The sequence below is a fragment of the Simochromis diagramma genome, unplaced genomic scaffold (genome assembly GCF_900408965.1).
Source record: "Simochromis diagramma unplaced genomic scaffold, fSimDia1.1 OVJJ01000640.1, whole genome shotgun sequence".
NCBI lineage: Eukaryota > Metazoa > Chordata > Actinopteri > Cichliformes > Cichlidae > Simochromis > Simochromis diagramma.
In genome coordinates this window covers 24078-167761 of record NW_024387439.1, presented here as the reverse complement: position 1 = coordinate 167761, position 143684 = coordinate 24078, and the positions used below count along the sequence as shown (strand labels likewise).

General features: G+C 40.8%; 6 protein-coding genes and 2 long non-coding RNA genes across 17 annotated transcripts; 2 read left to right on the top strand and 6 right to left on the bottom strand.

Moving 5' to 3' along the window:
- Positions 1 to 4998: 4998 nt before the first annotated feature.
- LOC120722458 lies at positions 4999 to 15327 on the bottom strand. 4 transcript variants are annotated; one of them, XM_040013471.1, is made up of 5 exons: positions 14826 to 15327; positions 13049 to 13073; positions 9473 to 9642; positions 9206 to 9341; positions 4999 to 7669 (listed from the first exon to the last, which is right to left on the bottom strand). In XM_040013471.1, the coding sequence occupies exons 1-5, from the start codon at positions 15299 to 15301 to the stop codon at positions 6920 to 6922; spliced, it is 1557 nt and encodes a 518-aa protein (XP_039869405.1). In that variant the 5' UTR covers positions 15302 to 15327; the 3' UTR covers positions 4999 to 6919. The 4 variants fall into 4 exon arrangements, with proteins under 4 accessions (XP_039869405.1, XP_039869403.1, XP_039869404.1 ...); XM_040013469.1 differs by lacking the exons at positions 13049 to 13073; positions 14826 to 15327 and adding an exon at positions 11804 to 13014 and having other exon boundaries at positions 5000 to 7669; XM_040013470.1 differs by lacking the exons at positions 13049 to 13073; positions 14826 to 15327 and adding an exon at positions 11810 to 13013 and having other exon boundaries at positions 5001 to 7669.
- Positions 15328 to 22572: 7245 nt separating this feature from the next.
- Positions 22573 to 26538, bottom strand: LOC120722475 (butyrophilin-like protein 9). The gene is made up of 3 exons (XM_040013503.1): positions 26190 to 26538; positions 24601 to 24927; positions 22573 to 24362 (listed from the first exon to the last, which is right to left on the bottom strand). The coding sequence occupies exons 1-3, from the start codon at positions 26260 to 26262 to the stop codon at positions 24208 to 24210; spliced, it is 555 nt and encodes a 184-aa protein (XP_039869437.1). The 5' UTR covers positions 26263 to 26538; the 3' UTR covers positions 22573 to 24207.
- Positions 26539 to 30251: 3713 nt separating this feature from the next.
- LOC120722474 (butyrophilin-like protein 9) lies at positions 30252 to 34240 on the bottom strand. The gene is made up of 3 exons (XM_040013502.1): positions 33884 to 34240; positions 32293 to 32619; positions 30252 to 32054 (listed from the first exon to the last, which is right to left on the bottom strand). The coding sequence occupies exons 1-3, from the start codon at positions 33954 to 33956 to the stop codon at positions 31900 to 31902; spliced, it is 555 nt and encodes a 184-aa protein (XP_039869436.1). The 5' UTR covers positions 33957 to 34240; the 3' UTR covers positions 30252 to 31899.
- Positions 34241 to 37280: 3040 nt separating this feature from the next.
- Positions 37281 to 43647, bottom strand: LOC120722468 (butyrophilin-like protein 10). 2 transcript variants are annotated; one of them, XM_040013496.1, is made up of 3 exons: positions 43374 to 43647; positions 41770 to 42108; positions 37281 to 37456 (listed from the first exon to the last, which is right to left on the bottom strand). In XM_040013496.1, exons 1-3 carry the CDS (start codon positions 43444 to 43446, stop codon positions 37395 to 37397), a joined length of 474 nt encoding a protein of 157 aa, XP_039869430.1. In that variant the 5' UTR covers positions 43447 to 43647; the 3' UTR covers positions 37281 to 37394. The 2 variants fall into 2 exon arrangements, with proteins under 2 accessions (XP_039869430.1, XP_039869429.1); XM_040013495.1 differs by lacking the exon at positions 37281 to 37456 and adding an exon at positions 40981 to 41531 and having other exon boundaries at positions 43374 to 43601.
- Positions 43648 to 46178: 2531 nt separating this feature from the next.
- LOC120722460 (interferon-induced protein with tetratricopeptide repeats 1-like) lies at positions 46179 to 126649 on the bottom strand. Of its 6 annotated transcripts, none has more exons than XM_040013476.1 (10): positions 126537 to 126599; positions 52786 to 52962; positions 51823 to 52012; positions 51558 to 51749; positions 49887 to 50114; positions 48019 to 48157; positions 47823 to 47949; positions 47597 to 47741; positions 47232 to 47279; positions 46179 to 46563 (listed from the first exon to the last, which is right to left on the bottom strand). In XM_040013476.1, the coding sequence occupies exons 1-10, from the start codon at positions 126539 to 126541 to the stop codon at positions 46351 to 46353; spliced, it is 1464 nt and encodes a 487-aa protein (XP_039869410.1). In that variant the 5' UTR covers positions 126542 to 126599; the 3' UTR covers positions 46179 to 46350. The 6 variants fall into 6 exon arrangements, with proteins under 6 accessions (XP_039869410.1, XP_039869414.1, XP_039869411.1 ...); XM_040013480.1 differs by lacking the exon at positions 126537 to 126599 and adding an exon at positions 54377 to 54768 and having other exon boundaries at positions 49887 to 50093; XM_040013477.1 differs by lacking the exon at positions 126537 to 126599 and adding an exon at positions 54377 to 54767 and having other exon boundaries at positions 47823 to 47946.
- LOC120722495 lies at positions 107168 to 116972 on the bottom strand. The gene is made up of 3 exons (XR_005693493.1): positions 116958 to 116972; positions 116719 to 116724; positions 107168 to 107397 (listed from the first exon to the last, which is right to left on the bottom strand). It is a non-coding gene; the product is annotated as an uncharacterized LOC120722495 (long non-coding RNA).
- LOC120722481 lies at positions 107511 to 108490 on the top strand. The gene is made up of 3 exons (XR_005693476.1): positions 107511 to 107711; positions 107787 to 107849; positions 108130 to 108490. It is a non-coding gene; the product is annotated as an uncharacterized LOC120722481 (long non-coding RNA).
- A 307-nt stretch (positions 126650 to 126956) lies between the features above and the next one.
- On the top strand, positions 126957 to 135141 carry LOC120722461 (interferon-induced protein with tetratricopeptide repeats 5-like). Its single transcript, XM_040013482.1, has 10 exons — positions 126957 to 127077; positions 127300 to 127476; positions 128364 to 128553; positions 128635 to 128826; positions 128983 to 129210; positions 131557 to 131698; positions 131778 to 131904; positions 131992 to 132133; positions 133794 to 133841; positions 134493 to 135141. Exons 1-10 carry the CDS (start codon positions 127073 to 127075, stop codon positions 134703 to 134705), a joined length of 1464 nt encoding a protein of 487 aa, XP_039869416.1. The 5' UTR covers positions 126957 to 127072; the 3' UTR covers positions 134706 to 135141.
- Positions 135142 to 143684: the final 8543 nt, after the last annotated feature.

Below are 143684 nucleotides of genomic sequence, written 5' to 3'. Positions count from 1 at the left end.
TGAAAACAATTTATTTATTCAGTTTAGAGGTTTACACATCCCATCAAAGAGTCTGTTTCACTTGAATCGTCCACTTGATGGCGCAGTAGAGCAAATGAATCATCACAATGCTTTGACCATGAGTCGACCAGTGTGATGGAAAGCTTCAGTTCATCACGAGGCTTCATCTTATGGAACGCCAGGACTGCCATAATGAATTAATTAAATACACGATTAAATAACTGAGTATCATCCTTAAAAGTTTTAGTGTGTTTGTACAGGTGGCTACAGAACTGGATCAACATCCTCCACAAGCACAGCGGCCGGAGCAAAATGATAGATTAACATAATTGGAACTACACCCAGCCCGTGTTTTGACTGAATATTACACAGCTTCACTCCATGTACACCTTACACTGAAGAACAAGCTTCGAGGGCAACCGATCTCTCCCTGAAGACAAAATGCAGTTCGAGATCAACAGCGTCAACTACAAGACTCAACAATGTGAACACACAGCAACACTGCCCTAAACCCTAAAGGGTTCAGCAGCATGTACAAATACCATGGATGGATGGAAGTATGCGCTCCCAATCACAAGCTGGGAGGTTTGCCAGCGACATCACTGTGAATGGACTTGAAAAGACTGTCTGAGTTTCACATTTGCCATACTGGGAGCTGAAAAGGCAAAGGAAGAGACTGAAAAGAGTGAAAGACAAAAGGCAAAGCTGGAGAAGAACGGCCCACTGGGCCCCTCACATGCCACAACTGTGAACTGCTGCAGATTCAGGAGAGAGACAGAAGCTGTGAGAAGTGGGGAGAAGAGAGCATGGAGGAAAAATGAAGTCTGTTGTTGTTAATGTGAGAACACGTGAAAATTGGGTTGGAAAACTGTGGCCGGCTGTCTTGTGGAGGTTGATAAAGAGTCCGTAGGATTGCAACAAAGGTAAAAATAAAATGCACACAAACACACATAAACAGAGAAATGTGAAGGAAAGGCAGCTTTAAGGACATGCCCTGCTGAATCTGCAGCTCCACTGCACACACAGCCATTAAACCTGCCTACTAGCACACACACATGCAATGAAGATCAGCTTGTTATCTGTCATCAGTGTTAAAATTGTGCAAATTTCACACACTTGTTATCAAACGCTGAGTGTATCCACTGCTGACAAATAACCCTCTAGGTTGCAGGACAAGAGTTTAACTTTTGTGAAGGGAAAAAAAGAGATTCTGGTTTGACCAACCAGTGATCAGACAATAAATTTAGTTGTTAATATAGTAAATTGTGAGATGCTTTCTGCATTATTGGCGTAGCACAAGTAATTTAGTGTATGAAGGAAATTCTCTTTTGTGATAATATTTTGAACATGCATTTCTGTTGTCCTGTCAACTTAGTGGGTTAATAGCTGATTTGCAAATTAGTTGATTGTTACTAGATCAGGGAAGGATGACTGGATTATAAAACAAGTGAATAAGATGTAGCAGAGGGTTGAGTTTCCTGTTTCTGATGTATGGGTGAAGCTTGCACCCAGATACACACTCTGATTACATGAGAACAAACTTCTTTTGTGAAATACATGATGACATGTTACACGTTTTATGTTTGGGGAAGACAAAAAAGGAAAGAAAAGTTAAATGAAATGATTGGGTCTGTAAAAATGAAAAATAAGTTTAAAAAAAAAAAAAGCACAGACCTGGGGAAGAAATCCACATTCCTGTGATAAAACATTGATATGAAGTGTTTAGGAAGCTTTTAATGGTGAACATTTGTGTCGTGTGAACTCTGCAGCTGCTAATGAAAAACATTTTCTCTGTGTATTTAGCAGGTGAAACTAGGTCAGTTGGCCCCAGACTTTCCAGAATTGGAAATATTCGGGAGCACTTGTGGGCAACCAGTAAATATGATGTGGGGAAAATGAACAAAGGTAGTGACACTTAAGTCTGATTTCAGACCATGTAAGCATCAGTTGTTAATTAAAGCCAGAAGCAGTGACTGCAGCAAACAACCTAAACCTAACTGGCTGATTCTGCCAGTTAGAAAAAGAAAAACAACCTAAACCTAAGAGAAAGACTGTTTTTTGTTTGGTTTTTTTTTACACTTAGACATGTCCGGGCCTAAAATCTTTTTTGTTTTTGTAACAGTGCACTTAGGGGAAAAAGTGGTATCATCCCTCTGGGTGTGATATTTTGTGTGTTGATGATTTAAAAGCAGGCCTGCAAGATTGGGAGCAAAAGCGCTATAAAATACTTTAATTGAGAGCAAATATAAGGTGAGCTTCTCTAGATGACAATTGGCTTCTGAGAAAATTCACCTACATAGGGCGCTGACCATATTAGATGGGAAATCCTGTGTTTAAAAGGATTGTAGCGATTCAATCCATTTCAATAGCAAGAAGAATTGTTTTTGTTTTTGGAATGATGAATGAATGATGAAATATTGCTGTCAGTGGATACTTAAATTTGTGTGCTGTTTTCCACTCTCAGCAATGATCATTATGAATGCATGTGACTAGATGAATGCATGTGATTGGTATAAATGCAAATGCAAAGGACTGTGGCTGGACTGATGATGTGGACTAAATGTGACTGACTTGAAATTCAGAAGACGGTAACTATTCTAGGATTAGTCACTTCTAATGCCTAATCCACCCAAACAGTGAAAAAAAGAGGGTGGATGTGTGTGTTTTTGTTTGCTTGTTTTTGCAGAAGCAGAAGGATGACAGAGACCAGAGGAGGAGAAGACTGTATGTTTACATGAGTGTGGGCAGACCTAACCTTTAAGCTGCTACTTTTCTGTTTCACTGATTTTGTGTGAAGAACACTGTTTTTACTGGCTGCTTGTTGGTTATAGTAACACACTGTATTGTTGGAAAATGTCAAATGTTAGAAGTTGTCAGAAAGCATAGCGGCCTTGAAGAGCGTGCAGAGAAGGCCAGCCCACATCAGCAGAAGTTAAGCCATGCTCTGATGAACGGCTTTCACCCAGCCACTGCTGACTTCATGAAGAAACAAAATTTTAATCAAAACACAGACGGGTCTGTTGAATGCATGAATTGGGCCCGCCGTGTGCTACTCCGGAGGAGACGCCCTGATGTTGCATTGGCAACGATCTAACTAACCCTTTTCTTTAAAAAAGGAGCCTAGTTCTGATGAGTTGACTCATGGGAGTGTCGATGCGTCAAGAGGAGGAATTCCAGGTTTAACATGAAACAATGTTTTCTGTGTTTTCCATGACGATTTTCATGACGATTTTCTCCACAGCTTTTTACTGTGACTTGTGGGATTAACATGTTATGGACAGGTATTAAACTTCTACAGGTGGTACACCCATGTTCGGATGAGTGTTTGAAAACTTATAAGTGAAGTTCACAAAACTGAAAGGAAAAATGTGGATTGATGTTGGTTGATATATTTTCCAAATGGTTAGAAGTTTTTCCTTCTAGTAGGGAGATACAGGTGCAGTGGCCAGAGTATTGCTGGAAGAAATCATCCCAAGGGTGGAATCTCCAGAGATTGAGACTGGGTGCTGATCAGAAGTCTTCAGAGACCCAGCGAGAAGTAGGAAACAGTCATGGCAGAGCTGAAAGCCCAGGCAGTAGTTAAGGTCAAAGGTCGTGCGGTTTGGGGCCCTACTAGTCATTATGAGAAGGTTCCAGAACCACAGCAATAACCATAAAGCTGCACTGGAACGAGAGGGTGAGGGGTGAAAAGAGCGCCCTCCTCCAAAAAGAGCATGCCAAGCTCCAACTCAGCGACTGCAGAGCAGACTCTGTGGCACCTAAGAGGGATCATGAATGCAGATGACACCTTATTAAACAATCAGGCAGTTGTGCCTGAAGTAGTTCCGTGTGGTTTTGTGTTAAGGGGGTCGTTGGTGTGACATTTCTAATCATCTTATAACTGATATGCATTTACATGGCTCTGTGAACATCACAAACTCTGTTAGAGTCCTGAGCCTGAGTAGAAGTGACTGGAGTAGTTTTAGCATGCACGTTTTACAGCAAACTAACTAATAATTATTTGTGTATATTTTGTAGACTGATTTTCTAGCATGTCAGTTCCTGATGTGTAAGTGCATTAGGCCCTCACTGTCCGAGTAAACATAGTAACAACAGTTGTGAGTTCTTTTGACATGTATACTCAGCTTTGACATGTTGTTTGACACTGTAAAGTAGGATTTTGGGTTCATCACATTTCAATGATTGATTTTGATAGGTCTCAAACATGCTGGAAGCACCTAAAAGATGAGGTTGTTCTTCTAGAGTTAAATGTGGTTGTTTTGGTTTCTCCAATCACTGCTGTGGGGACAGTAAAGATAATTGTAAATGCCTTTGAGAGGGTTTACACTGTGTAAATGGGTCTACAGTAGTAACGAGTACAGCACAATGCATACTGACTGATAGAGAGGAAAGATCGATCTCTCTGTTGTAAATGTAGCTCAGAAGTGTTTGATATATGCTGGCTGTGTGGAAATTCATGGCTACTTCTGGGTTTTACCCCAGACTTTGGGAAGCACTAACTTTGAAGCTAGTTTAGGTTTGTGGTATTCACTTAGGTACAGATATAGTCGCTGTCCTTTATGGCAAACATCTGGACAGGGCAAAGCAAATGGCACAAAGGAGTGTGTGTGATGTTTGGTGAGGCATGTGTGCCTCAATTCCTAATAACACTGGGGATGAGGGTCTTTTACAGAAACCATTAATAAATTGGGAAACATGGGTTAATGGATTTAACCCGCAGAGTTGAGGGATGTCTCCTAAAGTCCACTGTCATCTCTACAGTTTTAAGAGTGTTCAGCTCCAGATTGTGCTGACTGCACCACAGTACCAGCCGCTCAACTTCCTGCCGGTATGCAGACTCATCACTATCCTGAATGAGGCCAATGACGGTGGTGTCGTCTGCAAACTTTGGGAGTTTATAAGCAGAGTTCTTGGAGGTGCAGTCGTTAGTGTAGAGGGAGAACAGTAGTGGTGAGAGGACACATCCTTGAGGGGCACCAATACTGAGGGACCGAGTTTCAGAGGTGATCTCCCCCAGCCTCACTTGCTGTTTTCTGCCTGTCACGAAGCTGGTGATCCACTGACAGGTAGCTGGTGACACGCTGAGCTGGGAGCGTTTGGAGGAGAGAAGTTCAGGCACAATGGTGTTAAAAGCCGAACTAAAGTCCACAAACAGGACCCTGGCATAAGTTCCCGGGTGGTCGAGGTGTTGCAGAATGTAATGCAGCCCCATGTTCACTGCATCATTCACCGACCTGTTTGCCCGGTAGGAAAACTGCAGAGGCTCCAACTGGTGGCCTGTAATGTCCTTCAGATGGGCTAACACCAGTCGTTCGAAGGATTTCATGACCACAGACATCAAGGCGACGGGTCTGTAGTCATTCAGTCCTGTGATGGTGGGTTTCTTGGGAATAGGATGATGGTTGAGCGTTTGAAGCAGGAGGGAACTTCACACAGCTCCAGAGATCTGTTGAAGATGCGAGAAAAGATGGGAGCCAGCTGTTCAGCACAGGTTTTGAGGCAGGAGGGTGAGACACCATCTGGTCCGGGGGCTTTCCTGGGCTTCTGTTTCTGAAATAGTCGGCTCACATCCTCAGTGTGTATTCTGAGTTTCAGGGAGGAGGAAAGGGGGGTGAGAGGTGTGATGGAGGTTGTTGAGTCTGGATTGGAGAGGGTGGTGGTGGTCGTTGAGACTGGATTGGAGAGGGTGGTGGTGGTCGTTGAGACTGGATTGGAGAGGGTGGTGGTGGTCGTTGAGACTGGATTGGAGAGGGTGAGGGTGAAGGGGGGAGAGGTGGAAGATGTGTTGGGGGTCAATGTCTGAAGCAATGTCTCTGGGGAAGGGAGGGTGAGGCGGGGAGTCTGTCCGTCTCAAACCTGCAGTAAAACACGTACCATGGTCACACAGTCTATTCTTGAAAATATTTTGTGCATCTTCATTTTTATTTACGGTTCCACATGTGGCAAAAGTTTTGTGTTGCCTTAACTTACACCCTGTAAATGTAATAATCTATACTTCAAACGTGGGGATGGGGACTACTTTTTGTTTTTATTTGCTGACATAACCAACTCTGTCTAAAAAATAAACCTCTGACATGTTTAAACATATGAAGAATGGGATGTAGTATCCTCTAACTACTTGGTTAAAATAGTGTTAGAGACATAAACGTATTCTTATAGCAATGTGCATCACTGTAGTTATAAAACATGAACCATCTAAAATGGTCCCACCAATGTGTAGTCCTACTTAGAATAATCATTTAATTGTCCCACAAGGGGAAATTTGGTTGTAACAGCAGCCACTTGCACAATCACTTCTGCGTTATACTCATCCCTGCCCCACTGTTTCCGCAGTGGTTAAACAGTGGCGACGTTCTACACCCGCTGCCTACAAGAGCTCCCAAAATTGAACAACTGCCAGAAAATTAGATAAAGGATTTACGTTATATGCTGCATCACAGATACACAACTACGAGGGTAAGAAAACAGAAATTAACCGACAAAAAATAACGTTGGCTAACGTCAAATTTAAACATTGCGTTACTCCTCTCTGCTTTATCACACCTAATTTGACTGGTCAGATAGTTTAATCAACATGTGTTTGGGTGATCAGAAGCAAATATACATCAAGTTAATACTGCAAACATACAACATCTAAATGTCTGTGAATGACTGAGAACCGTTCTCAGTCACCCAGGTCATTGTAGTCAAAGGAGCTTTCAAAGAAAAGCGTCTGGACTTCTTTAAGTTTCTACATTTAATGAATTTTTAAAAAACATTTTACTGTTGTGTGAAACCAATAAACTCTTATTTTAGCAAAAATATCAAAAACATTTTACACATTGAATGTTTGCAGAACTTATTTACATAGTAAGTATTTAAAGCTCCATGCCTAGCATAAGTTACTTGCACTGGTGTCTTGGGACAACTTCATCTCGTCTCACTTAACCCGTTTTTTAACTAATGCTGTGTTCTGGTAATTTGACAGCATACATGCTACTGCAAACAGTTGGTTGATATTGTAAACAGGTGACATGGTGATGATGCCATCAAAAAGTTTGTTCTGTTTGATCCTCCTAATGACTCGCTCCACATGCAGCCTGAGTCTGACTGTGGCCTGCATCTCCTTAACCTGGTTCTTCTTCTTCTTCTGCTTAGATACAAAAGGGGGGTGGTACACTTTGCATTTACAACAATCTGTGATCAGGAAGCCCTTATCCACCATCACTGCCATGTCTTCAGTCAACTTCTCAGCAATGCCTGATTGTTTGAATAGTTCCTTGTCACTAACCGAACCTGCGTACAGATCAGAGATGAATGTGACTGGACCATGTGGAGCTATGCCAACCAGGGCTTTCATCGTGCAGTGGGATTTGTATGAAGAGTACGTTTCACTCTGGAGAAGTGGTGAGGATGGTGTCTGACACCTCAGCTCTGCACAGTCAAGGATCACCTGGGTGTCTGAGAAACCTTTGAATTCCTTAGGGAGGTAAGTTTGCACTTCTGCACGTGTAAGCCAGATGCACTGAGACCCCAGTGCAGTGGCAAGAAAACTTGTCCATGTTGCAATGATGCTGCTCACTGTGGACTGGTGTATGTTGAATCGATGAGCCAGGTCCCTCTCCTTCAGACCAACAGACAGGAAAACCAGGAAAAGAAAGAACTCGTCGATTGGCTGGAGCAGCTGCCTCTGAAGGGTTAAAACAAAAGGGAAAAGGTTACTCCTTAATCTATGAACTAGTAAGATCATGCTTTTCTTGGCTAAATGTTTTGTAAGATAAGACAAGATAGACCCTTATTAGTCCCACACGTGGGAAATTTGTTGAGTTACAGCAGAAAGTGGCAAAAATTCAGAAAAACAATGAGATAGGATAAGAATAATAATATAATAAGAATAAGACACTGTGTACAATAGAATAAAATGCTACGTTGTCAATGTAATTGGTTGTTGTAATGGTTATGCATATCATATCGTACATTTTTAATTTTTCTACAAAATAGTTGTTTTTATTATCTTTATATACATACTGCAAATGTGTTCATACGAGTTGGCACTCCATCTCTTGAAGGTCAAAAGCTAAGTTCAACGTGACTGTCTGGACTGATTATTGTAGGAATGATGTAGAGTTCAGAGGGTTGCTAGCAACACGCTCACACACACATGATTACAGGGATATTCTCTGGTTCAGAGGACCAAATAATATGTCTGCAAGTAGCAGTGGGACAGAATTAAATAATCAAGAAATAATCAAAACTAGGCGGGGAGGTGTTTTTCTTTTCTCTCTTACAGAGGAGAGAGCAGATACCAGAGGAGGTCACAAATGTACAAGGAAGATTCGCAGGGAGACAGCAGGACTGCCATCTCTGTGTGAGAGCACGATAGCCATGACAATCTTTGTTATTGTCTCACTATATAAAGTTGTGGAGGGTTATCCTTTTTGTGAACCAGATGCTTGATCTCACATAGAGGTCCACAGCGCTGTGTAAACTTGTAATTTGAATTGCTAACACAAATTAAATCTTTTTAAATGACAGAACGTTCTCCTGAAATTCCTTCTGAACACACACACAACAGTACCATGGAGTATGGAGCCCCGCAAGGAACATAGGGGGAAAAAACAATTAAGATTAACTTTTGCAAGATCTCACAAAAGTAACTCGGGATCTCTCAAAAGTAGGTAGCATTTGAAGGCCAAGTTGGCGTATCCTTCGTGACCCAACCTATCCGAGAACTCATACCAGCCAATCCGTTTCCAACAATAGCAGCAGCTACTTAGTTTTAATATGACTCTTTCTGGGTCACAAAATAAACTTTTAAGATATTTTCAGACGTGAATGTAGCTGTGTAAACTTCAAATATCTGCTCAGTTTATCAAGACATCACATATTTGCAAAAGTGGTAATTTTTTTGTTTTTGAAGATGTCTGTTACCCACCAGCTGAAAGCTAACGGCAGGTCGAGGCCCACTACAGCCGGGGGGAACACCGCACTCCAGGCACATAGTGCCTCGACCTCCCGGAGGATGCAGCCAAAACATTTGCCAGATCTCGCAAAAGTTCATCTTTATTTTTTTTCTCCCATGTCATGAACACAACAGAACGATGGGGGAAACAGGTGCTGTAGTACACAGATGTAAGTATGCAAAGGATGCTGAGCCCTTTAGGATCTACATAAACACAATGACATCGCACCTCTAGTTCCAACTACCAACAAAGCCATAGCCTACCGTTTGTGCGCGTGCAGGTGTCAACACTTCTTCGTCCGTGTTGGCAGCTGACTTGGCTCTTGAAGCCCGGATCGTTTCATAGATGCAAGGCTCAATCAAAACCCAGAATGCCATCAAATGATCATAGCTTGGAAATCTATTGACAAGAGAGACAAACATCGTGTCAATCACTAATTAACATCACTCATGAAACATACAGTCAGCAGATAAAAAGTAAATATCTATGTTGTTTTCATGAAGACTGGAAACACTTGAACTTCGATGTACCTGGTATAGAATTGGATGTCAGTGTCAGAGCCAGCAAACCGCTGTAACCCAAACTCTCGCTGGACACGTAACGCCTGTATTTCCTTCCTCAGACTCTCCACGTCTTTGGACAGGTCTTCTGCTGACGGCTCAGGGACTGAGCAGTAGTCATGATCTCTTGTAACACTGTGCTGTTGAGAGATATTTTCAGGCAAGAATGTAGCTATATGAACTTCAAATAGCTGCTTGATTTATCAAGACGTCACATATTTGCAAAAGTACTCTGATGTTTTCTGAGACATCTGTTACCCACCAGCAATAGCTGACCGGGAGGTCAAGGATCACTACAGCTGGTGAGATGAGTGAAATCCCAGCATATCATTTTTAAACCGCCCGTGGTCTTTTGCTACTCAGGTTAAACATGATATTTAAGTCTCTTAGGCAACTTCTAAATTTTAATGTTGGGTTTAATTTAGTGTTTTATTTGTTCCTGAGTCAGTTTGGCTGAGATTAAAGTTCAGCTTCATAACTGGACAGTTTTATTTAATACTGAAATCTTACTTAGAGAGCTGTGATTGTACTTTGAATTACACCCGTCATACCCCTTGATGTAAAATGTTCTGTTTTTGTTTAAACAGCTGACTCTGAATTAAATACACTAAAAACTCAAGAGGAATCATTTTCACTGGGAGCAAAAGCAGCATGCTAATGCATGGAGATCCTGACTGCTCCAGTCAGCAGATTATATATTAAATACTTGATTATATTTTGATTATATTATAAATACTTATATTTATAGGCTTACTACAGAGGAGCTGTCTGTTATATCTGGCGGATGGCGGATGGTTGAAAACATTGCGTTACTCCTCTCTGCTTTATCACACCTAATTTGACTGGTCAGATAGTTTAATCAACATGTGTTTGGGTGATCAGAAGCAAATATACATCAAGTTAATACTGCAAACAGACAACATCTAAATGTCTGTGAATGACTGACTCACTCTTACTTGTTCTCTGAACTCTACATAAAGAGGGACGTTTGACAGTTTTGAATGTGATGGGAGGTGCCAGCACTGCTGTTCTTTCACCTTTTTCTAAACAGGAAAGTAAACTAACTTTTTCTCTTTTTTCTATTCAAGTTTGATATTCTTAATACTTTGAACTCTTTATTTTTAATGCTACGCACATGTTTATCCTTTGTGTCGTTGAATGTTAAAGGTCTCAGGGATAACGTTAAAAGAAAAGCAATGTTTATGTTTATCAAAGGGCTAAAAGCTAATTGCACCTTACTACAAGAAACTCATTCAAGTGACGCTGATGCCACCTTCTGGTCAAATGAGTGGGGTGAAAAATCCTCTTCGGCCACTGATCCAACCACTCTGTTGGAGTAGCTCTCTGTTTCTACCAATGTCCAGGGAAGGTCGTGACTTTTCAGGCTGATGATTCAGGACACTGGCTGGTAGTTTTATTGAATATTGATGGTTCATTTGTGATTCTAGTAAATGTTTATGTCTAGATCTGTGGTTTGGCTCGACTTTACTATATAGATATGTTTCACATGTTTCTATCTCAGCAGCCCCGTTGACAGATCACAGTATTATTATTCTTAAACACCAATTTAAAGGAAAGGCATGCAATAATAAATTTTTAAGGACAATTTTCCCTTCACAACTAAAAAGAAAAAAATGGTTAGAGACTATTATTTGAAGTTTTTGACTAAATATCTTTCTTTTTCAAGTCCACCTAAAGCAAAAGAAAATCCCTTTAAAATTGTAAATGCCATATATCTGTCCAATGACTATCTTCACAAGAAATTAAATATAGATACGAACGCATGCACTTTCTGTAATACTGATATTGAAACTACTGCATCTTTTTTTTATTCATGTGAAAGTTCCAGATCTTTTTGGGATGATTTTCTGTACTGGTTAACCTCTAAAAACATTGACTGTCCTTCTCTAACCTTTCAAGTAATTAGATTTGGATTACAAACCGAAAACCCCCCCCAAAACTTATTTATAGTAGCAAAGTTTTTCATTCACAAATGTCGCTTCTTGAAAATTACTCTGATTTTTGTTGGCTTTAAAAATTACTTTTATATGATAGGTCACCTTACTGTACTTTTATGCTGCTTTATGGTATTTCTGTCCTATAATATTCTTTAAATGCTCTTTGTTTGACGACTGCTTTGTTCTTAACCATTTATAACTGTATATAACTTTTTGTTGACATGTAAAATAAGCGCTGTATTGTAATTTTTTGACAATAAAGGGAAAAATTGTACTGCTACATCGGACTTATCTCAGTCTGGGTTGATGCATCAATTTCACTTGAAGAATACTGAACACTCACGGATACTTTAGTAGCTTCAGCTGCTTCATTGCTTGTCTCCTCCATAACTGACACGGTGTCTGATTGGTCATCATCATCCACGAACATGTTGGCTACTGTAGAAGCGGGTTGTTGTTTACAACCATCCCGGAAACGGTTTAGCATCTCTGGTCTTATGAGTTTCTTAGCGCGGTTTTTACTCGCTTTTCCCGGACCCGTGGTCTCCTCATAGCGAAAAATTGTCGGGACTGCATTTGATTTTAGTCTTCGCTTATAACCAGAAGCACCTGTGAGCTCTTTTATCAACCGTGGTCGATTAAATGCCTCAAACGCATCAGGGCTAAAGTGGCTAGAGCACAGCCGCGGGTCTTTGGGGAGTTGTACTCGACCGCAAGCATCTTCCCATTGCTTTCTTCTTGTTTTCTCATGAGGAAAGCTGTGCAGACTTACATCTGTTCCTTTGTTCCTCTTCGACTGGAAATTACAACCGAAAGCTACACAATGCGGCATAGTAGTTCCTCTCCTGCAACAACAGGTTAGCTGAACGAAAGCGCCTGCCCACAACCAATATACATCATCGTCCCAGAATGCATTGCGTGAACAAAAACATGGCCGCTCCCAAGGCTTCAAAATAGTTTTAAACAACAAAGATTTAATGGATAACGAAAACATTTTAGTTATTTTCAACAATGTTTATTTAGTGGAGATAATTTGTAACATATTTAGAGTAACTTGACATAATAGTCGGGATTCCTTTTAAGAACAAAGAAGGAAAAACTGTGAATGTGAATATTACCAAAGAAATCCTGTTTCTGACCGGAGCTTTCCTCCTGACGCTCAGACGACCACATTTTATTCATACCTGATTTCACTTCAAGCTTCTCTTTCTTTTGATTTATGCAACACAGTACACACAGAGGCCAGCCAAGTGAAATTAACCGTGTGTTGTGACCACATGCGGTAATTGGGATTATTATTATTTTTTGTATTACGTTTAGTTGTTGTCCCTGTGGTTTTCCCTTTAGTTTTTTTAAATGGTTTTCTCAGTGTCTCTATAGGCTCGGCTGTCTCTCATTTGGGGAGTTTGTTGAGTTATGATATGATTTTGCTAAGCATTATTTTTGAAGGAGTTCTGTTCAGCTGACCTCTTTTATGGGTCCACTTATTTCTTAAAATAGCTTATTTTTCGGTGATTGTGTATATTGACATTATTTTTGTCATTTTGGGGGTATTGCAAAAGCCACATTTTATAAATTACACCCGTACCTGTGCATCCTTGGCTTCAGGGTCCCTGAAAAGTAAGAAAAAAAAGTAAGAAAAAACAAAACAAAATCCCATGTCACATTAATCTTTTGTTCTTTTTGTTGATTTTTGTAGAAAATCATCAATGACTGGACATTCAAAGGTGTCTCACATAACAAGAAAAATAACAATGATAAAACTTTCAGATACTTCACCTTGTTTTCTTAACAAGTTGAATGTTTTAAGTCATGTTAATTTACAAATTTGTTAGTTTCAACAAATCTGTAATATTAACCTCACTTTTTTAACCTTTGATGGCTCTAATAGACTGTGTGCGCGCCTTAGCATTTGCTACTTCCAGTGGGGAAACTCCCGTAGAGCACTTCGTTTCCGGTGTGATATTCACGCCTTGTTTATGCTCGGGTTTTCCAAAACAAGTTAACCCAATGGATGAATCACGCGGTGATTTACATATCTCGAGATGTCTTGGGCATTTACCATTTATATATCTGTAGATGATGTTCATCGACTTGAACTTGATTATTCTACACTAAGAGCAGAACAATTAAAACCATATATTGGATTTGTGAAATGTTTAAATAAAGGTTCATTTAATACATTTTCATGCATCTGGACCACAGTAGAACAGATCTCATACTACTGTCCAATTTTGCTTTATTAGCCGTTCTTGCAACTTTAAACTTTGTGGGGGGTTTTCAGTTGTTCTCACTTCCAGCTACTGTACATCTGACCTGCATCCTGTGTAGATACCTTCATAGAGAGGACATTAAGTTAAACTCCTCTGAGATATTAAATTACACATTGTGTGACAGTAGGGGGCACTGCATTGTTTAGGGTTTGTTTGTTTTTTTTGTTTTTTGCATTAATGCAATTAATTAAATCTATGAATGAGATCCTTGGAAATTGGTCATAAAACCTGTGCAGAAAGCAAAGAAACACAAGATTAATCCAGGTTAAAAAAGCAGTACAGAGAGGGGGGGAAAGCAGTGGCCAGGATTATAAGAGAATATGCATTTGCTGTTTTGGTCAGTATTTTAATATATAGTCAAAGTTAGCAGCCCTTTTGCTTTATATTATCTGCTCTTGATGGATTTAAGCTGTATTCCCTGGACCAGAGATCTGAGGTGACTTCAATCAACAGCTGATGGTTTGTGTTATTGTTGATAGTTAATATCGTCAACTAATAGGGTTCATTTGCTTCAATAAAGTGTATTTCATGTAATCAAATGCTTTTCGTCTGCTTTAAGGTGATCAGAATTTGAAATTTGAGATGCTGTATCATTTAAAGCAAGTTCAAAGAAAGTGCTGAAATCTGTCTTTATTGAAGTTTCACAAATCACAGAAAGGTTTCATAAAATCGTTGTTTTGTTGTGCTTTTGTTCTGCTATCAGTGTGGAATAATCAAGTACAGGTTTGAAATGTCAGGGTTGTGTAGTTTTTGCTCTGCAGCAGATCAAACATGCTTTATCCATTTCCCTAATCGGAAGTTACAAAGGCAAACCAACTTCAGCCTCGTATTAAAATGCACATTTGTGTGGTAATGTTATAAAGCTGTTGTGAAATCTGTTTATGTTGTCCTAGTAAGGCTACCATGAGGGCAGCCACTAGAGGTCGCTAGAAGACCGGTGTGTATATGTGTTTTCCAGAAATTGATGTAGCCACCTACACTGCTGCTACAATTCAATTAAAAAGCGGTTCGTGCTTGAGAACCCTGCGTCTTATTGCCTCCGAACATGACAAAAGCCATGGGTCACTAGTTGAAAACTTGAGGATTTCTTACCTTGTATAGTCCCGAATGTCATCAGCTGATGTGGCAAATCGCTGCAGTCCCTGAGTCGACTGATAAGACCCGAGCTGCAGCCTGAGCTCGTCGAGCTCCCCTGATATGGTTTCATATTTAACGCGATGCTCCAAAACTCCAGGTCGCTCTGTCTTTTTCGAAAAATTATTCCAGTGGAATAACGATGGGACAACTTTGGGCTGAAGACAGCGCTTCCCACAGGAAGACACGAAGATGTCTCCAGTCTCGAAATGCCGACTACACACTCTAGAGCTGGTGGTAACAATGAAGCCGTCCCTTCTGATTTTTATCAGCCATTGTGCGCGCAATTCAGGATCTTTGGGAAAGCAGTGGAAACTTAACATCTTGTTAAACCTCCCCCCAGCGGTGCACAGCGGGACACAGCAGTGGTGGGTGTTCCCGCCTTCTGCTCTTTGTAGCTTAACGCGATCTTTCCGTTTTCGTATTTTGGACATGATTTTGGTGTCTATCTTCTTCGCAGTAGCGACAGATCGCAATACAAAGCTGCCGGAAATGTACAACTCTACATCCGGTCTTAAAACAGGAAGTTAGCGTTTTCTCGTTCACAAGGTCATTTCCTTTCCTCACCGATCTCCCTGCACCGAGCAGCAGCAGGAAAAAACAAACCCTGCACACTCAGCTGCTCCCTGCGCAGTCCTACAAAGCTAGCTTTAGTTCTTCGTTGTATTTCAGGTTTACTGGAGGCATTTTAATCGACCAAAGCGAGCGCGTGGAACACCTGGGTCCCTCCACGGACGGCGGGAGATTAATGGAGAGGTAAGTTTACACTGTTTGTCGGTGTCCTGATTAGATCAGCGCGGAAGCTTCCAAGAAAACATGAATCCGTGACATCTGGTTAAAAAACGGAATTGTAGACTGACCGATGGTTCCCACACAGCCTACAACAGATCTACTGCTCTAAAGAAAACAATCTCCCTTTGGTTGTGGTCACTAAATGACTAAATGGCCAAAGGCAAACAGGCGACCACGTGTCGTGTTCTCCACATACACAGAATATTATTATGAGCCTCTTTTCTTTTTCTTCACACCCAGCCATAAATCTTCCTGTCGCCTGGAGATCTTTTCATAAAAGCTCTTGAGGTTTCAGAGCTGAGACATGAAGCTGTTGTTTCTGTTCTGATAAGAACAGGTGGGTGTGTTCTGCCAGTCAGTTTGAGGTGGGAGGAGGGGGATCATCCTCCCTACCCTTTTTACGTGAGTACCTCGAGAGCTGGTAGCTTAAATGACTTGGATGTTAACAGAGAGCGTCTGTCCTGATAGCCGGTGTCTTTGGACCTTGGATTTATATTTTCATTGTGCCATCTACACATAGACAGCCCGACTATGTTGCAGTTGTGTTGTAGTACAGTCCTCTACATGCTGCTGCTGCTGCTGGTGTGTGTTCTGGTCAGTGCATATGAAGGTAAGCTGTGTAGCTGCATGCTTGTTGTAATGTATGGAGTAGTTTGGATGCATTTCTCTAAGGGATGGTCATGTGTCATATGTGCTTACATTTGAGTGATATGGGAACAAATTCCAGATGTTATAGTTTCAGATTTCATATCCATTAAAAATTAAATTGACTTCTAGACCAGGCATAAAGAAAATATGAGCCCTGAGTGAGAATTTCAGGCAAGAAAAAAATAAATGAATGAAGTTCAAGTTTCCTTAAATGGGACTGTGCTGTTTATCAAAACTTCTGTCAGCTTATTATTAATAAGTAGTTAAAAACATTGGCACAATTTCTGGAGATTCTGGCTGTGAAACAAAAAGAACAGTGCTGATGTGAACTCAAGGAAACTTCCCCCCTTTTCCCCAGAGAGAGAGAGGAGAGGAGACCGCAGCAAAGAACTGCTGCTCTGCTGCAAATACAGCAGCCGCACAGAACTTAGGGGTTATGAATGTTCCACAGGAAGGCACATGAACACAAAACTGTAGCCTGACAAATTTGACCACAGAGCAAAGAAAAAAAACCCAAAACACTCTCACAACACGATCACTGTTGAGAATTTTTTCACTGTGCTGTGATAATAACTACTGTGAATCTGGAATTTTAAATATTATAAATATATATATTTACACCGTGTGTGTTCAAGTTTTGACACACTCAGAGTGAAACAGATCATCTGTTAGCTCATCCTGCAGATTCACTCTTACAACCTGTTGAAGACAAACTTTATTGATAAAGTTTATTGATCAACTCTGGTCTGTTTCTATTTTCATACTGATCCTTTTAAATAATGTGTACATTTTTGTGTTCTGGTTCAAATGCATGTAAGCTTTTGTGACCTGTAACATACTGATAAAGATAAAAGATGTTTGTTTGTTTGTTTGTTTGTTTAAGTGAGACAAAACAATTCTGCATCAACATCTTTTATTGAGCAGACACCCGTGTTTATTGTGATGAATGGAGTACAGGACTGAACAAGACGTGTGTATTGAGTTGACAAGTGGCATCTAGGGAAAGAGTCACCTTGTAATTTATTTCACAAAACCGCACTGTGTTAAATTTCAGCATCCTGTGTGAGCTGTACTGCCTGTGGCTCTGCAGGAATCAGTGGTTTCTGCTCCAGAAGTGAGCGATGCTGTCGATGTTGTTAACTTCTCATTTTGTTTCCTCTTTTTCAGACGTAAACACCACAGCTGGACAGAATATCACTCTGCCATGTCGAGCTCCAAACTACAACATCATAGTTGCAGATTGGAGCAGAGCTGACCTGGGATCAGAATATGTCCTTTTGTACCGGGATGGATCTGTTTGTTCCAGAAAACCAGCATCCATCTTTTAAGAACCGGGTGGATCTGCAGGACAGACAGATGAAGGCTGGAGACGTGTCTTTGATTCTGAAGGATGTGACGACTGCTGATAGTGGAACATATGAGTGTCGTGTCCTCCAGAGAGGAAACAACCGTGGGAAAAGAGCTGTGTTGAAGAACAACCCCATCAACATCATCAACCTGAGTGTTGTTGATCCTCCAGGTGAGTGAGCAGAGTTGAGTGTGTGTGTGATCAGAGGTGAAGCTGCTTCCTGGTTGTTGATGTTTGTTTCTAAAGATGTTGTTGATGAGACTTTGTAGAAAGCAGCTGGTCTGAGTGATGTGATCAGAGTGCAGTAGATAATGTCTGACAGCAGTTTGAAGAGGAAATGGATTCTGTTCTGTTCTTCACTCATCACCTACCTGACAGCTGACACCTCACACCTGTTTCTCTCCTGCAGGTCAGACAGGAGGACACACAGAGGATGGAGAGAAGGAGGACGTCCTGGTCTGTCAGCTTTTGGTGTGTTTTGTGTTCTTATAGCTGCTTTTGCGATCTCTGGAAAATTGAGAAACAAGAATTCCTCACTTGCTCCGCCTGAACAACAGAAAGCCTAAAAAGAAGAAGCTCTTGGCTTTTTTCTCTTTCTTTGTCTTCAGACAAACCAGTTTACTGTAGCAGTACACACATGTCATGGCATCCCTGCAGATTCAGCTTTAAATATGACCACAACAAAGCGATTAATTATTGCTACATAAGGGCTCTCATACAGGACATCAGTTTCAGTCACGTGTCTCTGAAATTTGCTCTGACTAAATGAACATGTGAATTTTGTCAGATTCTATTATTGTCTAATCTCAGAGGTTAAACTGAAGTCCACAAGTGTCTGATGTGGTTGTAGAGCACTCTGAGAGAACATACAATTATGTTACATGATTTATTTATTGGACACGGAAGCAGTGATTATTTTTCTCTGCTGTTATGAAGTGTTTAATGTTAAAGGTGAAATCAGAAGTTTCCACCTTTTAAGATTGTGTGATCCTCTGATTACTCTGAAGTGCTGAGCTAAGCCATGCTGTGGTTTTACTCTGTGAAAGGGAAAGTTTGTTAACTCATATTCGTGTTTTGAAAGTATTTGAAGGTATCCTGTAACCCGAGCTGTCAGATTCATGCAGATGAATGCTGAGAGTAAAATTGCTTCTTGCATGGATGTGACCATCTTTTATGTCATACCTTTCTTTCGTCTTTCTCAGTCAATCTGGGCCCTTATTTTTCCTCTGCTGGTCCTATCTTCTGCGGCGTGCCTCAAGGATCTGTCCTTGGTCCCCTGCTCTTCTCACTGTATATGCTTCTCTTAGGCGCAATCTTTGAGAAGTACAACATCCTTGTTATGCCAGTGACATACAGATCTATTTCGAATTAACTGATGATCGTTCCATGTCTGTGCACTGTTTTTGTGAGTGTATGTGTGAGGTCAAAGATTGGCTCTCTGGTAACTCCCTTAGCTTAAATAACAGGAAAACCAAAATGACAGTAATATCCCTCACGGCCAACTCCGTGACGCCTTTGGTTCCTTGTTAGTGACCTAGGTGTGTTTTTTGGATAGCTCATTTAAATTTGACAAAAAAGTATCTTCTGTTGTCAAATACTGCTTCCATCAATTGCGTCTTATTTGCAAGGCCAGACATTATGTCCCGCATAGGGACCTGGAGGGGCCTTTGTGACATCTAGGCTGGATTATTGCAACTCCCTTTACTTTGGTCTTAACTCTGCTCTTCTCCATAGACTGCAGATTGTTCAGAATGCGGCGGCTCGTCTCCTTACTGGTACCGGGCAGGAGTCTCTATTACCCCCATCCTTGCTGACCTGCATTGGGTTCCCGTTAAGTATCGCATCCAATTCAAAATCCTGCTGCTCACCTTTAGAACTATTAACAATATAGCGCCAAGTTACCTCAATGAACTACGTAGATCATACACCCCTGCTAGGGTACTAAGATCATCTTCCCAGTCACTTTTGTATAGCTGAGATCCCGACTGAAGACTAGAGGTGATCGCACGTTTACCTTGGCTGCACACGATTTGTGGAATAACCTCCCCATTACTATCCGATTCCAGTCAATCCTTCAAATCGCGGTTAAAAACCTATTTATTTAATCGTCCTATTCTTAACTACTAATTATTTTTAAATGTTCATTGACTCTTTTATCTGTTACACATATTGTTCTGTTATGCTTTTATTTGTATTTATTTTGTTTTGGTGTTTTTAACGGCATCAACCTGCGAGCATGTTTGGTACTTTTCCATGGCCTTCATCTGTCTCTATTATTATATCTGACCCTCTTGTATGTTCAGCACTTTGGCATACCCCTGGTTGTTAAATGTGCTATATCAATAAAGTTTGTTGTTGCTGTTGTAATAAATGTTGAGCTAACGTTCATTATTTTTTGTACTAACAGGAGCCAAATGAACTTCCCTCAGTGGATAACCAGGCGTCTTATAGTAAACTGGTCTACATTTGCATTTGTGACATTTGATCTGATAAACTGACGCCGTCAGAAGTTTTGAATGTGTTTAATTTTCAAGGTCAGTTTTAGCGCTGATACATATGTTTAGTCTAAACTGAATTCTTGTCTTCTTGCTGTAATGGAGCTGAACAAGCGTTAAAGAACAAACACACAAATGGAAACAATCATTCACAGAGAAATCAGTGAGGACGGTCTGTGTATCTCTTCATCTCTGATAAAAGCTTTTAAATCAGGCTTCTTATCAGTTGTTTGTGAGTTTTCAACAATAAATAAAGATTTTGACAGTAAACTTTATTTTTCTGTGACATAGATGAGCTCCTAAAGCTCAGTCTATGCTTGTAGGACAAGAAAGGCAACCACAGCCTGACCCAGGTTTACTTATCTGCTTATTTTATTAGTGGAGACTGAACATGTGGCTGTTTCACTGTTAAAAGTCTGCAAATCTAGAAGAGGGCGCCACCATCCATAAACATTAAACATTACCTTTATTATTATGTCTATAGCATTACCATATTATCTTATATTAGAATAAATTTTAAACCAAAGGCTGGACTGTGATCACTGAAGTGGGACTTTTATTGTTCATAAACGTTCTCAGTAGATTGTTTGTGCTCAATTTCAAGTTAGGTTTTTCTAATTTGAGTGTAGTTTTCATTATCTATAGTAAACTTCACAAGTACATCCTAAATGTAAACATGATATTGAAAGGCTGCTTTGGTGATCTTTCTCACACTGAGACTGTAAAACAGGCACTCTGAAGCAAAGCTGTTCGAATTTTGTTTCAGTGACGACAGACAAACCAGAGTTTCCTGTAGCATAATTATTTCACTGATATGAAAACAGGAGCAGCAGGACAGACACGTCTCAGTAGTATAACCTTGTTGTTATTCATGACATATAATTAACTTTGGTCCACATGACAGTTTCAGTCATGTGACCTTGAATTTCACTCTCTTCTCAGTGGAGGATTGTGAGCTCAGAGCTAACCGGAGCTTTGTCTTCTGATGCACTGAAGATAATAACAAGGACAGAGGAGGCAAGGATAGAAGAGACAAGGAAACATACTTTTTAGTTATAGTTATTGTTGCAGATTCTTGTTATTGTCTGTGTTGCTTTATTTATTCAAAACCGAAGTCATCAAAACACAGTGACTCTTATGAACATTAAAGAGCTGATCTGAAATGTATTCTGTGCACTTTTCTGCAGAGCTTTACGATGAGAACAGGCGGCAGGTGGAGAACAGCAGGTGAGCGTAGTGGAGCTTTTAGCAAGTAGAGAGGTGGAGGACACAGACGTAGAGTAAATCACTTCAGACAGTGCATTAAAATGGGGCCACAGTTAGCAGGGTCTCACAGCTAATTAAGCACTTTATTAACTCCTTTAAGCTTTTATTTTGCACTTTTAAATCTAATTTGTGATCATAGTGTAGCCATAATATTTATTTAAAACACATACAAATATTTATCATAATGGTTATATTCCATTATTATATGAGTTGTGAAAAGTTCTGAACTGGATATGTAAAGATCAGAAACCTTCTCGGCTCATCTCACATTCAAGATCATCACCTCGGCCACCTCTGGACTGTTTTCAGATCTCAGTAGACTTCCTGCCGTGTTCTCTTATACATTCAATGTGTCAGTTTTTTTATTTAGACAGCATCAAATCATAACAACAGTCACCTCAAGGTGTGTTATATTGTAAAGTAGACCCTACAATAATACATACAGAGAAAAAAAAATCGTATTCCTTATTAAAGGAAGCTTTGCAGCACCCACAGGCTCAGATTCAGCCTTCACAGCATCACGTGGCACCACTAGCTCTGAATCAAAGAAACTTGGATGCTGGTTTTCTGGATCCAAATGCTCATCTCATATACAAGGACACATCCACCCTGTTTTTTTGAGGTCAACGTGTTAAAGTGGCATCCACAATCAGCTGTGATGGTTTTCTGGTCTGAAAGACGTTAAAACAAAATTCAGAACAGACTGATGGAGGTGGAGCACTCTGAGAAACAGTAGCAGAAGAACAGTTGGAGGTCCTGTTATTTTAAACAACTGAGCAAACAGAAACAGGTCTTAAAGTGGAGTATAGGCCTTTTTGTGGCTGTTATCATGGGGTATTACTGAGGAGAGTGGTGTGCTGCCACCTGTTGGTTATGGTTTTTTAACTGATAGATTTAACTTCTAAAGGCTGCTTATGTAGAGGAGAGCAGTGTCTTCCTCACAGCAGTGAGGGAACCAAAGAAAGACAGAAAACCAAAAGACAGAATATATATAAAGCCTGATTTAAAAGACAGAAAACCAAAGGGAACCAAAGAAAGACATCCTCTGATGATGAATAACATGATGACCTGAAGCAAAGCTCAGCTCAGTGTTCTTTGGTGCTGATTCAGCAGGAATCAGTGAGAAGGTGCAAAGATAAATCACTGTTAAACAGTCAACAGTCCAGTTTTTTATTTCTTTGGTTCTCCACATCAGTGGCTCAGTGCATCAGATTCACAGGAGGATTAAAATCAAACAAATAACAGAATTAAACCAGGGAACAAATGAGGGAAAAGTTCTGCACCAGGCTGAACCCCATAACAGTCGGGCAGTGGTTGATGTATCGTTCACAGAAAATGTAAACAGGTGAACAGTACATGAGAGAAACTGCTGTAAGTGATCAAATCAACACATGTCGCACAACATTCCTCCTTCCTTGCACACTTTCCTCCAGAACACTGAGCAGAAAAAAAAGACACCTGGAGGAGAGGTGAGAAACAAACAAATGAAATCTAAACCAGCTTTTTTACTCTGATACCTTCAGGATTTCATGGCTGACTTGACACATGCACAAACAGCAACAGTGTTCTTTATACAGATCACAGCATTTAAATTATTAAATTACTTTGTCAAATTGTTGGTTTACACAGAAAAAAAAGCAAAGTTTCACAAATAAGAAATGTAAAACACAGGTTGTTGTAACACTTCTGTTTCCATTTTCCACTGAAGGAAGTTCAAGTACCTGCTGAAGGAAATAAATAAACAAATTAAAAAAAAAATACCATAAAGTCAGTGGTACTGAGATGGTCTATTTTGTAGAACAGGTCATTTTCCAGTCACTGCTGCATTTACTTCAGTTTTCATAAAACAAAAATTGTAATTTTAGCTGAGCAAAATTCACTTTTACAGTCTAAAATCCCTGTTTGTGTAAATTTAGGAAAATTACGCTGTAAAGAGGGAGTTATAAAAATGTTCATGACAGTCAACACGATGACTTTATATTATATATATTTTTCATTTATCTTGCCAAGGATGCATCACCATGACAACCAAGAAACAGAGCTTAAAGAGTGTAAACGATTTTATCCCAAAACCTCATCTAACCTAATAGATTTAATGCTTAAAGTGATGCATTTTTAATTAATAATTGTAGAAAACTGTTAAATGATTCCGCCCATCACCAACCCCACAGATGTCCAAATGTAAAATTTTCACTCTTTAAAAGCTTTAAATGTAAAGTTTGTGCCCTGGGACATGAATTTGCAGATATGAACCTGAGGTATGTTCGTGTGTACGAGTTCATATCCACAAACACATCAGTCAGTATTGCACCATTAGTACCCGTTTCCCTGCTCCAAACAGTGTGAAACCCTCCCAATGTCTTTAGACTTTAACAGGATCTCCGAGAAGCAGAAATCACATATTCAGCACCATTCCCTTTTCTTTTTTTACAGATCAAATCATTAGGTACAAGAACAAACACACCAAAACTGACAGACTCACTACCAGTCCCACAAACCCTCCATGTCCTCCTGGAGGACGTGCAGGTGAGAAGAAGGTGTGAGCTGGTGGTGAGTAAAGAACAGAAGAGAATCCAGAATTTCAGTCAGTTTTTCAGTCCCAGAAATAAATCCCCTTTAGAAAAACCCTTAGCACACCTTTAGCACACGTTTCATGATAAACACGTCCTGAGATTATCTGTTTGGTCCTGCGCTGAGTGACACGTTGGTAATTTGGAGCAACAGAAGGAGACTCAGAGCTCAGTTGGAAAAGCTGTGAGATGTTTCAAACATAATGAATTTCAGCAGGATGTTAGTATGAATCCTGATTCGGCTTCTTATGTTTTCTGTAGATCAAAACAACAACAGCAACAAGAAGCAGAGCAGAAACTGACAGACCAACTATCAGTCCAGAGTTCTGTGCTCCATCCTCCTTCTCTCCATCCTCTGTGTGTCCTCCTGTTGGACCTGCAGGTGAGAAACAGGTGTGAGGTGTCAGCTGTCAGGTAGGTGATGAGTGAAGAACAGAACAGAATCCATTTCCTCTTCAAACTGCTGTCAGACATTATCTACTGCACTCTGATCACATCACTCAGACCAGCTGCTTTCTACAAAGTCTCATCAACAACATCTTTAGAAACAAACATCAACAACCAGGAAGCAGCTTCACCTCTGATCACACACACACTCAACTCTACTCACTCACCTGGAAGAACAACAGTCAGGTAGATGCTGCAGATGGGATCCGATGAGTCCAAAGGGAAGCGACACTCGTATGTTCCAGTGTCATTAATCGTCACATTCTTCAGAATCAAAGACACGTCTCCATCCTTCATCTGTCTGTCCTGCAGATCCACCCGGTTCTTAAAAGATGGATGCTGCTGTTCTGGAACAAATTTACCGTCCCGGTACACAAGGACATATTTATATCCCAGGTCAGTTGTGCTCCACTGTACAATCATGGTGTTGTTGTTTGGAGCTCGACATGTCAGAATAACGTCCTCTTTAGGCTGAGCTGTGATGTTTTTCTGGTCTGAATGAGGAAACAACACAGAGCAAAGAGGTTAAAGGGATCCAAGTATAACTGTTCACTTCTAAAGCAGCCAATCAGAAGACACTGGAGTTATGCACACTGGTCAAACCACCACACAAGTATTAAATGTTATTTAATATCGAAGTTATACATCTAGTTCCTATTCTTAATACGTCCATTAATAAACTGAACAACATAGGCGGGTGTCGGAGGGAAACGAACTGAAATACATGGGGGGGGTCATCAATGACTTCGTCAACTGGTGTGAACAGAACCATCTTCGCATCAATGCCAGCAAGACGAAGGAGATGGTGATTGACTTCACCAAGAAGCCACCCGCTATTACACCAGTGAACATCCAGGGTTTGGACACTGAAACAGTGGAGGAGTACAAATACCTGGATGTTCACCTCAATAACAAACTGGACTGGTCCACGAACACAAATACACTTTACAAAAAGGGTCTAAGTTGTCTCCACCTGCTGCGGCAGCTGAGATCCTTCGGGGTGAACAGGACACTCCTAAGGTCATTTTATGACACTGTGGTGGCGTCAGCTATTTATTATAATGTGGTCTGCTGGAGTGGTGGAGCGGAGGGACGGGGAAAACTCAACAAACTGGTCAGGAGGGCCAGCTCTGTGCTGGACTGTCCACTGAAGTCCATCGAGCAGGTTGGGGAGAGAGGATGTTGTCTAAGCTAAGCAGTTTTTTTGTAATTGCTTGTTAACAGCTTGTTTGTACACTGTATATTTCCCCAGGAGCATTCATACACCACCCACACTTGTGTACAAATCTCTCTACATTTTTATCTGTGTATATGAATTTCGGTTGCTTATGTATATAGGACTACTTTCAACGACTATAAATTTCTAATTTATGGGATAATAAAGGTGCTTTCCATTCTATTTTATTCTACTCCGCGTAAGCAGGGGGGGCTGCGTTGCTGTGCATCCTGTGCTAAACTGCGGAAAAAAGGAATAATGAAGCTCCCTAAGATTAGGAGAAAACTGCCACGGACGTAGTTTCTGTTCTCTCCACAGGAAGCATCATAACTATTTGAATGGACCCACTGATTTATGACCATGTGTATACTCTGATCAGCAAATGAATGAATGAATAGACGTCAGTAACCACCTGGTTGGTTATGTCGGTAAAATATGTCAAGTGCTCACTAATAAAAGGCAGCAAAAACTCATTAAAAACATGTCATCAAGTCAGAACTCGCTGAGCATAATCGAAAGCATTATTAGCACATATCTCACCTGCAGAAGTAAACTTCAGGGGGTAGATAGAAAACAAAATCCACAACTGTGACGCAGTTATCCAAATATCCATTTCAGCGCATAGATTTGCTGATCACACAGTTTTGTTTCCTGTTTTCTATAAATGGTGTTCCAAATTAGTTGTGATTCGGCTAATCTACTGATAAATTCAGATTTTTAAATAAACTTGCATCTAGAGCTAACGTTTGAATGAAAGAAGGAAGGAAAGTGCGTGTTTCTTTTTCTTTCAGCCAAGATAAAGGGAGGGGTTGGAACGAACCGCGGTAAAGTGAGCCGTCATTTGTGAGCCGCGGTCAAGCCAGCCGCCTCTTATCCGCCGCATAAATTTCCTTGCGCTTTTACACTAGTCTGTACGGTAGCGACTTTTCGCTTTATATGCCGATTGAAAGCTTACCCGCGCACACGTGCGCGCGCGGACAGTCACACGCGCACGCGCGCACACAAATTACAATGGAACAGCCCAATACAGTCAATACAATTATGGAAATGTCAGAAATTAATTTTACTGTAAAATTCCTCAGAAATTACAAGAAACCTATATTCAACCTATATTCAACGCAATACAGCCAATACACTACAATTATGGAAATTTCAGTAATTCATTAAAAATCATCCTTAGTAGTTGAGGTCCAACTTTCAACCCATTCCTTCTCTGGGACACCTACTGTACCTGTGTGCCAAGTTTCATCCATATTCACTGTAATATTCCTCAGAAATTAGAGGACATTTATATTCAATTCAATACAGTCAATACACTACAATTATGTAAATTTCAAAAATTCATTAAAAATCATCCTTAATAGTTGAGGTCAAACTTTAAACACATTCTTCCTCTGGGAAACCTGCTGTACCTCTGGGCCAAGTTTCAGCCAGATTTACTGTAATATTCTTCAGAAATTGCAGGGAACTTATGTTCAGTTCAATACAGTCAATACACTACAATTTTGTCTATTTCAAAAATTCATTAAAAATCATCCATAGTAGTGGCTGTGGCTTTTTGAGTTTATTCTTTGTGTCAGTGAGTTTGTGTTTGGGTCCAATCCCTGCCTGCACACAGCTGAAACATGACACAAACATCTTTAAATTCTAGTTAAAGAAGGTTTATCAGAAGTCAGCACAGAGCTGGCAGGAATCCTTTTACCGAGTTTAAGTAAACACACATCAGATTGTTATCACTGGTTGCTCTAATAATGAATAACATGATAGCCTGAAGCAAAGCTCAGAGGGTTTGCTGTGTGTTCTTTGGTGCTGATTCAGCGGGATTGCTGTGAGAAGAGACAAAAATAAATCTCTGTTAAACAGTCAACAGTCCAGTTTTTTAATTCATTTTGTTCTTTAAAGTAGTGAGTTAGTGCATCATATTTACAGGAGGATTAAAAGCAAACAAAAAACAAAATTAAACCAGGAAACAAATGAGGAAATAGTTCTGCACCAGGCAGAACCCCATAACCCTGCAGTGGTTGATGTAGGGAGGTGGGTTACAAACAGGACAGACCAGTGTAACATGCCTTAGAATGTGGGAAGTAATCCGGAGAGACAGGAGAGGAGACTTCTCAGTCAGCCATGTTCTTCATTTGCATTTGTGACATTTGATCTGATAAACTGACGCCGTCAGAAGTTTTGAATGTGTTTAATTTTCAAGGTCAGTTTTAGCGCTGATACATATGTTTAGTCTAAACTGAATTCTTGTCTTCTTGCTGTAATGGAGCTGAACAAGCGTTAAAGAACAAACACACAAATGGAAACAATCATTCACAGAGAAATCAGTGAGGACGGTCTGTGTATCTCTTCATCTCTGATAAAAGCTTTTAAATCAGGCTTCTTATCAGGTATTTGTGAGTTTTCAACAATAAATAAAGATTTTGGCAGTAAACTTTATTTTTCTGTGACATAGATGAGCTCCTAAAGCTCAGTCTATGCTTGTAGGACAAGAAAGGCAACCACAGCCTGACCCAGGTTTACTTATCTGCTTATTTTATTAGTGGAGACTGAACATGTGGCTGTTTCACTGTTAAAAGTCTACAAATCTAGAAGAGGATGCCACCATCCATAAACATTAAACATTACCTTTATTATTATGTCTATAGCATTACCATATCATCTTATATTAGAATAAACTTTAAACCAAAGGCTGGACTGTGATCACTGAAGTGGGACTTTTATTGTTCATAAACGTTCTCAGTAGATTGTTTGTGCTCAATTTCAAGTTAGGTTTTTCACACCTAATTTGAGTGTGTAGTTTTCATTATCTATAGTAAACTTCACAAGTACATCCTAAATGTAAACATGATATTGAAAGGCTGCTTTGGTGATCTTTCTCACACTGAGACTGTAAAACAGGCACTCTGAAGCAAAGCTGCTTCGAATTTTGTTTCAGTGACGACAGACAAACCAGAGTTTCCTGTAGCATAATTATTTCACTGATATGAAAACAGGAGCAGCAGGACAGACACGTCTCAGTAGTATAACCTTGTTGTTATTCATGACATATAATTAACTTTGGTCCACATGACAGTTTCAGTCATGTGACCTTGAATTTCACTCTCTTCTCAGTGGAGGATTGTGAGCTCAGAGCTAACCGGAGCTTTGTCTTCTGATGCACTGAAGATAATAACAAGGACAGAGGAGGCAAGGATAGAAGAGACAAGGAAACATACTTTTTAGTTATAGTTATTGTTGCAGATTCTTGTTATTGTCTGTGTTGCTTTATTTATTCAAAACCGAAGTCATCAAAACACAGTGACTCTTATGAACATTAAAGAGCTGATCTGAAATGTATTCTGTGCACTTTTCTGCAGAGCCTGATTTTACTGTGAGAACAGGCGGCAGGTGGAGAACAGCAGGTGAGCGTAGTGGAGCTTTTAGCAAGTAGAGAGGTGGAGGACACAGACGTAGAGTAAATCACTTCAGACAGTGCATTATAATGGGGCCACAGTTAGCAGGGTCTCACAGCTAATTAAGCACTTTATTAACTCCTTTAAGCTTTTATTTTGCACTTTTAAATCTAATTTGTGATCATAGTGTAGCCATAATATTTATTTAAAACACATACAAATATTTATCATAATGGTTATATTCCATTATTATATGAGTTGTGAAAAGTTCTGAACTGGATATGTAAAGATCAGAAACCTTCTCGGCTCATCTCACATTCAAGATCATCACCTCGGCCACCTCTGGACTGTTTTCAGATCTCAGTAGACTTCCTGCCGTGTTCTCTTATACATTCAATGTGTCAGTTTTTTTATTTAGACAGCATCAAATCATAACAACAGTCAACTCAAGGTGTGTTATATTGGAAAGTAGACCCTACAATAATACATACAGAGAAAAAAAATCGTATTCCTTATTAAAGGAAGCTTTGTAGCACCCACAGGCTCAGATTCAGCCTTCACAGCATCACGTGGCACCACTAGCTCTGAATCAAAGAAACTTGGATGCTGGTTTTCTGGATCCAAATGCTCATCTCATATACAAGGACACATCCATCCTATTTTTTTGAGCTCAACGTGTTAAAGTGGCATCCACAATCAGCTGTGATGGTTTTCTGGTCTGAAAGAGGTTAAAACAAAATTCAGAACAGACTGATGGAGGTGGAGCACTCTGAGAAACAGTAGCAGAAGAACAGTTGGAGGTCCTGTTATTTTAAACAACTGAGCAAACAGAAACAGGTCTTAAAGTGGAGTATAGGCCTTTTTGTGGCTGTTATCATGGGGTATTACTGAGGAGAGTGGTGTGCTGCCACCTGTTGGTTATGGTTTTTTAACTGATAGATTTAACTTCTAAAGGCTGCTTATGTAGAGGAGAGCATGCAGTGTCTTCCTCACAGCAGTGAGGGAACCAAAGAAAGACAGAAAACCAAAAGACAGAATATATATAAAGCCTGATTTAAAAGACAGAAAACCAAAGGGAACCAAAGAAAGACATCCTCTGATGATGAATAACATGATGACCTGAAGCAAAGCTCAGCTCAGTGTTCTTTGGTGCTGATTCAGCAGGAATCAGTGAGAAGGTGCAAAGATAAATCACTGTTAAACAGTCAACAGTCCAGTTTTTTATTTCTTTGGTTCTCCACATCAGTGGCTCAGTGCATCAGATTCACAGGAGGATTAAAATCAAACAAATAACAGAATTAAACCAGGGAACAAATGAGGGAAAAGTTCTGCACCAGGCTGAACCCCATAACAGTCGGGCAGTGGTTGATGTATCGTTCACAGAAAATGTAAACAGGTGAACAGTACATGAGAGAAACTGCTGTAAGTGATCAAATCAACACATGTCGCACAACATTCCTCCTTCCTTGCACACTTTCCTCCAGAACACTGAGCAGAAAAAAAAGACACCTGGAGGAGAGGTGAGAAACAAACAAATGAAATCTAAACCAGCTTTTTTACTCTGATACCTTCAGGATTTCATGGCTGACTTGACACATGCACAAACAGCAACAGTGTTCTTTATACAGATCACAGCATTTAAATTATTAAATTACTTTGTCAAATTGTTGGTTTACACAGAAAAAAAAAGCAAAGTTTCACAAATAAGAAATGTAAAACACAGGTTGTTGTAACACTTCTGTTTCCATTTTCCACTGAAGGAAGTTCAAGTACCTGCTGAAGGAAATAAATAAACAAATTAAAAAAAAAATACCATAAAGTCAGTGGTACTGAGATGGTCTATTTTGTAGAACAGGTCATTTTCCAGTCACTGCTGCATTTACTTCAGTTTTCATAAAACAAAAATTGTAATTTTAGCTGAGCAAAATTCACTTTTACAGTCTAAAATCCCTGTTTGTGTAAATTTAGGAAAATTACACAGTAAAGACAGTTGTAAAGAGGGAGTTATAAAAATGTTCATGACAGTCAACACGATGACTTTGTATTATATATATTTTTCATTTATCTTGCCAAGGATGCATCACCATGACAACCAAGAAACAGAGCTTAAAGAGTGTAAACGATTTTATCCCAAAACCTCATCTAACTTAATAGATTTAATGCTTAAAGTGATGCATTTTTAATTAATAATTGTAGAAAACTGTGAAATGATTCCCTCCATCACCAACCCCACAGATGTCCAAATGTAAAATTTTCACTCTTTAAAAGCTTTAAATGTAAAGTTTGTGCCCTGGGACATGAATTTGCAGATATGAACCTGAGGTATGTTCATGTGTACGAGTTCATATCCACAAACACATCAGTCAGTATTGCACCATTAGTACCTGTTTCCCTGCTCCAAACAGTGTGAAACCCTCCCAGTGTCTTTAGACTTTAACAGGATCTCTGAGAAGCAGAAATCACATATTCAACACCATTCCCTTTTCTTTTTTTACAGATCAAATCATTAGGTACAAGAACAAACACACCAAAACTGACAGACTCACTACCAGTCCCACAAACCCTCCATGTCCTCCTGGAGGACGTGCAGGTGAGAAGAAGGTGTGAGCTGGTGGTGAGTAAAGAACAGAAGAGAATCCAGAATTTCAGTCAGTTTTTCAGTCCCATAAATAAATCCCCTTTAGAAAAACCCTTAGCACACCTTTAGCACACGTTTCATGATAAACACGTCCTGAGATTATCTGTTTAGTCCTGCGCTGAGTGACACGTTGGTAATTTGGAGCAACAGAAGGAGACTCAGAGCTCAGTTGGAAAAGCTGTGAGATGTTTCAAACATAATGAATTTCAGCAGGATGTTAGTATGAATCCTGATTCGGCTTCTTATGTTTTCTGTAGATCAAAACAACAACAGCAACAAGAAGCAGAGCAGAAACTGACAGACCAACTATCAGTCCAGAGTTCTGTGCTCCATCCTCCTTCTCTCCATCCTCTGTGTGTCCTCCTGTTGGACCTGCAGGTGAGAAACAGGTGTGAGGTGTCAGCTGTCAGGTAGGTGATGAGTGAAGAACAGAACAGAATCCATTTCCTCTTCAAACTGCTGTCAGACATTATCTACTGCACTCTGATCACATCACTCAGACCAGCTGCTTTCTACAAAGTCTCATCAACAACATCTTTAGAAACAAACATCAACAACCAGGAAGCAGCTTCACCTCTGATCACACACACACTCAACTCTACTCACTCACCTGGAGGAACAACAGTCAGATAGATGCTGCAGATGGGATCCGATGAGTCCAAAGGGAAGCGACACTCGTATGTTCCAGTGTCATTAATCGTCACATTCTTCAGAATCAAAGACACGTCTCCATCCTTCATCTGTCTGTCCTGCAGATCCACCCGGTTCTTAAAAGATGGATGCTGCTGTTCTGGAACAAATTTACCGTCCCGGTACACAAGGACATATTTATATCCCAGGTCAGTTGTGCTCCACTGTACAATCATGGTGTTGTTGTTTGGAGCTCGACATGTCAGAATAACGTCCTCTTTAGGCTGAGCTGTGATGTTTTTCTGGTCTGAATGAGGAAACAACACAGAGCAAAGAGGTTAAAGGGATCCAAGTATAACTGTTCACTTCTAAAGCAGCCAATCAGAAGACACTGGAGTTATGCACACTGGTCAAACCACCACACAAGTATTAAATGTTATTTAATATCGAAGTTATACATCTAGTTCCTATTCTTAATACGTCCATTAATAAACTGAACAACATAGGCGGGTGTCGGAGGGAAACGAACTGAAATACATGGGGGGGGGGGGTCATCAATGACTTCGTCAACTGGTGTGAACAGAACCATCTTCGCATCAATGCCAGCAAGACGAAGGAGATGGTGATTGACTTCACCAAGAAGCCACCCGCTATTACACCAGTGAACATCCAGGGTTTGGACACTGAAACAGTGGAGGAGTACAAATACCTGGATGTTCACCTCAATAACAAACTGGACTGGTCCACGAACACAAATACACTTTACAAAAAGGGTCTAAGTTGTCTCCACCTGCTGCGGCAGCTGAGATCCTTCGGGGTGAACAGGACACTCCTAAGGTCATTTTATGACACTGTGGTGGCGTCAGCTATTTATTATAATGTGGTCTGCTGGAGTGGTGGAGCGGAGGGACGGGGAAAACTCAACAAACTGGTCAGGAGGGCCAGCTCTGTGCTGGACTGTCCACTGAAGTCCATCGAGCAGGTTGGGGAGAGAGGATGTTGTCTAAGCTAAGCAGTTTTTTTGTAATTGCTTGTTAACAGCTTGTTTGTACACTGTATATTTCCCCAAGAGCATTCATACACCACCCACACTTGTGTACAAATCTCTCTACATTTTTATCTGTGTATATGAATTTCGGTTGCTTATGTATATAGGACTACTTTCAACGACTATAAATTTCTAATTTATGGGATAATAAAGGTGCTTTCCATTCTATTTTATTCTATTCCGCGTAAGCAGGGGGGGCTGCGTTGCTGTGCATCCTGTGCTAAACTGCGGAAAAAAGGAATAATGAAGCTCCCTAAGATTAGGAGAAAACTGCCACGGACGTAGTTTCTGTTCTCTCCACAGGAAGCATCATAACTATTTGAATGGACCCACTGATTTATGACCATGTGTATACTCTGATCAGCAAATGAATGAATGAATAGACGTCAGTAACCACCTGGTTGGTTATGTCGGTAAAATATGTCAAGTGCTCACTAATAAAAGGCAGCAAAAACTCATTAAAAACATGTCATCAAGTCAGAACTCGCTGAGCATAATCGAAAGCATTATTAGCACATCTCACCTGCAGAAGTAAACTTCAGGGGGTAGATAGAAAACAAAATCCACAACTGTGACGCAGTTATCCAAATATCCATTTCAGCGCATAGATTTGCTGATCACACAGTTTTGTTTCCTGTTTTCTATAAATGGTGTTCCAAATTAGTTTTTATTCGGCTAATCTACTGATAAATTCAGATTTTTAAATAAACTTGCATCTAGAGCTAACGTTTGAATGAAAGAAGGAAGGAAAGTGCGTGTTTCTTTTTCTTTCAGCCAAGATAAAGGGAGGGGTTGGAACGAACCGCGGTAAAGTGAGCCGTCATTTGTGAGCCGCGGTCAAGCCAGCCGCCTCTTATCCGCCGCATAAATTTCCTTGCGCTTTTACACTAGTCTGTACGGTAGCGACTTTTCGCTTTATATGCCGATTGAAAGCTTAGACCCGCGCACACGTGCGCGCGCGCGGACAGTCACACGCGCACGCGCGCACACAAATTACAATGGAACAGCCCAATACAGTCAATACAATTATGGAAATGTCAGAAATTAATTTTACTGTAAAATTCCTCAGAAATTACAAGAAACCTATATTCAACCTATATTCAACGCAATACAGCCAATACACTACAATTATGGAAATTTCAGTAATTCATTAAAAATCATCCTTAGTAGTTGAGGTCCAACTTTCAACCCATTCCTTCTCTGGGACACCTACTGTACCTGTGTGCCAAGTTTCATCCATATTCACTGTAATATTCCTCAGAAATTAGAGGACATTTATATTCAATTCAATACAGCCAATACACTACAATTATGTAAATTTCAAAAATTCATTAAAAATCATCCTTAATAGTTGAGGTCAAACTTTAAACACATTCTTCCTCTGGGAAACCTGCTGTACCTCTGGGCCAAGTTTCAGCCAGATTTACTGTAATATTCTTCAGAAATTGCAGGGAACTTATGTTCAGTTCAATACAGTCAATACACTACAATTTTGTCTATTTCAAAAATTCATTAAAAATCATCCATAGTAGTGGCTGTGGCTTTTTGAGTTTATTCTTTGTGTCAGTGAGTTTGTGTTTGGGTCCAATCCCTGCCTGCACACAGCTGAAACATGACACAAACATCTTTAAATTCTAGTTAAAGAAGGTTTATCAGAAGTCAGCACAGAGCTGGCAGGAATCCTTTTACCGAGTTTAAGTAAACACACATCAGATTGTTATCACTGGTTGCTCTAATAATGAATAACATGATAGCCTGAAGCAAAGCTCAGAGGGTTTGCTGTGTGTTCTTTGGTGCTGATTCAGCGGGATTGCTGTGAGAAGAGACAAAAATAAATCTCTGTTAAACAGTCAACAGTCCAGTTTTTTAATTCATTTTGTTCTTTAAAGTAGTGAGTTAGTGCATCATATTTACAGGAGGATTAAAAGCAAACAAAAAACAGAATTAAACCAGGAAACAAATGAGGAAATAGTTCTGCACCAGGCAGAACCCCATAACCCTGCAGTGGTTGATGTAGGGAGGTGGGTTACAAACAGGACAGACCAGTGTAACATGCCTTAGAATGTGGGAAGTAATCCGGAGAGACAGGAGAGGAGACTTCTCAGTCAGCCATGTTCTTCATTTGCATTTGTGACATTTGATCTGATAAACTGACGCCGTCAGAAGTTTTGAATGTGTTTAATTTTCAAGGTCAGTTTTAGCGCTGATACATATGTTTAGTCTAAACTGAATTCTTGTCTTCTTGCTGTAATGAAGCTGAACAAGCGTTAAAGAACAAACACACAAATGGAAACAATCATTCACAGAGAAATCAGTGAGGACGGTCTGTGTATCTCTTCATCTCTGATAAAAGCTTTTAAATCAGGCTTCTTATCAGTTGTTTGTGAGTTTTCAACAATAAATAAAGATTTTGACAGTAAACTTTTTATTTTTCTGTGACATAGATGAGCTCCTAAAGCTCAGTCTATGCTTGTAGGACAAGAAAGGCAACCACAGCCTGACCCAGGTTTACTTATCTGCTTATTTTATTAGTGGAGACTGAACATGTGGCTGTTTCACTGTTAAAAGTCTACAAATCTAGAAGAGGGCGCCACCATCCATAAACATTAAACATTACCTTTATTATTATGTCTATAGCATTACCATATCATCTTATATTAGAATAAACTTTAAACCAAAGGCTGGACTGTGATCACTGAAGTGGGACTTTTATTGTTCATAAACGTTCTCAGTAGATTGTTTGTGCTCAATTTCAAGTTAGGTTTTTCACACCTAATTTGAGTGTGTAGTTTTCATTATCTATAGTAAACTTCACAAGTACATCCTAAATGTAAACATGATATTGAAAGGCTGCTTTGGTGATCTTTCTCACACTGAAACTGTAAAACAGGCACTCTGAAGCAAAGCTGCTTGAATTTTGTTTCAGTGACGACAGACAAACCAGAGTTTCCTGTAGCATAATTATTTCACTGATATGAAAACAGGAGCAGCAGGACAGACACGTCTCAGTAGTATAACCTTGTTGTTATTCATGACATATAATTAACTTTGGTCCACATGACAGTTTCAGTCATGTGACCTTGAATTTCACTCTCTTCTCAGTGGAGGATTGTGAGCTCAGAGCTAACCGGAGCTTTGTCTTCTGATGCACTGAAGATAATAACAAGGACAGAGGAGGCAAGGATAGAAGAGACAAGGAAACATACTTTTTAGTTATAGTTATTGTTGCAGATTCTTGTTATTGTCTGTGTTGCTTTATTTATTCAAAACCGAAGTCATCAAAACACAGTGACTCTTATGAACATTAAAGAGCTGATCTGAAATGTATTCTGTGCACTTTTCTGCAGAGCTTTACGATGAGAACAGGCGGCAGGTGGAGAACAGCAGGTGAGCGTAGTGGAGCTTTTAGCAAGTAGAGAGGTGGAGGACACAGACGTAGAGTAAATCACTTCAGACAGTGCATTATAATGGGGCCACAGTTAGCAGGGTCTCACAGCTAATTAAGCACTTTATTAACTCCTTTAAGCTTTTATTTTGCACTTTTAAATCTAATTTGTGATCATAGTGTAGCCATAATATTTATTTAAAACACATACAAATCTTTATCATAATGGTTATATTCCATTATTATATGAGTTGTGAAAAGTTCTGAACTGGATATGTAAAGATCAGAAACCTTCTCGGCTCATCTCACATTCAAGATCATCACCTCAGCCACCTCTGGACTGTTTTCAGATCTCAGTAGACTTCCTGCCGTGTTCTCTTATACATTCAATGTGTCAGTTTTTTATTTATACAGCATCAAATCATAACAACAGTCACCTCAAGGTGTGTTATATTGTAAAGTAGACCCTACAATAATACATACAGAGAAAAAAAAATCGTATTCCTTATTAAAGGAAGCTTTGCAGCACCCACAGGCTCAGATTCAGCCTTCACAGCATCACGTGGCACCACTAGCTCTGAATCAAAGAAACTTGGATGCTGGTTTTCTGGATCCAAATGCTCATCTCATATACAAGGACACATCCATCCTATTTTTTTGAGCTCAACGTGTTAAAGTGGCATCCACAATCAGCTGTGATGGTTTTCTGGTCTGAAAGAGGTTAAAACAAAATTCAGAACAGACTGATGGAGGTGGAGCACTCTGAGAAACAGTAGCAGAAGAACAGTTGGAGGTCCTGTTATTTTAAACAACTGAGCAAACAGAAACAGGTCTTAAAGTGGAGTATTGGCCTTTTTGTGGCTGTTATCGTGGGGTATTACTGAGGAGAGTGGTGTGCTGCCACCTGTTGGTTGTGGTTTTTTAACTGATAGATTTAACTTCTAAAGGCTGCTTATGTAGAGGAGAGCAGTGTGTCAGAAGGAGGCCTGGAAGTAGGAGGACTCTTTGAAGAACTCATCCCTTTTATTTATATCCTGTTTCACTGCAGAAGTCACTTGGATGAGTGTTTTTTTTTCACTGAAACGTCCAGATGAACAGAATCAACTTTTTGGGATTTATCAATTCAATTCAATCTTTATTGGCAGACTTCATGTCCATAAAAACAAGACAGAAACACACACACAACACCCCCCCCCCAACACAAGGTATAAACCATTAAATATATATATGTATATAAATAAGTATATAAAGCATTTGTAAAAAATATAAAACCATAATATACATAAAGCACAATTACTTAAAATAAATCAATAAATACACAAACACTTCAACCACTGCTTTCTCAGACTGGATGAGTAACGGGAACCACTCACTGTCGGATCTGTAAGTGCTAAAATTATACTGTTACTCGAACCATCCAGTCGTTCTCTAAAATTGAACATTAACTTTCTTAAAAGTGCTTTAAAAGTCCAAACACCCACAGCTACAAACATCTGTTTCATCTCTATAAAATGATCTTTTTCTTTTTCTCTGCTGTTTACATTCTAACAATACTAGCTCAAATTCCACATTTTTATAACAGATTTATATTCACTATGAAAAGTGTAGTGGTCAGCCTTAAACAGGGCAAAGCACTAAAACACACACGTTTAAGTGTGAGCCTTATTTAATTATCTTTACAGAATTTACAGATAAATCTAAATTTCACTGAGACAATCTGTAAATAAATGATGTAATCTGGGTGGTTATTTTAACATCATTCAACAGGTGAATGGGGAGAGAGACATGACTTTCATTTTTTAACTTCACAGGGACAGAAAAACTACACACACAGAATCATCAGTTGAATCTGAAGATTTAGTGCAACATGATTGGTTCATATGTTTCCTGCTTCTGTTTGATTGGCTGTTGTTGCACAGGGGTGGAAAACTGAGGACTCTTTTTAATTTGTGCCTCCTGGTCTCCGCCGTCTTCCTGCCTGTTACCTGAAAATCAATCTTAGTACTTCATGCTGAAGAATTTCTCATTTATATGATGGTTCTGGAGCACTGTTTGTAGTTGTAATTTAACTACCACAGTTTAAAATGAAGCTCTGAGACGCCGATGTCTCGTTCTGTTGAGACTGTTTCCTTGACCCCTCTCTCCTTGTGTCCTTTCTGAGCTCCTCAGTGGGCCTTAGACACACTGGAGGGGTTTGTGCAGAATGATCCTCTGATAACAAACATCACAGTGTGATAAATGTCAGCATCCAGCGTGTGCTATACAACCTCTGCTTTAAAGATGTACATAAGTGAGAAGAAGCCTTTACTGAGTTTAAGTAAACACACATCAGATTTTTCTCACTGATCGCTCTGATTATGAATAACATGATGACCTGAAGCAAAGCTCAGAGGGTTTGCTGTGTGTTCTTTGGTGCTGATTCAGCAGGATTGCTGTGAGAAGAGGCAAAAATAAATCTCTGTTAAACAGGCAACAGTCCAGTTTTTTATTTCTTTGGTTCCCTCACAGCAGTGAGTTGGTGCATCATATTTACAGGAGGATTAAAATCAAACAAATAACAGAATTAAACCAGGAAACAAATGAGGGAAAAGTTCTGAACCAGGCAGAACCCCATAACAGTCGGGTAGTGGTTGATGTATCATTAACCCTCGTAATGTCCTCCCGATTTCCATACACCTGTGGTCCTCAGAGGTCAAAAATGTCCCCACTTCAGTGTTTTTTAAAGTATAAAGTATAAATTGTCAATCAATTCAGTGTTACATCTTAGGGTTACTTAAGACCAACACATTAACACAAAATGTACCCAACATTTTACATTTTAGGGCCACCAGACCTTGTTTACAAAAAATACACCCTGTTTTTTAAGTGAAAATAAAACAAGAAAATTAAATATTTAATTGTTTAGATAATTTTGACTATCTGAATAACTACAGAGTGCTGTATGTTGAACTTTAGTGAGAATGTTTTTTTGAACCATTTAAATTTTTTAAATGGCAGCACATAATCACACCTGTGGTCCTCAGGGGTAAAAAATGTCCCCACTTCATTTGACTGTTTTTTAAAATATAAAGTATAAATTGTCAATCAATTCAGTGTTACATCTTAGTTTTACTTAAGACCAACACATTAACACAAAATGTAAACAGGTGAACACAGACAGTACATGAGTGAAACTGTAAGTGATCAAATCAACACATGTCGCACAACATTCCTCCTTCCTTGCACACTTTCCTCCAGAACACTGAGCAGAAAAAAAAGACACCTGGAGGAGAGGTGAGAAACAAACAAATGAAATCTAAACCAGCTGTTTTACTCTGATGCCATCAGGATTTCATGGTTGACTTGACACATGCACAAACAGCAACAGTGTTCTTTATACAGATCACAGCATTTAAATTATTAAATTACTTTGTCAAATTGTTGGTTTACACAGAAAAAAAAGCAAAGTTTCACAAATAAGAAATGTAAAACACAGGTTGTTGTAACACTTCTGTTTCCATTTTCCACTGAAGGAAGTTCAAGTACCTGCTGAAGGAAATAAATAAACAAATAAAAAAAAAATACCATAAAGTCAGTGGTACTGAGATGGTCTATTTTGTAGAACAGGTCATTTTCCAGTCACTGCTGCATTTACTTCAGTTTTCATAAAACAAAAATTGTAATTTTAGCTGAGCAAAATTCACTTTTACAGTCTAAAATCCCTGTTTGTGTAAATTTAGGAAATTAACAGTAACGCTTGTAAAGAGGGAGTTATAAAAATGTTCATGACAGTCAACACGATGACTTTATATTATATATATTTTTCATTTATCTTGCCAAGGATGCATCACCATGACAACCAAGAAACAGAGCTTAAAGAGTGTAAACGATTTTATCCCAAAACCTCATCTAACCTAATAGATTTAATGCTTAAAGTGATGCATTTTTAATTAATAATTGTAGAAAACTGTGAAATGATTCCGCCCATCACCAACCCCACAGATGTCCAAATGTAAAATTTTCACTCTTTAAAAGCTTTAAATGTAAAGTTTGTGCCCTGGGACATGAATTTGCAGATATGAACCTGAGGTATGTTCATGTGTACGAGTTCATATCCACAAACACATCAGTCAGTATTGCACCATTAGTACCTGTTTCCCTGCTCCAAACAATGTGAAACCCTCCCAATGTCTTTAGACTTTAACAGGATCTCTGAGAAGCAGGAATCACATATTCAGCACCATTCCCTTTTCTTCTTTTACAGATCAAATCATTAGGTACAAGAACAAACACACCAAAACTGACAGACTCACTACCAGTGCCACAAACCCTCCATGTCCTCCTGGAGGACGTGCAGGTGAGAAGAAGGTGTGAGCTGGTGGTGAGTGAAGAACAGAACAGAATCCAGGATTTCAGTCAGTTTTTCATTCACAGAAATAAATCCCCTTTATAAAAACCCTGAAAACCAAATGTTGGGCTCCTTTCATGACAAACACGTCCTCAGATCTGTTTTTTTACTGTGCTGAGTGACAACGATGGGAAATTGACGCAAAACCAGGAGACTGAGAGCTCATTTGGAAAAGCTCTGAGACATTTCAAACATGGTGCATTACAACAGGAGGCTGGTATGAATCCTGATCCTGCTTCTTATGTATTCTGTAGATCAAAAATCCAGAAACAACAGCAACAAGAAGCACAGCGGGAACTACCAGATCAGCTATTAGTCCAACAGATCGACTCTTCTCTCCTCCAGCCTCCTTCCCTCCATCCTTCTTTCCTCCATCCTCTGTGTGTCCTCCTGTCTGACCTGCAGGTGAGAAACAGGTGTGAGGTGTCAGCTGTCAGGTAGGGGATGAGTGAAGAACAGAACAGAATCCATTTCCTCTTCAAACTGCTGTCAGACATTATCTACTGCACTCTGATCACATCACTCAGACCAGCTGCTTTCTACAAAGTCTCATCAACAACATCTTTAGAAACAAACATCAACAACCAGGAAGCAGCTTCACCTCTGATCACACACACACTCAACTCTACTCACTCACCTGGAGGATCAACAACTCTCAGGGTGATGATGGTGATGGACTTCCATGAGCGTGTTTCTTCCATGAAGACATGACACTCGTACGTTCCTGCATCATTAATCGTCACATCCTTCAGAATCAAAGACACGTCTCCGTCCTTCATCTGTCTGTCCTGCAGATCCACCCGATCCTTAAAAGATGGATGCTGCTCATCTGGAACATCTTTACTGTTCCAGTGCACAAAGACATATTCATTTCCCAGGTCAGCTCTGCTCCACTCTACAATCATGGGGTTTTTGTTTGGAGCTCGACATGTCAGAATAACGTCCTCTTTAGGCTGAGCTGTGATGTTTTTCTGGTCTGAATGAGGAAACAACACAGAGCAAAGAGGTTAAAGGGATCCAAGTATAAATGTTCACTTCTAAAGCAGCCAATCAGAAGACACTGGAGTTATGCACACTGGTCAAACCACCACACAAGTATTAAATGTTATTTAATATCGAAGTTATACATCTAGTTCCTATTCTTAATACGTCCATTAATAAACTGAACAACATAGGCGGGTGTCGGAGGGAAACGAACTGAAATACAGGGATGGGGGGGTCATCAATGACTTCGTCAACTGGTGTGAACAGAACCATCTTCACATCAATGCCAGGAAGACGAAGGAGATGGTGATTGACTTCACCAAGAAGCCATCCCCTATTACACCAGTGAACATCCAGGGTTTGGACACTGAAACAGTGGAGGAGTACAAATACCTGGATGTTCACCTCAATAACAAACTGGACTGGTCCACGAACACAAATACACTTTACAAAAAGGGGCTACGTTGTCTCCACCTGCTGCGGCAGCTGAGATCCTTCGGGGTGAACAGGACACTCCTAAGGTCATTTTATGACACTGCAGTGGCGTCAGCTATCTATTACAATGTGGTCTGCTGGAGTGGTGGAGCGGAGGGACGGGGAAAACTCAACAAACTGGTCAGGAGGGCCAGCTCTGTGCTGGACTGTCCACTGAAGTCCATCGAGCAGGTTGGGGAGAGAGGATGTTGTCTAAGCTAAGCAGTTTTTTTGTAATTGCTTGTTAACAGCTTGTTTGTACACTGTATATTTCCCCAAGAGCATTCATACACCACCCACACTTGTGTACAAATCTACCTACATTTTTATCTGTGTATATGAATTTCGGTTGCTTATGTATATAGGACTACTTTCAACGACTATAAATTTCTAATTTATGGGATAATAAAGGTGCTTTCCATTCTATTTTATTCTATTCCGCGTAAGCAGGGGGGGCTGCGTTGCTGTGCATCCTGTGCTAAACTGCGCAAAAAAGGAATAATGAAGCTCCCTAAGATTAGGAGAAAACTGCCACGGACGTAGTTTCTGTTCTCTCCACAGGAAGCATCATAACTATTTGAATGGACCCACTGATTTATGACCATGTGTATACTCTGATCAGCAAATGAATGAATGAATAGACGTCAGTAACCACCTGGTTGGTTATGTCGGTAAAATATGTCAAGTGCTCACTAATAAAAGGCAGCAAAAACTCATTAAAAACATGTCATCAAGTCAGAACTCGCTGAGCATAATCGAAAGCATTATTAGCACATATCTCACCTGCAGAAGTAAACTTCAGGGGGTAGATAGAAAACAAAATCCACAACTGTGACGCAGTTATCCAAACATCCATTTCAGCGCATAGATTTGCTGATCACACAGTTTTGTTTCCTGTTTTCTATAAATGGTGTTCCAAATTAGTTTTTATTCGGCTAATCTACTGATAAATTCAGATTTTCAAATAAACTTGCATCTAGAGCTAACGTTTGAATGAAAGAAGGAAGGAAAGTGCGTGTTTCTTTTTCTTTCAGCCAAGATAAAGGGAGGGGTTGGAACGAACCGCGGTAAAGTGAGCCGTCATTTGTGAGCCGCGGTCAAGCCAGCCGCCTCTTATCCGCCGCATAAATTTCCTTGCGCTTTTACACTAGTCTGTACGGTAGCGACTTTTCGCTTTATATGCCGATTGAAAGCTTAGACCCGCGCACACGTGCGCGCGCGGACAGTCACACGCGCACGCGCGCACACAAATTACAATGGAACAGCCCAATACAGTCAATACAATTATGGAAATGTCAGAAATTAATTTTACTGTAAAATTCCTCAGAAATTACAAGAAACCTATATTCAACCTATATTCAACGCAATACAGCCAATACACTACAATTATGGAAATTTCAGTAATTCATTAAAAATCATCCTTAGTAGTTGAGGTCCAACTTTCAACCCATTCCTTCTCTGGGACACCTACTGTACCTGTGTGCCAAGTTTCATCCATATTCACTGTAATATTCCTCAGAAATTAGAGGACATTTATATTCAATTCAATACAGCCAATACACTACAATTATGTAAATTTCAAAAATTCATTAAAAATCATCCATAGTAGTGGCTGTGGCTTTTTGAGTTTATTCTTTGTGTCAGTGAGTTTGTGTTTGGGTCCAATCCCTGCCTGCACACAGCTGAAACATGACACAAACATCTTTAAATTCTAGTTAAAGAAGGTTTATCAGAAGTCAGCACAGAGCTGGCAGGAATCCTTTTACCGAGTTTAAGTAAACACACATCAGATTGTTATCACTGGTTGCTCTAATAATGAATAACATGATAGCCTGAAGCAAAGCTCAGAGGGTTTGCTGTGTGTTCTTTGGTGCTGATTCAGCGGGATTGCTGTGAGAAGAGACAAAAATAAATCTCTGTTAAACAGGCAACAGTCCAGTTTTTTAATTCATTTTGTTCTTTAAAGTAGTGAGTTAGTGCATCATATTTACAGGAGGATTAAAAGCAAACAAAAAACAGAATTAAACCAGGAAACAAATGAGGAAATAGTTCTGCACCAGGCAGAACCCCATAACCCTGCAGTGGTTGATGTAGGGAGGTGGGTTACAAACAGGACAGACCAGTGTAACATGCCTTAGAATGTGGGAAGTAATCCGGAGAGACAGGAGAGGAGACTTCTCAGTCAGCCATGTTCTTCATGAGTTGGGAGTTTGATTAACAGGCAGTCCTAATCCTGTGTTATCTGAATGCGTGTGAATATTATTCTCTTAAAAAAAAACCCAACATGGAACGTTTTTTTTCTTTCAAAATATACAAATAAAAGAAAAACTTTTAGATTTATTTATTATTTTCAAGTTGGGCACCTATTTGTTTTTCTTTTGTTCTCTTTATTCATGCTTATAAGAAGTCTTCAGTCTGTCCTGTAAATATGTTGCAATAATCCACTGCTGTGAAGAAACACAGGAATGTCAGAGTGGGCTCTCGACTGTCTAACGGAAATTAAACCTCTCAGCTGCTGTATGTCTCTTCTCATGGAAAACTTGATGAACGGCTGCCAAAGAGCAAACAGCCAACAGTGGAGCTTTGTTTTAGGTGGAGGCCACATTATTCATAATCAAAACATTCAATGGTAAACCTCGATGTTGAGGTTGCCGTTCTCTTCGATGTGCACAGCGCAGTCCAGGAAAGGCAAACAGTTGTCCTTTGTGTCTTCCCTGGTGAACTTGATGTTTTTATCCACGGCGTTAATGTGCGCAGTGAAAGATTCCACTTCTTGTGTCTTGATTTTGACCCAGGTGTCGTCCACATATCTGTACCAGTGGCTGGGTACTCTCCCTTTAAAAGAGCCAAGAGCCTTCCTTTCCACTTCCTCCATGTAAAGGTTGGCTACAATAGGTGACACGGGGGAGCCCATGGCACAGCCATGTTTTTGTCTGTAGAAACCCTCGTTGTATTTGAAGTATGTAGTGGTGAGGCAGAGGTCTAACAGTGTGCAAATCTGATCGGGTGGGAAGTCCTGTCTTCTAAGGAGCTGTCTTCTTGTAGTCGTTTTCTGACAGTCTCCACGGCCTCTATGGTGGGTATGCAAGTGAAGAGGAACATCAAAGGACACCATGGTTTCATCTGGGTCCAGGGTAAGTTTCTGGACATTGTCGGTGAAGTCGGTGGACTTCACCGGACTATTGTAGCCAACCTTCACATGGCTCCTCCTTCACTATTTACCTTTATGTTCATCCTTTCACACCCCCCTAGCCAGGGGACGTAACACAAATCAAACATGTAAATCATCATGAATGAGCTTAGCAGACTGGTTCAGTCTGGGTTAACACGAAAGCTAAGAAGAAAGGAGATGTGCTGCCACCTTCTGGCTGCAGTTAAAGGGTGGAAATTTTCTCTTATTCTTATGAATTAATCAGCATTAGTCATATTCTGCAAAAAAGTATTTCGACATGATTTTCCTTTCTACACTTAAACTTTCATTTGAGTTCTCCTAACTTTCCTATTTATCGTTTTTGAATACTCTTCTGATAAAAATTGAGCAACATTTAACATTTTTCTCCAAGATATATGAACACAACAAAAAAAAGATACATATGCAAATAACACATTTTATGATTTAGAAGCTAAGAGATAGAATACATATTGTAAAAGACGAATTCCATCCTGCTCTCTCTGAGTGTGTCACTCCCAAAACAAAATTAAAATACTTTTTGGCTCCTTGTAAGATTGTAGTTATAGCCAGTTTTTGCAGTGATCCTGATTAATCAGAGGATGATCCCTGCAGCTCCAGGCGCAGCTCGCACAGAGCAGACAGGTACTCTTCATTGTCCTTGTCACAGTTCAGAGCTTTCTCATAAAAAAAAGCAGCTCTCTTCCTGTCGCCCTCAGCTCTGGCCACCTGACCCAGCAGAGCGAGAGCTTCACCATCACCCCGATTCTTTGCCAGACGCCTGTCAGCGATCTGCTTCAGTTTCTGTGGGAAAAAAATAGAGGAACAATGAAATATTAATTTATGTTCCAAAGTAGTAGATTCTGTTCATCTGGATGTAACGTTTTTAGTGGGAGAAAACATTACATTATGCTTTAATTAAAAAAAGCGACATTTTGAAATTTGAACTATGGAGGCTAAAGGATCTACCTCCCATCCTACATTTAAATAGTATAGGCACCACAGGTAAGCCCGCAGTCTGAGGTTGAATTGCTCTAATGGGGTGATATGGTACTATAAGGTCTTTAAGATAAGATGGGGCCTGATTACCAGCTTAAAATGTTTCTAAGAGTTTTCGGGGGACAACAGAAGGAGAAAAGCTATAGAGAGGTGTGTAAGACTGCAACTCTGGATAGTGACTTGGGGTGTTTTCATAAATTTGGCCAGACTTTTTGAAATGAAAGGAGTTCCATCCAATGTGGGATGGATGCCACATCTCCTCACAAGGCCTAGTGAAAGACAGAACCACTGACAGTCACCAGTAGTTTTCAAAACGTAAGTTGAAAACAGTCCTCAGGAGCACAAGTAGGTGGTACTGAACAAATCATTTACATCAAGGGAGCTTTGATATGAGGTTTTGCTCACACCGCATGAGTTAGTATTAACACTGAGTTTATATAACACGTAACCTTTGTTATGTCTCTAGTGCTCACCTTAGCACACTGTCTCCAATTATATTTTTTCTGTGGTATCAGCAGCCCCTGCAGAGAGAAAACAGCAGGAGACTATCAGGAAGATAAATCCATCCATACTAAGTTCATGTGGTGGATGTGAGCGGTAACATGTTTCACATTACTGCCCCGACACCTCCACCCTCCAAACAAGGCCTGTTAGTTTTTCTTCTTTCATTTGTTCTTCTTGGGTTGAAACGTGGGACATTAAGAGGCAGCTGCATGTCTAACACTGTACATGCAGCTGCCTCACCTTGGTGTAATTTGCCCTCTGATGGATCAGCTACCTGTCACCTTCATTTTTTCTTCAGATAGGACCAATCAGAGTCTGGCACCTGGAAACTTACCTTGGTATAGTGAGCGATGGCTTGAGCCTCATTTTTTTTGTGATAATGAAGAAAGTCACCGCAGCGCTGATGGATAGTCTGACAATCCTTTTCCTCCTCCACCTCTGGTAACGTCTCCAAGCACTTCTGGAAAGCCTCCTCAGCCCTGAGAAACAAAGAGATGATGAGGAATCTACAGCCAGAGGAAAGAAAGAAGGAAACCCTGCAGCTTTGTTTAGACGGGTACCTGCTCATATCCCCTGCCTCTGCACACAGCAGTGCCAGTTCAGCCCACGCCAGGACAAAAGGTCTCTTCCTCTTCACAGATTCTTCAAGGTGACTGATACAAATACGCCTCCACTTACGCACCTCTTCTGTGGAGCATTAAAAGGTGATTTGAGTGGTGTTTATTTAAGGACAACATGCAGTATATTTCTGTGTACCTCTGTTGCTGAAGCGCCTGCGACGCTCAGCAATTATTTTCTGCTTGTAGCACAGAGCCAGCTGGTAGTTGAAGGAAGATAATTGATCGCCCCTTTTCAGTCCTCGCTCAAACACAACAATAGCCTCATCCAGTCGATTCTGGAACAGATTAAAAAACACTAATCAGATACAAATATTCAGATCAATTTGAGGATAGAAGAAGAAAAATAACAGAAGCATGGTTCAAACTCTCTTAACAGCTATAAATGCAAACACTGAAAAGGTAATGAATTTGTAAGGAAATTCTCTCTTGTTCACATCAACAACTTATATAAATGCATGAAAGTCTATAAAAAAGAAAAAAAAAAGGAGGGAAAGGGGAAAAAAGACGAATGGAATCACTCAGACAAACCCAGACTCCCAGCTCAGGAGACAATCAGGAGACAGGCACTATCTCTACTATTAAGATTAGGCTTAAAACTTTCCTTTTTGCTAAAGCATATAGTTAGGGCTGGATCAGGATTTCGGCTCTGCTTTTGTAAGTGTAAGTTCTATAAGCTTCGTCAGGTTTTGGCCTCCAACTTGCACTGGAGCAGTTTGCAGGCAAGTGTGAAGTGGCAGGAATTAGAATCTGCACCTCTAAATGAGAGGCCGTGGTCCTCAGCCAGAAAAGGGTGGAGTTCCCACTCTGATTCAGGGACAAATTACTGCCCCAAGTGGAGGAATTGAAGTGTCTCAGGGTCTTGTTCACGAGTGAGGGGAGATTGGCAGATGGATTGGTCCTGCAGCTGCTGTGATGCAGATGCTGTACCCGGTCAGATGTGGTGAAGAGAGAGCATAAAAGCGAATCTCTTTATTTACCAGTTGATCTACGTCTCTACCCTCACCTATGGTCGCAAACTTTGACTAGTGACCAAATCTGATTGCAGATACAAGGGGCAGAAATTAGGTTTGTCCAAAGGGTGGCTGGCCTCTCACTTTAAGATAGGGTGAGGAGTTTGGCCGTCCAAAAGGGGCTCAGAGTAGAGCCGCTGCTCCTCCACATTGAAATAAGTGGAAGAAGATGAATGGATGGATGGATATTCATAAATTTGAAATTTAATCAGTGTGTCTGTACTTACCATGGGAAATTTATGAAACTTCCTGTAAAACATTAATACAAATTTGCAGCAGTGGACGCCACAGTTGACTGTCTACCTCAGGTTTAATGGCTGGTTGTTCTCGTCCCTGAATCAGTACAGTATCAGGATTACGGAGAGCAAAAACACCCAAGCTGTTCAGGATTACAAAATAGGAAAGCAAATGAAGGCTAAAGCCAGCCAGCATCCCCAGAGATCACAGAGTTGTTCTAAAAATTCCCAGGAGCCAAAAATGAACGCCAAATTTTTGAAGTCATATGAAAGTCAAGGACAGGTTTTATAACCTTTAAATAAAGTGTCTTTATTGACCTGGCTGCTGTTGATGATGCTCTATTAAGGCTTGTATGGTTGAGGAGGCCTTAAAGTGGATGGTGAATGTGCTTTCATTTATAGACAGAAGCTAATGGCATGAATGGTGGGCCCAGGAAGATTCCCAGACTAGAATCTTGGACTTCGATCATCTGGTACCTTTACCCTCGGGTCAAGCAGAGTTGGAGTCTGTTGGCGTTCTCTTCTCCCTCACTGTCACCAAGTTGTTAACATTGAATTAATTTCTAAGTATAACACTGCAGGTGCCTTGACATACTGTAAATAATGTTAGAATAGTTTCTATGAAGAAAACATTTAAAAAGAAACTGAGGATGAGTCTCTACAGACGGATTTCCTAACTTTTGTTTGGTCTGCTGTTACTAAGCCAAAGACCCAGTGAGCAGAAGTAAGAATTTATAAGACCAAAGCTGCAGACTTACCCGCTCACGTAAGTATTTTCCTGAGTGGCGGATGATATGAGGGTTATCAGGATCATTTTCTAGTGCTTTCTTCACCAGACTCTCAGCCTCTTCGTATTTCTTATAGGCTGCCAGCTTTGCACCCAGCGAGCACTGCAGAGCAGCGTTATTTGGGTTGATCTCCAATGCAAAGCGGAGCTGTTTGATGGCCTGGGATTCCTCATCTTCCTGTAAGTTTTCTAACACCCACTGCAGATGAGAAACTGGTTAGTCCACAGTTTCTTTTGCTTGAATAAATATTAGTCATTGAAACTTCTAAAAAATATACTGACGCTGAAGTAACTGAGGCCACTGAAGGAGCCCTAAAGTTTACTCTCATCATTTGGTGCTGTCTCGATTTTAGGAAGTCCTCTTATAGCTCATCACCTACTGTCATTAAAGCTGCTGATTGACTTGACCATAAACTGTGTTTTGAATCTCATGCTGATGCCACTACTAAAAAAGTTCAACAAAGACTGTTCTTTTTAAGTAAAATGAGATCTTTTAATGTCTCCTCTCAGATGTTGTCTTTGTTTTATAGAAGTTTTATCGAATCTGTGATGTCTTTTTGTATCGCTGCCTGGTTTGGTAACCCGACGGTGAAGAATAAGAATCGGTTGGGACTTCTGGTAAAAACTGCTCGCAAAATTTCAGGGCATTGGCACGATGGACTTTTGGTCATTTACAATAGAAATGTGCTGAGTAAGGCTCATTCTATTATTAATTGTTTGAACCATCCACTTCACAGTGAGTTTGAGTTGTTGCCTTCCGGGCGCTGTTTTAGAGCACCTCAGAGGAAGACCAAAAGACTCCAGGTCTCTTTTATCCCCACTGCATCTTGTCTCCTTAATGGCAAATAACTGTCCTTGGACTTTCTGTCACTATTGTCATTATTATTTCATAGTATTGTTCTGTTTACTTTTATCCTGCTGCTAAACTAACTTCCCCCTGTGGGACAATAAAGAATTTGAATTGAATTGAATTGAATTGAGGAGGAATATACCCATATAAGGTAATAAACTCTTCATCCTTAGTGTTAAGATGTTGATACTATACCAGTATCCTTTAAAAGCACAATAAACTTTTTTGCCTTCCAGTAAAAGCAAAATTAAACAATGACTTACTTTTATTTGTAAAGAAAGCAATACTGTTAAATACACCACATTTCTTCTGTGCTCAGCTGCAGTATCCAGATAAACTACATAATTATGCTACATCATTTTTAGCAATTTAGTGATTCCTGGAGCAAAAAGTAACTTTTTGAAAAACTCTGTTACATTCAGAGCATCTTTTAAGTGGAATAAACTGCCTTATGCAATTAGAGAACTAGTGACTATTCATAATTTAAAAACCCAAAACATTTAAAAGCCTATTTATATAGCTTTAATAAATATTGTAAATATTGTAAGTGGGTAATGTTGTGACCTGTTTCCCACATGTATTGTGCCTCAATGCTTATATTTTTACGATTATTGTGGATGTAAGAGCCAAATTATGTGGATGTTTTGCATCTGTATTACAATCATCTTTATTGTATAATGTTTTATTATATTATACTTGATGGCTTGGGCCCCAGGAAGATTAGCAACCACTATTGTTCAAGCTGATGGGGTTCCTTATGAATAAATAAAAAATTCTTATCATAAAACTGACCTGTTCTCCGCAAAAGAGGACAACGGCGTAGCAGGTGTTCCACTCAACATCATGAGGCTGTACCTCAAGTGCTTTACGAAAACAGTCGATGGCTTTTGATATAGAAGACCTCGACACCTTGAAATAGGCCCAGCCTTGTTCCCCATACACCTCTGGGAGGAGACTTCCTGATGAACCAGTGGGATACTTCACCTGCAGACGGAGAAGGAAGCGTCAGAGGTTCAACAGCAGTGATCATCATGTTTGATCTGATTGGTTTACATACCAGTATGTCCTCGACTCTCTGACAGTAGCTTTCTGACTTTTCAAAGTCTCCATCGTGATATTTCAGCCAGGCCATGTCTCCATACGTCACAATCAGCCGCCTCTCACTCTCATCACCGTAACTCTCCCTGATGGTCTCCTCTGATTGGTTTAAAAGTTTCAGCGCTTCCTCTCGTTGATCCTGAAGATACCTGAGGACCAACAGGTCATCAACAGCTGTTCCACATCTGGTGTTTACAACACCTGACAAGAAACTGACTTGAGGGTTCAACTAACACTTGTTGATGATTCATTTAGGTTTTTATTTGAGGTTCTTGACTCCAGGGTTAGATAATTACTGCATTTCCACCAGAAAAAACAAGAGTCCAAACAAACTTCAGGTATCAGATTTATATCAAGATTCTTAAAGAATCAGAAACTTCAGTCCAATACTCCAATAATGTTTCTCTTCATATTACATGTTTGTATTAAGGTTGAAATAATGAGGTAAACTTAAAGCAAGCTGACGTTTTTCTTCTAGCTGTAGCTTTGCTATGCTGCATAAATCTGGTGATTGTTTATTTATATTGTTAACTTATGAAGTGAGTTGAAAATGAGCCAGCCATATCTAGTCCAGACAAAACGTTGTAATGTGAAATAAAATTCATCTGTGTTAGCAGCAGGAGCACTGCTGGTAGGTAACATTAGCAGAAGAAACACAGCTCAGGGTTGGATCTGATCCTGAAAACAAAACTATCTCTCTATCATTCAAATATAAATCCTGCTGATTCTGACCACTGTTTCCTTTGACAGTCAAATTTCTCTTTGGTCAGACGGACTTCAGTGAGAAAAACTGTCTTTCTTCTGGCTAATGTTAGCTCTTCTCTTCTGTAGCAGAGTCCCAGAAATAAAAGCGTTGAGATTTGAATGAGCAGAATAAATCCACTTTAGCTTTTCTTTCATCAGACAGCTACAGAAACTGTACCTGAAATAAGCCAAGAGGCTGTAGAAGCAACTGGCTCCTTTATACGGACTCTGATGAAACTCTATGTCGATCTCTGTTCGGGTGATCAGTTTTTTCGGGGATACGTCCAGCTTCAGATCCCAGGTGAAGTGACACTGCAACTGCTGCAGCCTGCTGAGCAGAGCGCTGCTATCTTCACTGTAAGAGAGTCACAAAGAAAACGCTGTGAGGAGCATCAGAGGGAGAGCATCAAACCAGGACTGGCTGAACCGAGGCTCACTCAGTGCTCTGACACACTACAACCAGCACATGATCAAACATCCTCACTCAGAAACTCTCATGCCAGCTCACCCACACTTCCCAGCTCCTCTCCTTGATAAAAATTCAGTTTGTGTGACCAACCAATGAAATCAGTGATGTGAAGTAGACCTGTGGTTTGAATCTCACACTGAGGAACCAGAAGAAACCTTAGATGTGGAGTGAGACACAAACACAGGGGGACAGCTAATGTTGTGATACAACGTTTAATTCATTTGATCACATGCCAGTGTTAAAATGTCTAGTTATTGATGTAAGATGTGTCATGTTTCGGCTGTGTTCAGGCAGGAGAGGACCCAAACACAAACTCACGGGGACACGGGAAATAAACTCAAAAGCACCGCTTTATTTCAGACTCGAGGAAAGGATACAAAACTAAACTTCACAGTGAGGCACACAAGTAACACACAGCATGAGGGACGACGCGACACTGACTCAGAGAAACACAGGGCTTAAATACACTGTGAAGTAACGAGGGGAATGAGACAGAAGGAGGGCACAGCTGGGAGAAATCAGAACTGACGAGACAAGGAAGCAAAGCAGGATGCACGCACATGAGACAGACCTTCAAAGTAAAACAGGAAGTACAACACTGAGACGTGAACTTGACACCGTGGAGACAGAGCAACTAAGAAACACAGAGATATAAACCATAAGGCAGAGCACTCTAAGGACCAAAATACACAGACGGAAATACTAGGCATGGAACACAAAAAAAAATAGATTTAAGGGAGTAACTAAAGACCAACAATGAGGACATAACTTACAACACAAAGTGACAAAAAACACAGGAAACTCAAAACACTTCATCAAAAAACCCAGGACCCTGACAAGATGCATCAGTTGCCCGTGTTTTTTTAGTTACCAGTGTTCATGATGTGGAATTAATATTGTTGAAGAGTTGAGCACTGAAGTAGGCAAGCAGGGACACGGACTCGAACATGCATGCAAGGTAGTTGTTAGCAATCAGGGCTAAATTGTGTGGATTTTGATACCCAAGTATGGGAGGTTATTAATTTTATTTTATTTCTTATTTGACTGATAGACTATTTGATTACTAAAATAATCGATACCTGCAGCACAGATTATTATTATTACATAACAGGTTTATAATTTTATAACCTCCACTTTTTCCTCTTCCTCTGATTCACAGACTCCTGGACTGTGTTACTTTGTATCCCTCTGTGTGCACCTGAGCGCCAGGTAAACTAAACTACTGCTGGATTTAAAGTCCATCAGGTGGTTCACTTTGTGATAAATGACCGATTATTTATCAAAGGTTTGGCAGACTGACCTCATGTTGGAGCAAACAGAGACCTCCTCCTCCTCAGACTGAACACAAAGAGTGCGTGGACCGATCTGTGAAGCTGTCACCTCAGTTACACAAACCACACACCCCTGCTCCTGCTGCCTTCAGGGCCCCGCTGAAAACAAGTAAAAGTGAGAATCCATCTGCTCGTGTCTCTCCTCTCCTCTCCTCTCCTCTCCTCTCCTCTCCTCTCCTCTCCTCTCCTCTCGTGAATTTAATGGCCATAAATATAAAGGATGTTAGGAGACGGGAGTCACACATTTGAGACAGGAGGAAAGCGTACCGACGAGAAGGCTGGGCTTTCTGTTTTACATGACCTCAGGAGGGGTCTTTGAAGGCACCACGAGGGAACGTTAGGTTTCGTTTCTGCATCTCAGCTGAGAGCGTCACCAAAGATCACTGATCAGCCATTGGTCTGTAAATAAGCGATTTTATCTGTATTTTTTTCTGAGGAAGAGAGGGGCTGTTTCTTGTAGCATGACGTGAGTCCACATTAGCTTCACAGCAACTTTCTAGTTCCTGAAAACCACCACAAATAATACAGACACTAACGGAGGTGGCAAAAGTACAGACAATCTGTAGTTCAGCAGTAAAAATACTCAAGTAAAAGCTGAAGTACAGATTCAACTTCTTTGCTCAAGTAAAAAAATAAGTTTTTTTAAAAGGTAGAAAAAGAGGGCCAGGAGTTCAAAAATGAATGAATAAAATATGATAATAATTAACTGAAACTGGAATTAATGAATAAATAGATAAACAATTAAATGTCTATTTATTTCATTGAAAACATGCAATAAAGTATTTATTTCCGGTTTTAATAAATTACATCAACATTTAATTAATTTTTTTTCTCATGTTTTCCACAAGTGGACCTTTTGCTATACTGGTCCACTTGATTGTCATAGTTTATTCAAGCTTTATTATTTATTCTTATTTCAAGTTATTACAATCAGAACGGACAGGACTCGGGGACAGGAAAGAGAAATAAGAAGAAAAGAGAAGTTGGTAAAGTAAACAGAAGGAGAGAGAAAGAACAAGAGGGGAGAAGAGGGATAGAGAGAAAATCACTAAAAATCCGCTTCGCCAACTGCTGAAAAACAAACAAGCAAAATGAAAAGAGCACAGTAGGAAAACTACAGCCACAAACAACAGAAGCACAGGTAACAGTAAATAATAAATACTGAATCTCACTGAGCAACACACAAGACCAACAACACATGATATGTTTAGAGGCAGCAGCCAACCAATGTGTGTATCTGTGAGTATTTGCTTGTACACCTCTGTGAGAGCGCTGGTATTCATAAGGTTTCTCCATGTAAGTGTCTAATAGTAGGTGTGGGGAGCCATAGCCCTGCTCCCCAGGGCATGAAGCAGGCATGGGGGAGATCCAGGCCCCAGACATTCAGAGGGCCCACAGAGCGTGAGAGCCCAAGGAGGATGACCGGAGGGGCAGCTGCACCACCCTCCTGGAAAGAGCTGAGGAGAGCTGTGGTGACGTGTACGCCCAAGTTCCAAGGGGCCCCCATCCCCCAGAAGGGGCCTGACCGAGCCACAGGCACCAGGTGCCAAGCAGCCACTGGGAGTAGCATACATGTGCACCCAGCCTACAATGCTCCGATGGCTGATGGCATCATCAGTCACCAGCAGGAAGTGTGTTGGGGGGAGATAGGTCCCCACGCCTGAGATGTTCCCAGAGAGGTGGAGTCTAAGATCCAACCTGACACATAGCCGCAGATGAACAGACACAGACAGACACAAACGTGCATTCCCACAGGGAGGGACCAAGCAGCAAAGGCATGTCTTCAAAAATGTCTTCAAAATGTTTTTTTAATTATTATTTTAACACCCTAAAAAGTATATATATATATATATATATATATATATATATATATATATATATATATATATATATATAACTACTCAAAAAGTAACTTCCAGAAACTGAAACCAAACAAAGTACACACAACAAACTGACCTATTCATAAAGGCAGAGAAGGGTAACCTTTACAGTAGTTTGGCCATTTACACCATTTACACACAATAGGGGGGAAACAAAACAAGTACCAATACTAACTAAGCACAGAATAACACAACTGAACCTAAAAACAAACAAACAAAAAATAATAATTTGAGAAGGTCCTGCTGAGCAGGCATTGTGGTTTCAAAGTCCTCAGCCCTTGGCCACGCCTTTTGGCCAGACAGGAAACAGCCACCTTCCCAAACCAGGTTGACATATTGATATGACATATTATATACAAACATATTAATATAACAGAAAAAAAAGAAAACCCACACAATGCTATTATGTGCACGCTTCATTATATCACTGTTAGGTTTAAGTGAAGACATCAATGAATTATATTACTGAAATAACTGCAAACCAAACTAATGTGGCTGATGCCATCACACCCATCCTCATGCACACATATGCAGTTACATTTGCCCAACATGGAGACAAACAGGAATAAACACATTGTACACACACTAACACTCCCAAAAGATACTCTATACACCCAGGTCCAGGAACCATCACCCCCAGAGGGGCAATCTGCCCCAGACCCAGGAGATGGTGCCCTTTTCCCTGCGATGGCGACAAGCAGGCTGCCCCCAGTCCTGCAGTAGCAGGGAGCAGTGTTGGTCAAGTTACTTGAAAAAAGTAATCAGTAACTAATTACTGATTACTTCCCCCCAAAGGTAATCCTGTTACTTTACTGATTACTTATTTTCAAAATTAATTAATTACTTAGTTACTTAGTTACTTTTTAAAAACATGATTTACAACCTGAATAGGTGATAAAGCGATAGATCTTTCAGCCCAATTCTACTTTTTCTGCATAATCCATCATACAAAATGTAATCAAATGGAAAAGTCTCTTTTTAAAACTTGTTTTATTAGTTTTAATCTTTTAACTTTATGGATCAAGCAAAAATTTAATTATATGCAACATTCTCTGACTGGAAGAAATTTGTTTAATATTTAAACTTATTTTCTGCACACTCCAGCACATAAAATAAAATAGTTTTTTTGTGTTTATGTAGCCGGTCTGGCCTTCAACTCTTATTGCCGTTAGTTCTCTGCGTTGTGTTGTGCGAATGACCAGAGGAGTCAGCTCTCACTTTGCCAGCTGGGTGGATTTATTCTCCCAGAACTGTTTAAAATAAAAACAAAACAGTACAGCAACTTCACTTTACTGGACTTCTGCATGAACACCTCTCCTCAGCGGGGCCTCTATGCGACTTAGGTGCAACATCACAACAAATCCAATTACCAAATAATACTGCTAAAATGTATTTATATTCAGAATAGAATAGAATAGAATAGAATTCAACTTTATTGTCATTGCACATGCACAGGTACAGGGCAACGAAATGCAGTTTGCATCCATCCAGAAGTGCTTTAGTGATATAGATATATTACAATATATATTAGCAATAATATAGATATGTGAGTATATTACAGAAATGGGTCTATTATGGTATGTTATAATGTACACGGTATGAAGTATGTTGTGAATATTCTATAACTATAAGTATGTACAGGCTGTAGTGAGTACAAGCTATGAACAGGCTATGAACAGGATATAAATATGAAAAACTATACAGAATATGAAATAAATAACTTTACAGAATCTGAGATATACAGCTATACAGAAATGGGAACTATGCAAGTTGTAAACAGTTGTAGGATTAAAGATTATCGAATGTACAGAATGATTATTTACACAGAGCTATACAGTAGTGCAGTTAAGATAAGTGAGGGTGTAGATAGTTTCTACAGAGGCTATATAAAGTGCTGGTGGTTGTGAGTGGTGGTTCAGTCCATGTTATTATTGTGTGTTTGAGGGTACAGTTGTCCATTGTGTGTATGTTCAGTCCATGAGTTTAACGTGGGTCAGATATCAGGAGGCAGAGTTCAGGAGTCTGACAGCTGTGGGGAAGAAGCTGTTCCGGTACCTGGTGGTCTTAGTCCGGAGTTCATATATAACAAACAAAAATGCACTGCATCGTGAACATATAGTGACAATTACCTCATCAACAAAATTATACTTTAGGGAGACTTCATTTACCAGTGGCAATTTTACATATTTACAGTAAGTTGAAACAGTGAACATGAATCACAAACAAACAGAAGATATAACCAGTTCACATGACACAAAAATAAAAGAGGGAGCTCAACATACCTGTTTAAAATAAAAACAAAACAGTACAGCAACTTCACTTTACTGGACTTCTGCATGAACACCTTCAAGGGAGAGAGAAGGATAGCGGACCACATGAGAAGCCACGCATGCTCCTATGCTCTCATCTGAGATTGGCTAACTAGCTTGTTACAATAAAGTGCTGTACTTGGCAGAGAAACAATAATTCACACTAAAATATCTAACAGAACTGTGAGACAAAATGCACAAAGGGAACGAGCAGTGTTTGAATTACTTTTTAGTTACTTTAACTGTGTTTATTCGCTCTCTCATGAAAACGGAATTTATGACATTTAACGGAGTTAGAAGTTAGCAGGGAGTTAGCTCGCTAGCTTCTATCTAAATACAATATAGCATGTCCTGACTGCGGGGTTTTGGAAACAAATTAAAACGTACAGCTCTGTTATCACTTCCAGCATAAATGAAGACAGAAAACTAAAAAGCAGTGACGTTTGTAGGGTTACTGAAGTTGGGCTAGCTGGTATATAATGATTTGCTATGTGACCGCTAGCGACACAGCTATGTTAGCATAATATAAACAAGCTAACTTTTTTCCCACTCGATAAAAGTTAACGTGAGTGTTCTCGGTGGTCAGAAACAAATGTAATCGCATGGCAGGATGCTGTAAAAGGACCAAACTTCAGCCAGGAGAACAACTGAGATAATCCATCCACAATACGAGGTTAGTCATTCATATACTGCTGCATGGGCTGGGCTGCAGTTACATCCTATGGTTTTAAAAACTGAGCTTAAATAAATGATTAGCGGTAATAAAAGCCGAGGGAGGTCAACAGGGATCACTGACTGTTTTAGGAGCTTTTTGAGATCAAATAGAAGAAAATACATAACATTAAACATGTTAACAACACAAAAGCCATATTAAACGCAGACTATTTTTTTAACTTTATTTATCACATTTTAGACATACAGTCAAGTAAAACAGGGATCACATAAAAGATGACATTGTGGTAGTACAATGAAGAACAGAAAGAGTGACAAGGACAGTGAGACAAAAGTGAGTACAAAAAATAAAATAAATTAAGGGGAACATAAATAAACAAAAGTTTTCAAGAGCCAAAATCAAGTTAGCAGTTTCAATCGGTTATAGATGTTAACAGTCTTGAGAGCCTTAGTGTTTTTTGATGAGGAGATTGTCCTTATATATTGTGCAAGTTCCATTTTTAATATAAGAAGTTCAGGCTTTCTGCCGAGGACTTTGCTTTTGTGTATATGAAATTTTGCCAAAAATAAAACCAAATTTATAAAGAAGAAAGCATCATTGTCCTTGTCTTTAAAATTATAATAGCCAAAGATAGCATCCTTATAGTATAGTTGAAGATTAGGGAGAACAAAGTCAGTAATAAACTTGTGGAAATCCTTCCAGAATTTACATGTAAATTTACATGACCAAAACAGATGAGAAACTGTTTCAGGTTGCTCTTGACAGAAGGTACAATTTACATTTATTTCAGCCATAAATTTGGACAAATATTGTTTGGTAGGGTAAAACTTATGAATCAACTTAAAGGAAATCTCTTTAATTTTGTTTGTCAAGAAAAACCTTTGTGGTAAAGTCCAAACTTTTTTCCATTCAATATCTGTTACAAAATTGGCCCAATAAAATATGGCTGATGGAACAGAGACCATTGCATCCTGAAAGAGAGATCTTATTTTGGTATTTATAGACTTATGAGAGGAAAAGCAAACATTGCCAAGAGAAGAATGTAACACATCCGGGGGAGTGACCTGTAGTGGAGCACTGTGGGAGCATCTGTGTAACATGGACAGACCAGATGGGATGGCATCGAACACTATTGAGAATTCTTTAGGCGTTATCGGTACATTGTATCTCCTGAGGAACTCAGAGTAATTATAAAAGAGTCCATCTTCTCTATATAACTGACTAACCAAGATTATTCCATTATTAAACCAGTTATTTAAAAAAAGAGTTTTATTTTTATAAATAATATTGTAGTTATTCCAAATAAAACAGTTTTGTGGAGAGAAATTGTGTTTGTAAATCAGCGCCCATGCCAAAAGAATTTGTTGATGAAAGTGAGAAAGTTTCAGTGGTATTTTTGGAATACTATAATTGCAGAGCAGTAGGAAGTTAAGGCCGCCTAAATTAGAGAACACATGATGTGAGATAAAGTTCCAGACAGAAGTGGGATTTTTTAAATACTTTTTAATCCAGTTTATTTTAAAGGTGTTGTTAAGAGCACCGAAATCAATAAAATTTATACCTCCTTTATCATATGAATTTAAAGCTACTGATTTACGCAAGTAGTGAGTTTTATTTTTCCATAAAAAATTGTATAATAATTTGTTAATTGACTTACAGGTTGTATTATCAACATGTAGTGACTGGGCAGCATAGGTTAGACGGGAGATACCTTCAGCCTTCGATAGCAGAACTCTACCCTTCAATGACAGGTCTCGCTGTAGCCAATGATTAAAGATTTTTGGGGATTTATCTATAATAGGAATGAAGTTTGTGGAGCATCTGGATTGTTCATTTTTTATTATTTAAATTCCAAGGTATCTTACAGAGTTTCTTACAGGTATTCCATGAATTGAAGTTGCTAAACAACTTTTAACTGGTAAAAGTTCACATTTATGCAGGTTGAGTGAAAGTCCGGAAGCTTTAGAGAATGGCTGTATATTGTTAATGGCCACTGAAACTTGCGAGGCGTCTCTGAGGAAGAGAGCTGTATTGTCTGCCAGCTGACTTATGAGTATTTCTGTTAGCAATGACCAGGCCTTTTAAAGAACTGAGTTTAATGTGCGAATTAAGGAGTTGCACAGAAAGAAGGAATAAATATACGGATAGGGGGCAACCCTGCCTCACTCCACACTTTAGAGAGAATCTTGGGGAAGTACCAGTGGCAAGCTTTATGGAGCTGTTACTATTGGAATACAGTGTCCGAACGGCATTACAGAAGGACTGACCAAACCCAAATTTATTTAAAGCAGTAAAAATAAACTCATGCTCTAAGGAGTCGAACGCCTTGTAGAAATCTAAAAAAAGAATAAGACTATCATCCTGTACAAGTTCTGGGTAATCTATTATGTCTAGAATTAATCTTATGTTGTTTGAGATATGACGATTCCGCATGAAACCAGACTGACTCTCATCAATAACTTTATCTAATACAGGTTTCATTCTATTAGCCAGAATTTGTGCCAATATCTTATAATCATTATTCAAGAGCAAAGGATCCTTTCCTGGTTTTGGAATGAGGGTGATCAAACCTTGACATAAAGTGGGAGGGAGTGTACCTCTATCCATACTTTCCTTAAAAACTTCTAAAAGAAACGGGGCTAAACTGTCAGCGAACTGTTTGTAAAACTCGACAGTAAGGCCGTCAGTTCCAGGTGATTTGTTAATCTTCAGATGTTTTATAGCATCTGCAACCTCAATCAAAGAAATCGATCTGTCGCAAAGCTGACTATCCTCCTCATTCAGCTGAGTAATTTTGTCTAAAGAATTAAAAAAAGTCAGACAAGCTTCAGGGCAATAACTAGAAGAATAAAGTTTGCAATAAAAGTTTGAACAATATTTTGCTATGGTATCCTTATCATTAGAAATTGTCCCATTAATATTTAGTTGTAGGATGGAGTTGGTGTTAGATTGATGCTTTTCAAGTCTGAAAAAATAGGCTGAATTCTGCTCTCCTTCTTCGAGCCATTTCCTGCGAGACCGAATAAATGCTCCGTCAGCTTTGCGTTTGTAAATCTCATCTAACTTATGCTGCAGGTCAACCAGTTTTATCTTATCAGATTCACTGAGGGTGTCTATTGGTTTGGAAGTAAGGCATGTGATCTCTTGTATCACTTGCGTTTCATCAGATCTTCTTTTTTTTGCTAAATCACTGCTATATTTTCTAAAGAATTTTCCAATTTCATATTTCAAAAGTTCCCAGTTACTACAAAATGTATTATCTATGGGAGCTTTACTCCAATAAAGTTTAATGAATCTCTGAACTTCACAAATCACTTCTTTATGCTCAAGAATGGTACTATTTAACTTCCAGTAAGAGGTTTTAGTGATTAGGGAGGATGACAACGGGATTGATAAGCTAACCATTTTGTGGTCTGAGAGTGGTGTAGGATAAATATCCGTTTTAACTTTTTCTAAATCTTTTGAGATAAGCCAAAAATTGATATGTGAGTGTCTGGTTTGAGTCTTATTGCACCATGTATAAGCTATCTGAGACGAATGAGAATCCCTCTAAGAATCGACTAAGTTGAATCTTTGTGCAAACAGTCTTATGAATGAGTTAGAGTCTGAACTTCTAGAAGGCCATCTGTCTAAATAGCTGTTAAACACTGTATTAAAGTCTCCATCAAAAATAATAAAAGAATTGAGATATTTAGATAACCAGCGCAGTAGGCGCTCCTCCAACCTATCAAAATATAGTTTATTCTCCCTCTGACAGTTAAAACCATACACATTGACTAAAATATAGATAGAGTGTGCAGCCTCAACTATTAGAAAAATGTAATGACCATCTTTATCTATGTCAGAATTCAAGATTTTACCATTAAATCTTCCTTTAAGTATGCAGACACCAGCAGCATGCTCTGTACCATGGGACATCCACAGATCATCTCCCCATTGCGATCTCCAAAATGTTTTTTCTTGTTCTGTTGAGTGAGACTCTTGTATAAAACAGAAATCTGAATTGAACTGCTTGCAAAACAAAAAAATAGCCTTACGTTTAACATTGTTTCTTAAACCTCTTGCATTTAAAGAAATTATTAAACGCAGACTACTTTAGACCCGGAAGTAGGATTCGTCGTGTCTGTTACTACCCGATCCATACCGGAAACCCGATCGGTACCCCGCATGCGCGAAAGGTGTCTACTTCCGGTCGAAGCATTTTACGATAGTTATGGGTCAGAGTATCTGTTAAGATGTTAAGAATAACAAGTGTCTCTTAAAATGTTTCCGATGATGAAACATTTAATATAATGTAGACAAAAACAAAAAAATAAAAAGATAGTGACAGATTGGGACTCCCAATCCTTACTGCGCATGTGCAAAGTCGGACCGTACTGTCACTGTCACTACCCGATCCGTACCGGAAACCCGATCGGTACCCCGCATGCGCAAATCTTACGTCACTTCCTCTCTTTGCCAACATTGCGACATTCAATATATTTGAATGATACGGTTAGCGCCCAGTTAGCTCCTAGCATTTCTTAACAGCTCTGCCTCCTTTTCGACTGCCCGCGACATTTAAACAACGGATAATCCGTATACAAAGAAATTCATGCTTTTCTCCTCAACAGAGAGTGTCCCACGATTGAGCAACAGCGCCGTAAAATAAGAAGAATGGCGCCTAATTACAGAGTTAATAATGCAGACTTTGTAATATCTCACGTGAAGATTCATCAGCCAGATGAAGTGTTTACTGACAATTGACAGTGATAGCGGACATCATCATCACTATTCCAACAATCCTCTCCTCACAGACAAGCATAAACACACTCGACTATCGCTAAATCAAATTTAACACACGTAATGACGCTAATTCAGTTTATAATAGGGTTTATTTGCTCGGTCAGCAGGTGGCGGTATCCTCGTACACTGGGGAGTACACTGCCATTAAACGAACAGAAGAAGAAAACATCTGCACATGCGCGGTACGGATCGGGTAGACCCGATTTGTACGGTCAGACTTTACACATGCGCAGTAAGGATCGGGGAGTCCTGATCCGTAACTATCTTTTTATTTTTCGTTTTTGTCTACATTGTACTGAAATGCTTCATTATTGCAAACATTTTAAGATATACTTGTTATTCTTAACATCTTAACAGATACTCTGACCCATAACTATCGTAAAACGCTACGACCGGAAGTAGAAACCTTTCGCGCATGCGGGGTACCGATCGGGTTTCCGGTACGGATCGGGTAGCGACAGCGCCTGTCACTACCCGATCCGTACCGGAAACCCGATCGGTACCCCGCATGTGCAAATCTTACGTCACTTCCTCTCTTTGCCAACATTGCGACATTCAATCCGGTTGTTCAGTGATGACGCGACGAATCCTACTTCCGGGTCTAAAGTAGTCTGCGTTTAATATGGCTTTTGTGTTGTTAACATGTTTAATGTTATGTATTTTCTTCTATTTGATCTCAAAAAGCTCCTAAAACAGTCAGTGATCACTGTTGACCTCCCTCGGCTTTTATTACCACTAATCATTTATTTAAGCTCAGTTTTTAAAACCTTAGGATGTAACTACAGCCCAGCCCATGCAGCAGTATATGAATGACTAACCTCGTATTGTGGATGGATTATCTCAGTTGTTCTCCTGGCTGAAGTTTGGTCCTTTTACAGCATCCTGCCATGTGATTACATTTGTTTCTGACCACCGAGAACACTCACGTTAACTTTTATTGAGTGGAAAAAAAGTTAGCTTGTTTATATTATGCTAACATAGCTGTGTCGCTAGCGGTCATGTAGCACATCATTATATACCAGCTAGCCCAACTTCAGTAACCCTACAAACGTCACTGCTGTTTAGTTTTCTGTCTTCTTTTATGCTGGAAGTGATAGCAGAGCTGTACGTTTTAATTTGTTTCCAAAACCCCGCAGTCAGGACATGCTATATTGTATTTAGATAGAAGCTAGCGAGCTAACTCCCTGCTAACTTCTAACTCCGTTAAATGTCATAAATTCCGTTTTCATGGATGCCTGGATGTTAAACTCAATTGTTACACCTGGTAGAGCAGAACGCTGATCATTTTATTAAAGATGAAAGACTTTAGATAGTTTTTCAACTCTCAGTAATGCCATAGTGATCGTTTGATATATGGACCTGCAGCGGAGTTTAGACCCAGACACGGCTAGTGACGTCAGACTGAACAATCGGATATATTTGAATGATACGGTTAGCGCCCAGTTAGCTCCTAGCATTTCTCAACAGACTCTAACTGCCTCCTTTTTGACTACCGGGACATTTAAACAATGGATAATCCGTATCCGCAACAAATTTTTGCTTTTCTCCTCAACAGAGAGCGTTCCCCGATTGAACAACAGCGCCGTAAAATAAGAAGAATAGTCCCTAATGACAGAGTTAATAATACAGACTTTATAATATGTCACATGAAGATTCAGCAGCCAGATGAAGTGTTTACTGGCAACTGACAGTGATAGCGGACATTATCATCACTTTTCCAACAATCCTCTCCACACAGACAAGCATAAACACACTCAATTATCACTAAATCAAATTTAACACATGTTTGTAACGACGCTAATTCAGTTTACAATAGGGTTCATTTGCTCAGTCAGCAGGTGCCGGTATCCTCGTACACTGGGGAGTACACTGCCATTAAACGAACAGAAGAAGAAGAAAACCCCTGCACATGCGCGGTACGGATCGGGTAGACCCGATTTGTACGGTCCGACTTTGCACATGCGCAGTAAGGATCAGGAGTCCCGATCTGTCACTATCTTTTTATTTTTTTGTTTTTGTCTACATTATATTAAATGTTTCATAATCGGAAACATTTTAAGAGATACTTGTCATTCTTAACATCTTAACAGATACTCTGACCTGTAACTATCGTAAAATGCTTCAACCGGAAGTAGACATCTTTCGCGCATGCGGGGTACCGATCGGGTTTCCGGTACGGATCGGGTAGTGACAGCGCCGTCGATTTCCCCAAATATCAAGCGTGGTCCGGTGCACGCTCCGTGGTCCCATATATCTCACAATTCATAGCGCGGCGGTGGGTGTGGATAATTTTGCCGCAAAATACGGCAGAAGGGAACGGCCGAAGAGGGTTTTTTTTCCCAAACTTTATTGAACGTATAAAGCGAACAGTCAGTCATTCCAGTTCAGTTTGTACAGTAGACATACAAGGCAAATAAGAGTAACAATATACAGTAAAATGAAATAAGAAGGATAAATAAATAAAGGATAAAAAAAGAAAAAAAAAGGGGGGGGGATGTGACAGACTTCATAACAACTTTGTACTTGAAAGTTGTGACAGTTCATTCGTTAAACATTTCTGAATGAACTTCAATCAATGATAAACCTTTTTTATTCGAAGTTAATTTAAGAGAGTTTAAGTAATATTCAATTTCAATCAAAACCAAATTAAATGATGGGGTTGAGTCTTGAAATTGACATTTATGTATGTGGAATTTCCCTAATAAGATGGAGCGGCCGAAGAGTGAACTGTCAAAAGTACTGACTATGACGTCACTTATTTATGTGCGAATGTTTAATAATTAAAGGAGTGACCGGTGAGAGAGAGAGTTTTGATAAGTGAGAGATTTGTGACGTTTACCGTGTTTGGAGTCTCAAGTTAGTGTGTTGTCTTGTGTAGTTAGTGTGTAGTCGTTTTGTTTTGTGTGTCAGTTCTACTAGTGAATGTCACAGTTGCTGCAAAAAAGCCACCAAAGGCAGATTGCAGTGTAAACGTTGAGTGACACACCTGTTGTCAGACCTGCAGGGTTTATCCCTGTGCTGTTCTCATCTGTGTTAGAGTGGACACTAGAGCTGGGCGATATAAGATTTTTTCATATCACGATATGCTTTTTTCATTTCAGGCGATAACGATATATATCACGATATAAGCCAAATAACTATATTTGTAAGATTTAAATGTGCCGTTGCTCACAAGTAAAATGTGAAATAATCAGCAGCTTGTTTTGATTTAAATATTGATTTCCCATAATAAGTTCAACAGGGCAGATGTACTTAAAATGAGGGTTCAGTTTAGGCAAAATAAAGGCAAATATTACCAACTACACAAAAGGTAGCCGCTAAAGCATTTAAGTTTCAAAATAGAACAAACATCCATCCATCCACTTCTCCTTTTGAGGGTCGCTGGAGCCTATCCCAGCTGTCATAGGGCGAGGTACACCCTGGACAGGTCGCCACTCTGTCGCAGGGCCAACACACAGGGACAGACAACCATTCGCGCTCACATTCACTCGCACATTCACACCTAATGGCAATTTGGATTTTCCAATTAACCTATCCCCACAAGCTGCATGTCTTTGGACGGTGGGAGGAAGCCGGAGTACCCAGAGGGAACCCACACAAACTCCACACAGAAAGACCCTGGCCTGATGTTGGAATTGAACTCAGGACCTTCTTGCTGTGCGGCAACAGCGCTAACCGCCGTGCCACTGTGCTGGCACGGAACAAACAAAACAGACTAAATTGTCAGTTCCACTTAGAAACAAAATATTAATTCTAAAAATAAATCTTTGTTTATTTTACAGAAGAAGAGACAAAATTGACTAACTTATTTAATATTGCTTTGCAAGCGCTGTCTGAGAGAAATGTTTATGTCCAAGGAGTTGGTAACGAGGATCCATTACCTTAATTAGCTGCTTGAATCCTTCATTGTCGACTGTGTTTATTGGTAGCATGTCTTTAGCAAGACATTAAGCTATGGCATTCGTTATGTTGCTATGTCTCTTAGCTTTTTTGTCATATGGTAAGACGCTGGAGAAAGCCGACTCAATTGACTGTTGCTGCTTCGCAGGGATTCCCCTGGTTGTTTTCGACGACAAATTAGCGCTTTCAGTCAGAGATTGAGCGTGCTCTAGTGGGTGGCACTGCTTCAGGTGATAAAAAAGGTTTGTTGTATTTCCAGACTTTGTGGGAACATGCTTTCGGCACAATTTACAGTGCGCGTTACTCTGTTTTTTGTCAGACTTCAAATACCTCCACACTACGTAACTTCTCTGGCCTTTCCTTTCGACAATCTCTCCGGCATTGGAACCGTCATCTGTGTTCTCTTCGGTAACCTGGTCACCCAAGCTCTCGGTTGATTTTTCTCTAGTTGGCACACTCATTTCCTCCATTACCCGGCCGCACTTCGGCTGGCTGCTTCCCAAACAAATACACATGTGCGGCTTGGCACTTGAGCTGTACGTAACAAGTGTTACGGATTCAAATATTGGGGATGGCTACAAGAGGAAAAACCACAATAACAACACTGGTCTGGCCGGGTTGAGTCAAACGATGATTTTAATGATCACACGCGTGGGAGATGGACACCGTACACAGACAGCATCAGATCTCAAAATGGTGGAACATTGATCAAACTCTTATAGCCTCTAGTGGCCCCCACCTAATCATAAAAGCCTAAACATTCACATGCTTTCTCTCACACAGCGCCTAAGCTACGACCTTGGCTCCCTGTTTATCTGCTCCTGCTGAGATGGGGCAGAAAACTCCAGTATGTTCTGTTCTCTTCTAATCAGACAAATAAGGCGATGACTTTCTGCAAACAGCATTTCTTATAACATCATAAAACAATATCATTCATCCACAATAAATCAGCAGTCTAATGTAATGCAAATCAGTTTAACAAATGCAATAGTTATCAGCTTCTTTTAATTCAGGAGAATAATGCAAACTAAAACTACATAATAATTCACAATCTTTAATTAGGGGTATAACATGGCATAAAATAATATTATAATCTCACACAAGTTACATGACGTGACGCTGCGGCTGTGATTGGTTCGGCTCTGTGCTGCTTAATTTGTATTGGCTATTCATTTTTTTTATAAGAGAGGAAGAGAGAGAGAGAGAGGAGGTCTATTGCAATAGTTTAATTTTTCTATCGAGAAAAAGTTATTTCGCAATACATACGTTATCATTCTATTGCCCAGCTCTAGTGGACACGAACTATTTTTTGGAGTTGCATAAATAATTTGTGTGCCTTCTTCTTTGACCCAGAGCACCTGATTGTTCTGTAAATAGTTTTAAATAGTTATATAAAAAAAGTCTGAGCCTTGGCTGCATTTTTAGGTAAATAGTACCATATAACTTTGTTGTTTGCAAAACTTTGTTGTTTGCATATTTTTTTTAAAATGTACAATTTCTATTTGCATTTCAAAAATATCACTTTCTACTCATATTTTTAATTTTGTCTGAATTTAGATAAATTGTGCTGACACATTATGTCAAAATGAGTAAATAACAGATTGGCAACATAAACAGTTTTTAAAGGTGAAATATAGAGGCCAAATCAAAAGTAGTCAAAAACGGGCAGTTATACCCTGGACCCCAGAGGGTTAAAGGCTAAAAGCAAAGTTGTCACCAAGTACTGTTTATATTTGTGTATTGCTGCAGCTTTTTTAAGTATTAACTTGGTGCCTTCGGGTGAAATAATGGTAATATGAGGGAGCGATCCATATGGTCACAAAGAATAGCCACTTGTTTCTGTGCTAACAAAGTTCCCCGGCTTTCATTCAAAATGTATTTATTGTCAGCACCTACACATTAAACTACTTAAACACTCAGTGCTGTTCTCCATGTCTATCTGACATGATGTTATTAGCACAAACACTTCAAAGGTGATTGTAGGGTAATTTCCAATAAACCAAGTTCAAAAAAGAAGAGTCTATGGCTGACGCGTGTTCCTGGTTTCCAAAAGAAATGCTTCCAGTTGCATTATGATTTGAAGACTGTTTATTTATTACAAACTGAAGATGTAACAATGAACTCCTTCCTAAAAAGCATGAAAGTTCCAAAAAAATAGCAGTTATCCAGAACTAGCTGTGCACACGGTCAGAAAACCGTGAGACTCCTAACCTCTCTGTCCATGCTCCTCCCCTTCCCTCTCACACAGGGTTTCATGCTACTATTACACTTACATACTTAAAGTGAGAGGGACCCCCTTTTAGGTTCCAATCCCAAAACAGTGACTTAAAATTACTTTATGTAAACACATATATTTTCACATTTATTAATCCTGAAAAGATGACTTATGTAATGAATCTATGAATTATAAAACAAACATGAACTCAATCGTAAATAAAAATATAAAGCAGACGTTTGGCGCTTACATTACCGGCCCCTAATTGTTCTAATAATGTATTGCCTTAGAACAATTACCACATTTTTAACTTTACAAACTTAATATGAACCATGTTAGACATATCCAAGGTTTAAACACATGACAAAATATTATTTATAGACAAATGAATTGTCCAATACTTTGCCAATCAGCTTTGCAAAGTATATTAGGGCTGGATTCTGTCCATTTCCAAAAGAACAGATGAAAAAGAATAAGAAAGAAAAGAAGGAAAGAGAGAAAGAAGGAAAGAGCCAGAGGTTGCTAGCACATGGCTCATCGTAGGGGCTTAGTCTTTACCACTAGCCCATTCAGATTCCACAAGCAGACAAATCTTGGTGATGGGTCTGTCCAAAACATTAGTCTTTGTCTTTATCCGTACTCGGCGAACGAGACCCTTCTTGTCTGGAACAGTTTTGATGATCTTTCCCATAATCCATGAGTTTCGTGGTGCACAGTCGTCCACAAGAAGAACGACATCTCCTTCTGCAAAGTTTCTTGATGCTGTGGCCCACCGTTGACGTTCCTGAAGTTGAGGTAGGTATTCTTTAGTCCATCTCTTCCAAAATAGATTGGACATATATTGCACCTGTTTCCATCTACGTCGTGAGTAGAGGTCATTCTGGTCAAACAATCCTGGAGGCAATGAAGGTTTTGTTTTCAACAACAAAAGATGATTAGGTGTCAGAGCCTCCAAATCATTTGGGTCGCTTGATGCCCTGGTGATTGGTCGGCTGTTGATGATCGACTCTGCCTCACATAAGACTGTATGAAGGCATTCTTCTTCCAGAACTTGTTCTCTCACAGTAGAATTCAGCACTTTTCGTATTGATCTTATCAACCTCTCCCATGCTCCGCCATGATGTGAAGCAGTGGGAGGGTTAAATGTCCACTTAATTCCATGCTGTTGAAATAGATGCTGAAACGGTGAAGTGTTCCAGTCAGTGACTGCTTCCTTCAGTTCACGATTGGCAGCAACAAAATTCGTCCCATTATCTGAGCGAATCTCCTTCACTTGTCCTCTCCGTGCTATGAAGCGCCGGATTGCATTTATGCATGAATCTGTGTCTAATGATGAGGCCAGCTCTATGTGTACTGCACGAACCGCTAAACAAGTGAATATAACACCATATCTTTTTAAGATGGTTCTTCCACGTCTTACTTCGAATGGGCCGAAGTAGTCTACACCAACCCTGGTGAAGGGTGGATCATCTGGCAACACTCGCTCTTGTGGAAGATCAGCCATCAGTTGTTTCCCAACTCTCCCATGCAAGCGACAACATGTCACACACTTTGCGATGATCTTTCTAATGGCTGTGTTGGCACTTGGGATCCAAAACTTCTGTCGCAATTCAGAGAGCATGTGATTGCGCCCTCCATGCCCAGTTTCTTCATGTATTTGTTGGAGGACTAAGTCAGAAATGTGAAAGTCTCTAGACAGGATAATAGGCTGCTTAGCGATTTCCGGCATAGCTGCCCAGCTCAATCTTCCACCAACTCTCAACAGATCTTCCTGTAGTACAGGGTTCAGTTTGTATAAGTGGCTATTGCGCTTCACACTTTGTCCCTTGTGAAGAGCTGAAACCTCTTCCGAGAATTTCTCCTTTTGGCAAAATCTGATTATATCGAGCTCTGCTTGATTCAGGTCTTCCACTGAAATTTGTGTAGGCTTAAAGCTTGTCCTGAAACTGTCAATCTGACTTTGCCTCAGCTGTCGATCATCGTCAAGGCTATTCTCCACACTGGTTACGCATAGCTCTTTACGTTTTTGACAGAGACTCCAAAGTAAGGCTTTAAGTTTCAGGAACCACGCCACCGCTCTTTTCAACTTTGTCCATGATGAGAAGTAATTTATCAGTCTCTTGAATGGAGCAACATTTTCTTCCACCTCTATCTTGTTAACTGTGGCTCTCTTGATCTCAGGATCACCAGAAGTGATTTCCGAACAATTCAGTGCAGTGTTAGGCCAAAACTCTACTGGACTGCGAAGAAAATCTGGCCCAGACACCCACGTTCTGTTCTTCATAAATTCATCTACTCTTTGCCCTCTTGAGGCGCAGTCAGCAGGATTCTTGTCTGTGCTGATGTGTTTCCACTGTTCCACATCAGAGCCTTTCAGAATAGCTGCAACTCTGTTTGCCACAAACGTACGAAAACGCGTGGTCTCATTCCGGAGATACTGGAGCACCACCGTACTGTCTGTCCAAAAAACTGATTCTGCAAGGTTCAGTTGTAGTTCTCTTCTCAGGACACTATCCATCCTAATGGCTACTGTAGCAGCAGTCAATTCCAGGCGGGGTATGGTAGGAGGCCTGAGAGGCGCCACTCTGGACTTGCCCATCATAAATGCACATTGTGTCTCATTGCTCGTGTTACGCATGAGTAGGTAGCTGACTGAGCCATATGCATCCTCACTTGCGTCTGCAAAGTGATGTAGTTGTGCAAATACATCATTTCCAAAATCTTTGGGCTTGAAACATCTTGCAACTGAGAAGTGTTCCAAAGCAGGAAGGCTGGTTAACCAGTCAGTCCACCGCCTCTTTATGTGCTCAGGTAAGTCGTCATCCCACCCGATCTTCAATCTGCACAATTCCTGCAGGATAATCTTTGCTGGCAAGACTGCTGGCGCCAAAATGCCTAATGGGTCATACACTGATCCAATGACAGAAAGAAGTCCTCTTCTTGTGAATGGGCGATCTTTGATGTTGATCTTAAATCTGAATGTGTCTGACTCAACACACCAATTGAGACCAAGGGCCCTCTCAAGTGGAAGTTTGCCATGATCCAGGTCCAGGCTTTTCATTTCTGCTGCCAGTTCAGACTTTGGGATGGAGTCAAGCACCTTCCTTTGGTTGCTCACCCGTTTGTTGAGACGGAAGCCTCCGTTGGCACAGATTTTCATTAGATCTTGACACATTGATATAGCTGCCTCCTCCGTAGCGACAGACTTGAGACAGTCATCAACGTAAAAGTTCTGCAAGACTGTTTGAACAACTTCAGCTCTGAACTGCCTACTCTGGTCTTCAGCACACTTCCTCAAAGCGAAATTGGCACAACTGGGTGAGGATGTGGCCCCAAACAAATGCACAGTCATCTTGTGCTCAGTCAAAGCTTGATTGCAGTCGCCACCTGTCCACCAGAGGAACCTAAGTAAGTCAGAGTCACCGTCGGGCACCTTCACCTGGTGAAACATTGCTTCAACGTCTGCCATAATTGCAACAGGTTCCTGTCTAAATCGTATGACAACACCAATGAGACTGCTGGTCAAATCTGGACCCTGAAGAAGTTGATCATTCAGGGATGTGCCCTGATAGGACGCTGCACAGTCGAACACAACTCTTAATTTCTGCTTCACAGGGTGGTACACGGCATGATGGGGTATATACCACACTTTTTCTTCTTTGTGCGCCAGTTCACCATTTGACAGTTGTACTGCATAGCCCTTTTTAAGAAGGTCTTCCATGAAGTCTGTGTACTCTTGTCGGAAGCAGTCATTCCTGAGAAATTTAAGCCTCAAGTTACGTGCTCGTTGTTCAGCGACTGAGCGATTATTTGGCATGTTGACCAATCTGTTCTTCAGAGGTAGACATATTGTATAGTGGCCATCCATCAGTTTTGCAGATTCCATGGCCATGTCCATAAACTGATGGTCCTCGCTTGACATTTCCACTTCATCATGTTTTCCTCCCTCTGGAAAATCCACCATGAACTGTTGAAGCCACAGGTTCTCTAAACGGCTCACTGATATGCGGTTTGCATTAGCCTTGGCTGGGTTTCTCTTGTCTGCATGACAGCCAGTTTCTCTCAAAGGTCCATTCACAGTCCAACCTAGCTTGGTTCTTACAGCATACGGTCCATTACCTACACTGCTTACAACCTCCCATGGCTCCATTGCTTTAGGTACATTTGCTCCGATAAGCAATCCAATGTCAGTCTCAATTCGAGGCAGTTTTACTTCTTTAAGGTAAGGCCACTTTTCGAGATCCTTCTGTAGGGGTATGTTTTCTTTTCCTACAGGTATTGTCCTTTGTGTGAAGACATCTGGCAGATCAATAAAGTCGTCACCAGATAAACTACTGACCTCCAAGCCTGACACTACATGAGTACAGACAGGTTTCTCTTCATTCATAGTTTTCAGTAGTATGTCAGTTTTCCTTCCAGTGATCTTCAATTTGTCCATTAATGTCTCTGTACAGAATGTGGCAGAGCTTCCTGGGTCCAAGAAGGCGTAAGTCTGCACTACTACACTTCCCTTTTTGGCTTTGACCTGTACAGGAACTATTGCAAGTGTGCAGTCATCTTCCCCGGCCCCAGTTGGCCCACAATCCTCAGACTCTGCACAGACAAAGGCACTTAAGATCGTTTGACTTTCACTGTTCTTAGTTTTCTTCTCTGTGTCAGCGTCTGTGTCCCTTTTCTTGATATGCAACAATGTATGATGAGCAAGAGAACATACCTCACAGCTCACCTTTCTCTTACAAAGTTTGCTCATGTGACCTTGCTTCAAACAGCTAAAACACAGTCCTTTGCCTTTCAAAAATTCCAACTTTTCGTTGTGTGGCTTGCCCTTAAACTTACCACACAGGTCTATGATGTGCCCACCGTTACAGAACAGACATGCCTGTGGAGTGGGTTTCACATAATTTGTGTTTTCCATTGGCTTTGTGTCTTTCTCCTGAATGTCCAGTGGTATGGCACTGGTGGTGAATGACTTCTTCATTACAACCCTTTTCTGATCCTTGTTACTGTTTTGTTTAATGGTGAATGGTTTAGCAGTGGTGCTATCCTTTATGTCACCAAAAACAGGGTGAAGTGCAATTTTGGCTTGTTTATTAATAAACTCCACCAAATCCTTGAACTTGACTCTTCTGTCGCCTCGCTCTTGCATACCACACACGACAGATCTCCACCTTTCACGTAACTTGTATGGAAGTTTTGCTACAATGGCTTTCAAGCTTGCGATGTTATCAAGTTCCTCCATGTAACTCACTTCAGCCATGGTGTTACAGCAAGCTGTCAGAAAGAGTGAAAACGCATTTAAAGCTTCTGCATCTTCTGGCTTGATAGGTGCCCAGTTTGAGACCTTGTTCATGTAGGCTACAGCAACTTTGTAGTCATTTCCAAAATGCTCTTTAAGGAGCTGTTTAGCCTTGTGATAGCCTACATCTGGCTTCATATGAAGGCAGCTCTTTATTAGCTCTTTCGGCTGTCCATTAGTGAACTGCTCTAAGAAGTAGAGGCGATCCTTAGGACTTTCAGTGCGAGACTCTACTCCGTGCTCAAAGGCGCTTACAAATGTATTGTAATCTAGAGGATCACCACTGAAGGTATGGATGTCTAAAGGTGGCAATGTCATCATTTTTTGTTGTTTCACCATCAGCTCCGTTATATTATTCTGACGTGTCATAACAGTACAGAGTGTTTCAACTGCTTGCTCATCTGCTGCAAAATCCACTCTAGACTGCTGCGTACCAATAGGGTGATTTTGTAAAGGCATGAATTCCCCATATCCATTTTCTGTGTTGGTGACTGGAGTTTGACTTACAGGTAATGGTATGAATCCAGAATCAATAGTCGTTGGGTATGCAGGACTCACATGTGACGAGCGCTCGTTTTCAAAATTCTCTAATACCTTTAATTTAGCATCAGAGGCGGCAATAGCAGTTTGCAGATCTAGCTGCTCTCTTTTTGCTTTCAACTCAGTTTCCTGTCGTTCAAGCTCTTGTTTTTGCTTGAGAGCAGTTGCTTGTGCGAGCAATGTGGCCCTCTCCATTTCAGCTTTGAGGCGTACTGAGGAAGCAGTGGACACTTGGCTCCCAACGGCTGACCTGCGCTTCCTGCTTTTACTGCTTAATGCAGCGGACATCACAGAAACACTGTCGGAAGGCTGGATGTCTGCATCACACTGTCTAGCTTGTTCTGTGCGCTCCTCAGCTGCTTTAACCCACATTTCCACATGTTGCATAAATCCATGAATACGACTAGCATTAGGTTCATACCAAGAACTTTGGTCCTTTTCAAATTCTTCCTCATGCATTAATACTCTCAAACTATCATTTATCTTACACAGTTCTCCAAATGAATCTTGGTAGTCTAAACGCAATTTCTGCTTAACAGCATTCACGTTAGCATCATCTTCCATTAGCCGTTCGAGCTGATTAGCTTGGCTAGTTAGGTGGCCTAGCTTAGCCTTTCTAGACTGGGTCAACCTGTGCAGCTTTTCCTCGACAGCCTTTTCTGTCATTTTTGATTCTCTTTTTCCACACACTGGTTCTTCATCACTCTCATCCATTATGACAAATTTCCACAGTAGCAAAGCTTGTTTTCACTGCTTACCGTGATTCTTCCTCCAAGTAGGCTATTACCTTCAATCCACGGTGCACGGCGTTGCTAAACATGATCCTTTTCAGTATTCCTTTTCCCAAAAAAGGAGCAAGAGGGTTTTCCGACTAAATGTAGGGTAATTTCCAATAAACCAAGTTCAAAAAAGAAGAGTCTATGGCTGACGCGTGTTCCTGGTTTCCAAAAGAAATGCTTCCAGTTGCATTATGATTTGAAGACTGTTTATTTATTACAAACTGAAGATGTAACAATGAACTCCTTCCTAAAAAGCATGAAAGTTCCAAAAAATAGCAGTTATCCAGAACTAGCTGTGCACACGGTCAGAAAACCGTGAGACTCCTAACCTCTCTGTCCATGCTCCTCCCCTTCCCTCTCACACAGGGTTTCATGCTACTATTACACTTACATACTTAAAGTGAGAGGGACCCCCTTTTAGGTTCCAATCCCAAAACAGTGACTTAAAATTACTTTATGTAAACACATATATTTTCACATTTATTAATCCTGAAAAGATGACTTATGTAATGAATCTATGAATTATAAAACAAACATGAACTCAATCGTAAATAAAAATGTAAAGCAGACGTTTGGCGCTTACAGTGATCATTTTAGGACAGCAATGTAGGAATTAACTTAAAAAACAAACAAAACAACAAACAAACATCTCTCCTATTTTTTGTCACACAGGAAAGAAGCATCAATTTCTGATGAGAAGACTTATTTATTTCTTTTTTGCTTTTTGTTTCAACAGGAGAAGAATATCTCTAACAAGTTGATTTGCTCACATTTTCACATCTTAATTTTTAAGTGAAATGCGCACTTTGAGTTTATACACTATGTATATAAGGCAACCGTTTCCTTTTGCAGTATTTTTGTGTGGTGTGTTTTTCTAGGTCTTAACAAAAGGGGAGCAAAGGTGTCTTTTCACATGGTCTTACTGAGGTGATGTGAATTGAAACATGCATTCTTTTTTTTGGCGGGGGGGGGGGGGGGTGTGTGTGTGCTGGAAAAGCTTTAAAAGGGACCTTGAAAGTGCTTAAAAGGTGCTTGAATTTGACCCTGAAAAGGGCGTATGAACCCTTAACTAAATGTTACAAGTAATTGCTTTGCTTTTAACATTCTTACTGCATTTGTGTCAGCAGTAGTTCCAAATGGTTCGCTGTTTTTTCGTTTGCTTTGAGATCAATATAATTTTCCCAAAGTATGACTCAAAGTCAGAACAGTGAGATGCTTTTGGAACAGCACAGGTTATGAATCATGTCATATGATGGAAAAGTGTTTCCTCTACTTCAGGGGGCTTATTTATCTTGTGTGTAAAGGGTAACAGCTTTCTTTTTTGTTTTGTCAAATAACACATCAGGCATAAAACATGAAACATGCCTAAGCATGACAGCAGCAGGTGAGACTATAATAACAACAGCAGAAGTAAGAGTTCATCAGGTCCACCCTGCTAAAATCAGGGAAAATCAGTACGGTGTCCCATCATACTGATGATGGGACACGGCAACAAACCGTGATGTTTGTTGCCGTCCCATCCTGGCAACAAACTGTTCCAACTTCTGCAATCTGGTAGAAGGTTCCACATCTTCCGGGCAAGGACAGAGAGACTCAAGAGGAGCTTCTATCCCCAAGCCATCCGTGCCCTAAACACACACACCCGCCCTCTCACATCATCTATAATTGACTGAGACAGGACTCTTCCAGACACTCTAAACCAAGGCACAATGTACATTTCAATTCCTTTAATTTTAAATATGTTTATATTGTCTATCCTGTAAAATAGTCAGATGTCTATTCGTCTATTCATATTAATGTACAGAATTCACCTGCTTGCTGCTACTACTGCACATTCACCCAATGTATATACTACATATATATATATTAGGGGTGCAACGATATTCGTATCGATATTGAACCGTTCGATACAGTGCTTTCGGTTCGGTACGCATATGTATCGAACAATACAACATTTGTAATTTATTTTATCAATTTTCCTTCTGACGATGCTGTCTGTGTTGAGCGCTCAGTGAATCTGTGTTCGACTACTCCGCCTAGGCTGCACTGTCGAGCGCAGATCCACTGAACGCTCAACACAGACAGCATAGTCAGAAGGAAGAGCGCAGGGCAAGCTAGCGAGACAGAAGTTAAGCTCTACTTGCAACATTCAGATCTGGCGTTTGGAATTATTTTGGTTTTCATGTGACGTATGACCGTGAAGGTAAGCGAGTCATGGACTAAAGTAAAACAGTATGTTGGATGTGCCATGCAATGCTCAATTACATTGGTGTGAACTAGTGTGTTAGCGCAGTTAGCTCGTTAACGTGTTTGCCGTGTAGCCCCATGCACGGAGCGATCGGCGGTAGCTCGTTAACGGAGATTTGCCGTGTTGTGGCGTTAAGGTCATTTCAACGAGATTAACCTGAAAGCACTAGTGGGAACACAACGAATATGACTGCACATTTACGCCGACATCATCCTAGTGCAAAGACAAAAACAACAAGCATGCTACTAACTTTAGCCGAGTCATTTAGACAGCTGTTAGCACATGATTCTCCTTATGCTGCTGAGAATATAGCCCAGAAGAAGCGGATAGTATAGCTTTTATTTTGGAAAGAGACATTTCTCTGTAATAAACTCTCTTTTCCAAAGATGAGTGATTCCTCAATCAGATACAGGGCTTGCAATATCGCTAGCCCGACGTCCCGGAGCTAGCGATTTTTTCAGTCGGGCTACCAAAATCTATCTCTTCCCTGCCCGTCGGGCTATTGTAGGAAAAATATATGTCAATGCTTTTGCATTCTTTCAGAAATGTAGCTGGGTAATTATGTCATTGGCATCGGTGAGCCACTGTCAATATGTGACATATTGAAGTCGCGTTTGAATTTGCGCTTGTTTTTTTGCTTTCACTTTGCAATCGTGCGAACTGTGTATAGAGAGCGACAGCACTGATCTGTGAGTGATGATAATTTGTGCACCAATTCCTCTGACATCGTCTTATTAATCGTTAGCTTACTATGCAAACATGACAAGTGAAATCTCCCGCAGCAAGCTTAAACATGTGAGAGGTTGATCGCGCAAAGAATCGCTGAGCTTATGTGAGTGAGCGTGTAAAAGCATTTCAGTTCTGCTGAGCCAAATAAGACAGGTCAGGGTGAAGAAGTGACAGCCAAAGAAAAGCTTACCACAAAACGGAGAAGTTATGACAAATCAGACTATAAGGCAAAAAGAAAGTGCAGCTTTATGGTTTCATGGACAAAAGAATTTCTGTGGCTGCAATATGATGAGCTAAATAACCAGGGCTGCACATAAGTGGTCCACAGGTGCGCATTCGCTGTCAAAATAAAAAACATGCACAAGGGTTAGGGTTAAATTTAAAAACTGTACTTTTGAGTTAAAATATATATTTATAATTTTAATAAATGACAAATTAAAAAGGCATGAACATTTTTTTTGTATCGAAAAAATATCGAACCGTGACACCAAAGTATCGAACCGAACCGAACCGTGAATTTTGTGTATCGTTGCACCCCTAATATATATATATATATATAATGTTCTTCCTCTACACCCCCCCCATATTTTTGCACATGTCGAGGAGCGTGTCAGGCTACATTTCACTGTGTGTTATACTTGTATAACTATGCATGTGACAAATAAAGAACCTTGAACCTTGAACCTGGTGTCATGTTTCGGCTGTGTGGCAGGCAGGGATTGGACCCAAACGAAAACTCACGGGGACAGAACTTGAACTCAAAAGCACAGCTTTATTGCTGGAAAATAGAACACAAGCAATACAAAACTAAACTGGGAAAAGCTAATTCTAACACATACCAGACAACACGGGGCGACTCACACACAGCATGAGGGACAACGCAACACTGACTCAGAGAAACACAGGGTTTAAATACACTGGGGAGTAACGAGGGGAATGAGACACAGAAGGAGGGCACAGCTGGGAGAAATCAGGACTGACGAGACAAGCAAAGCAGGACGCATTCACATAAGACACGGACCATCAAAGTAAAACAGGAAGTTTCACACAGAGACGCGAACTTGACACAGTGGAGACAGCAACTAAGAAACACAGAGACATAAACCATAAGGCAGAGGACTCTAAGAACCGAGAGACACAGAGGGGAACTCAAACATGCAGACACAGACTACACAGAACAGAGGGGACACAGAGAAACATGAAGGGCAAGGGATCGAAACTAGAAACCATAGAATAACTCACACAAGTACAATAATACAAACATCACAAAGAACTAAAAACGCTGGGTCAGGAGACCCAGGACCGTGACATATGGTACACAAATGCTAGGATCACAGTACAACAGGAAATAAATAAATTAACTCCATCTTCCACATGCCTGTGAGAAATAGGTCACAGGTACCCCGTATAATCAATCTGTGATAAGTGGAGATGGGCGGACTGATCCAAATATCCATAGTTCCAATGCTGGTATTGGTACTGTTGGTAGTGGCGTAATAGGATACTTTGTTTCTATCCTCTAAGTTCAGTTTGTTAACCATTGAATTGTTTTAAATTCCTAATTATTTAAAGATAGCTCAAATATACAATATGAAAAATGCCTGAACTTTTTTGTCTTGGTTGTCACATCTGTTTCATTCATAGCCTGTAAAACATTTACATTTACCCACAGTGCTTTAGAGAAAGGCACACTCAAATTCCAGGTCTGCTAAAGCCCAATTTCATGAAATACATGAAAAACTGAATGATTTGCTTTATTGTATTTAATTAGGAAGTCAAAATCATTGCCTTCATCAGTTCATCACGCTTTCCCTGCATAAAATGTCCCGAGGTTATTGTTGTGTGTTTGAGGGTGGCAGTTGAAAAGCTGCAGCTAAGTGTGTTAAGAGATCCAACAACTGAATAAAAAGGGTAAAGTGTGAACTAGGGGTGGGCGATATAAACAATATACGATAGAAACGATATAAATTTGGCCAACGATAGAGATTTTGACTATACCGCTCTATCCCGATAGCGCATGTTGATGATGTCATCAAGCTGCGCCTGTTTTGGTCGAAAGCATCGCAGCAGCTACAACCATTATCATCTGCAAATTATGCCGGGCGACAGTCATGGCAAAGAGATGAAGCACTTTTGAAATATGGGGAAAGCCAAAAACTGCGCTTCCTGCACTTCCGTAACATTGATTCATTAATGTTGAATTCTCTCGCAGCTGTTCTGTTCCCATGTTGTTGCTGTATATTAGTAACTAACCTCGTATTGTGGATGAATGATCTCAGTTGTTCTCCTGACTGAAGTTTGGCCTGCGTCCTGCTATGCGACTGAATTTGTCCCTAACCACCAGAATCCCTCACGTTAACTTTTATCGAGTGGAAGAAAAGTTGGCGTTCATCCTCCAGCTTCACTGTGCTAATGTTATGCTAACATAGCTGTGTCGCTAGCAATCACGTAGCACAACATTATATACCAGGTAGTCCAACTTCAGTAACCCTGCAAACGCCACTGCTGTTTAGTTTTCTGTCTTCATTTATGTTGGAAGTGATAACAAAGCTGTACGTTTTAATTAGTTTCAAAAATCTCTCAGTCAGAACATGGTATGTCATGTTTAGGCGTAAACTAGCGAGCTAACTTCCTGTTAACGTCTAACTCCGTTAAATTTAATAAATTCTGTTTTCATGGATGCCTGGATGTTAAACTTAATTGTTACACCTGCTAAAGCAGCAACGCTGATGATTTTATTAAAGATGAAAGAATTTAGACCGTTTTTAACTCTGTGTTCGTTTGACTTTGGGACCTGAAGCCGACGGAGTTTTGGACCCAGATTACTCCTTGAAGCTCCTCACTACGGCAGCCGTAATGCCCTGACAATCCATCAAAACATTTTTTAACAGATTTCTGCGCACCAAAATCGGTTCGAGGTCAATAAGCACAACCAGAATTCATACATAAGGCACACTCGATTTTTGAGAAAATTAAAGGATTTTAAATGTGTCTTATAGTGTAGAAAATACATTATACAGAAGAAAAGAATATATCGCGATATATATCGTTACCGCACGTGCTTCAAATTATATCGCGATATGGATTTTAGACCATATTGCCCAGCCCTAGGTCGAGTCACGCTGCGAGAGGCCTTCATGAAGGACGGAGATGTTTCCATTGTGCTGAAGAACGTCACCGTCAGCGATGCTGGAAGATACAAGTGCAGAATTATATTGAGCAACGCAGCAAGCAGCGAGAAAGTCTTAAGTGAGGAAAGATCCCTCAGTGTCACAGAAGCAGGTGAGGTTGAGTTTGTTTTTGATGAGACTTGTTAGAAAGCTGCAGGGTTTTATTCCAGGAAGCATGTGAGTTTATAAACCCTGAGATGAAGGAAACTCAGGTTTTCTGCTCCTGGAAGAGAACCAGCTTCTTTTTTCTTTTTTTTTTTTGCCTGTCCCGTTTGGTTCTTTTGCCATCAGAATTATTGTCTAAAGGCGAAGAAAGATGCCCAATGGATTTACTTTACCAGATTGACCATCCCAGCCTTGCCATAATGGTCTATTTGATTCACCTTTTATTGTTTATTTTATTTATTATTTTATTTTCACTTGCTAGATACAGGACAGACTTGAATGAGGAAAAGAAAAGGGAGAAAGGAAGAGGGGGAAAAAACAGCGGAGAAGAGGGACGGGGATAAAGGGCAAAAAAACAAAAAACAACTAAATAAGCAGACAAAAAAATACATATATCGATCACCTGGATCACCTGTTGAGAAAGAGAAAAGAAAACAAGCAGAAGAAAACGAGAGCAATACAATAAACAACATCACGATGATATATGGGAATATAACAGTAAATACTAAATATCAAACATTATTGTGCAGCACGTAATATTGAAATGGCACAGTGTGCTTTGAGGTAGGAGCCAAAAAGGGTGTAGTTTGTGTGTGTGAGCACCCGTGTGTACACCTGTGAGCATGGACGCGCTTGTTTTTAAAAGGTTCCTTCATGTAATGATCTGCTAGAGGGTGTGGGGAGCCACTGCCCGTCCACCAGGGCATGAAGCAGGTATGGAGGAGATCAAAACTCCAGACATCCAGTATGGTATGGTATGTCACTACAGAAAAGAATATAGCCCATATGGTTTTCACTGCCCTATGCATAGCCAAGAAAACAGTCCTCATGAACTGGAAAAATAAAAACAATCTTAATCCTAACCAATATAGAAATTATCTATTAGATTACATTAGTCTTGATACAGCCTCTGCCACCACATCAGATCAATTACTCTGGGCTCCTTTGATCAGCTCCATCACCTAGTGGGGGTGGGGGGTCATAGTTTGGTCCCACCTTTGCTGTTGTGATTGGTGTGGGGGTAGGGACAGGCTTAGGGCATCACGGGGTTCCCCAGGAGCATCTTCCTTGGGGGGCTCAACCCGGGGTAGCGGTCATGGCCAATTAAGGGCTCTGCTGGCTCTTAGGTGACGGTTTCCCTCAGTTCTGGGGGCGCTCCGTCTCTGGGCTGGGGCCCTGGCCGGGCCTCGGGGGCTTGGGTCCTGGTTGGTGTGTTGCTGGGGTTGTGGGCGGTGGGTGTATGGGGGCCCAGCCCTGGTGCAGGGTGCCGCCAGTGCATCGAGCCACCTGGGGGGCTCTTCAACTGGTGGGGGAGGTTGTCACACCTTGCAGGAGCTCTCCTCTCTTCAGGAACTCACTCTGCAGGAGGGGGAGATACAGGAGAGGTGGAGGAAGATCTCAGCATCTATTGTCTTGTGTAGTCTGGAAGATGAGTGGATGACGAGGTGGGTGCAGTTTTCTCTGTGGTGGGGTTGGGTGGGCTGTCCCGTGCTCTGTAGGGTCGGGTGGCGCTGCTGTTCTGGGCAACAGCAGTGCAAATGAAGTCAGCGAGCCCGTCGGACGCCTCGAAAAAGCATTTCAGAGAAATGCGAATAACGAAGGTGGACAGAGTGTTGCTGTCGGAGTTGGAGCTGGAGTGGGTTGTGTCCTTGTTATAGCTGCTGTTGGTTTGTTGGTCTATAAAAAAAAAAAACACGGCCATCCTCACAGACTTCAAATTCAAAAATTCAAATTCAAATTTTATTTGTCACGTACACAGTCATACACAGTACGATATGTAGTGAAATGCTTGGACAACTGCTCGTGACCTAAAGAAAACAAAAAGGAAAAGGCTATGAATAAGATAGGAAATAAATATGAAAAATTAAAAAGGGTAAATTTAACTAGGAAGGAATAAAATATAAATTAAGGTTAAAAATGAAATAACTGTACAACACAAATTAGAATGAAGGGTAAATTTAACTGGGAAGAATAAGATAAATATATAAATTAAAGTTGAAAATAAAATAACTGTACAACAAAATACACAATACACAATATAGAACTATATAAGAATGTATGAAGAAATCTAAATATAAATAAATATATACACAATAACAGCAGCTGTACAAGTATTAACCGGAAATGAAGAATATAGTGACCAGTGTTGTGCAAAAACAAAGTCCAGAAAGTCCAGTGTGTGTAAGAACTATATGTGTGGGTCAGTACTGTGTGGTGGTGTGATTGAGAGACCGTATCGCCTGCGGGAAGAAGCTCCTCCTCAGTCTCTCTGTGTTGGTCTTCAGGGAGCGGAATCGCTTTCCTGACCTCAACAGAGAGAACAGTCTGTTGTTGGGATGGCTGAGGTCCTTCACGATCTTCCTGGCCTTGGTCCAGCACCGCCTGCTGTAGATTGAGTGCAGGTCAGGGAGCTCGGAGCGGATGGTGCGCTCAGCTGACCGCACAACCCTCTGTAGAGCTCGTCTGTCCTGCATGGTGCTGTTCCCGAACCAGGTTAAGATGTTTCCCGCCAGGATGCTCTCTATGGTGCACGAGTAAAAGTTCCTGAGCACCTTGGAGGGCAGTTGGAAGTCTCTCAAGCGTCTGAGGTGGTAGAGACGCTGTCGGGCCTTTTTCACCACGGTGTTGATGTGACAGGACCATGACAGGTCCTGCGTGATGTGAACTCCGAGGTATTTGAAGTTGTCCACTCTCTCCACTGGGCACTCGTTGATGACGGGGGTCTGGTAGTTCCTCTCCTGCTTAGTGCTGAAGTCCACTATCAGCTCCTTTGTCTTACTGACGTTTAGAAGGAGGTTGTTCCTCTGGCACCAGTTCTCCAGATTCCTAATCTCCTTCAGGTAGGCCGTCTCGTTGTTATCAGAGTTGCAATGAAGCCCTGAAAAAGAAAGGGGATCCAGAAGAGATCGTTTGAAAACCTGAATGTGAAACACTGAGAATCCTGTCTACGTGTATATAACAGTGTGATTCAGCGTCTGAGAAATGAGGACCATGAATATTTCTCTGCTATGAGAAACTAAAAAAGCAGATGCAGGTCATGAGACTGTCCACAAATATGTAGCATTAAGCACTTTTAGCAATTTTTTAGTTTTATTTTTGTGTGTTGATTGAGAATGAAAGCTCTTTCTCTTTAAACTGTGGAGACTGGAGGTTAGACTTCCATGGGTTTGTGGGATTTTGATCACATGTCAGTAACCATGACTCAGCACGTGAACAGGGGGATTTGTGGTGTTGTGTTTTGGCCTAAGCCAGACATCATTTTTTAATATATACATTACAAAGATATATGTACATATATACACATCTCCCTTTTAATACTAATGACATGTGTAACACTGACTTTTAATAAGAGTTCTCTTGTAATGTGAAGATTTTCTGTAGCTTTGTTGTTGTTGATCTTTCACTTTTGTTTCTTGGCAATGGCCACAGATATAACCCCTACGTGTGTACAGCATTATGTTCTGATGTTAATAAAACACTTCAATCAGCTGGGTTGGTTTGGATGGAGTTTGTTTTAAAATAACTAAAACTGGTCAGAGAATGAATGTTTTTTGCTAGTTGCTAGTTTGCTAGTTACACAGGGCGTAACTGTGATCACTGTGATCATCCTGAGGGCGTGTCCTTGAACGCAGCAGACCGCCCTTGACTCCTTGACACAACAAATGTACACATATCCAGTTTCCAGCAACTTCAGGGTGGTCGGTTGTGATTTGTTCTGCAGAAATGTCTCACATTCTTCTTCTTCTTCTTCTTCTGACTTTCGAGACAGCGGCATCAGAAGGTGAGTAGCCAAACAAGCAGAGGAGTTGGCAGTCTGCCAAACGCTGTGACTCACAATTTTTAGGGAAGTTTTTTTTTTTAACAGCTGTTCAAATGTAATCATTAATAGCAGCGTGTTTGCAGCGAGCAGCCACCTGAAATCGTAATTGTGGCCCATCTGATGGTAAATAAAATCAAATGTATCAAATGTGAGCGAGATGATAAACATGTTTTTGAGGTTCACTGCTGCTCTTTAAATCTGCAGATTTGCAGTGAAACAAAAGCGAAACTGCGTTTTCTTTACTTGATATAGGCAGAATGTTGCACCAAAGAAAAGAGTTTGAAGTGATGGGCGAGTGAGATTGAATTCATTGCCTGCAGGCATGAATATTGTAAGTAAATGAAAGGCGTTTCCAGTCCATTTGTTATAATCAGAGCCGGTGTTCCAGCTTAACTGGTTTGTTCCACTTTGAGAGGATGATGGTTTTTGCATTTGAACAAATGGTGGCAAGACTATATTACTGAGGTACATGGGTACCAATCGGATAGATGTGTGTCAGGAAATCTGTTTATTTCAAAAGCAAACAGCCCAGATTCTCATTAAAGCAACAGATTTGCTTATAAAGTGCTCTGTAGTTATCTCAGTGTCCATCGCTCTTCTTTTAAATCCCGTTTGTCATCAGTCGCTCTGAGGGAAATACAGCAAGCTTCAGCAGCACTGCACTGAGGGAATGAGCTGCATTTGCTTGTCTTGTGCAGAATATTACGATGACATCATTTTATATTGAGCAGCAGCTGATCACATTAAACTTTGACTGTTATCACCAGTTCACTTGGGTGTTTCCTAAATCAGCAGATGTTAAACAGCTGACAGGTCAACAGGATATATGCAGGTAAACTCAAAGGTCTATTGAGCTGATCGATGATGTTGTGAGGAAAATGTTGGCTCGTCGAAATTTTATTATTTGTTTTAATGAAAATAATTTCATTGTTGTCGGGAGATAATATTGATGCACATTTCTAGGAGCTGGAGATTGTTTTTTTTTTTGCAGAGGTCTTTAATCTTGTCAAACCACATAACACACTGACAGACAGATGAACACACAGTGAAAATGATAAATCTGCGGATCCAACATCTGGAACACTGAGAGTCGAATAAGTAAACAAATCTAACCAGTTAACATAAGAACCAGTTTACCTGGAACACCAGCACGAGGTGTTGAGTGGCTCTAAGCAGAGATTGATTTGGACTGCATGCTACCATCGCCTACCACCAACCTCAGCACCACCAATATTTATATATTGTCCATATTTGATATTTTGCACATTGCACATCTAAAACATCAGTTATTGATGTCTTACTGCAGAGGTGGAGAACTCCAAGCCTTAAGGGCCAGTGTCCTGCAGGTTTTAGATCTCACCCTGGATCAATACACCTGAGTCAAATGATTAGTTCATTACCAGGCCTCTGGAGAACTTCAAGACATCTTGAGGAGCTAATTCAGCTGTGCTGGATCAAGGACACATCTAAAACGAACGATCTGCTGTTAATGACTACCATAGCCAATTACTTCAGAAAAACTGTAGTTACGTTTCTCATAGAAAACTTTGCCTAATCTATAACAAGGTGTCCTTATAGTGCGATTAACTACAATAACACCATAGTTTTACAATAGTGTAATATGTAAGATGGTCGAGGTTATCATGGAATGCGATTCAAATATAAAGCCAACATATGTTCAGACTGTTAACTAGAGAGCTCACTGGTTCTACATACATACGTCTGGCGCTGGTGCCCTACCCTCAATTGTAAATGCATATAGACACTGAGGGTTTTCGGGAGGAGCCGTGCTGCTCTCTGGCAGGAAGCGCCATGCCCTCCTGTGTTTTAAATGCACTTCAGAACAACACGCAGCAACACTACATATGATCGGGCAGAGGGAGGCTTGGAGTCTTCACTCACCCCCATTCCGTTAACCTTCAGGGCTGGGGTGGCGTCGGATTGGGGTCTGAGATGCGGGGCATCCCTGCTACTAAAGATAAGGAGGCAGTCTGCTGTCCTCCACCCCAGAGAAAAGGGTTACATCTTCTGGGTCTGGTAGAGGGGCAAACCGTAACTGGACCTGGGATATAGAGTATGTTTGGGGAGTGTGAATGTGTGTACAGTGACTATTTGTGTCTGTCTCCATGTCAGGTGAGTGCCGAGTATTTGTTTGTGTATATGGGGGTGGGAATGCATGTTTTTGTCTGCGTGCACCTGTTCGTCTGTGTCTATATGACAGCTTGGGTCTTAGACTCCACCTCTCTGGGAACATCTCAGGCTCTCCGAGGTATGGAGATCCTATCTCCCCTCCCCACACTCCCTGCCGGTGGCTGATGCCCTCAGACGTTGGTGTGATGGTGGTTCTTGGTGTCTGGGGCTGGGCGGTCATGTAATGCTGCACAAACGTAGCGCAAACGAACCCCCTGTTAAACTTTGAATGAGTTCTTACTGTTTTGTAGTTTTCTTTTAACTGTGTTGAAAAAACCTTTGGTGAAGCTTGTTGTCCTTGAATGTGTTTTATAGATAAACTTGACCACTGCATGCAATAAAAGATAAGTTATTAACTTCAGTTGGCTGTGGTTGATAAAATATATGTTATGACATGCATAGGTTCTTTCTCTTCAGCACCCTCTGCTGGTCATAATGGGAATACTCACCAGCTTTTATTTTGGTGGGGTTTTTCTGTGTTCCTGTGGGTAGAGGAAACAGGAAGCTGGTCGCTTGTTAGCCTGCAGAATATGGCTGTATCCCAGTTCAGGGTCTGCAGCCTTAAAGGCCGCATTTTAAGGCCGATTACATCACCGCGACGCGCCGAAGGCTGTCCCAATTCGAAGGCTGCTCGAAATGCGGCCCTCAAATGCGTCCTTCATTTCCCTGAATTTTAAGGACGTGGCGGTGTGGCCCAACATATCCCAGAATGCATAGCGCGGTGGTGGGTGTGGATAATTTTGCCGAAAAAAACGGCGAATGAGGGGCGCCCCAAGAGTAAACTTTAAGTACTGAATATTATGGCACTTATTTATGTGCAAATGTTTAATAACGAAGAACATTAAAACATTACTGTTGGTCACATGTCGGCAAAGTTATGTGACATTAGTGACGTTTGTACTAACTTGGTTTTAAAGCCTTTACTTTAAAATATACGCCGTTCAATAGCTGAGCTTAATCTTACAGAGAAAAAGCTCATGTAGGAACAAACAAACAAATGAACAAAAGATTTTCTCCTTCATTTCTGTCAAACAAAGCTGTATGAAACGTTTCCAGCTGTTAGTATCATGGTTGCTAGGCAACCTGGGCAGCGCAACGGAGGCTAGACCGTCCCATTTCACAAGCCTCGCACTTCCGGCCTTAGCGGTCTTTAAGTACACGGCCCTTGAGGATCGTTGAGGCTGCGTACTTTAACCCTTTAGAGGCGATCGGAGCGGACACGCTCCATTTTGCGTAACTATTTTTAAATCCCGGTAGCACTGCAACCACGTAAGCTAGTGCAAAAATTTTTTTTGCATATGAAACCGGAGGAGTTGTACTTACATCTTATGCCATCAGCTTGTCCTAGGTCACGGTTTCCTTCCACATAAAGCTTTGCAAAAACTGCATAAAAAGCGCTTGCAGGAACAAAAACATAATATTCCAGAAACACGCTTTGCCGGTCCGATCAGCTGTTCATAACACTTCCTACGTTGGAATAGACGTCAGCGCGAACTTTTGCATTTCCGCCATTACCTGCCCGAAACCGGAAGTGACGTCATTTTCGCGGAAATGTAGTCTTTTTTACCATCAGGGCCTCAGGGCCTATGCTGGTCTTTTTAAAAGTTATCTTTGACTTTATGACTTTCTGTGTCGTTTCTGGGATGCTTAGGACTCATATTGCACTGCTGGAAATAGTTTATTTTGATGCATATGCTGCTTTTTTGCAAATTTGCAGTATAATATTTATTTTCGTTTTTCCTGCAGTGTATAAAAATTGGTGTATTTCAAAAATAAAACTATGAAGACACTCAAAATAAATTTCCTGTGGTGGGAAACTATTTTGTGCAACTTTTTTGTATTTACAGTTTTGAGGGATAAGCCTCTTAAATTTCTCTAACTACAAATATATGTTAAAAAAACAAAAACGATTTTCAATTTTTTTGTAGTTTATTGCACTTTTTTGCAATTTATGTAATTACTATGCACTTAATGAATACATATTATTAAAATCTGGGCTATAATGGTTGTATTGATGTATAGCAACTTGAAATGCTCCCAAAAATGGCTCCACAGCATGTAAAAATATAATATCAGCTCTGGCGGACTTGGTTCTATGGTAGGTTTTAAAGGGTTAAGGCTGCAGACCCTGAATTGGGATACAGCCTATGTTGTTGCTCTTTAAAACGATGAAGTAAAAAGCCTTAAACTTACTTCCGCCTCCAATGTTCATTGAAACCATTAGCTGTCTGTCAAGTTGGGCAAAGGGACGCACAATAAGGACAGAACAGTAAAAAAGCAGCTTCTCAGTGGGCAGAGATAATCAAAGACAGCAACTTCGTCTGCAAGCACGTCTCATCTCTACTACTGCTTACGCTTGCCACACAGCAGCATTGTGGGATGGAGGACATACAAGCCACAAAAGAAATAACGCAGCTGTCGGCTCTAGAGACCAGGTCAGTGGCCTCTATAGCATCTAGTGGATCATCAGCCAGTCGAGCCGCTGCTGCAGCTCGTGCTAAACTGGAGGCAGCTCGCGCACGAGCTGATTATGCCAAAATAGAGTCAGAAATGATGATTGACAAGGCTCGCATAGAAGCCAAATTGAACACTTTACAGTATGAAAAGGAGGTAGCAGCAGCTATGGCTGAAGCCAGCATCCTTGAGGTTGCAGCAGAGGAGTCTGTCAAAACTGAAAGGAAACCAGCCTTTGAAGAGACTGCTGAAAGGACACGCCAGTATGTGGAGCAGCATCTACAGCCAACTGAGAGTGCTAAACCAGAGGCAGAGCATAGAGAGTCAACTGTTCATGAGCTGAAGCCCATGATTCCACCTAGGCAAAGCTTTGGTACTCCATATGTTGAATCTCACTTGTTCAAAATGAGAAACAAAGCCATTCCAATATCAGGTCTATCTCAGGAACCAAAGTCTGGTATTTACCCCCACTCAACACCGCACCCACCAGAGAGCACAAGGGAAAGGTCGCCTGATCGAGTCACACCTCAACTCCTACCAGATGGCAGTGCTCAGGTGGGTGATATAGCAAGGTACTTGGCACAGAGGGATCTTATTAATGCTGGTCTCACAAAGTTTGATGACTGCCCTGAAAATTACTGGGCGTGGAAATCCTCCTTTCTGAATGCAATCAGTGGACTAAAACTCAGCCCCAGTGAAGAGTTGGACCTCCTTACAGGGGGTGCAGAATTATTAGGCAAATGAGTATTTTGTCCACATCATCCTCTTCATGCATGTTGTCTTACTCCAAGCTGTATAGGCTCGAAAGCCTACTTCCAATTAAGCATATTAGGTGATATGCATCTCTGTAATGAGAAGGGGTGTGGTCTAATGACATCAACACCCTATATCAAGTGTGCATAATTATTAGGCAACGTCCTTTCCTTTGGCAAAATGGGTCAAAAGAAGGACTTGACAGGCTCAGAAAAGTCAAAAATAGTGAGATATCTTGCAGAGGGATGCAGCAGTCTCAAAATTGCAAAGCTTCTGAAGCGTGATCATCGAACAATCAAGCGTTTCATTCAAAATAGTCAACAGGGTCGCAAGAAGCGTGTGGAAAAACCAAGTCGCAAAATAACTGCCCATGAACTGAGAAAAGTCAAGCGTGCAGCTGCCAAGATGCCACTTGCCACCAGTTTGGCCATATTTCAGAGCTGCAACATCACTGGAGTGCCCAAAAGCACAAGGTGTGCAATACTCAGAGACATGGCCAAGGTAAGAAAGGCTGAAAGACGACCACCACTGAACAAGACACACAAGCTGAAACGTCAAGACTGGGCCAAGAAATATCTCAAGACTGGTTTTTCTAAGGTTTTATGGACTGATGAAATGAGAGTGAGTCTTGATGGGCCAGATGGATGGGCCCGTGGCTGGATTGGTAAAGGGCAGAGAGCTCCAGTCCGACTCAGACGCCAGCAAGGTGGAGGTGGAATACTGGTTTGGGCTGGTATCATCAAAGATGAGCTTGTGGGGCCTTTTCGGGTTGAGGATGGAGTCAAGCTCAACTCCCAGTCCTACTGGCAGTTTCTGGAAGACACCTTCTTCAAGCAGTGGTACAGGAAGAAGTCTGCATCCTTCAAGAAAAACATGATTTTCATGCAGGACAATGCTCCATCACATGCATCCAAGTACCCCACAGCGTGGCTGGCAAGAAAGGGTATAAAAGAAGAAAAACTAATGACATGGCCACCTTGTTCACCTGATCTGAACCCCATTGAGAACCTGTGGTCCATCATCAAATGTGAGATTTACAAGGAGGGAAAACAGTACACCTCTCTGAACAGTGTCTGGGAGGCTGTGGTTGCTGCTGCACGCAATGTTGATGGTGAACAGATCAAAACACTGACAGAATCCATGGATGGCAGGCTTTTGAGTGTCCTTGCAAAGAAAGGTGGCTATATTGGTCGCTGATTTGTTTTTGTTTTGCTTTTGAATGTCAGAAATGTATATTTGTGAATGTGGAGATGTTATGTTGGTTTCACTGGTAAAAATCAATAATTGAAATGGGTATATATTTGTTTTTTGTTAAGTTGCCTAATAATTATGCACAGTAATAGTCACCTGCACACACAGATATCCCCCTAAATAGCTAAAACTAAAAACAAACTAAAAACTACTTCCAAAAACATTCAGCTTTGATATTAATGAGTTTTTTGGGTTCATTGAGAACATGGTTGTTGTTCAATAATAAAATTATTCCTCAAAAATACAACTTGCCTAATAATTCTGCACTCCCTGTATTAAGTGGCTAGGGCACGACTCAGCACGGCATGTGAAAAGAATAAAGACGGTGCATGTCTGTCGTCCTGAAGTTGGACTGGACAAAGCCTGGGAGCGCTTGGAGGAATGTTTTGGCTCTCCAGAGATAATTGAAAAAACACTGTTCGACAGGCTTACAAACTTCCCAAAGGTCAGTAGCAAAGATCCTGTTAAGGTGAGAGAGCTTAGTGACCTGCTGCAAGAGGTTGAGGCAGCAAAATCAGAGGGTTATCTCCCAGGGCTAAGCTATCTTGACACTGCACGTGGTGTCGCTCCAATTGTGGACAAGTTACCGCACAATATCCAGGAAAAGTGGCTCTCTCAGGGTTTTAAGTATAAAGTTGACCATAGTGTCATTTTTCCGCCATTTTCCTTTCTCTGTGACTTTGTCTGCAGAGAGGCACAAGCCCGCAATGACCCAGGCTTCAGGCTCTTAGCATCTACAACAGACCACTTTAGATCAGATACTACAGTGAGGAAGCCTTATAAGGGTTTGGTCTCTGCTCACAAGACGGAAATATCACAGGAGAAAGCTGGCCAAGACAGCGTGAGAGAGCAAACCTGTGATGTGGAAAGGCAGTGTCCTATTCATAAAAAGCCACATCCCCTCAAGCGCTGCAGAGGGTTTCGCAATAAACCCATTGAGGAGCGTAAGACCTTCCTCAAGGACAATGGTATCTGTTTTAGATGCTGTTCTTCCACTAGTCACATGGCCAAGAACTGTAACACAACAATCAAGTGTATAGAATGTGAAAGCAGGAATCATATCTCTGCCCTTCATCCAGGACCACCTCCTGCAACTCTCTTTGGTCATGGCGGGGAGGGCACAGAAGAGACAACTCAACCTGCTATAACATTGACTTGTACCGAAGTATGTGGAGAGGCTCAGAGAGGAAGATCCTGTTCTAAGATCTGCTTGGTAAAGGTTTTCCCAAAAGCGCAGCCAGAGCGAGTGACAAAGGCTTATGTCGTGCTCGATGATCAGAGTAATCGGTCACTTGCCAGGTCAGAGTTTTTTGATGTTTATGGCATAGAGGGGTCAGAGTCTCCATTCACACTTTGTACATGTGCAAGAACAACAGAAATGATGGGTAGAAGAGCTACAGGCTTTGTAGTGGAGTCAGTAGATGGAGCCACATCAGTCACGCTGCCGACAATAATTGAATGTAATAACATTCCGAGTAACAGAGCTGAGATACCTACCCCTGAGGTGGCAGCAGAACATGCTCATCTAAGGCCAATAGCCCATCTCATCCCACCACTCGATCACAAAGCTGAGATCCTCCTTTTACTTGGACGTGACCTACTTAGTGTCCACAAAGCGAGGCAGCATAGAAACGGTCCTCACAATGCCCCATATGCACAGAAACTGGACCTGGGATGGGTCATCATTGGTGATGTCTGTTTAGGTGATGCTCACAAGCCTGCAGCTGTGGATGCCTATCACACTAATGTGCTTGAGAACAATCGCCCATCCTATTTCAGACCATGTCCAAATATGGTTCATATCAAAGAGAATTATGGGTCCAAGTCTGAGCGTAAAGCCTTCCCTACCACCGAAACACCTATAGTTAAGGCATGCACTCTTGGAAGCACGATCTTTGATACATCCGAGGACGATAACAAAATCGGCCTTTCTATTGAAGACAAACTGTTCCTAGAGGTCATGAAGAGAGAGATGTTCATAGATGACAGCAACAGCTGGGTGGCGCCACTTCCATTTAAGGGACCTTGCCAGTGGCTGCCCAACAATCGCGACCAGGCCGTCAAACGCTTATCCTCTCTTCAGCGCACCCTTGAAAAAAGGCCTGAAATGAAGAGGCATTTCTTTGCTTTCATGCAGAACATATTTGATCGTGACCATGCTGAACTGGCTCCTCCACTTGAGGTGGACAAGGAGTGCTGGTACTTACCTACGTTTGGGGTGTACCATCCTCAGAAGCCGGATCAGATCAGGGTTGTGTTTGACTCAAGTGCAAAGTGCCATGTCGTCTCTCTCAATGATGTTCTCCTCTCTGGACCTGACCTCAATAATAGCTTATTGGGAGTATTGTTGAGGTTCAGACGTGAAACTGTTGCAGTAACCGCTGACATTGAACAGATGTTTCACAGTTTCATTGTAAGAGAGGACCATCGAAACTATTTGCGCTTCCTCTGGCATGAAGACAACAATCCTGCCAATGACATCTGTAAGTATCAAATGAAGGTTCACGTGTTTGGCAACAGTCCCTCACCATCCGTAGCTATATACGGCCTTCGATGTGCAGCAGCTCATGGTGAAGAGGAATTCAGATCAGATGCACGACGCTTCGTTGAGAGGGAGTTCCACATTGATGATGCACTTATGTCAAGGCCCACAGCCAGTGAAGCTATTGATCTAATGAAGAGAGCACAGGAAATGCTTGCCAGATCTAACCTTCGCCTGAATAAAATAGCATCAAACAGCTCTGAGGTTCTTGATGCGTTTTCTCCAGATGACCGTGCAAAGGGGCTTAAAGAGCTAAATCTGGAGACTGATGTGACACCTACACAGCGAAGTCTTGGTCTGATATGGGACCTAAAGAAAGACGCCTTTACCTTTCGAGTAGCAGAGACAGTGAAGCCCTTTACAAAGAGAGGTGTCTTAGCTACAATCAATGGTCTTTTTGATCCCTTAGGATTTGCTTCACCGGTTACAATCCAGGGAAAGATGCTGCTGAGAGAACTTTCAAGTGAGGCCCTAGACTGGGACACTCCACTGCCTAGAGAAAGGGAGGCCGAGTGGGATACATGGAAAGAATCTCTTGTCGATCTCAAGAATGTACATATTCCAAGGACCTACACTTCTGCTACGATGTCAACAGCAATCAGAAAAGAGTTACACATCTTTTCAGATGCCTCCACTAAAGCCATTGCAGCAGTTGCTTTCCTAAAGACCACTGGCAAAAATCAGAACCATCAGGTGGGCTTCGTTCTAGGGAAAGCAAAATTGGCCCCACAATCTGCTCATACAATTCCAAGACTGGAATTGGGAGCTGCTGTGTTAGCTGCAGAGCTTGCTGAAGTCCTCACAAGTGAACTGGACCTAAATCTTGAGGCAGTTGAATTCTACACAGACAGTCGTGTGGTTTTAGGCTATATAAGCAACCAGACGCAGAGGTTCTATGTATATGTTGGCAACAGGGTACAGCGAATCAGGAGGATTTCAAAACCAAAACAATGACACTATGTCCCTACGAGCTCTAACCCTGCTGACATAGGCACACGCTCGGTGCCTGCTGCCATGCTTGGTGACAGTGTCTGGCTTAAAGGACCTGCCTTCTTGTTACAAGCTAGCGTTACAAGAGAAGCTGAAACCTATGACCTTGTGGACCCCGAGTTGGACGCAGCTTTGTCACTCACACGAGTAATGATGGGTCTCTGCTTGGATCGTAAAGGTTCAGACGTTTTTCCTCTTTGAAGAAACTCCTCAAGGCCCTTAGCTTGCTCATTCATATTGCAAAGGTCTTCAAGAGCAAAGGTGAAGGTCCCTCTTGCAGTTCATGGCATCATTGCAAAGAGTCTCGCACAGCAGAGAAACTGACAAAGGCTGAGATTGTCATCATCCAAAGTGTGCAGAAGGAAATGTTTGAGGAGGAACTTGCCTGTATTGCTAATGGTAAAGACATACCAAAACACAGCTCTTTACAAAAACTCAGTCCCTACTGTGATGATGAAGGACTCTTGAGGATAGGTGGAAGGCTCAAACACGCCAACATCAACTACAAGAAGAAACATCCTCTCATTATTCCAGGTGGTAGCCATGTTGCCAAGTTGATAGTAGAACACCATCACCAGCGAGTAATGCATCAGGGACGGGTTTTCACAGAAGGTGCAGTCTGTACTGCTGGATATTGGATTACACGAGCAAGGAGGCTAATCAAACAGATTATCCACAACTGTATCACCTGCAACAGACTTAGGAAGAAAGCAACTGAGCAAAGAATGGCAGATCTGCCTTCTGATCGTATCAGCACCGAACCTCCTTTCACCTTCGTGGGTTTGGATGTATTTGGCCCTTGGTCTGTGGTCACAAGGCGCACAAGAGGAGGCCAGGCAAATAGCAGAAGGTGGGCTGTTCTTTTCACGTGTCTTAGCACACGTGCTGTGCACATTGAACTGATTGAGTCGATGGACGCATCAAGTTTCATCAATTCCCTGCGTCGATTCTTCAGTTTGAGAGGGCCTGTTAAGCAGAATCGATCCGATTGTGGGACTAATTTCGTTGGTGCTTGCCGGGAGCTAGGTTTTACACTGACAGACCCCGACGTGTCAAGCATTAAAACATACCTGGGAGAAGAGGGATGCACCTGGATCTTTAATCCACCTCACTCTTCTCATATGGGAGGAAGCTGGGAACGTATGATAGGGTTGTCCCGACGTATCCTGGATGCAATGCTTCTCCAAACCCCGCACTCTCACTTGACACATGAGGTCCTTTCTACTCTAATGGCAGAGGTAACAGCTATCATTAATGCTAGACCTTTGTCTCCTATCACAACAGATCCTGACACACCCTTCCTGTTGACGCCTTCCATGCTTCTCACTCAGAAGGTGTGCACTCCTCTTCCCCCTCCGGGAAGTTTTATTGAGAAAGATCTCCATCGACAGCAGTGGAGGCAAGTTCAACACCTTGCAAACACATTTTGGACCAGATGGAGACGGGAGTACTTAGGGACACTGCAAAGCCGGAACAAGTGGCAACGTAACCATGCAAACCTCAAGGTGGGAGATTTGGTGCTCATCAAGGACGCACAAGCGAGGCGCAATGAATGGCCAATGGGACTTGTCAGCCAGATCTTCTTCTTTTGCTCTCAACGAAGGCGGTCGCACTTTTCTCCTCTCCTCCTCACCCTTATCTTCCCTGGTTAGCCTCTATGTCCTTGTCTTGTCTTGTGTGCATTTACTTTCCCTGGAACAGTCTCTCACTGTCGTTCTCTAAAACCTAAAAGAGAATTATGGATTTGATCAACTGGTCTCTAAGTGCTATTGACACCCTTTTCTCAACGAGAAGTCGGGGCTTGGGAGAGCCTGAGTGCCCTGGAGGGACTTTCCCTGCCGGTTACATGATGGACGGGTGGCAGAACTGGAGGACCGTGTGCCTGGCGGGACTGTCGATCGAGGACGCTGAAGATATCTACCTATTCGGAACCATGATAACAGGGTTCATGCTGATCGGCGTTGGCTTAGCCCTGGTTTATCAGAGAAATAAGAGAGCGGAACCGGCTGTTCAAACCCCCACAAGGCTGCCCGCTGGATTCGAAGCGACGGGACGAGGCGCGACCTCTCACAACGAACGTAATATGGTCAACACCTTGGAGACGCTTACAGCTGCTGTGAAGGCTCAAAACGACACCATTGAGCGTATGAGGGGAAACATCAGAGAAAGGCCTGCTCAAAATGCCACCCTTGAGCGACAGTTGGAAAACATCGCGGAACGGATCACTGCAGTTGTGAGGTCTCAGAATCAAAAGACTGACAACACCATGGAACTGAAGTTTGATACCATCATGGGGAGGCTCGCGGCTCTCCAACGGGAGATCGAGGGACCAGTGTCGGAGGGCTAAATTCGAGCTGCTCACAAAGGAGAAATCAACAATATTCAACATTTGGACACCACGGCGCCAGCTGCTAGGCCCAAAGCTGGAGCCCACCAAAACAACTCCCTGATAACGACTGTGTGATGACTATTCTTCCCGTCCCACGAAGGCCACCTGGGTTGGCTGGCAGACTGTTTACTTAGCCTGATAGAGCGAAGGACACTGTCTCCGCTGAACTCTGGACACGCATACACACACACTCACACTGATAAGCACGCACTCATCCCTCTCCCTTCCAAACGCCTTTGATGCTTGTTTCCTGCGGGGGAAGACAGCGGGTCTGCGCACCGCGCTGAAATGATAGCATGGTGTAGGACGACTGCTGTGTTCCTTCGATTACCCCCCACCCCCCTTTCCATCCCCTGTGGCTTGTCATGTGCTCAAATGCTGTGCTGTGGACATTAATGTGCTCTCTGTGCAGAGGAGTTTTTTTTGTTTCCTGTTCTCATGCTGTCCTCCCATAGGTTGCCCAGCGTGTGAAGAGGTCTCTTTTTTTCCTCTTGTACTTTTCCCATTGTTGTGTAATTTTTTTTCAATGTTATTCTCTGCAACGCTGCCGATCTCCGACTGTATTCCCATGTGATGTCTTTGTTGTGTGTGTAAGTCGGGGGGGGGGGTCCTATTCCTCTGTGGGGCAACCTGCATATGGCCAATAAAGCATTCATTCATTCATTCATAAGGATGGCAGGGTCAGGAAGATTGAAGTGAGGGTCTCAAGAAATGGAACTATTAATACTTACCTGAGACCTGTGTCAGAGACAGTGTTATTGATGTCCCCAAAGGACTGAGAAGTATGTGTGTCATGATGGTAAACATTGTATTCAGATATAATCTGTAAAATCTTGCAGTTTATGATGTTTCAGTTGGTTCATAATGGTATTTTACAATACCAGACGGGGAGTGTTATGACATGCATAGGTTCTTTCTCTTCAGCACCCTCTGCTGGTCATAATGGGAATACTCACCAGCTTTTATTTTGGTGGGGTTTTTCTGTGTTCCTGTGGGTAGAGGAAACAGGTAGCTGGTCGCTTGTTAGCCTGCAGAATATGTTGTTGCTCTTTAAAACGTTTCTGCCTTGGAGAGTTATTGGTTGTGAGTATTAATGTGCAACATGTTTACAAGTTTATTTGGTGCATTTCTATTACAGAGATTTGTTTAGAAACCAGTTATTTAATCATTTATGGTTATCTTTGAGGAAGCTAAACTCGCTAAGTTGTTTTGTGATCAATATTGAGTCGCTGTTGATTACAGATACTATATAACAGTATAGTTCATATCCTAGAAGTGTGTGTAAAAAGGGAAAGACATCTTGTGACATTTACTTTGTGTTTGTTTTTAGTTTTACGGGAAGAAAAGGATGTCAATCATTGAACTACTGACGAAGTAAAAAGCCTTAAACTTACTTCCGCCTCCAATGTTCATTGAAACCATTAGCTGTCTGTCAAGTTGGGCAAAGGGACGCACAATAAGGACAGAACAATATACATCGGCATTTTATGCAGTGTGTTTTGTTCTTGTTCTAAAATTAGAAACTGAGCCACACACACATACAACCGAAAATGTTCTTTATGTCTGATGAATTCCAGGTATGCAGATAAGAGGGTGTATAGATCAGAGCTAACTGATCCAGCCTAATTACAGTGGCTGGGGCTCAGCAGCCCCACAGATATGCTGGGTCCAAACTGAGAACCACAGATATCAGCGATTGTGTGAAGAAATCCAGCTGTTCTTGCAGAAATTACCCTCGCATTTCTGCTGAGCAGCTCCAGATTTTGATCATGTCTCAAACCTGCTAATTTAAAGGCTGGTAATCTAAAACTGTGTGGATACTGCTGGCTGTAATCCAGCTGTACAGTGCGGAAGTAAAGGTGTTGTTGGTGTTTGGATTCGAGACACTGGGAGAAATCAACCTCAATGATAAAGTCTGTAAATGAGCCTGATAGCAGAGCAGCCCACGTCATTGATTGATCCCTACGGAAATGTCATTTTTATTATCTGGACAGAAGTGACGTGGATGTACAGGATTAGAAGTGAGTGCATCAGAGGGACCGCTCATATTTAGCAGTTAGGAGACAATGTTAGAGAGGTGAGGCTGAGATGGTTTGGACATTTGCAGAGGAAGGATGTGGATATGTTGGATAAAGGATGTTGAAACGGAAGCTGCCAGGCAGGAGAAAAGAGGAAAACCTCAGAGGAGATTCGTAGATGTAGTGAAGGAGGACATGCAGAGGGTTGGCATGAAAGAGGAGGATCTTGGGATGTGGTGAGATGAAGGCAGGTGATCTGCGCTAGGGACAACTAAAAGGAGCGCCTCAAAAGCGATCAGTTCAGTCATGACTGACTGTGACCGCATCATCAGATCTGTAACATATGTTGGGTTTCTGTCACTGACATGACACAAAAGGAATTTTCCCAAACAGAAAATTGGGTTAAAAAACAAAACAAACAAAAACGCACAGCTTACTTTCTTAGGTTCCTGTTTGGTTTAATGCATAATACAGATGAAGCAGTTCCAGGATAACAACAGCCATAATACATAGTATTACATTGTGATTACATATTTTTTATGATGAGCTTTTTTTAAAATCTCTCTTCTGTTTGTCTTTAAATCATACAGAGGTAAAAGTAAGGCCTGGAGAAAGTGCTACCCTTCAGTGTCCATGTCCCAGAGAAGCAGCCATCACCCTGGTAGAGTGGAGCAGAAATGAGCTCAAATCACAGCATTATATCTTCTATCGAAACTCGTACAGAAACCACCATTATGAGTCCTTTAAAGGTCGAATAGAGCTGAAGGAGGGAGACCTTACTTTGATTCTAAAGAACATCACCATCAGTGATAACGGCATGTACGAGTGTCGAATGGTGTTCTGGAACAAAAGCAGCAGTGAGAGACTCTTCAATGAGTCCAGATGCTTGATCCACCTCACAGTGATGGTCCCAGGTGAGTTTGTAGAAGTGACAGGGTTTCCAAAGCTGAATCTACTTTTTCCTCACACAGTAATAGAGAAGAGTGAGACATCAGGGAGTTCATTTACCAGCATCATGACAAATGTTCACATGCAGAGATTAATGGTTTAGCATGCTTTCATTAGTAGAGACAGGTAGCAAGCAAAAGTGATCAATCTCAAAATAACTCTCAGAATAATGTTTCCCGTGAGCTCCAGCAAATTTTACTTTTTTGTGGTCAGCTGACCTTTTGTGGTTCTGAGGTTTCTGGCTCTTTTGTCAGCTTCTTTCTACACCTCATACAAGGATGTTAGAGCAGCGATCACAACTGCTCTGCAGGCTGCGGCCTATTAAAGGTTGGATTTATCCACTGAATCTAAAGAGCATCTCAGCTTCAAAAATGTGTGCAGCAGTATTGCAAACAAATCCATTAAACCTGCATTTGCTTTCCAGTTAACCTCTGAATAACATCAAATTATAAGTCTTAAAGATATCTGACAGATCCAGCTTTTCTTAGAAAAGGTTTTCTGTATGTTTTAATAAAATCATGATGAAAGGAACTACCACAGTTCAGCATCAAATGCAGGCCAAATCAATCATGAATATGACTTTTGCGATCAGCAGTTTGTCTACATGTTCTGATGACTCAAAGAAACATGCAGCAGTTGTGAGATGATGGAGAAAGTTTGAGTTAGTGTGTACAGCCCCAAAGCCTGGAATGAGCTGCAGATGTGTTTCAAAGTGCTGTAACATTAGAAAACATGTCTGCATACCTGCTAACGTTTTCCACACACTGTTTCTGCTCTGCAGGTTTCTCAGATGAGGTCGCAAATGGTGGAGGAGACAAGGATAGAGGAATCAAGGATGGAGGAGATATAAATCAGTCTCCTTCATTAATAGTTGGTCTGTCAGTTTGTGCTGTGCTTGTTGTTGTTTTTGTTGTTGCAATTGCTATCGTAAATGAGAGGAGGAACCAAAATTACAAACATTCTGGAGAAAACATCTGTTAAGAAGGGTTTCAGATCCATGAATGTTTGGGTGCCCCATGCGGCATCCAACCAAATTAAGCTCCTTTATAACATGAAAGCATCTTGTGGTTGTTTTAACCACCGAAACACTGTTAATATGAATAAACAAAATGAATTACTTTTGGCCATTTGTTTAGGGCAGGACTCATTATTACATATGATGAGCTGTAAATTATTCAGCTCCTACAGCACTTTATTAAGCACTTTACTACCTCAATTGTATACAAAGACATAACAGTGTTTTTTACTTGTACACACTGCAATCATCAGTCTGCTGAAGGAATACTGTGATTTCTCTAACTGTTAAGCTGTTGTATAACAGCTAATGATTGTTTTTCTCGGTTCAGTTTTCCTTTGAACTGCTGTTTGGGGTTTTTTCCTTTTACAGTGGGCCAGTCTTAATCAGTAGATCCATCTATTTATAACACTTGATTTGTTAAATCTACTTTTTCCTTCAAGATGTAAAATTTATATTGGTTCATATCTTTTGTGTAATGTTTATATTTTTAGCACTTAATAAAAGGTTTCTACATTCCTGTGTCTTCTGTCAATTTAACTGTATAAATATTGTTAGTAGATTTAACTGGAGCTGCATTAATATCTCACCTAATCTACACCCTTAAAATTGATATGTGAAAGCTGTGACTCCATGATTCGCTATTTCCTGAGAGATTTCTGTTCACGACATTCTTCTTCCACATTCATATTCCTCTCACCAACGCGGATTTTCTTTCTTCCTCCAAATCGACCAAATGTTAAAAATAAAACAACAATTTTTCATAAAATGTCAGAAAATAACGTCCAGTAGAAGGCACAATGGCTTATTGCAATTGTAATATATGTTTGCACTGATTGCCAGCCACGCTTCAACTGAGTCGTCCTCGGTCAGAAGTAGGGATGGGTATCATTTAGGTTTTATCCGATACCAGTACCAAACCGGTACTTTTGAAACAGTGCCGGTGCTTAAACGGTGCTCGAACCGGTGCTTAAAGAATAGAGAACACAAAATTAGTCCAAAAACCTCTCATGTTCAGCTGTTTTTTTTTTGTAAAAAGATAACAATGTTAGCCTTTTCTGCAGCTATAGGTGATTTATGGCATCACTCTTGGCTGGAAGCAGTGCTTAAACAATGGAAAAAACAAACTTTGTCCAAAAACCTCTCATATTTAGCTGTTTTCCACTTTTTCTTTGGTCATTTTATTACCAACTCCAGAAGACGATCAAAGCAGCCAAACGTGAGTACAGGGACAGGGTGGAGCAACAGTTTGACAACCCTCGGAGTATGTGGCAGGGACTAAACACGATCACAGACTTTAGAGGGAAAACCAGCACACCGCAGACCACGGCCTCTCTGTGTGAGGATCTAAACGTATTCTACGCTAGATTCGACGCAGCGAACACCATGAGACCGGACAGTGTGCGCACCGCGGATGACGTCAGTGCGTACACTGTGTCTGAGGAGGATGTGCGGAAGTGCTTCAGGAAGGTGAACGCACGCAAAGCTACTGGTCCGGACGGGATTCCCGGCCGCGTCCTCAAGTCATGCGCGGCTCAGCTGGCTGGAGTGTTCACGCACATCTTCAACCTTTCCCTCTCTCTGTCTGTAGTCCCAGCCTGCTTCAAAATGGCCACCATCGTCCCTGTACCCAAATCCTCCACCATCTCCTCATTGAACGACTGGCGACCTGTAGCCCTGACCCCCATCGTAAGCAAATGCTTCGAGAAGCTGGTCAGGGACTTCATCTGCTCTGCACTACCCGACTCACTGGACCCTCTACAGTTTGCATACCGCCACAACAGGTCCACTGATGATGCCATAGCCCTGACACTACACACTGCCCTGTCACACCTGGAGAAGAGAGACACGTATGTGAGGATGCTGTTTGTAGATTACAGCTCAGCATTCAATACCATCGTTCCCTCGAAGCTGGACAGGAAACTGCAGGATCTAGGACTGAGCAGCTCCCTCTGCAGCTGGATCCTTAGCTTCCTGTCTGACAGACGCCAGGTGGTCAGACTGGGCAGCATCACCTCATCCCCCATCACACTGAACACTGGTGCTCCACAGGGGTGTGTACTGAGCCCTCTCCTGTACTCACTCTACACCTACGACTGCACAGCCACTAACAGCTCCAACATCATTGTGAAGTTTGCGGACGACACTACAGTGGTGGGTCTTATCACCAACGGTGATGAGACGGCTTACAGGGAGGAGGTCAGCGCCCTGACCCACTGGTGTCAAGACAACCATCTCACCCTCAACGTCGCAAAGACAAAGGAGTTGATAGTGGACTTCCGGAGGTGCAGAGAAGTACACACCCCCATCACCATCAACGGCGCTGCTGTGGAGAGAGTGAGCAGCTTCCGGTTCCTTGGAGTACATCTGGCTGAGGATCTTACGTGGTCAGTACACACAAACAAAACAGTGAAGAAGGCGCAGCAGCGCCTCTTCTTTCTCAGGAGACTGAAAAGATTCGGCATGAGCCCCCGCATCCTCAGGACCTTCTATCACTGTGCCATTGAGAGCATCCTCACTGGATGCATCACCACCTGGTATGGCAACAGCACCGCCTACAACTGCAAAGCTCTCCAGCGAGTAGTGCGGTGCTCTGAACGGATAATTGGAGGTGAGCTTCCCTCCCTCCAAGACATCTACAGGAAGCGGTGCCTGAGGAAAGCGGGGAGGATCATCAAGGACTCCAGTCACCCCAGCCATAAACTGTTCAGACTGCTTCCATCAGGAAGGAGGTTCTGCAGCATCCGGTCCCGTACCAGCAGACTGAGAGACAGCTTCTTCCATCAGGCCATCAGACTGCTGAACACGTCATAGACACCTCAGCTTCACTACTGGAACTTCAACATTATGCACTCCACACTGCATATAAATGCCACTTGTTTTGCACATATTCAACTCTGTATATTTTATATATTTTATTATTATTATTATTATTATTATTATTATTATTGTTTTTTGGTTTTTTTTACTATTTAATTTGATTTGATTTGATTTTAGCCTTTTTGGCCAGGGTGAAGGGAGTATCTGCCATCAAACAAGAAGACAGCCGCATGTAGCTATGATGATGTTTGCTAGTTCACCTTACATGCATTAATGTAATAACGTGGTTAGCCTACTGTAGAATAAAAAGGGGATGTTTTTTCCTCTTCTAGTTTCATTATTTTAATATGGCACGATTAGTTCATCAGAATCATATAACCAGCTTTGCATTAAATATATACTGAAGTTTTTGATCTTACATTAGCCTTTGTATTACAGTGATTGTTATAACTCTAGTTTGATTTTCTACTTACAGGTACCAGAATAACATGATCTTTCATTGCAGATGTGACCATGATCAACTTATACATATTGCAGTTTGTTGCTGATTATAGAGTTGTGCTCAAGTTAATTAAGGGTTAAAAGCTACAGTCAGCGTGAATGTCTGACTGATCTATGGAGGGGAAAGGCTTCGAGCATAGAGGGCCGCACGCGCTTACATACCACTGATATCATATTATTCTTTGTGTTCTTTTATTCAATTATGTTTTTTGCTAAGTTTAAAGTGGTAGTTAATTAAACAACATGCTTACAGTACATATAATACATATAATCTAGGAATGTGTCCGGCCTGAGGCCTTAACTCATTTGGAGTCTCACTATATTTTGCTCTACTTGGTAACAGATGACCAGAGTCAATAATTAGCCTCAGAGACCCCGAGGGCTTGAAGTTTATTACCTTGTTTGGAAGGTGTTATAGAAAGGAGAAGTTCTATGTCTGTTTGTAGCCATTAAAGATGTACAAGATGTACGATTAACTGTGACTAATGTCTGGAACCTATTTTGATCTGTCATTACGCATGAAGGGGCGTTCTAATACCCTGATTTTTACAAAACTATGGAGATGTGTTTTTTGTGATGAGATCTGAGGCTGTCTGCATACAGTTTCCATCTCCCACGTGTGTGACCATTAAAATCATCGTTTGACTTGACCCGGCCGGACCAGTGTTGTTATTGTGGTGTTTCTCTTGTCTCTGTAACCCACATAAAAATAAGAAAGAACTGCATCTATAACTAAATCGGAATCTTAAGATTCCAACCGGAGTGTGTCCGTGAAGGCATCGCCACGCGTCATGACGCACGCCACGCCGCGAGTCTGCACGTGCCTGTTGTGACCAATCACATTCGCGAGGCACTATTATATGCCTTCCGGGTTGTCGCCTCGAAAAGACGCGGGGGAGAGGCGTTAGCGGATGGAAGCAACAGGTACGTGGGGCGAGCGCTCTTCTCTGTTTACTATCTTGGTTTGTTTTTGAATTAATTGTGGATTGCGTTCAACAGTACTTTGATACCGCCGCGGGTAGATGCGTGGGGGCTCGTATGTGACATCGCACGTAGTGAATGGTGAGTTGAGCCTGAATGTCTGTTTGTATTTGTAACCTGTATCAGTATGCCAGTGCTATTAGCTGATGGGATAGCTGAGGCTGAGGCCTACTACATTACTACTGCTCTCACTTTACGTGGCTGTAGTTTTGTTATTTGAGATTGTCATTTATTTTAATTCATTATAATGGTTGGATATGTATTTGTTGTATTTTCTCATGAACTTTATTGTGTACACTGGAACTAAAGCTAGCTTGGGAAATTTAGATGAATTTTGCTAATAGTGGTCTTGTGATTATAGTGCAGGCTAGTGGTGCCCTGGAGAGACCACAGCGACACCACTACTTTGGATGGCGAGCTAGGCCCAACGAGCCAGAACCCCAGCTACAACTTCCTGCGGTCTGGTAGGAGGCTGCTGCGGCCTACACTCTTCCCCCCCTGGTTTTCAGTCCCCCAAATCTCACTTTCGAGATTTCAGTCTTGGAATCTTAGTGCTGATCATCATACTTCCAATTTCAACCTGTCTAGACTGTCATACGCGTTGGACTTATATCAATCATGAAATAAACTTTATGGACATTGTTGCCGATGTGTACTTGCTACATCTCCATCCCCAATATTTTGAACCATAACACTACTCAACGTAAATTACACACGAACAACATTAAGCTACTCACGCAGAGAAGAACGGCTGCTGCTGCCATCATCATCCATCATCATTTCTGCTACACTGGCAGGGCTACGGGCCAGCTATCAAATACGGAGCATTTCTCGGCTTTTAAAAAAATGCCATCGCCAGGTGTTTCATCAGATTCGAGGTGTTACCTCCTTTGCACAGTATCACCTTAAAGCACTTGTTGCAGGCTGCTGAGTTTGCATCTTTTGCTGTGAAGTACAGCCAGACTTTTGACCACTTCGCCTTGGGCGTTTTTAATCTGTAGCTCTGCTCTAAAAGAACGTACGTACCTGGGCCCGCCTACTACGCTCGCAAAGGTAAAATGATTGGCTGGAATCCAAAGCGTATGACATCTCAGGGAAAAAAAGCACCAAAATAAAGCACCGAAATGTGCGCTGCTTTTCGGTGCTTTATTTTGGTGCTTTACTACCGTTCATGTCAGAACCGGTGCCATGGTGGCACCGGATACCGGTACCCATCCCTAGTCAGAAGGAATGGTACTCCACAGCGATGTAGTTCAAATAACTTTAATAAGGAGGTGGCAGATGACATCAACAGGATGTACAGCGTTGGTAGGGAGACGATTGCATTACAGTATTCACATGCAGGTGGGGCTGCTCAATTAATCGAATTTTAATCACGATTACGATCTGGGCTTTCAACGATCATTAAAAATGACTGAGCCGATTATTAGCACCTCCCTCAAGCTTTACTCTAGCGCTGCTCCATGTGGCAAATCGAGCGCACCTCTCTGCATTTCGAACACGTGTCACAACAATTAAGAGGACCCAAGGGAAGCTCGGAAAGCTAAGCAGAAGTTATTTGGAGAGGAGAGTGACTGCCGTTGGTTGAAAAGAGAGGTAAAAAAAAAAAAAAAAACTTCAGTGGTGTGGAAACATTATGGGTTCGCGGAGTCAGACGTGGATCAAGTAGACACAGTGTGTAAACTTTGCTATGGTGTAGTAGCTGCACCACAGAGCAACACTGCAAAGTTCACTAAACATAGATGTTTACATTTTTCATTTATTTCTTATATTGCAAACATTTGCACTGTTATCAGTATTTGCACACTATTTTATATTAATTTTTAAAGTCATTATTCAATACATTGTTATTGTTAACCCTTTAAAGCCGGTCAGAGCAGCATGCTCCGTTTTGTGTAACTATTTTTAAATCCCTGTAGAACCTGAACCATGTAAGCTAGCGCAATAAATTTTTTTGCATATGAAACTTACATCTTATGCCATCAGCTTGTCCTCGGTCACGGTTTCCTTCCACATAAAGCTTTGCAAAAAATTGCATAAAAAGCGCTTGCAGGAACAAAAACATAATATTCCAGAAACAGGCTTTGCCGATCCGATCAGCTGTTCGTAACACTTCCCACATTGAAACAGACGTCAGCGCGAACTATCACATGTCCGCCATTTCCTGTCCAAAACCGGAAGTGACGCCATATTCGCGGAAAATGTAGTTTTTTTTACTTGTAGGCCTTAAAAGCCTATACTGGTATTTTTATAAGTCATGTTTGACTTTTCTGAATAGTTTCTGTGATGCTTAGAACTCGAATTGCACTGCTGGAAATAGTTTATTTTGATGCACCTGCTGTTTTCTTTGCAAATTTGCATACCGGTAATAGGATTGTTTTTTTTGTTTTTCCTGCAGTATATAAAAATTGCTGTATCTCCAAAATAAAACTATGAAGACACTCAAAATAAATTTCCTGTTGTTGTAAACTATTTTTTGCAACTTTTTTGTATTTAAAGTTTTGAGGGACAAACCTCTTAAATTTCTCCAAATAGAAATATATGTAAAAAAACAAACAATTTTCAATTTTTTTTGTAGCTTATTGCACTTTTTTGCAATTAATGTAGTTACTATGGACTTAATGCATACATATTATTAAAATATGGGCTATAACAGTTGTATTGATGTATAGCAACTTGAAATGCTCCCACAAATGGCACTACAACATAGGGCTGGGCGATATGACCCAAAATTCATATCTCGATATTTTTTTAGCTGGATGGCGATATAAGATATATAGCTCGATATATTTTTTTAAAGCCATAAAATAAGAACAAAAAGAGAGTTCTTAGTCAAAGCTGTGTCCCAGATGTCACACAGGCACTTTTATTAACATAGAGCAGATGTACATAAAATTTACTCAAAAATAAATTATGAGCATTTATTAAATAACAATGCTCCATAAATAAAAGAAAACAATGTTGTTTTTGTGCATAACAAAAAGCTCACAATTGTGCAGTCAAAATGTAAACTAAAAGACGCTGAGCACAATAACAAAGACAGATTTCACAGCTGCTCTGTTCCCAACTTGTACTGCGTGACTGACAGCCTGGAGTTTGAAATCCGCTTCGCAACCACGTCTCTTAACAGGTGCCATTTATGGTCCTTATACACAGTAGGGTAATATTACGTTGAAGCACAGTACGTATCACTCCGCGAGGCTCAGCCGTAATGCTCCGACAATCCATCAAGCGGTGCAGCTCCGTAGCTTACTAAAGTTGTACTAAAACATTTTTTGACAGATTGCTGAGCGCCGTGTTCCACATAAAATCGGTTCGCGGCCATCAAGCACAACCAGAATTCATACATAAGGCGCGCTGTCAACTTTTGAGAAAATGAAAGGATTTTAGTCCGTGCAGCACCTCTGGGCTGCATGGCGTTAGCGTGGTTAGCTCGTTAGCGTGGTTAGCTAGCTAACACGTTGACGCCGTCCAGCCCCACGCACGGGGCGATGCGCAGTAACTCGTTAACGGAGATTTGCCGTGTCCATCTTGTCGCTTCCTGCAGGTGAAGCGATGGGGGAGGAGGGGGAGTTGTGTTCAGTGAAGGAGAGGCGAGGCCGAGTAACGTTGCGTAAAGACGAAAGTGGACGAAAGAGAGGCAAACTTGCGGCTCCACAAGTATAATTATAACGTAACATAGACTATATCGATATAAAGGATATTGTCACATCTTATATCTCGTATAAAAATATATCGATATTTTTTAAAAACTCGATATATCGCCCAGCTCTACTACAACATGTAAAAATATAATATAAGCTCTGGCGGACTTGGTTCTATGGTAGGTCTTAAAGGGTTAAATAAATATCGTCAAATAATCGAGATCTCAATTTCAGTGAAAATAATCGTGATTACCATTTTTGCCATAATCGAGCAGCCCTACATGCAGGTAAAGGGAGTGTGAGTGTGTATATAGGTGTGTGTGGTCATCTGTAAACAGAAAGAACAAACATTTGTATTAACCACTATGGATAGCAGTGTACCCCTTATACAGTACTGTGGGTTTCCAGTGTAATGTTATACAATCTGCCATAACCTCATGGCCACTAGATGGCACCCTAAGACCATAAATGAATTTCTGACTCGTATATACATTGGCAAACCAGACCTCTGCAGATTACAACGATTCAGAGAATAAACATAGTAAATAGTTACATCCACCTGCAACTAATGTTTTATCTAGGGGTCTAGATTTATGCCTGTAGTGCACTGCCATGTAAATAATTTGCATTTACTGAATATATACTGACTGAGTACCACTGTTCAAAAGTTGAATAAAGAAACAAACTAATTTTTGCCTCTTTTTTTTTTTTTTTCTTTTATTGAAACCACCTTATAGAACATCACATCAGTTACAGTGTAGAATCCATGTCATTTATAGTTTACAAATGACAAAATGTTTACACAAAATCATGAGTGTTTACATGATATCACCCACTACTAACATTATTTACTGTATCTTTTGAAAAAAATAAAGCAATTTTAACAGCACAATAAGAATATTTAACAGGAGCAGGTTTCATTTTTCCCTGGTTTTATTATCACACTGTTCACCAAAACGCAGCAAACCTCCACCATCTTATCCAGAAGGGTCACCTCTTCACCCTCACATGGAAGTTGTAATCTGATTGGCATGGTGGTTTGTTTGAAGCAGGTCCCTCGTGTAGCGCTGGAACCCAGTCACGATGTTTCATCCATTTCATAGGCTGGTTTGCTGCAATAATGCTGCATAATACTTGCGCTAGACCCCCAAAATGGCGGATCGGGCCAAAATCCTGTAGCGCAAGTGAAGAGGGAGCGAAGGCACACACAACAGCCATGGTTCGTATTTGCTGTGTGGTCGGCTGCAATGTTCGATCACACGACCGGCAAGAGAATAAGCTTGAAAAGGGTTTATCTTTTAATTATTTCCTAACCCGGAAGCAACATGAGCAGCTCGTGTATCGATGTTACCAAACGAAGGCGTCTAGCCTGGATAGCAGCTGTGAGACGAGCTGATATCCAGTTCTCTTCCATCTCCAAATATCTGTTGATGCTCCAGACATTTTCATTCCGGTAAGTTATAAATATGTTCATATCACTCTTTATAGCCTATTAGTTTTATTTTCGATGCGCTCTGAGCTCATAGCAAATTAGAACAAACATCCTACTGAGTGATTTTGCAGAACTACCTTCTATTTATAGAGTTGCTAATTATTTGGCATTATTGCAGCAAACCAGCCGATGAAATGGGTGAAACACATCATGACTGGGTTCCAGCGCTACACAAGGGACCTGCTTCAAACATACCACCATGCCAATCAGATTACTTCTTCCATGTGAGGGTGAAGAGGTGACACTTCTGGATAAGATGGTGAAGGTTTGCTGCATTTTGGTGAACAGTGTGATAATAAAACCAGGGAAAAATGAAACTTGCTCCTGTTAAATATTCTTAAGTCTTGTGTTGTTAAAATTGCTGTATTTTTTCAAAAGATACAGTAAATAATGTTAGTAGTGGGTGATATCATGTAAACACTCATGATTTTGTGTAAACATTTTGTCATTTGTAAACTATAAATGACATCATCATTGTAACTGATGTGATGTTCTATAAGGTGGTTTTAATTAAAAAAAGAGGCAAAAATTAGTTTGTTTCTTTATTCAACTTTTGAACAGTGGGACTCAGTCAGTATATATTCAGTAAATGCAAATTATTTACACGGCAGTGCACAACAGGCATAAATCTAGACCCCTAGATAAAACATTATGGGTCATTCCCACAACCCACAGCTTTACTGTGTTCCAGCAAAGTATCCAATAGCAGTGACAACTCCTCCACAGTAGCACGTGGGATTTTTCTGTTTTGAGGGCGGCTCCTTTTACCTGTCACTACAGATGGTCTGTTTATGTTTTGATTGAGAGCCTTTTTTTGGGCAGCTGAAGAGGAGAAGTCTATCTTATGGTCAACCTCTGGCTGTATATTGGTCATATTACCCAGCAAAACCCAGTATGCAGGTTCATCTGTAACAGTCCTTGTGCCACGGATCAACACTGTTGCTTCTACATTAAACAGAAGAGCAGTGACGTGGCTGCAGGTCTCTGCGACTCCGGCCATACAGGTGCAGTAGGCAGCTTCAACCTTCCCTGTGATGCTCACAGTGACCCATGGCTGCAATGCTGGTTCATTCAGTCTTTGAGAGTGCAGGACCTGAAACACACACAGACAAAGTTCATTTAAAGACAAGAACTAATGAGCCATGGCCGACACAAATGTGTTTTATCTACTTTATCATAAATGTAACAAAGTGCTTAGAAAGTTAGCACATACATGTAATTTTTCATTGCTTTATGCGTCCATCTATAGAACGCTGCATGTTATATTCTAAATCTGCCTGTTCTCTGTCAGAAACCTGCCTGCAGAAAATGAACCTAAAGGATGTAATGCAAGGATGTTATCACTTTAGAGATGGAGAAAGCATAAAGTGATAATTATGAATCACTTAATATGATAAGGAGATTCTGCAGGTCATTAATCAATGTATAAAACTAAAATAAAATGTATTTTTAGTGACACAAGATACAAACATGGAAGCAAGATGTATAATTAGGATTATTTATAATAAATATGAATAAATTAATGCAATTTCTTTAACCATAAAGAATAACTAAATCCTTTAGGACAATGTCTCATCAATGCACTGAACTCACTATGTTATCCATCTAACAGCCTCCACATGTTCTCACTGTAATTTCCCCTCATGAATGAATTTATGCTGCACTAATTTGAATGTTTGCAGGGAAATCAAACGCATTTCACTCGCAGTACTCGAGCTGACTTACCTTTGTTTGAATGACGACTTGTACGCGCTGATTCCACAGATAAGGTACGAAAATATGTCAGGCTACGTCAGCGGTTGGTCTTCAGGGTTTCTACTCCACGGCCGTATTTCATACGGGTCCACATTTCCAATGCACGCTATTTTCTGCAAGTACAGCTGCTTCGCCTCTGGACGCAATCGGTCTCTATACAGTCCATTCTCTTTTGAGCTGCTTTTAAGCATCTTTCTTGTAGTCGTCGTTCCAACACAGTGTGTTTGTTTTGATTCGTAGACCCCAAAAATGGCGCTGCGCTCCCACAATGCATTGCGGCATGACGTCAACTCCAAAGCCCTATTTTGAAACAGTGTCATTTGAGTCCTCAGGAACTTTGGGAAGTTCCACCAGCTTAGTTACCGGGCGAACATAGGTACTGTCTTTAGCTTTGACTTTGGGGCAATTGTGGCTCAAGAGTTGGGAGTTCGCCTTGTAATCGGAAGGTTGCCGGTTCGAGCCCCGGCTTGGACAGTCTCGGTCGTTGTGTCCTTGGGCAAGACACTTCACCCGTTGCCTACTGGTGGTGGTCAGAGGGCCCGGTGGTGCCAGTGTCCGGCAGCCTCGCCTCTGTCAGTGCGCCCCAGGGTGGCTGTGGCTACAATGTAGCTGCCATCACCAGTGTGTGAATGTGTGTGTGAATGGGTGGATGATATGTAAAGCGCTTTGGGGTCCTTAGGGACTAGTAAAGCGCTATATAAATACAGGCCATTTTACCATTTGACCTCGGCAGCTTGAACAATGCCATCAATCCCTAGGAAAACTTTGGCAATGGTACCCACAGGCCAAAGGCCTCTAGGCAAGTTACAGTCCACAATCATAACAGCTCGTCCCACAGCCATGTTGTCAGTGGACGTCCTCCATTTCTGTCGGAGTTGCAGTCCTGGGAGGTAGTTCTGTATGAACCGCTTCCAGAAGTGGTCGCTGATGACCTGACTGTGCCTCCATCTTCTGTTCCGGGGCATTGACACCTGTTTGCGTGGGGCCACTCTGGAGCAAGCCATCAGGAATGATGTGGCAATGGGCAGTTGTTGCTCGATTACTTGGAGATAAGCCACAGCCCCATACGCCTTTTCTGATGCGTCATAAAATATGTGAGCCTCGTATGTCACATTGCTGGAGTTGTGAGGAGAAGCGTAGCAGCGGGGAATGGCGATACGCTGAAAGTGTGACAGTTCACCTTCCCACTCCAGCCAGGACTGAAGTAGATTCCCTTCGATGGGCTCATCCCATCCTCTCTCTGTGCTCCACAGGGCCTGTACCATCAGCTTGGCCCTTGTAGTGTAGGGACAAATATAACCACTGCAAAAACAGCTATACTTGAAACAAGCCAAATATTCTTAAATCTGACAAAATTTTCTTGTTTTGAGGGAAAAAAATCTGCCAATGGGGTAAGCAAAAGTTGCTTGACTAGAATTCTTAAAACTAGCAAATTAATCTAACTGCCATATGTCTTTTAACTAGACCAAATTGTCTAAAATGTATGCTTAATTGAAGAAAATGTGACTTATTATAAGGAAAGACACTTTGATATGTAGAAAATCTGTACCTAAAATGAGTATTATGCTTTCTTGAACAAGCTGTTTTCAAGAATTATTTGCTTACTTTAAGATTCTACACCTTAATTGAGATTTTTCACATAAAACAAAACAAAACTTACTATCGGACAAATTTTCTTAAAACTGAATTGTTTCTTTCTTGATTGAGCTAACTATAAGAATTATGTTTCGACTCTGAGAACAATAATCAGCAAAAATTCCTGAGAATAAGACACCATTTCTTCAAAAAGCTACTAAAAATAGAGACAGACAGAGAGTTAAAGGACTCTCTCACAGACCACAGACTCATAATACAAGTCAGAGTTTTATTTTTTTTAAAAAGAAGAAAGTTGTTGTAGATAACAGCAATGTTATGTTTGTCCATACTGCCTCCTGTTGCTGCTGTTATGGAGAGTTCCAGCAGGTGTCGCTGTGGTTCTCTCTAGGGGTTATGTGTACTTCCTGTTACGAGTGTACGGACGTTCATGTTGGCTGCTAATAAACGCCTGGCATACAGTTACAGCGGACTGATTATTATAAGCAAACCTACAGTTGTGTTTTCAAAATTGGAGTTCAAATTATTTTTGCTTCCAATAGTGTTAACATACTACACAGGTCATGAACAAGATTTATTTTTAATTTTCATTGTAAGTGGGCTAAAGCAGTTAATTAAAAGTAGTCTAACATAAATGTAAATGCTGTAATTTTATTATTTTAATAAACAATGTAACTTGGATGGATTTGACGCTGGTGTGACCACAGTGCACACGTCTGATGTCGCTCACAGTGGCCCACGGGATCGCTCAGGGAGTTTGTGTGTTCGCTCAGACACATGAAAAATTAGAGGGAACATTGGCCTGGGGGCCGGTCAGTTTCACAATCCCTCCACAGAAACCGCAGCAGAGGACAATCCTCTGGGAGCAGCCGAATCTGATGAAACATGGCTTTGATATCTCCATGAAGGGGTTACATTTGAAATACTTGCAGAACAAGTCGTTCCATTTATCTTTATAACTGTGTTACTGTACATACTCTGTCCTCTACATTATAATCAATCCAGTCCTTGTAGACTGAGAGAAGAGCAGTGATGCAGTGATGAGTAGAAAGGAAAGGTGAAGATAAAGGAAATGTGCTGCCACCTACTGGCTGTAGTTGAAAGGTGGACATTTTATTCTCTTATTCTCATAAATTAATCAACATTATTTATGTTACACAGAAACAAAAAAACATGTTTAGAATATAAAAAGAAAATGTTGTCTATTAATTTCTACACTTAAACTTTAATTTGAGTTCTCCTAACATTCTTTTTATCATAAAGATTAGTTTTCTTACGTGCATCCTCTTGAACTTTGACAATAAATTATCAGCAGCTGTTTTTACCCTCTGACGTCTCCAGTCCTAAACCTGTGATATCAGAACATGTTGTTCTTATTTTTTTAAATACAATTCTCTTAAAAACTGTGAAACACTTGACAATTTTTCTCCAAGATATATAACCAAAAATAAAAAATTACATATGCATTATCTTTTACTGCGTATAGAGATGAAGGCAAGCACAAGTGAATGAGGCACTGTTCCTGTTGGTCAGTAAACAGTCAGCAGCTGCATTGAGTTCAGCTTGATTCTCTTCATAACACGTTAAGTCTTCTTAAAGAGGAAATTCTTTGTTTGCTGTAACAGAACCACAAATGTTTCACTCCATATTTAATTTCTTCCATTTTATTGTCTTTCCTGTCTTATCTGCGTTTCCACATTCCACTGAAAGTGGCTAACCTCTGACTGAAAGTGAAGGAGTCATGCTGACAGAGGAAGGAACAGTTGGGAACACTTTTCCTCTGGATAAAAACCAGGCATGGATAAAAGTTTGGCAGTCAGCACTTTGAATGGAAATCTGTGCCAACTACAAATTTATCCAGATGATACATGGACACAGCAACAGGGTCAAAGTGGTTCAGCTCAAACCGAAGAGCAGAAAAACAACAAAGTGTGAAGTAGAAATGTTGGAGAAGTTCAACCCGGCCCTAACAGCACACTCAAAGAGCACCAGCTGATCATGTTTTAGCTATCATGAACTTTATTTTAAATTATTTAAATCTAACATCAGTTATAAGGTTCATACAGACAACTCACTGTCTGTTATACTGACATGTTTTCAATTAAATCTGTAGCTCAAAATTACAGTAGAATCCACAACTTTACAGCTCCACACATCATCAAAAAGTCCCCAGAAATGTTTTGTTCTGTGATCATATAAACATATCAAAGTTGCCCCATGTGAAAATACAGATTACTGCCATTTTTAATCAGTAGGAGGAAAACTGTGTGAGAGAGTATGGAAGTACACACATCACTGTTTAATATGCATAAACACTGTTACACTAAGTATTTCTACATCATTACTTCCAAAGTCTTGCATTTATTGAAGTGAGAAATCATCAGAAATTATGTAAAGTAAACTCAAAATGTCTCTACTTCTTTCTCACTTTAAGGGAAAATATCTTAAAACAAGAGCAACTGAGCAAGAATTTTATTAAAGGACCAAGACAAAGCATTTACACCACACACGATCACATTCACAAGTGCATCATCTCAGTGCCTTGGTGATATCGATTAACCTAATATGCAATTAAATAACTCATTTTAGGATTTAAAAGCTAAGAGATAAAATACATATTGTAAAAGATGAATTCCATCCTGCTCTCTCTGAGTGTGTCACTCCCAAAACAAAATTAAAATACTTTTTGGCTCCTTGTAAGATTGTAAGTTAGTTATAGCCAGTTTTTGCAGTGATCCTGATTAATCAGAGGATGATCACTGCAGCTCCAGGCGCAGCTCACACAGAGCAGACAGGTACTCTTCGTTGTCCTTGTCACAGTTCAGAGCTTTCTCATAAAACTCAGCAGCTCTCTTCCTGTCGCCCTCAGCTCTGGCCACCTGACCCAGCAGAGCGAGAGCTTCAGCATCACCCCGATTCTTTTTCAGACGTCTGTCAGCGATCTGCTTCAGTTCCTGCAGGAAAAACAGAGGAACAATGAAAGATTAATTTATGTTCCAAAGAAGTAGATTCTGTTCATCTGGGCGTAGCGTTTTCAGTGGGAGAAAACATTACATTATGCTTTAATTTAAAAAAAAAAAACAAAAAAAACAATGTTTTACAATTTTACAAGATTTTTAGAAATGACAGGTGCACCATCCAAAGTGGGACTGATGCCACATCTCCTCACATGACCTAGTGACAGACAGAACAGCTGGCAGTCACCAGTAGTTTTCAAGTTGAAGTTGAAAACAGTGAAAACAGTCCTCAGGTGCACAAGTAGGTGGTACTGAACAAAACATTTAAATCAAGCGAGCTTTGATATGAGGTTTTGCTCACACCGCACAAGTTAGTAACAACACTGAGTTTATATAACACGTAACCTTTGTTATGTCTCTAATGCTCACCTTAGCACACTGTCTCCACTCATATTTTTTTAGTGGTATCAGCAGCCCCTGCAGAGAGAAAACAGCAGAAGACTATGGTGAAGATAAATCCATCCATACTAAGGTCATGTGGTGGATGTGAGCGGTAACATGTTTCACACTACACACACTTCTTTCATTGTTTTTCTTGGGTTGAAACTAGAGATGATGATGGCACGATACCTCTTGTTTTAAGTCCGATACCGATATAAATTTGAAAATCTGCTGAAACCGATATGAATCCGATATTGTCTATTTTAAAATCAATAAAATTGGTTTTTTTATATTTGCTGCATTTTGTATAAGTTCATACTCATGTTTAAAAAGCCAAAACACTAAAGCTATTCTATTGTACTTGGATGCAAAAAACACTGCACCCAAAATACTTCAGATCAGCAATACTGATCTTTTTACTTAAACCTTTAGCAGAACTTTAAAGTATTTAAAGTAATATTGAAAAGTAATTTAAATGCAATTTTATGTAGATTTCAACAACTCTTTGGTTCTGAAAAAAAAGAAGAAGCGCAATATCAGCACAAAATAATTCAACAGCTAAAAAAAAAAAACAGGTTGTAGAATGGACGCTTTTGTACTTAAAGCTGAACATACATAGACATCCAGGGTGGAAAGCAGTGCAAATCAATGCAAACACGGCTTCATGACACTGATCTTCTATCAAGATGGATATCAGTGTGAGCTGTTTCTGTCACATTTACCTGAGATTGAATTTTGTGCAATTTCTATACAAAACTTAACACGTATGAAAAAAGTGTTTTCATTGTTTTGTTGTTGTTGTTTTTCTTTCGAACCACAGAACTGTTTAGCCTGCAACACAGTTCTTTTCAAAGTAAAACTCGAGTCTGTCCATTGTACGGTCAGACTTAGCAATGACAGATGTCCCAGCTTCATATATCGGTTGTTAAGCTTAACGTGGGAATGCTTTACAAACATTCAGAGATGAACTTAGACTCTTGCTTTATTTTTCTGGGATAGTTTGCTTGGAGATGAAATGCTGGTTTGTCAGCACGTAACGAGGCTCCAAATGCTTTCAGTGTGAAGTGACTCCAGACCGCCGACAGGTCTTGTACACAACAGTCACTCTATCACGTGACGCAAACTGCTCCAACATGATAAGGGGACCACCTGGGTTACACCATGTCACAAGTTTTGTGAGGTGCTTTTGTGATATTTGATGGATCGGGCTACATTTTTAATTTCTACCCAATATCCGGCCCAGTAATTTAGGTCAGCATCAGCATCGCACTGATACCAATACTGTATTTTAGATCCGTCCATCCATAGTTGAACCATGGAACATTAAGAGGCAGCTGCATGTCTAACACTGTACATGCAGCTGGCATGTCTGGCACCTAGAAACGTACCTCTTTATAGTGAGCGATGGCTTGAGCCTCATTTTTTGTGTGATAATGATGAAAGTCACCGTAGTACTGATGGATAATCAGACAAACCCTTTTCTCCTTCAACTCTGGTAACTTCTCCAAGCAGTGCTTGAAAGTCTCCTCAGCCCTGAGAAACAACGAGATGTTTAGGAATTTACACCCAGAGGAAATAAAGGAGGAAATCGTGCAGCTTTGTTTAGACAAGCACCTGCTCAAATCCCCTTCCTCTGCGTACAACAGTGCCAGTTCAGCGCACGCCCGGACAAAGGATGGTTTCATCTCCACAGCTTCTTCAAGGTGACTAATACAGCAACGCCTCCACTTACCCTCCTCTTCTGTGGAGCATTAAAGGATGATTTGAGTTGTGTTGATTAAAGGATAACATGTTGTATATTTCTGTGTACCTGTGTTGCTGAAGGGCCCGCGGCGCTGTTCAGCAATTTTCTTCTGCTTGTAGCACAGAGCCAGCTGGTAGGTGAAGGAAGGTAATTGATCGCCCCTTCTCAGGCCTCGCTTAAACACAACAATAGCCTCATCCAGTCGATTCTGGAACAGATTTAAAAACACCAGTCAAATACAAATATATAAGGAGAGAGGCTAAGCCTACGCTTGAAGTCACTGAGGTGTTTGTTGGTGGGGTGATGTGATGTCACTGGTATAAATGAACTTGTTAAACTTGCTACAGTCCAATAACTCCATCTTGTCCTTTAGAATCTTTGTTCCAAAGCCATACTTGTCCCAAAATTTCATCTTGAAAATTGATGACTATGTCAAGGTTAAAAACTTGGGCGTGTGGTTCGACATGGTGCTCTCCTTCGAGTCCCATGTAAAAGAGACAACAAAGACTGTCTTTTATCATTTAAGGAACATACCCAAATTCAGACAACATTTATCAAGCAACACTGCAGAGGTCCGTCTCCAAGCATTTGTGTCTTCACGTATCGATTATTGTAACACTCTCCTTTCTGGGCTACCAAAGAAAGGTTTTAGAGGTTTACAGATGGTGCAAAATGCAGCTCGGGTCCTCTACCAGAGGCCTGGGAGCTTGAGGGTCCTGCGCAGTATCTTAGCTGTTCCCAGGACTGCGCTCTTCTGGACAGAGATCTCCGATGTTATTCCTGGGATCTGCTGGAGCCACTCGCCTAGCTTGGGAGTCACCGCACCTAGTGCTCCGATTACCACGGGGACCACCGTTACCTTCACCCTCCACATCCTCTCGAGCTCTTCTCTGAGCCCTTGGTATTTCTCCAGCTTCTCGTGTTCCTTCTTCCTGATATTGCTGTCATTCGGAACCGCTACATCGATCACTACGGTCGTCTTCTTCTGTTTGTCTACCACCACTATGTCCGGTTGGTTAGCCACCACCATTTTGTCCGTCTGTATCTGGAAGTCCCACAGGCTCGGTCATTCTCCACCACCCTAAGGGATGTCTCCCATTTGATATCAGGACTTCAAGGGCATATTCAGCACAGATGTTCCTGTATACTATGCCGGCCACTTGGTTATGGCGTTCCATGTATGCCTTGCCTGCTAGCATCTTGCACCCTGCTGTTATGTGCTGGATTGTCTCTGGGGCATCTTTACACAGCCTGCACCTGGGGTCTTGCCTGGTGTGATAGACCCCAGCTCACTAAAACCCTTTAAATTTGGGGCAAATTTTCTTGTGTGATTAAATGTGATTAATCAAGATTAATTAAGCACAAAACCTCTAATTAGTTAGATTAATTTTTTTAATTGAGTCCCACTCTGCCCGTCAGACTACTCAAAATGGAAAGCAGTGCTCTACCTGCACTGTGTATAGTGTAGTAGAGCACTGCTGGCTTCGACTGAGGATATTGTTGGGTGGTGGAAGTAATACTTTGAGGAGCTCCTTAATCCAACTGACACACCTTCAGTACAGGAAACAGAGTCTGGGGACGAAGGGAACAATTTGTCCATCACCGGGCGTGAGGTTATTGAGGCAGTAAATAATAAGGGCCTCAATAAGGCAGTTATTGAGGCCCTTACTGGGCCCAAGACCCAGTGAGCAGAAGTAAGAATTAATAAGACCAAAGTTGCAGACTTACCCGATTAAGTAAGTAATTTCCTGAGTGGCGAATGACATGAGGGTTATCAGGATCATTTTCTAGTGCTTTCTTCACCCGATCATCAGCCTCTTCGTATTTCTTATAGGCCACCAGCTTCACGGCCAGCATGCACTGCAGAGCAGCGTTATTTGGGTTGATCTCCAATGCAAAGCGAAGCCGTTTGGTGGCTTTGGATTCCTCCCCGTCCTGTTTATTTTCTGCAAACCACTGCAGATGAGAATCTGGTTAGTCTACAGTTTATTTCACTTGAATAAAAAAAATTAGTCATTGAAACTTCTAAAAATCATACTGACGCTGAAGTAACCGATGCCACTGAAGGAGCCTTAAGTTTATCATTTGGTGCTGTCTAGAGAAATATCCAAATACTCTTCATTCTTATCATAAAACTCACCTGTTCTCTGCAAAAGAGGGCGATGGCGTAGCCGGCGTTCCACTCGGTGTCATGAGGCTGTACCTCAAGTGCTTTATGAAAACAGTCGATGGCGTCTGAGAGAGAAGACCTCGACACCTTGAAATAGGTCCAGGCTTGCTCTCCGTAGACCTCTGGAAGGAAACTTCCTGATGAACCAGTGGGATACTTCAACTGCAGAGGGAGAAGGAAGCGTCAGAGGTTCAACAGCAGTGATCATAACATTTGATCTGATTGGTTTACATACCAGTATGTCCTCGACTCTCTGACAGTAGCTTTCTGACTTTTCAAAGTCTCCATCATGATATTTCAGCCAGGCCATGTCTCCATATGTCACAATCAGCCGCCTCTCACTCTCATCACCGTATCTCTCCCTGATGGTCTCCTCTGATTGGTTTAAAAGTGACAGCGCTTCCTCTCGTTTATCCCGAAGATGCCTGAGGACCAACAGGTCATCAACAGCTGTTCTACAACTGGTGTTTAACTACGAGGCATTTACAACACCTGACAAGAAACTTACTTGAGACTAACACTTGTTGATGATTCATTTAGGTTTTTATTTGAGGTTCATGACTCCAGGGTTAGATAATTACTGCATTTCCACCAGAAAAAACAAGAGTCCAAACAAGCTTCAGGAAACAGATTTATATCAAGATTCTTAAAGAATCAGAAACTTTAGTCCAATACTCCAATAATGTTTCTCTTTCTATCAGGTGTATCTATTAAGGTTGAAATAATGAGGTAAACTTAAAGCAAGCTGACGTTTTTCTTCTAGCTGTAGCTTTGCTATGCTGCATAAATCTGGTGATTGTTTATTTATATTGTTAACTTATGAAGTGAGTTAAAAATGAGCCAGTCATATCTACTCCAGACAAAACGTTGTAATGTGAAATAAAATTCATCTGTGTTAGCAGCAGGAGCACTGCTGGTAGGTAACATTAGCAGAAGAAACACAGCTCAGGGTTGGATCTGATCCTGAAAACAAAACTATCTCTCTATCATTCAAATATAAATCCTGCTGATGCTGACCACTGTTTCCCTTGACAGTCAAATTTCTCTTTGGTCAGACGGACTTCAGTGAGAAAAACTGTCTTTCTTCTGGCTAATGTTAGCTCTTCTCTTCTTCTAGCAGAGTCCCAGAAATAAAAGCGTTGAGATTTGAATGAGCAGAATAAATCCACTTTAGCTTTTCCTTCATCAGACAGCTACAGAAACTGTACCTGAAATAAGCCAAGAGGCTGTAGGTGCAACTCTCTCCCTCATGCTGACTCTGATGAAAATCTATGTCGATCTGTAGTCGAGTGCTCAGGGTTTCCAGGTCCACGTCCCGGTCCAGATCCCAGGTGAAGTGACACTGCAACTGTTGCAGCCTGCTGAGCAGAGCGCTGCTATCTTCACTGTAAGAGAGTCACAAAGAAAACGCTGTGAGGAGCATCAGAGGGAGAGCATCAAACCAGGACTGGCTGAACCGAGGCTCACTCAGTGCTCTGACACACCTGAGGATCCTGTTTCTACAACCAGCACATGTCAGCTCACCCAGACCTCCCAGCTCCTCTCCTTGAGAAAATTCACTTTGTGTGATCAATCAGTGAAATCAGTGATGTGAAGTAGACCTGTGGTTTGAATCTCACACTGAGGAACCAGAAGAAACCTTAGATGTGGAGTGAGACACAAGAGTTTGTGTTAGGGGACAGCTATTGTTGTGATACACAGGTTTGTACTTGTGGAATATTTTTGATATTGTTCTGTAAAATATTTTTGGATATGAGACCACACGATTTGTTCTCGTTTAACTCATTTGAGCACATTCCAGTGTTAAGATGTCTAGTTAGAGATGTTAGATGCATCAGTTGCCCGTGTTTTTCCAGTTACCAGTGTTCATGGTCTGGAATTAATATTGTTGAAGAGGTGAGCACTGAAGAAGGTAAACAGGAACATGGACTTGTGTGTACATGCTAGGTAGTTGTGAGCAAACAGGGCTTAAGTGTGTGGATTTTGGGAAGTTTAGGCTGGTAGTAGAATGAATGAAGTGCATTCCAAGCAGCACTAAGTGTGCAGCACTCTGTGCACTCCTCAGTGCAGTGCCATGCATTGCTCTCCAGGAACTGAGACTGTTTGCTTGACACTGTTCAGCCACTGTACAAAGACTCTATGCATGATTGTGAAACAACAAATAAAAGGTTGACTGCACAAGAACTGAAGGGTCAGAGTCCTGAGGTTAAAGTGTTAGTGCAACCTGTGACAAGTAACAAGGGAGTCACCTCAAGATGATCCATCATCAACCTTTTTATTCATGTCTGAGTTTGAGAAGATAACGATGGGCGTCTCTAACTCGTCATTGTACTTTTGAACAATAATAAAATTCTGATTCATGTGTGAATTTACTGGATAGTTAAATATGCTCAATAATGATCAGAACATTATCTTTAAACACATATAATGTGAATGTCTGTGTGTGTGTGTGTGTGTGTGTGTGTGTGTGTGTGTGTGTGTGTGTGTGTGTGTGTGTGTGATAACAGACCATATTATTGTGGCTGTAAAAACAGTGATGTCATATCCATTAGCTGTTAATCAAACATTAACATTTCAAGAATATGAAACCAACGAGCAGCTCATTATAAAAACATATTTTTGTTTTTCTCGTTTGAATATTTATTATTACACATTAATAAGACAAAAGTATTTCTTATTTGATTTATCAATTAAATAACTGATAGAATATTTGACTAATAAAATAATTGATTACTGCAGCACCAGTTACTATTTTCACATACAAGGTTTATAATTTGTTAATGTCCACTTTCTCCTCTTCCTCTGATATCAGTCCCCTGTTACATGCACAGGTAGACAGACTGTGTTACTTTGTATCTCTCTGCGTGCACCTGAGCGCCAGGTAAGCTAAACTACTGCTGCATTTAAAGTCCATCAGGTGGTTCACTTTGTGATAAATGATCGATTATTGATCAGAGGTTTGGCAAACTGACCTCATGTTGGAGCACACAGAGACCTCCTCCTCCTTAGACACAGCAAACTGATGACTGAACACGAAGAGTTCGTGGACCGATCTGTGAAGCTGTCACCTTTGTCACACAAACCACACACACTTCTCGTGGTGCCTTCAGGGCCTCGCTGAAAACAGGTAAAAGGCTGACGGCTCAGATCGCTCATCCTCTCCTCTCCTGTCCTCTCGAGAACTTAATGGCCATAAATATAAACTATGTTAGGAGACGAAAGGCGCATATTTAAGAAAGGAGGAAAGCTTTCCGACGAGAGGGCTGGGCTTTCTGTTTTATATGAGAGGTACATGAAGGCACCACAAGGGGACGTTAGGTTTCGTTTCTGCATCTCATCTGACAGCGTCTCCAAAATATCACTGATCAGCCATTGATCTGTAAATGATTGATCTGAGGTCAGCGTTTCTCACTGATCGACCACTCAGTGACCGATCAGTCGGCGCATAATCGTTTCTTCATCTTCATCGGTGTGTACTCTGAGGAAGAGGAGGACTGTTTCCTGTAACATGACGTGAGTTCGCATTAGCTTCACAGCTGATTTCCGACTTTCGACAACTACCCCAAATACTACACATATTGTCACTACTACTACTACTAGGCGAGGTGGTAGAAGTACTAGTGTTAAAAATACTCCAGTAAAAGCTGCAGTACAGATTAAAGTAAAAACAAACAAAGGGCAGTCTCTGACATGCAAAGGTAACTTAGTTTGTTTTTCTTTGTGATCCTCTTAAAGTGAAGGTAGCAGCGCTCTGCTCAGGAGGCTGCAGCAGCTGCAGTGTCACTTCACCTGGGATCTGAAGAAGGACGTGGACCTGAAGAACCTCAGCACTCGACTACAGGACCACATAAAACTGCAGCTCGGCCAGCGCGGGGCAGTGGCTCGATCATACAGCTTCTTGGCTTATGTCAGGTACAGTTTCCACAGCAGTGGGCAAAATTACTTCTGGGTAATTCAACTAATGTAACTACTGGCGCGATGCAAATGCCAGCAACATAGCAACAGGCTGATCTTGTAGGTAGGTAGGTAGGTAGGTAGGTAGGTAGATAGATAGATAGATTCTAACCAATGATATTTCCACTCTTACGGATTAGTTTGTTGATCCTGCTCCATCTCTGGCACTGATGATCGTGTGGATGAACCTAGTCACAGTTTATCTTTTCCTCTGGAGGTCAACCACAATCTGTTTTGTCTTGCTGACATTCAAAGAGAGGTGATTTATTATGGACCGCTTTACAAAGTTCCTCACAAGCTCCCTGTACTCCATAATACATCCAACCTCTGTAGTGTCATCAGAGAACTTCTGCAGGTAGCATGTTTAACTGTTACACTGGACGTCTGAGGAGCACAAGGTAAACAGAAATGGTGATAGGACTGCCCCCTCTGGTGCCCCAGTATTACTAATCACCACAACAGACAAACTGAGACGTCTCTGACAGATAGTCAGCACTCCAGGAGACAGTAGAAGTGGTGATCCATGATATGAACTGATCTCAAACAGTATGGATTGTATCAGTCAGTTGTTGTGGCTGAATTTCCTGACAGTACCCACCTATCCTGTATGTGGGTACGATCTTAATATAAATCTGCCTCCTAAAACTTGTTTGCACTGATTATTTTGGTGGAAATGCAGGTAGAGTATTTATCTTAACAGCCATGGGGTCTAGAACCTTAGCTAAATGTCAACAAATAAAGACCTGCTGCAGGGCTGTTATTGAAGACCAGGCCAGGTGTAGACATCTGAAGTATGATTCCAGAAAAACATGATTTAATTATAAGCATGTGTTGATGGTCCTCAGGTATCTTCAGAATCAACGAGAGGAAGCGCTGTCACTTTTAAACCAATCAGAGGAGACCATCAGGGAGCGTCATGGGGATGAGAGTGAGAGGCGGCTCATTGTGACGTATGGAGACATGGCCTGGCTGAAATATCATGCTGGAGACTTTGCACAGTCACAAAGCTACTGTCAGAAAGTCGAGGACATACTGGTATGTACACCAATCAGATCAAATGTTATAGATCACATGCTTCTGAACCTCTGACTGCAGCTGAACCTTCTCTGTCTGCAGGAGAAGTATCCCACTGGTTCATCAGCAAGTCTCCTTCCAGAGGTCTACGGAGAACAAGCCTGGACCTACCTCAAGTTGTCAAAATCTTACTACTTAAAAGCCGTTGACAGTTTTCGTAAAGCACTTGAGACACAGACCGATGACATTGAGTGGAATGCCGGCTACGCCATCGCCCTCTTTCGCACAGAAGAGGTCAGTTTTATAAGTTTGATATCAGTTAATTAATTTATTATGTTTATATTGTTCTAAAAAACAGCCAATTTATCAGTTTCTAAAAAAAACCCCAGCAATTCATTGGGGTGTGGTTCTCAGCAGTTCACAGTAGACTAACCAGTTTCTCATCTGCAGTGGGTTTTAGAAAATTTACAGGAAACTGAGGAGCCTCCATCCATCAAACAGCTTCACTTTGCCCTGGAGCTCAACCCCGATGATGCTGTTCTGCAGTCCATGCTGGCCGTGAAGCTCGGAGCCTATAAGAAATATGAAGAAGCTGAGGGTCTGCTGAAGAAAGCACTGAAAACTGATCCTGATAACCCTCATGTCAGCCGCTACGTAGGAAAATACTTTCGTAATCATGTAGGTCTGAATTTGGATATTGTAAATGCTTACTACTCATGCAACCACAGATAATGTGATTCTTCCAAGGTCATGTAATATAAGAGTCAGTGCACAGGTCCATGAAGATCTTTTATTTAAAGATGGTAAAGCATGCACCCTGACCCTACATCAGCTCCAAAGAAGGCTGTCAAAGATGTGCAGCTCTGTACATTTTAGCTTCCACGGAGTTTTTAGATTATCTGTGATCGTTGTTAAAGACTAACTCGGCCTTTTCTTAAATGAGCCATGCTCGTTGGGCTGGGTTTCCCATTCTCTAATTCTGATCTGTTTCTGTCCTTTTATCTGTATTTTCACCTTCCTGAATTCTCCTGATTCAGAAATAGTAAAATCTGTATTATTTGAAACAGAGGTGTGGACTCGAGTCACATGACTTGGACTCGAGTCAGACTCGAGTCATTAATTTTATGACTTTAGACTTGACTTGAAAAAATGTTCTAAGACTTGTGACTTGACTTGGACTTTTACACCAATGACTTGGGACTTGAATTGGACTTGAACCGGTTTACTTGAAAAGACTTGATATTTTACCCCAAATATAAAATTTAACATGCATATTATATAGAGATTGAAAATGTGACGTCATTCACGGGTAGAACCGCAAAGGATTCTGGGAACTCGTGGCAAGCGGTACTAGCGCACGCAGGCTTTCAATTAAAATCAGTTATACAGCGATAAAAAGAAACACAAAAATGTCAAGAAGCTGTTGTATTATTAACTGCAATAGCCGGTCGCATGACAGCCACGGGAAGCCGACGGGTAAAGAGATCGGTTGTTATCGGATTACGTCGTTGAAGAGAAATTGTTCAGGCCATGTTTCCGAAGTAACAAAGAGGCGACTGGATTGCAGCCATTCAAAGATCAAATATAACGTCCCAGAACCCTCCAGCTCACAGGTTAGTCTGCTCCAAGCATTTACACGAAGGTCAGTCTGCTGTTGTAGTTAATACGTCATTTTCATAACATAATTAGTGATATAGGTTACAAGCAAGTCTGGCGCTGAACAGAAATTGTCGCACTATGCTCCTTTATTTATTGTGCATAAATAGTGAATTGTCCTGACACAATATTGCGTTTCGCTTCTGTTATTATGGTACACTGACAAAAACATATACTTTTATTCACAGGATAAAACAGGTTTTTTGTATCACTAATTGCCCAGTACGATTACAGCATACAATATTGTTGTCACTGCTACATTTCTGTAACGCGTACCAGAAATTATTTTCACTACTAATTAATTACCGTTGAGCTCGTTAAGGAATGTGTATTTATGACGACAATTTGTGAGACTGGTAAACTTATGATACGTACGATGGTCTTTCGTTCTACACGGTGCATTTCAAGGTCCTGCACCCATCCGTCGGTAAACTGTACCTGGGCTTGTTGCAGTGACCGGAAGTTACTAAACTTCATGAGTGTGTGCACTCACTCCAAGAACCGTATGATTATAAATATGCATATAAATATGCTAAGATGAGATAGCTGACATCATCTAACTAGCAAATGTTGTCCAGGCTAAGTTGGTGATGCAGTTTTTTATTTAAATGATATTTTAAAAAAAATATCATTTATTTATGTATGATATTTTTGTCATGCGATTTTAAAGCCGGTCCTACAAGCGCATCCAAGAATAACATGCAGCTTATCTCAGAACTGTCGGTGAAAATTATTCTTGGAGCTAGGTTTAATTGAGCTGCATTTTAAAGAGGTGCAATTTCACAATTTGTGTATATTTTCTAAGTTCACTATTTTGTCATGTGTTGAGAAAAACACAGATTTTAAAATTACATGGTCTAATATTTACATTTAGCACATAACTGCAACATTATTTTTTCGTTTGTTTTTTTTTAAAGACTCGAAAGGACTTGAAATTCAAAGTTTCAGACTTGTGACTTGACTCGGACTTTTACACCAGTGACTTGAGACTCGACTCTGACTTGCCTGACATTACTTGAGACTTGACTTGAGACTTGAGGATAAAGACTTGAGACTTACTTGAGACTTGCAAAACAATGACTTGGTCCCACCTCTGATTTGAAATGACTGAAATGACAGATTACTAAAGTTTTTTATGCTTAATTTAGTGGTTCTGAGTTCCTTCCTTCAGTGAAGACAGAGGAAGTTAATGTTTCCACTAAATTGTTAGATTAGATTAGATTAGATTAGATGAAACTTTATTAATCCCTCGGCTGGGTTCCTCCGGGAGATTCAGTAATTGTTGAGGTGCTTCTTCCAGGGTTGAGGCATTCTTCTTTAGTTTTTTTTACTAATTTTTGTGAAAATGACCATTAAATGTTGTTTCAGCATCAACTGGACGAGTCTATTGATATGTTGGAGCGAGCGTTGAAGAGGACCACCCAGTCATCTTTCATCCACCACCAGCTGGCGCTGTGCTACAAGAGGAAGAAGATTGCTGAGCAGAGCCACAAGCCCTTCAGCAACCAAAGTACGCTCAAACATACTGCATGTCTAAAGGCCCAGTTATCCCCAAACTCAGAGATAAACCATGATTTCTGGCTCCACAGGAGCGGTGCGGTACTGGAGGCGTTGTTGTATTCGTGAATTTGAAATGGCTGTTAAGATAAAGCCGTCCTTTCATCTTGCGTGGGCTGACCTGGCACTGCTGTATGCAGAGGAAAGGAATTTCAGAAGGTACTCCTCTGTGGAAAGCAGCAGTGACTCCTGTCTTTTTGCTCGGCGCATGTTTGTCATCATCACGATCATCTCTTTGTTTCTCAGGGCAGAGGAGATTTTCCAGCAGTGCTTGTTGAAGTTACCAGAGTGTGATGAAAGCCTTTCTCAAGCTATCCATCAGCGCTTTGGTGACTTTCATTACCATCACAAAAGAAATGAAGCTCAAGCCATCATTCACTACACCAAGGTTGGTTAAGAGGTGCAAAGCAATCAAATGAACTACGATTAAAACCAGTATTAATTGGAACGTGAATCACATGACCTCAAAACTCTGTCACGTGACCAGCACAGACCCCTGAAGGGCAAAACATGTCCCAGAATAAAGCAGTGGACACAGCAGCTGTACTGGTTTGTTGTTGTAAAGAGAGCTGAGCTTGAAGTCAACTCTGTTTGTTTACTGATCAGTCCACCTTCACCTGTAGCCACGAGTTGTGGGCAGCGACTGAAAGAATAAGATAAACGATCCTTGCAGCAGGAACGACCCTCCTCTGAAGGGTGTCTAGAGTTTTATCATTCATGAGGAGCTCAGAGTAGAGCTGCTACTCTTTCACCTGGATGTCTCCTAGGTGTTTGAAGCATGCGTTACACGAGAATGTCCTCATTTTTCCAGCACACTCTGGAAAGATTATAATCCTCGGCTGTCTCGGGAATCTTTGGTGTCTCTTCCAAAAAAGTTGTATCAAAAGAGATCTGGAGAAAACTGCTGTCTTTTTGCTAAAAGGTAGTAGATGTATGCACTAAGTTGAAAAAAATCTACATCCGAAAAATCCACATAAGTCACGTATCATTTTACTAAATGAGTAAAAACAATTAAGTCCCTGCAGTAGCTCGTCTTGATGGAAGCACTGGAGAATGGATGATGAAGGTGGAGCTGCCAGGCATGGAAAATAATCCCTGCCTTAAATCTCATGTTTAAGGCAGGGACCACAACTCAGTGTCTGAGTGTCTAAGGCCATGTCCACATTAATACGTTTTCTTTTAAAAACGCATCTTTTTCTCCCTGTTTTCTCTCCATCTTCACTGCAAGCTTTTTTTTTTTTTTCCTGATAGCTTTTCTTCAAATTCTTTAATTCTCACTCGCTTTTGCAAGTTTGGGCTTTTGTGTTTCTCGCAGCAACAACTCCACCTCATTGTTCGTCCATTTAAAAGACTTTGTGCTTTGCTTCAACATTTTGCACGATGTTTCAAAGAGCTGGAATGTAAATAAACAGCAGACAGAAATGAGGCAGGTCGAATAGTCTTGTGTTTTTGGCCATTTCATTGTGGATGCCCAATCTGTGAAAACGACTGAAAACGATAGTGTGGAGAGCGTTTTCAGAAGAAAACACCATTTTCAAATCTATCCGGGCCAGTGTGGACGTTGCCTAAATGAGTCTCACGCTTGACGCTATTTATAATTCTTAACTTGTTTGATCTGCCGATCACCACAAACAAGCACAAGCAGAAATTCTGGACTTTTAACTGTGTTTTCAGTGTTACAGTTTTTACTACTGATAAAAACCTCCCTTATGGCCATCCACACAAAGCAATTAGGTACTAAACAGTGAAATGATCCTATTACAGATTTGCCTCTTTGTCACAGGTCCCTTTCTTTCATCATGTAGGAAACAGTTAAATATGTTTCACTGATCCGACCCACTTACGATTAAAGTGGGCTGCATCTGGCCCACCATGTAAAATGAGTTTGACACCCCTACTCTAAAATAGGAATTCAGGCTAAATGAGCCCAAATCCAGAGGGCCACATGGCAGTAAACAATCAGAACATACACACTCACACTTGAATGTTGTTAATGACCAATCAGTTATATCTGTGTTATTAATCTGCCTCCTGTGTCCTGTCTACAGGGTCTCCTGATACCACTGAAGAAATATGAGAAGAAAATCTGTGCTAAGGTGAGCGCTAAAGGTTATGTGATTAAAGTCTAATCAGTGTTTATGGTCAAAATGTGCTGAGACCAAGTCTCCTGTCTGCTGCACCTCTGGACCATTTTCATTAGCAGGACGTGAAGTCAGAGGGAGGCTAATCTGTCAGGTGGAAGCTTTCAGCTTCCAGGTGGTGGAAGATGATTTTAGATTCCTTCCTTTGCAGAAAACTTTGTATGTGATATTTGATTTGTCCATCAAAGGATTACTCCTTTATCTCTGTGTAGGGCCAAATTTCACTAACACAAACAAGGTGTTTGCGAGTATTTTGAGAAACCTCCCACCTGCTGAACAGGGACTGGCTCTCCTGCACCTTCGTATAGACCCTGGCTGTAATCTGATAAAGCACACTCAGTGTACCTGTTTCCACACATCGTCTCAACACAGTACTGAGGGAGTGGAGTCTGGATTGTTTCCACAGCTGTCCTTTCTCTCACCTGCCAACCAGCATGAATCAGTCCTGTTCTGTGGTTTAAGGCTGGGAGCTGCTGTACTCATATGTCTTCAGTTAGACATTAAATATTTTTTTAATCCTGGTCTGAGAAAGTCACTGAAAATAAAAGTCAGTTTCTCTAAATCCACAGAAATTCATCTGTCTTTGTTCCTCCATCTTTCCTGCAGAAACTCAAGAAGATCGCTGAGAGACGTCTGTCAAGGAATCCGGGTGATGGCGAGGCTCTCGCTCTGCTGGGTCAGGTGGCCAGAGCTGAGGGCAACAGGAAGGAAGCTGCTGAGTTTTATGAGAAAGCTCTGAACTGTGACAAGGACAATGAAGAGTACCTGTCTGCTCTGTGCGAGCTGCGCCTGGAGCTGCAGGGATCATCCTCTGATTAATCATGATCAATGCACCGCTGTTACATCATACTTCAGCCCGCTGAATGTGGACTTGATCCATGTGCTTTCAGAACTGCACAACCTTAACAAATGGGCCCTTCATACCTTTCTGTTAGGTATTAAATTATAAACCATGAAGAAGTTTATGTCCAGGTCTCTGCTCAGATACACTTTTACATATTAATTTAAACTGTTACAAAGAAAACCATTTCTGTTGATTTTAATAAAAATGAAGCTAGCAGGGTTCAAATTTGAGTAAGCGGGTCAAAGATTGTAGATTAACACATAAAATCTCAGATCACTTTTCAGGTTCACATATTTTCTGTGTTTTTACATGTCTGTAATGTTTGTTATATACTTGTAACAGCAGGTCAGTGCTAGCATCACAAGCAGCTGTGGGATGTGATGGCATCATAAAAAAGAGATTTCAGGGTCATGAGAGTCATTTTCTATTTTAAATAATATTTTCATCTTTTACCTTTAACAAAAAATGTGTACAGGCAGAGGTCACTGTGACTCTGGATCTACAGCTGATGCTCGGCATCTTCCAGATGTTCCAGCTGTGCTTCACATTAAGAAATGAAACCTTTTCTAACTTTATTTAAACACGTCCATGTGAACAAGGCTCTGCAGCTTACCTGTGAGCCACCTTCTCACAGGGGTTACACTCACACATCATCACATCATTTAGGACACTTAAAGCTGCAGTTCACCTGAACCTTACCTGGACAACTGAGTATGTGTGAACACAGGATACACGAGTGTTACATTATTATAACGTTTCAGTCAGAATATTCTGAAAATTACAGAGGGATCTTACCACACACTCACACAGGTTACCTTGTAATGTTGATCCAACCGAGAATATCAGGCAACCATCAACATCATAGCGGTGAAAGAAGAATTTTGTGAAAGAGCAAACAAGCTTGTGGCTTTACAGCACTTTAAAGTGCTGTTAGTTGTTTTAGTGTTGCTGACAGTGAAGACAGCAAGGTAGGTGAGTGCTGTGTTAGGAGGGGAGGCTGGGTGCCTATATTAGGGTTAGAGTCAGGGTAGAGAGGGACTGGGATTAGTAACTGTGTCCCTGTTGCTGTCCCCTATCATAACCTCCAATGAATTACAGTAGTCCAGCCTAGAAGTAATAAATGCATGAACTAGTTTTTCAGCATCACACAAGGTAATGCCATCCAGAGTAAGAATCTGGTTAGATACCATATTTCTAAGATTTTCAGGGCTGAGTACTAGGGGTGCAACAATACTCGTATCGATATTGAACCATTCGATACAGTGCTTTCGGTTCGGTACGCATATGTATCGAACAATACAACATTTTTAATTTATTTTATCAACTTTTCTTCTGACGATGCTGTCTGTGTTGAGCGCTCAGTGAATCTGCGTTCGACTACTCCGCCTAGGCTGCACTATCAAGTAGAGATCCACTGAGCGCAGGGCAAGCTAGCAAGACAGAAGTTAAGCTCTCATTGCAACATGGCAAATTGAACCTCCCCCACCCTCATTCAGATCTGGCGTTTGGAACTATTTTGGTTTTCATGTGAAGCATGACCCTGAAGGTAAGCGCGTCATGGACAAAAGTAACACAGTATGTCGGATGTGCCACGCAATGCTCAATTGGTGGGAACTAGTGTGTTAGCGCAGCTAGCTTGTTAACGTGTTGACGCCGCCCAGCCCCACGCACGGGGCGATCCGCGGTAGCTCGTTAACGGAGATTTGCCGTGTTGTGGCTTTAACGTCATTTTAACGAGATTAATGCTGGCAGCACTAGTGGGAACACAACGAATATGACTGCACATTTACACTGGCATCATCCTAGTGCAAAGACAAGTGGAAGCAGACAAAAGCAACAAGCACACATGCTACAAACTTTACCCGAGTCATTTAGACAGCTGTTAGCACATGATTCTCCTTATGGGGACCTGATATGTTTAATATGCTGCTGAGAGTATAGCCCAGAAGAAGCGTATAGTATAGCTTTTATTTTGGAAAGAGCCATTTCTCTGTAAAAAAAACTCTCTTTTTCAAAGATGAGTGATTCCTCTATCAGACAGATTTTTTTTTATTTTGTTGTTTCAGCAACATTAAATTAAAAAAAATTGTACTTTTGAGTTAAAATATATAATATCGAACCGTTACACCAAAGCATCGAACCGAACCGTGAATTTTGTGTATTGTTGCACCCCTACTGAGTACAATTACCTCAGTTTTGTCTGAATTAAGAAGCAGAGAGTTATATTTTTAAAAACCTGAATAATCTTTATTTTCATAATTTCAGACCAGACCAGTTTAACAAAGATGTGGCAGTGGCACACATTCAAAAGACAAATTAAATTAACAACCAAAGAAAACTCAAGTTTTGTCAAAATACACATTTTGTAACACTTTTTGAAAAAATTAGCAAAATGAAATATTGAAAAAAACAAAAAAAACAAAAAAAAAAAAACACTTTGCTAACACAAAGGTAGACAGCCACTCATGGATTTGGACTCTGAGAGCATTGCCCTTTGCTGTCAGCAGTTACATTACTCAAAGTGTTCACTGACAGATCGATTAATGTGAGTGTCCCAACACTGCAGTGAAAATGAAACAACCTAATTTTTACTACATAAAAGAGAAAGCCATCATGAAATTTGCAGATGACACCACCATCATCGGCTGCATTTCTGATGGAGATGAGGCCGCATACAGTGCAGAGGTGAGAGCCCCGACATCAACTTGCTGCTTAACATCAGCAAAACCAAGGAGCTCATCGTGGATTACAGGAGACTGCAGAGAGGAGGCCACACCTCCATCCACATCAAAGGAGCAGAGGTGGAGAGACTCAGCTACTTCAGATTCCTGGGCATCAACATCAGCGAGGATCTGAGGTGGTCACACCATGTTGGTGTGATCACAAAAGCAGCGAGACAGCAGCTCTTCTGCCTACGGCGCCTGAGAAGATTCGGCATGAACCCCAGAATACTTACAAACTTCTACAGAGCCACCATTGAAAGTATTCTGACTGGCTGCATCACCACCTGTAGAGCTGGGCGATATGAGATTTTTTCATATCACGATATGTTTTTTTCATTTCAGGCGATAACGATATCTATCACGATATAAGCCAAATAACTATATTTGTAAGATTTAAATGTGCCGTTGCTCACAAGTAAAATGTGAAATAATCAGCAGCTTGTTTTTATTTAAATATTTATTTCCCATAATAAGTTCAACAGGGTAGATGTACTTAAGGAACATGAGACTTTTTCAGATAAATAAAGGCAAATATTGCAAACTACACAAAAGGCAGCCGCTAAAGTGTTTAAGTTTCAAAATAGAACAAACGAAACAGACTAAATTGTCAATTCCACTTAGAAACAAAATATTAATTCTAAAAATAAATCTTAGTTTGTTTTACAGAAGAACAGACAAAACTGACTAACTTTTGTCAATATCAAATAAACTGAGAACTAAAAGGAAATTCTCAATCTCTCCTTGTTGTATAGCTGAGCTTTTCAAACAGTTTTAACAGTTACTTTAGTCTGACAAAAGCCGAATGACGAATTAGCGCTTCCAGTCAGAGACTGAGGCTACGTCCACACGTACACGGGTATTTTTGAAAACGGAGATTTTCCGTTTTCGTTTTAAAAAATAATCCCGTCCACACATAAAGGCAGAAATGAAGGAAAACGCTGCTATGAACATGCCAAAGCAGCAGGTGGCGCTAGATTCCTAACCGTGCAGAAATGTTGGCCAATCAGAAGTCTAGAAGCCTCGGTGGGAAAAAGTAAACAAAGCTGGGGCATAGAAGCAGAACCGAGTCGTATGTGTGGAGGGACAGTAACTGTGTGTATATGTAAGCATTTAAACATTGCAGAGAGTAGAATTAACAGTAACAGTATTGTAGAAATTCATTTCACCGAAACAATAACGTGGCGCACAGTGTGACGCATGCACCAGTTTATTGTATTTCCAGACTTGCTTTCGGCACAATTTACAGTGCACGCTACTCTGTTTTTTGTCAGACTTGAAATAGCCGAAATACCTTCACACTACGGAACTTCTATGGCTCTTCCGTTCGACAATCTCTCCGGCATTGGAACCATCATCTGTTTTCTCTTCGGTCACGCTCGGTTGATTTTTCTAGTCGGCACACTCATTTCCTCCATTACCCGCTGGCTGCTTCCCAAACAAACACACCTGCGGCTTGGCACTTGTGCTGTACGTAACAAGTCACGCGACGTGACGCTGCGGCTGTGATTGGTTCGGCTCTGCGCTACTTAGTTTGGATTGGCTGACCTTTTTTTATTTTTTATTTTTTTTTTATTTTAAGAGGACAAGAGCGGCGAGGTCTATCGCGATAGCTTAATTTCTCTATCGAGTAAAAGTTATATCGCGATACATATCGTTATCGTTCTATCGCCCAGCTCTAACCACCTGCTACGGCAGCTGTAATGCTCTGGATCTCTGCAGAGGGTGGTGAGATAAGCACAGCGCATCACCAGGACTGAACTGCCAGCCATGCAGGATCTTTACAGACAGCGCTGCGTGAGGAAGACGCAGCAGATCCTCTTTGATCCCAGCCACAGACTTTTCACACTCCTGCCGTCCGGGAGGCGATACAGAAGCATTCAGGCCCGCACTACCAGACACAGAGACAGTTTTTACCCACAAGCCATCAGACTTTTGAACTGCTGACATTCTATACACACCATTACACACTCACTGCAACTACTGGACTCTACACACTGTCACTTTAAACCACTTTAAACTCTGACTGCACAAGTTTGTTTTTGCACAACTGTAAATACGAAACGGTGAATACCAAACAATTGCCTCAAATTCTCTTAATATTAATACTTTAGTGTTTTTGTGATGGCCAAACCCATAGTAGCCACACTCTAAAGTCGGTAACTCTTGTATTTTCAATCCTTTGTTAGAACACAATAAGTTATTGTGTTGTCAATAACACACTTTAGTTTCCAATAAGTTTATTGATTGGTTTGGATACATTTGTTCTATTTGTAAGCGTGCACATTTAGTTTACTTATGTATTCATACCAGTTCATTACTTTGATTTTTGACTAACCTTTGTTTCTTTTACTACTTATCTGCCATGATATAACGAGTTGCCAGACAAAAGGTGGTGGCCAGGGTTTGAAACCATTTTTTTTTTTTTTGTGTCCCGTTTGGATCTTTAGCCATCAGAATTGTTGTCTTAAGGCCAAGAAAGATGCCAAGCGGATTTATTTTACCAAGTGGATCATCATGGCCTTGCCATATTGGTCCATTTGATTGACCTTTATTATAATTATGAATTTATTTTATTTTCAGTTGCTACAAACGGGAAACCATTAAATGCAAAGAGGGATATTTGGACCGCACCACCATTTCCTGCTGAAATGTAGAATGCGTGTTTTCTTTCATTAAAAACAAAGTATTTGTATTTAAATAAATATTGAGTTTGCCCATATGGAAAAGAAATAGTAAAAACATATATGATTTACTCATGAAAGTGGCCACTTTCTCATTACTTTCATATATTGTTTTAGTAAGTATCCAAAACATACAAGTTTCATTATATAATTTTTCAAGGGATCTTATATCTGTTTTCACTCTTGTATGCTTTTCATACAAGTTTCATACAAGACAGATACAAACTTTATAAGATTTATATATATCTTTTCCATATGGGTGGGGTTTAGTAGTTTTGATTTTCTTCTTTGATGTTTAGTTTATTAATAAACCAAACTGTAGTGTTTGTATTGTTTGTTTACAATTGTGTTTTGTTTAGTTATCCCTCCTATGTTATAGTGGTCTGATCAGCCATTATATATATACCAGGGATCCCCAATTCCAGGCCTCCAGGGCCGGTGTCCTGCAGGTTCTAGATCTCACCCTGGGTCAACACACCTGAATCGAATGATTAGTTCATTACCAGGCCTCTGAAGACATGTTGAGGAGGTAATTTATCCATTTAAATCAGCTGTGATGGATCAAGGACACATGTAAAACCTGCAGGACACCGGCCTTCAAGGCCTGGGTTTGGGGACCCCTGATATATACCCTTGTGTGTCAGTTCATGTTTAGATCATTTATGTTTGTTAGGGCAGTCATTTGGTTTTGGAGTTCAGTTTTGTTTCTTTGACCTCTTTTATGAGCTCAAATTTATTACTTTTGCAAATATAATTTTTGGGTTAAATAAATGGCAACCCTATTTTTCCAATAATTACTGTGACTCTTCCTACTTTTTCAACTCGGTCCATCACAGTTTTGTAAGTTATTTTTATTTTTATTATTATTATGGTTATTTTCTTCTTTAATACAACTGCACACTTATATATATTTTCATGTAAAGCTGATGAGCATGAGAAAAAGAATTTCATTACAGGTAAATGTGGCTATACTGTTTATCTGTGCATGACAATAAAAATGTGATTGGACAGGAAAGTGTAGTTCAACGAAACACATTAGACTTTCACTATCACTATAGGGTCTGTGTTCTCCACTTGCTGTTGCTTGAAGAAAAAACCAAGAGGGTTTGTTGTGTGTTTGTTTGCACTGACTCAACAGGATTTCAATCACTTGAAGTCAACAAGTACTTGTACCTTGTAACTGAGTGGTGTGTAAAGTTACAAGACTGCAAAAAGGCTCAATAATGCTGGTATATAAAAACTCAAGTTGAATCATATCTGCTTTTTTCACTTCAGTTCAGCTGTTTCTCCTAATGGAGTGTTATAGCCACAATATGAAAAACAATTTTGTTCAGTTGAAAAGTTTGAGATTAACCTAAAAAAATACTGTTTTGAGAATAAAGTCAAAAACAAGAAAAACTGTCACATCTGCTACACCCTCCACAAAATGCCTTGTGTCGATGAGTTACTGAAAATTACTTCAGAATGAGTTTTAGTAACAGTAAAAATATATTTTTTTTCTGGTGATGAGTGTACTTTTTATCATGTTGCCTCATATGATGCCCTAATACTCTTTGTTACACTGACAGAAAAGAAACCAGTTTGAAGAATAAACAAAAACCTATCTGATCATTGTGCACAGTCGGCCCTAACAATCAGAGTGAAACTCTTCAGTCACAATTCATTCATTTGTAATGAATGTGTTTACTGCCTTCACACATCAGCTTATTTAAGATGACTAAATTAGGGCAAGTTTTTCATTCTAAGTTAATTCTAAGAACTATTCAGACTCTCCTCCTGTGATAAAGCACTGAGGGTTTATTAAATATAATGAAAGAACTTGTTAGAAACACATAAATAAATGTTTGTCCTGTTTATAAGAGGAGTCTATCTGACCCCTGATCTACGAAACTTGTTGATTTGCCTTCTCCTTCTCCTTTTTTTTCATGCTATTACAGCTTCATTTACATCTTGTTGACTTTTTGCTCTGAGCTTATGTTGAATCCTGAACTAATAAGCAAATACTAAGAGCGCCGAGGAATGAGCACAGTATGTATCCACTATCAATTCAAATCAGAGGTTTTACTCAGAGAGATCTGCCACTGATTTGATTAACTTCACCTTTAGGAATTATTTCTTTCCTGAACCTGCTTAAAGTATCATAATGAGTAATTTCATCGCATTAAACAAATCAAGAAAATCTGCATATTCAAATAGTTCACAAATTTTCCTCCTCTGAGCTCACTGGGTCATTTTCCCTGACTTTACAAAGAAACATCATGGAGGGAAGTAAAGATAAGAGGCTTTTTTACTGCTCTGACTGAGCTGCTTAATAATGTGATGCTGGATGTTGTAAATGTATGGCCAAACTACAAAATCCTCAAGATGGACTACAAAAAGATCATCTTAGATACTTAAAAATCTGCTAATGTTTTGTTTTATGCACAGAAAAAAATCACTACTTTACCAACTTGGATTTTATTTTAAAGGCTTGTTTATTTCTGATGAATCATATTTAGGCTACGTCCACACGTACCCAGGTATTTTTGAAAACGCAGATTTTTCTTTCGTCCACACATAAACGGCGTTTTCGGTCAATGAAAACAGAGATTTCTAAAAACGCCTGCCAGGGTGGAGATTTTTGAAAACTCAGTCTTTGCGTTTACGTGTGGACGAGAAAAACGGAGAAAATACAGCGTCAAAGGTGTGCGCCTTTTTTGACGTCACACTGTGCGCCACGTTATTGTTTCGGTGAAATGAATTTCTACAATACTGTTAATTGTACTCTCTGCAGTCTTTAAATGCTTACATATACACACAGTTACTGTCCCTCCACACATACGACTCTGTTCTGCTTCTATGCCCCAGCTTTGTTTACTATTTCCCAACGAAGCTTCTAGACTTCTGATTGGCCAACATTTCTACACAGTTAGGAATATATCGCCACCTGTTGCTTTGGCATGTTCCTATCAGCGTTTCCCTTCATTTCTGCGTTTACGTGTGGATGGGATTATTTTTTTTAAAACGAAAAATCTCCGGTTTCAAAAATACCCATGTACGTGTGGACTTAGCCTTGCTTCATAGTTTACACATATACGTTTTTTTTTAACTTACCCTGCTGTGTAATAGGTCATATTGACTGCCACGCACATATTTCCACTTCACTTCAGAAACTACTTTGAGTAAAAAAAAAAAAAAAAAAACAAAAAAAAAAAAAAAAAAAAAAAAAAAAGCAGGACCATTGAGTGTAGAAAACTATTAAACAGTCGTTGAACTGCACCATCTTACTCTAACTCCTCCCAGTCCAGTCAAACTAGACTTTTTTTTTTAAATTTTTTTTATCAGTAGGGGCTTCCCTGGTAATTTTGCAGGATACGCACAATTCAAGCACTCCTTTATATTTTTAGATGTGGTTATATTTGGAATATACTGAAGACCTGTAAAATGGAACAAGTGCACCACCTGTGTCCCACCACGGATGATGGAGGAGGGTTAATTTTGCGATATGTTGAGTTTAAACTTATTGGCGACTGTCAAGCCTTTGAGTCGCCGAGCAGCTGAATAGGGAATA

Bases quoted from the DNA above. Each gene is read 5' to 3' on its own strand.
- LOC120722468 (XM_040013495.1), bottom strand. From the start codon at position 43,446: ATGGATGTTTGGATAACTGCGTCACAGTTGTGGATTTTGTTTTCTATC. The intron at 42,109-43,373 runs GTGAGATATGTG...TTCCTCATTCAG, and splicing joins CCTGAAGTTTACTTCTGCAG to ACCAGAAAAACATCACAGCT. The intron at 41,532-41,769 runs GTGAGTGAGTAG...TCTCACCTGCAG, and splicing joins GAGAGTTGTTGATCCTCCAG to GTCAGACAGGAGGACACACA.
- LOC120722474 (XM_040013502.1), bottom strand. From the start codon at position 33,956: ATGGATATTTGGATAACTGCGTCACAGTTGTGGATTTTGTTTTCTATC. The intron at 32,620-33,883 runs GTGAGATGTGCT...TTCCTCATTCAG, and splicing joins CCTGAAGTTTACTTCTGCAG to ACCAGAAAAACATCACAGCT. The intron at 32,055-32,292 runs GTGAGTGAGTAG...TCTCACCTGCAG, and splicing joins TCTGACTGTTGTTCCTCCAG to GTCCAACAGGAGGACACACA.
- LOC120722460 (XM_040013476.1), bottom strand. The intron at 51,750-51,822 runs GTATGTAAACCA...CTCCGTCTGCAG, and splicing joins AGAGAGTCGAGGACATACTG to GTGAAGTATCCCACTGGTTC. The intron at 47,950-48,018 runs GTACACAGAAAT...AATGCTCCACAG, and splicing joins CAGGCGCTTCAGCAACAGAG to AAGAGGTGCGTAAGTGGAGG.
- LOC120722458 (XM_040013469.1), bottom strand. From the start codon at position 12,454: ATGTTTTCGTTATCCATTAAATCTTTGTTGTTTAAAACTATTTTGAAG. The intron at 9,643-11,803 runs GTGAGTGTTCAG...ATCTCTCAACAG, and splicing joins CTGAAGCTACTAAAGTATCC to CACAGTGTTACAAGAGATCA. The intron at 9,342-9,472 runs GTACATCGAAGT...TCTTGTCAATAG, and splicing joins GACATCCAATTCTATACCAG to ATTTCCAAGCTATGATCATT.
- LOC120722475 (XM_040013503.1), bottom strand. From the start codon at position 26,262: ATGGATATTTGGATAACTGCGTCACAGTTGTGGATTTTGTTTTCTATC. The intron at 24,928-26,189 runs GTGAGATATGTG...TTCCTCATTCAG, and splicing joins CCTGAAGTTTACTTCTGCAG to ACCAGAAAAACATCACAGCT. The intron at 24,363-24,600 runs GTGAGTGAGTAG...TCTCACCTGCAG, and splicing joins CCTGACTGTTGTTCTTCCAG to GTCCAACAGGAGGACACACA.
- LOC120722461 (XM_040013482.1), top strand. The intron at 128,827-128,982 runs GTCAGTTTTATA...TCTCATCTGCAG, and splicing joins CCCTCTTTCGCACAGAAGAG to TGGGTTTTAGAAAATTTACA. The intron at 131,699-131,777 runs GTACGCTCAAAC...CTGGCTCCACAG, and splicing joins CAAGCCCTTCAGCAACCAAA to GAGCGGTGCGGTACTGGAGG.